Below are 135,536 nucleotides of genomic sequence, written 5' to 3'. Positions count from 1 at the left end.
GGAGTCTCACCTCAAGATGTCAGACCAGAATGTGGAGAGGCCAGGCTCATATATATATATATTCTTTGGAATGGTTAATATTGACTCTAAGGATTAATGACTTTGTTCCTCCCTTTAATGATATTGAAGTGGTTTATGTCTCCTGTATCATCCCAGACAGTTTGAACACAAACTGCGGACCAAAAGGATGGAATCCAATGTTCCCAAGGCAAGTTCACAAGAAATGTCAAGAAGAGACATGCACCTTCAAAGGGCAAGCCACAGGCAAGGGTTTGTGGGTAGGTTTCTGCTGTGTACAATGGCAGCTCTCTGTCAGGGCTTGCTGCCTCCTCCTGAGCCTCCAGTTCAAATTCACCCGAAGAAGAAAATCAGGCCATTCTGTCAATCTGACGTTTGAAACCACTGCAGCATGGCTCAAAATCCTGTCTTTGTGTTGGGAGTTATGAAATAATTACACCATTTCATCACCATGTATGGTGGTAGGACACTCAGATCAACAACTTAGAGCAATAGTTTGACATTCTGGGAAATATGCGTATTCACTTTCTTTCTGAGAGTTAGATGAGGAGATTTATACCGCACTCATATCTGTCTGGTAAATATAACGCCAATACCAGCAACTTAGCTTAGCGACAAGTATGGAAAAAGGCTATACTATATTCCTGCAGTAGAGGAAGCTGCAATGTCAGGATTGCAGTCCTAGAACGGCATTTCTAACTGGCATACTGCACAATCGTCAACGCTTAAATTAACTAATAGTTGGCTAGCTAAGAAGGGTTCATTTTAGGGTGAGGTTAACACACAAAGAACTGGTGTCCTACAAATGAGCTTCTAGGAATACAATAGCTTCCTCTATTGCAGGCACATGCTACTCCAAAAAAAAGGGAAACAGCTACAGCCATGTAACAAAATTTGCCAATAAACTTGAAATAATGCTTTAATAAGTGCTTAAGAGGAGCTCAGATGAGGTTTTTGTTACCTTCTGACAAAGCCAGGCTTATCAATAAACAGATTCTGTATAGGAATGTAGAATCTGCGGGCCACGGGACAAGATTTGAAGTCTTGAGCCGGATATCCGCCGGCCACACCTGAAAGCCCAAAATATTAGCCGTTGTCCCCAGAGGCTAAATTGTCATCAGACAGATAGCCTTTTAGCTACCATAAATATACAACAGGGGTATCCTCTCATTTAACTGAAAATTTGTGTATTTCACAAAACGTCAAACACGCTCATTAAATTATTCTCCGTATACTATATACTATAGGATACTCCTATATACTCTGTCGCATATGAATCAAACAGCATTACCTGCTCTCAAAAAGAGCCTATTTAATACAGAAAGCCACAGTATAGGTTATATCACAAATTTGGCAAAGTAAAGTATTTCATAACAGAGTTGTGCTTATTCTATTTCAAGGCACTGCTCAGTGGTTAGCGCTCAACGCTACGGAGCTGGTCACGTCCCACTTGTCAGCAGAGGAAGTCAACAGAGAGCCTTCATTGAAGCGGGCACAGCCAGTCTGATGACATGTATGAAGGTTGGGGGGTGGGGGGGAAACATGTGAACTTAGATCCTGCCATACCATCCTGGGAGTCAGCCAGTCGGTGCCCCGAGGAAGCCCCCGAGCATGAGGACTTTAAGATTCAGGAGCTTATTCAGACGCACTGCCGTGAAGGTCTGACTGCACCAAGCAGGAGCTCTGAGAAACCTGAGCCCGCGCATGAGCTGCACATGCTGATATGCACAGCAGAGAGAAGTGCACCGGCTGGGACGAAGGCAGGGCTGAGGCTGGGATTAGGCCAGATATTACTCCTTTCAAAAAACACCACAGTACGGCTGTGTTCTGCTCTGGTGGCTCCACTTAGCTGACTGACTGTAGTGTAATCAATATTTACTCATAACGGCCACACTGGGAGGTCACGACCTTTGGTGTTCGTGACTGGTTATAATCTTGAGTTAGAGCTCATATATCTATTGAAGAGGAGAAAAAAATACTCTCACTGAACAATAACACTAAGACGTTCAATGATGAAAACAAAGATCTATTGCTGATAAAATATGCTCCACTCAGTGAAAACAGAATCAGTGGAAACCTGTTTGCACATGTGTACATCTCAAAGCGTATTATTTGTTTGTTCAAACCACGGGCGTGTTCTTCTACTTGTGGCAAGGCCTTAAAGGTCACGCTGTCTTTATTACACCGCACATTTCATCTCTAAATCCATCTTCATTAAACACAGAGGAAGGACAATGGCCTTCCTTGCACTTTCAACACTTAACCTCACCAGGCACAACAATATTGTAAAAGTGCAAATGTCTCTCCAAAATGGCCCCACAGTTAATAATTAAGCCGTGACATTTGGGAGAGACACCAAAAAATCCATATGGTGAAATTTACTAACCTTTTGAAAAGCTAGCAAGAGGGGGCTGTTCATCTGCGGGTTTATTTGGGCCGTTTTAGTCCTTATAATAAAACTGTCAAAAACACACGTAAAGGCCGGGCGCTGGACAAAGGATGATTGTCTGTTGTTAACTGGAGGAGAGCACAAGGCTAATCAATGCACTCCAAATCAAAGCTCTATTAGAGGAGCTCTGTCTCTGGGGGGGTAGGACAGAAAGACACAACTGACAAATGATATTCATATGTAACATTATGGATTATAATTGTCCTGATGAACTGATAATCATGTGGGTTCTTGCTACAATAAAAAAAGGTCACACAGGTCAGAATAGCACCGACCTCTGTCTTCCGAAAGTACCGATTATCAAGTTAGAGCGGGTCATACTGGAGGTCAAACATGGCCCAGTGGTCATTAGATGATCTCTGTGCAATAGCACTCACCAGATACTGATTTACAGTACTATAAACATATTTGGGAGTCACTAAATTGGATCTTATTTATACAAACAAACAAAGGGTACATAGCAGACTTCTTTTATATCTTGCAACCTCAAGGACAGAGGTCAAGCGTTATTTTCAGAGCAAATGTATTTCTTATAAGTGGTTGATGGCCTCCAGAAAGCCTCTTATTGGAGGCATATAATAAATAGGGCATACATGACAGGAAATGTGCCAAATACAGAAATCCTAACAGTTTGGTTAAGCCTTCACTGGCTGTTGACTTTCAGATTTACTGTCCACGCTCAACTCGGAGCGTACACTGCAAGTGATTTATGAGCCTCACAGGTGAGTTCTGTCGAAACGTCCGGGGCTTAAATGTACAGCTCAGGGCTCACCTTGTCCTGCACCGGTCTGCATCCAGCATTCAGAGGTAATGTTTTTTAAACCATGTGTAAACCAGAGGAGACTGCCTCCACCCCTCTTTTCAAATTCATGCACACAGAAAAAAAGGAGTTACTGTGAATTCAAATTTTAACAAGCTTTCAGATCACAATGATAAATTGTCTCTTTTATATACAAACATGTTTTGGTGGAGAGGAGTAAAAGGGGATCTTTACTGAGACAATTAAATTGCAGTGTAACCTGAACTGCCTTGTGCACTCTCTTCCAACTCTTGTGGTTAATATGATTGCTGCTTTTATATTCCTCAATGACAGGTTTAATTCTCTGCTTTGGTTTGATGAGCATTTATGAACAAAAGCTTGCTTATTTAATACGAGAGTCGAGACGATGAATTATAAACAAGCAGGTGTCAGTTAGATGTGCATGTAATGCTGCAGAAAAAAACATATCAGTAGGCTACTAATTACCAATAACTACATGTAGACACACTGATATTAGTAGAACAGAATAATGATTCTATTACCACGCTGCACGGCCTGGAGCGGATACACTCATCAGGAAAGTTGTTTACTTGAACTTCACGCCAACTAATATCACTTTGCTATTAAAGGTTCTGATCCAAGGATGAATCCATAAACATCACCCTGACAGCTTGATTTCTTTACACTGGCTTCCCATAAAAATTTCAAATCCAGATCAAGATTCTTGGGATCATGTTTAGAGCCTTGCATTGTCAGGCGCTTCACTACTTTAAAGAGCTTCTGCAACCCTACATCAGCAGCAAATCTCTGAGGGCCTCTGATCAGGGTCCCTTGGTTGTTCTTCATTCCAGGCTCAAGACAAAAGTAGACCGTACTCATGAGGTTGTAGTTCCTAAACTTTGTAACTCTTTCCCATTGTACGTAGAATCTTTGAACCCTTTTAAAATGCAGTCCCATTATTTTAGGCATGCTTTTGTTCAAGTTTTTAGTGTATTTTATGATTTAGTTTGATGTCTGCAATTGGTGTGTGTTTTATTTGGTATTTTATCTTTTGTTGTGGAGCACTCTGTGACATCTACCCTTGAAAGGTCCTATATCAACTAATTATTATTATTACTACTATTATTATTAAGAGATGCTAGCGACATGGCTCCCGGGATGACAATGTTCGTCTGTTGGGCCACCACTTTGGTCCAGACTGAAATATCTTGAGAATTATCTTGTGGTTGTGAGTGTAATGTTTCAACAACTATTGGAGTGCTTGTCATTAAATTGTGACACTGACATTCTTGTTATGACAATTTAGGTGGTCCCTTTAATGTACACGTAGCGCAACCTCAGATCAAAATTTTACTTGCAAAAGAAGTCGCATTCCTATAAGGAATCAGCTGATGCTGGAGGTGGATGCTGTAGGTGGATGATGGTGGTGGATACTGGAGGCGGATGCTGGAGGGGAATGCTGGAGGGGGGATGCTGGAGGTAAATGATGGAGGTGGATGTTGGAGGCGGATGCTGGAGTTGGATGCTGGAGGCGGATGATGGAGGTGGATGCTGGAGGTGAATGATGGAGGTAGATGCTGGGGTTGGATGCTGGAGGCGGATGATGGAGATGGATGCTGGAGGTGAATGATGGAGGTAGATGCTGGAGTTGAAGGATGGAGTTGGATGCAGGAGGTAGAACAATTATGTTCACATATATGTGGGAGACAAAAAAATATGCGTGTAAACCGTCCTTTAACCTGAGGCCTTGATTAAAACTAGGGGTGTTCCCGACTAAAAATTTTCTCAGTCGAATCTGATTTGTCTCGTCTTACCTATAGTTGACTTATTGTCAAATCCTTTTTTTTTTTGACGTATGAAAAACTCTCTGATGGGTGGCTAGCCATGGACATAGTACGACGGGTGCACATGAGTACTAAATTAAAAAAATTAGTATTTTTCATTGACAATAGCTGACGGTAGAACTGTAGTTTCACTTTCAATGCACTGTGTCAGACTTGATTAAACGTCTATAATGAACATCAAATGGGCTAATATTCAAATTAAATAATGCTGATGATTAAAGAGTAGCAGACTGTTGTATTTCTGGCGTCCTGATAGATTTAAAGCCCAGTAGCCAAACTAACTGTTAACAAATAGTAAATGCACTTGAAATGTCAAAAGTTACTTAAATGTATTGAAGAACATTCTGCTACATCATGTTGTTTGATATAACAGGAATATTACTAATGTTTAAATTGCATTTAAGTTAAATAGAAAAATGTCAACCACATTAACTGACTCAGATAAGCATAAATATAAATATACTGAATAATTACAGCTTAAGTTTTACAAACTGCAAATAATAGGCTAGACTTAAAAAAATACAACACATTTCTTCTGCATGTAGCCTGTCTCAATTTATACATTATGTAACAATATAAACCCAAAAGAATAAAACTGACATTCAATTTAATGTTGATGAATGAGCAAAGTAATTAAGACGGCAGAGCAGCATTTAGCCCACTAGCTGTAAGTGAAATACAAAAGAGATAATGTTTGATCGATTGACATTTTTACAGCCAAACTAGCCAAAATGCGTTGTGCTAAAAGTTAGCAGGCTAGCAAAATAATGTTATCACACTGACAGCTGCAGACCTGAGTATGGTGCAGATGATACAGCAGCAGAAAATATGCTTGTCCATTTTTTCCGCTCCTCCCTTGTGTTCCTTCTCCATTTTTGCACACTGATTGATTGATTGAAAGCTAAAGAGGGAGGAGGGGAACGAAACCTTCGGCCTTCGGCTGTGATTGGCCGAATGCCCCAAGGCCGAGGTGAAAGAGGTGTGACACACCCATATAGGTCTATGGTGATTAGCCAGACACTAGAGAAACTGTTAACATTGGTTATCATATTAAAGGCCAGCCCAGCTGCTCTGAAAGTCTTCTCTTTCTACCCACCGGCCCACCAGGAAAACTCCCGGTACTCTCGTTGGCCAATCCGCCCCTGGTCAACATCCATGCATGTCCACGAAGGTCTGCACGGATTTGCATGCAACACAAAATTTGTGACTGAACGGACTGTACGCATAGTTCCATCTCTTGTCCCACACTCCAGTCCAGTTGATGGTGTGTGCACCTCTACTTGGTTTCCCAAGAAGAAGAACAGAGCAAAATGGTTGCTCATGGATGCATGAAACTTTATATTGCATTACCGCCACCACCTGGAAATGACTATGGATCTGGAAATATGCATGTATGGAACGCCAGACTGATGTGGAGCCCTAAGTTTGGAACCATGTAGGCCTACACATGCATCTTTGGGTGACAGGTACGAGTTTGCAGCTGTCCATGGATGAGGATGCGAAAATGCTAATTAGCAAATGTTAGCATGCTATTAAACTTAACTGAGATGATCAACATGGAGAACATCACACCTGCTAAACATCAGCATTCTAACATTCCCATAGTGTGCATGCTAGCATAGTGATGTTAGCATTTAAGTCAAAGCACTGCTGTGCTGAAGTACAGCCTCAAGGAGCTGCAAGCATCTCTTATTCATTTTATTGCTCTTTATGTCACATATAAGTGGCAGCAGATAGAGTTGAGAAAACATATCAAACTAGAAACTCAAACATAGTTTAAGTAGCGTTTCTCTCTCTCTCTCTCCTGGAAAGCTAGTGAAAGACCACAAATAGTACATGTGGTATTTTCATCACTGATTTGATTACAAGACTAGAAATATTTCCAGAAAATCTCACGACTGTGACATTATACAATTGCCGAGTGCAAAGTCCACGGTGTTTTAGATAGAAGAAAGGCAGAGAGGTCCTAAGCAGGATTTAGATTCCAACATCAAGGGAGAGGCTCCTGGAGGTTAGGAGTGCTGGCTTGTGTTAGACCTTAAGGTCATCATTCCTTCAGTTAATGCCCCTGGCATCACCTTCTTCCTTGACTTCAAACACCCTGGCTACATTCCTAGACCATGTACCAATAAGCACTAATAATGCAAAAAAATGAAAACCAAAACAGATGGGCTCCAATAGTAGTGGGGATTACTGAGCCCTATCCAGGGCTCTATCTGCACCCCTGGGCGCTGAGAGGTGAATCCCACACCATCTTTTTCTCAGCACAGGAACAGAGGTAGGAGGTGAAAAAAACAGTTGCAGCAATATGTTTACATGTTCCAGAAATGTCTACGCAGAGGTTGAAATGGTCATTGGCTCCTAGACATGAGGAATGGGTGTAATAGATTGCACCTGAACCTTCCTTTGAGCAATGCTCTCTCCTCTATGAACTGTGTCCAAAGGTCCGGATCACCTGCAGTATTTCAGTAAACTAGTACTTTGGTACTACGACTACATTACTGCCTACTTTGGGATCACTAAAGCAACAGTAAACCTCTGTTACTACATCTATGTTGGACCTGTAGCAAACAATGCCTCATTTTGTGGCAGCAGTGTTTAGTGCTGCTGACTGACACAATAAAGCGGCGTACTGCTGTGAGGACATGCTTGGATGTTGGGCTATGACCTCTCTCTATGGTCAAACCCACAGCATAGTCTGTCATTTGATTATGCACAAGCCCTCAAGGCACAAAGAATATGTGTCAGACGTTGGTTAAAAGTCTCCTTTAACAATTAACCACACGCCATGGAAAATGCCCAACGAAAACACCCAATAAGCTCCCCCCTGCTCCCACTGGGGACTCGCTGTGAACTCCTGTGAACTCTGTGAAATCTTGAGAAGAAATCTAGACTGTACTGAACCCACAAACGTCTGAGTGTCTTTGGCCTCGCAAAGCAACAATTAATTGGGCTTGGTTTGTTAAAACAAAACTGTAATATTGGTCTGTTGTAAATGTGATGTTGAGAAATGCCAATTGGGAATGCCAATTACAAGTACAGTTAATTCAAAACAATGGGCATTTCAAAATAAAATGGTTGTATGGTTTAAATGAGCCCCTCCTCCACCTCCTGATTTAGTGTGATGAAGTGATGGAGGGTTAGGGTTAGGATAGAGCCTTGTTACTTACTCTTCTGCTACTGTCTTAGGTCCTGCTGTGCTTTTATAGGGCAGCTGGTGAGAATCTTCCTTTAAATTACCCGCAATAACAAATCAGGCTCTGTATGTTTTTCATGGGCAGGGCAGGAGAAGAAAACAGTTAAGAGAAAAAATGAATCACAAACCTCCAATTGTGTCTCAGGTAGAACATTTCAGGATTTTGGTTATCTAATGAAAATATTGTCACTAGACTCATTTCCTATGCGGTGCCAGAACGGCAGAAGAGTAAATGTGTGAACAGTTTACTGAAGGCCGACTCTTAACTCTCCGTGAGTTTGTGTGTGTGTGTGTGTGTGTGTGTGTGTGTTCAGCTCAGGTTTCAGCACGACTGTTTTCATATCGAGGCCACTTTACCTCAACCTCTGTGGTCTTTGGCCGATTCACATCCAAGTGCCAGAGAACAAGCAGTGACATAGCTTGTATTCACTGATTGCAGGTAAGAAAAGGGAGCGTAAAGTGTGGATGTATAAGGTGAATGGAGTGAAAGGGACAAATTTTATTTTTGAATGAATACTGTGTATCCAGAAAGTGGAACAGAGTAGAAGTCTGGATAATTTGAAAAGAAATAAAAGAATTAAAGGAACAGTTCAAAATATTGGGAAATATGTTTATTCGCTTATTTGCTGGGAGAGAGAAGATTAATACAAAAGAAAAGTGAATAAGTGTATTACCCAAGATATCCGTGAATCATTGATGATGATATGTAATAAAAACAGACCTGTATGTTTAGTTAAGTACTTTAGTCTCATCAGATATTTTCCTAATTATGCACCAATATGTAGTTAACCTAATGATATTCCTTTTGGATTGACAGAAATACATGATTATACTCTGCAGCGCTCCTTGAAACAACAGCAAAATAGTTGTCTTTCCACCACCACACTCATGTGAGCTAGGGCTGTCTTTGAACTAGCTGGTGCTGATTTCCCTGGGCTGCCAGCCGGGAGAACAAAAGCCAATGTTCCTTTCCACTTTTGCACTGATGGCCCGGATGTATTTCTTTAAAACATGCCCATGACATGCCATTCCCATGTAGTTGCTCATTCATCCCACATACAAACATCAGTCAACGCCATCCAGCAATCCACAACGCATTTAACACTTTTGCTGTTTAGCTCGCAAAGTTAAATGGACGCCAAAAAACCTCACAACACTGGGAGCCCAATGGTCCAATACATGGTCCAATGGTCTTTCCGACGGTGTCAATCCGAAACAATTGAAAAATGACCCACTGGACCGCAAAGCCCAGCAGTCCATCAGGCCATTTTCCAGAAAGCAAGAGCTGAGACCCACTCTGAAAATACATACTGGAGCTGTTGGAGGGACTGCCAGACTCTGTTAACATATTACTGTTACACAGTTGATACTCCTAAGATCGTGTATATTTTTCTATCTAAGAAATAGTAATAATACTAAGTAATATTTGTTATTTCCGTGTGAAGAAATGTAATGTTTCCCTTAAAAACGCAGTTTGCACATTTTATATAGCTCATGATTTATTATTCCTCTTCCCAGACAGGGAGCAGGGCCCTAATTTCCTCATTTGACTAAAACTTTTGGTTATTGTCTATTTATCATTTTTCAAGGACAAATGAGCTGCAACTGCTGCACTGGTCTCCTCTCCCAGAGACTCTAGGCTCCTCCCAAGACCACAGATGCCCTCCTTGGCCCTTGGGTAAACGGTGGGCCACATTCACTTTGAAACTGGCTCCAACACAACCCCACCACAGCACGATTTTAGACCGGAAGTTTCAATGGAAAAGCGGCCTTGGCATGCTTAAGCTCACCTGCTTTTGGCGCAGCAGAACACACGCGTAATAACAAAAGGACTGCGCAACTTTTGTGGCAACTTTTGTGGAAATAAGACAAAAAGAGTGTAATTCTCAAAGCACCCACCGCGAGTGAAATGAACCCTTAACTGTGCTGCCAAGCAAATATCATCTTGGTTGTCAAGTGTAATTTGCACGTATAAATTAGGTAATATACGTGTATATGTATGGTGCAAAATTGGCCCCTCTATACGCAAGTGAGCATTGCTGCAAGAACAATCCAAATCACCAAAATCAGTGCTAAAATAATAGCGCCTTCAGTTGGTGTTGATCGAAGTGAGCGTACAGAACTAACACCGTCACGTTTAAATTCCTTGCCTGAAGTTTTGAGGAATGCCGCTGCACCGTGTCGGTCAGGACCTGTAGCTTACCGTCTGAAGATGTCCATTTTCTTTTTCCCTCTGCCAGCGTTCTGCCTACTGTATTCTTGGCACAGAAGCAACATTTATCGTTTGCCACAAGGATAATTGCACTCAGCTGCAAAACTTTATGAGCGTGTTTGTGCTGTAGTATCATTAGGCAGATAGTGATTGCACAATTCATCCATCTATCACTTTTAGCTGCAGCAAAACATTCTTTATGAATTTGCCCATGGGAAAGGTTTAAATTATTGGTAAAGAAATAGTTTTCAAATAGCCATAAAATAAATTGTGTTTGTTTTGTGCTTGCATGTTGTTGTTGGGTTTTTTTTTTTTATTTTATTTTTTTTTTAACTTTTCCTGACTTGATGATGTTACATCTTACCCTTTCCACCTTTCTAATGAGATCCACAGTGGCAATAAGCTTAAAGTTTCATTGTGTTTTTATCCTAGGCAATTTCAGTGACTGTCAGGACTGTGTGGCTGCATTCTTGTATTTACTCTCCCTGATTGTGCAATAAATATATTTGTCTACAACGTTAAGGTTGTGTCCGAATTCACATACTATGCACTACATGCTCAACATGTATACTATTGCTGAACATACTTTTGTGTAAATAAAAGTAGTATGTATCTATCATGTGCACTGAGCTGTATTTGCTACATCATCTCCTGAGAGCTGTAACCATGCCAACCTCAGCTATATCAGCATCAGATAATGCTCAAATTACTGGGAAGGTATTCCCTAGTCCAACAGTCTTAGGTGACACAGTCACTAATTTTCAATATGTATGAATGTAACTGAAGCGTTATTGAAATTACCGCGCTGCTGTAGACTGTAATTTGTTTGTTTATGAATATTGTTGTTATTACCACATTGCATTGTGGGATATCTTTCTCTCTCCTTTTCTTCCTCCCCAACCGGTGCAGACAGATGTCCGTCCTCCACAGAGCTGGGTCTGTTTGACGTTCCTGCCTGTTATAGGGAAGGTTTTCGTTGCCACTGTACTCTATGGGGGAATTGTTGGGTCTATGTAAATCATAAATAAGTCATAGAGTGTGGTCTATACCTAGTTTGTAAAGTGTCCTGAGATAACTTTTGTTATGATTTGGCTCTATAAATAAATTTGAATTGAATTGAATTGAATTAGTGTCCAGTGTTGCATTCTGTAATATTTAACTGGAAATACCATGCAATTCACATGCTCATACTAAGGTTTTGTAGATACTAAAAAGTCTCACATACTCTGTTAGCATACTAAACAGCAATTTAGTTTGGAAATTGGGCTGCAACCTAACAGTTACAGTAATGTAGTTTTGAACAGAAATCACTACAAAGATATCTAACAACAATATGTAGGAGAATCTGTGGTTTTTGAGGGTTTACTCTCACATTTCCACTAAAATGTTAGCGTCAGGAGCTTCTCTCTTCGTCTACACCTAAACACCTCTATGTAAGCTCACCTGGCCTGCCCTATAAAGGGAGAGGTTCAAACAATTGTACTGTCTATTCCGTGTAAACACAATGTGTGCGTAGCAGCCTCATCCATGTTTACTGTAAATGGGAGCCTTTGTCGTGTCTGTTTACTCATTCTTTTCACACATATAGAAACCTGATGCAAACCTGTTCATTGTCCTCCCAAGTCTTGGTTATAGTTACACACATATGCACGCACACATCACTAGAACCAAAGCGTTTCCTGTTCCATTTGGCATCATTTTCTTACATCTCATACAAAGCAACATCATGTAATTAAGACAAGAAACCAAAAAATAACAAACTCCTTTGGGTTGGATCCATTTGTCAATCATTGGCACATTAAAACAAAGCTCATCCAATCAGGTTCCAGACTAAGATGATGTCACTGCATGGTGCTTCTGGGGATACTCACCAACAGGTGTGACAAGTGAAGATAAATGGCGGTGTAACCTTGCCAACAAGTCCAACACCTGGCTGTCAGATTGAAGGCTTGATAGTAGAGATGTATATATATCACACTGCACTCACAGATTTGACAATTTCATGTTCTGCTCAGGCAGCCATGATTATTAAACCCTGCCATGCCGAGTATGACCTTAAAAAAATATATTGAGTCATAGTAACACGGAACTTCTTTTTCTTTATCTTGGTGATCACATGACTACACAGACAGTGGGTGGAAGCTTGCCTGGCCACATTGACAGGCTGTCAGAGAGATGAAGGAGCACCCAGATGGTACTTCCAAGAAGCCGCCCGACAAGCCCTGAGGTTATAGGTGGGGTTGGCTCTCTAGTCGTGCAGCTGTATTGGTATGTCACCTTCTATCCAACCTCACCCTCACTACATGTACATGTTTCTGCTTCGGTGTACTCATGCTCTAACAGACAAGTCATACATTGGAATGGTTACAAACTTCAGTTGACTATTAGGTCAAGAGTTAAGTCAGATAAAAAAATGTGCTCACGCTAATACCTCTGGGAGGCTGTACTTTTGCACGGCACAGCTAAATGCTTACAACAACAATGCCAATCTCCACCCTTCACCTTAAGCCCTCACAGACTTAATTCCTGTCACCTGGTAAGTGGTTGATGCAGCAAGGGATCAAAATGTTATAATGGGACAGCCTTTTGTAGCGACGTCATGTTACCTTGATAGAGAGTGGACAAGAAGCAATTTTCAAATAATTTACTATTTTTTGTCAAACAGCATGATTAAGCAAAATGAAAATAAATGGTTGATGAATAAATGAGGTGGTTAATACACCCGAGATCAAAATTAGAGTACAAATTATCAATACTTGATTCATTCTGAAATATATATATTTTTTAATTTGTTAGAATATCATCTGTGGTTATACCACTGCTGTAGTAGCAAGTTTTTTTTTTAAATAACCAAGGCACTTCAACAAAAACCTTTATTTTGTGAAAAAAAACAGTGAGCAAAACAGTAACCATTGTGTCAGAAGATAAGATTTAAACAATGTTTTCTTAGGGCTATAGGATCGAAAAATTCATAGGAAGTGTAGAGGTCCTTGCTTTGAATTCACCACGTCTGCGCCCAGAGGACGTCACTAGTTTCTCACACTGCTTGGGCTTTTAGTCCAAATTGTCTTTCGCGGTGAGACACTGTGCCGAGACAGATCCTTGTCCTGTTCAGCACTGAACTGCCGAGAAAAACGAGATGCAGTGTTGAACCGATTCTTTGCATAATCCTGTCCTCTTGTGTACTTGTTTTACCTGGACGACCAGCTTTTTGAGGGACCTAAATGAATCTGTGTGGAACGCCCAATCTCTCTCTGATGGCTGAGAGGGTCATCCCTTTGGCCTTCATCTAACCTGCTGCCACAGGGTTTCAGTCACCTCAGAGCGGCTTGGCATCTTGCAAAGTAACCAGGAGAGCTGCCAGATAAATAGGGTGTGTCCAACAATTAGTAAGTTAAGTAAATTGTCACCAGGTGCCAGATCAACCCCAATAACTGGGAGGTAGTATCTGAAAGTGCTCTCTAAATCTGCTCAATGGTTTCTTCTTTGGCAAAATAAAAGTTTTTGTTGAGGTGCCTTGGTTATTTAAAAAAACATAATAGGACAGCAATGGTATAGCCACATTTCAGAATAAATAAAGTATTAATAACTTATTCTCTAATTTTGGTCTCTAGTATACACCTCATGCTTGCATTCCTCTGACTTCTTCTGTTTTTTATGTACCATCTCAAACCCTTGTTTATGTAGTGTTGCTGTGTTTGATATTCACCCATGTACTAGTCCTCCTTGTTTAACGTTGAACGCTTCAGGGCTTTCCCTGGTAACCCCATGTTTTAAGTTCATGCTTTGAATTGTGGGTAATTCCCTCAGGCGAAGTCTGCAGAAATGCAGACTTTCGGAGAGTGTGCATGTAGGGCACAAGACAGCCTTCATGCACTTGATGAGTTGACAGTGAGACAGCCTTAAGCCATCACAGACTTACCAGGAACTTGTCTCAAAGTCTGTGAGTGTGGAGGCATAATTGGGCCTATGCATATTTACCATGTTCTCCGTCTTAGGTTAACTTGTTAGCATGCTTACTTTGCTAATTACAGTAGCACCTCACACTTGGTAAAGCTCATGGGGATATCTTTAAAAGTATGGGTGCAAGAGGAAAAGTCAGGGGATCACCAAACCTCATTAGGATATATCGTCTGTGAGTAATAGACTTAAATGTATATTTGGTAAACATAAATGTCTACCAAATATAGTGGCAATCCATCCAATCGTCATAGCGTGCCGACTGACCAATAGGCCGACATTGTTGTCCCTCCAGGTTGGCTAACAAATCCTGATGTAATAAGTTGCACTCGTAAAATGCTGTTCACTGAAGCATGTGATACATTCAGGACCTTTGAAATGTCACCACGGGAATGATCACATCTATTTCATTTTATCAGGAGAAAGACATTGTTTATTCATCAAACCAGTCAACTTTGGTCAATTAGCAACTTTAACATTTTGAGAATGCACATATGACAATGATAACAAAGGGCTTATGGTCTGTACGAAATAAATAGCAACATTGCTCATTTACAGCTTGGCTGAAGAAAAAACAAAACAAAAGGGTTAATCTTCATATTAAAAAGGCATACAGATGAGTCGTGACACTCATGAACTCACTAATTGCTCAACGAAAAAATGCTCTCCTTTTTAAATAAAGCTTTTTCAGTTTTAATATGCACCTTCAAGAGCCTGTTATAGTTAAATAAATAGAATGCTTTCCATTTTGTAACATGCACATCCAATTTGCCTGGGGAAAGTATTTACACTTCACTGATCCTACTTGTCCAACAAATTCTCCGCCTTTTTTTCTCCTCGAAACAATTCTTTCTCACCACAAACTTTCATACATACACAAATGTACAGTCACTCTTGCAGACATGCTGCACCTATTTACTATTAACACAATATCTAAACCTATTGAAAGTGATCAAAATGCTAACGGTGAACATGGAAATCCATGTAGTGTAAAGAAGAAACAGTCCAAACACCACATCTTCACCAGGGGTGGGGGTTGTTGGGGTCGGGGGGAGTGGGAGGGGGGGCTTACAAAAAAGTTTTAGTTTACAATTGATCATGCACTGTATAAATTCAATGTGTTATTTGGTTTGAGAGTGTGTAATCAGTGGCTTCAATATCTACTTGTAAAGAGCAATATCTCTTAGATAAACAATCCTACCGAATAATCTCTAATATTTAAGTCTTTTCCCCCGGGAAACTTTACTGTCCTACAATAAGTGGTTTTACTATCTTTGAGTAAGCTTCAGCACATAACCAGGAACTTTCGGCGAGGTTTCTTCTGTCGTGTCCGTGTTGGTGTAGAAACTCCTGGCCATCGCGCTTAAGGATGAGGTGGGCAGTTTATGATGTGCTGATGTTTTTTTCCCACTCCTCTCTTTCATGACGCAAAGTAAGAGTTCTGCATGGAGTAGAGGCGGTCGATGGGGTTCCCCACACGGGCCTGCATGGAGTTGACGTCCGACGACGCCATGAAGCAGTCACTGAGGCTGGTTAAAGACGTGTCACTGTCTATGTCATGGAATGCAGAATCATTACCTGCGGAGAGAATGATAACGAAGATAGCCGTCAGGATTTGGTGGCAGAGGCGTCACTCAAAATAAAAAACAACAACAACCCGCTCTTACTGTGAAATCAATGCAATCTTGTATTTGAGATTTATAGCAGCGTTGGGAAATCATAATTACTAATAGTCACTTTGAGAAATGGCTGCTGTGTGTCATCACAATTTGGGAGAGGTGTTTTGTTGGATATCAAAGCTCACTTTTTGCTGCCCTCGCTGGGACAATTGTGGTCTGTGAGGGAGCATGTAAACAAGGGGCATCCTCCTAAAAGATCTGGTTAATAGCAACTGCTTCCGCCTTTCATAAAACCTCAACATGTTATTTCTCTGGAGGGAATAGTTAACTTTATTACACTCTGGGTCTTAATGATAGTGTTGCACAAAATGGGGACAGTGTTTCGAGACATATCTTTTAATGCCTTGCCAATATTGTTCTTTTCCCCAAACCAAAGGAGTGATGAGACTGGGGATTTGGGTTCTTACTACTGAGATGAACTAAATGGAGGCAAATTATAAGGAAGTTATGAACTTCACAAAATAGTCCCTCTGGGGCTTATTGAGGACATCACTCCGAATTGTGTTATTTCAGCTACATCCTGTGAACTAACACTTGATTGACTGATTTACCCCCTCTCTCCCCCCTCTTTGCATTTTAATCCTTCCCTGTATCACACAGAAATCAGAGACTTGTTGTTTTCCCATTCTGATTCATTAGTGCACACAAACCCTCAATCATTGTGTGGATCGTAATTTATCTCGAACTGTCCGCACAGACCACATGTTTTTTTTTTTTTTACCACCGTCGGAAAACATCATCAGTAACGGGGCATGTCTCAGGAGTGGAGGCGGAGAGTTAAAACCATATTAAACATATTTGAAAATGAACTTCAAAACCCAATAGCTTATGAGCATGCTTGTGTTATCTCATGTGGGAGGAGAAGCTGCTCGTACGTCTGTGAGCAGCTTAAATCAGGGGAGCTGCGGCCCGAACACATGTCCCACACCGGGGAGCTATGAGGTTGATCAAGGGACATGCATGTGTGTGTGTGTTTTTTTTAGATCAGGAGTGGGTGTGCGGGGGGGTGAGAGTTGGTAGATGCTCACCATATGGGTTCATGTGGTCCCCGGGCATCTGTGGGGGGGTGAGCCCCTGTTGGAACGGGTCTGTGCTGTAACCATTCTGATCCATGGCGACCAGCTGCTGCTGTGGCGGAGCCAGCGGTGTGAAGGAGTTCATCATCCCCTCCATCCGATTGGACATTACCTCTGCAAGGCAAAGAGAGCAGATGGGAAAAACCATTACGGGAAATGTAAAAAAAACAAACAACTTGAGATGAGTCTGCAGAATGTGAGTGTGAGTGACACAATGGGCAGATAGAGGGGGCTGAACCAGGGAAAACTATGATGATGAGAGCATTAACAGTAAGGACATGTTTCTTGTTTCCTGGTGGATTCCCATTCATACCTGGTAATTTGAGACTTTTCTGCCAGAACAAAAAACGTGATACAACCAAAGTGAGTCTAGCGCTTGTGAAATATTTACAATAACCTCCAAATACCTGAACTGCTTGCCTGCATCTGTTTGTATTTCCATGGAAACTTACAGTAGTCTTTCCTGTGGCTTCTCCCACAATTCCCTTCACAAGCACTGCTTTTGGCCAACCGACTTGTGAGAGGGACACAAAAGTCCTGTGGCTTCAACACTGGAGGCCCACCCCCACCCCCCGCCTTGCATTTTCCTATGCAGTGGCTTCCCAAAACGATGCCTGCAATTCATTTCATTTGGCTCCCAGGCAGAAAATGTTCTTGTTTACACGGCGGCATATTTGTAATCTGTTATGATGTGCAATTATTGAATTTGTGTACTCTTTTCTCGCAACACAGTTGACTATACTGCAATGGAACAGTTATTTTCCCATCCAGTGTTCTCCATGTTACTGCTGTTTAGCAGTCAACAAAAAGAAGCAATCAGGTACAGCTTCTAACTAGCTTAATGTCAACATTTAAAACCAAAAAGAATGAAAGACCCCCCTCCAAACATGTTTTAAAACATGTACAAATCATCTGTTTTCAATGATAATCTGTTTGATACGATTTTTCTACAAACAAGTTAAATTACCTTGATGAAAATGATCTTAATCTATGAATACTGTATGTTTCCACATCACACTTGTCAGACAATTCTCACCAGAAAGACATGTTTAGGTCGACTGTGCAAGAAGCTTATTACGACCCATATTTATGTTTATTGTGGAGACAGCCTTTAGTGATTTAGTAATTATGGCGGGAGCAAAGTAGGAAGTAGGGGGACAAATAAAGTGCGACACAGTCAGCATACAGAGGATGTCCGGGTTGTAGATGGGTCAAACAAACACAGGACATTTACTCAGGGGACTGGTGTTTGTGTCCCATGTGAAATCAAAATTCACCAGTCTAACTCTATTGGTGCGTAACCACGTCACATATGTAACTACATCACATGCATCACTATCTCACAGGCTAAACCCCGTAAAAAAAACCTACTCGTTTTAACCAAAACTTGTTGTCTGACCTTATAAAATATGTCCGATTCTCAACATTAAGCACACCAGCTTTGATAGGAGTGCAAATTACTCTGTCTGTGGTTCAGATATGAGGACGTGTTGCGCTTGTATAAGGTGAATACTGCACCATTATTGGCTTCCAGTTGTGATGTCACAAAAGTTTGCTCATACGCATTGAGCTCAGATTTACGTAGAGCACAGAGAATCTTTTTGTCCTCTAGTATCAAGCTCTGCACAGTGAAGCTCATACAACCATGTGACGTAACAATTAGCAAACAGAGTGAGTTAAGGGGAGCTTTAACAATGTCCAAAATGTGAAAGAGAAAAATTTCCCAGAGAAAGATGTCTGAGGCAATGAGCTTCCACTGTGTGTGTGCGGGGTGAGTGCAGTATCGTACCTTGGCCAAGTCTTTGAGAATTCTGTTGTTCTTGTTGTTGCTGCTGTCTTCTTGCCAACTTCTTCATCTGAAACGGAGGAGTCAGAGTTGTGAGGAACCCCCAAAACTAACATGCGCTCTTTAATTTGAAAAGGATGCTCCTCGCTGTTCACCCTCGAATGAACTGCACAGAATCTGTATCTGAGTGCACTTCGTTGTGGAGTATCAAAGGTTTTTCACAAGATAATAATCAGAAAAGAGGAGGGCGTAGACATTTAATGCAAGAGTGAGCGAGATTTGCAACTCCTTTTTTTTTTAGGCATTTGGTAAAAGGAATGCAGTGATAAGTTTAACACACATAGTTGTGGTAATTTATTAGCTGGACTTTAAGATGGAACAAGGCTGTTGTACGTCGATGCTAAATCTAATTCATCCCCCTGTGTTCGCGGCTCTCACCTTGGCTCTCTGGTTCTGAAACCACACCTGCACCACGCGAACACTGAGTCCTGTCTCTGCGGCCAGCGTCTCCCTCACCTGAAACAAGCAAGACAAAAGATTTCCAGCAACCAACGAGAAAACAGCACACTTCACCAACACACTGAATGACTTCGCCTCCTTAACATATCATCCACATTTTCCGATAGGCACACTGCCTTTTTGATTTGCTTTGATTTCAGGGAATGTTGAATGAATGCAGTGGTCGTTTTAGACCTCTTTTGTTATTGCCTCTTCAAAGCCTTGGACCGGGTGCAGCGCCTGTTTAAGGGCCCGAGCTGTGGAGGCAGTTCTCCTATCTCAGTATGACATTTGGTGCAGGCGGTCTGCGTTACACCAGCCTGCCTCAGTTAACACAGAACAGAGTGCTGCATGCCACTTCAAAGCACAGCTCTGAGGTGGGGGAGATTTTTTTAATTTGAGAATTTTATTTGTGAAACTACTGTAGGGCTCGTGGTCGGCATCTAAACCTCCATTACTCCAAATGCAGACCAGGGAATATATTAAAAAAAAAAAGATTATTTAAACTTTGTCTTACCTTTCTGCAGGGTTTTGAGGACACCTCAAAGGAGGCCTTGAAGGCCCGTCTCTGTTGAGTGGTCAGGATGGTTCGGGGTCTTTTGGGCCTCCTGGGATCCTTCCCATCGTCCCCCTTTCCTTGGCCTCCTATGCCTTTCTCCGGCTTGATGTCCAACTCCTCATCGTCACTTTTCTCTGCAGAAGGAGTCATTTTTCTTTATCATCATCCAGCACAAGCTTGAACTGACTACACCCTCTAAGTCAGTGACAGTCTGCTGATAAATATATCTTTGCTCTTCTCTATTCTCTATAAGTGCATAATCAAAGGAGACACATGTGTTTTTGATACTTTGTTATCAATTTATTACAAAAGGAAAAGGCCACATGTACGATTAGACTTACGGATGTCTACGGCTCTTGCTCTCAGAGAGCACAGTGAAATATGCACATTTGTCATTGAACTGGACGCCACGTCACATGTAAGTTATTGTGCTCAGCTTTGTCTGATTTACACTAAATCAATCTCTGATAAGAATACTACATCAAGTGCAACATGAAAAAGGCAACACAAGAACATGTGGGAAATGCATCTTCTGTGACACAGCAAGAAGGTCCTAATTTCATAAGGATTGCTAAATTTTTACAGTCAGCAGCAGGGTATTACAGTTCTGGGTTGTAAAACCGGTGTCGTTTTTATGCTTCTATCCTACAACAGACCATTAAAATGTAATAATAACTTGGTGTTATTAGATTTCTGTTATTCAGAAAATGCTTATTTTCTCAGTCAGCTTGTTGTTTGCAGCTATTACATACAATAACATACACGTCCAGAGCAATTATTTACTTTACGGTTAAATCTAAAATTGAATGCAATGATTATAAAGTTATTTGCACTGAAAAGAACATGAAAACAATATGAAACACACTGTATCATTAACTCTGAAAGGTCCCATATTATACTCATTTTCAGGTTCATTCTTGTATTTTGAGTTTCTACTAGAACATGTTTACATGCTTTCACATTCTCTGTCTGAGAATACCTGTATTCACTCTCTGTCTGATAAGCGTCTCTTTAAGCTCCCCTCCTGAAAAAACAGTCTGCTCTGATTGGTCAGTATTTCCAGGTCTTTCGCATCTGCGCTCTCTGCATCTCTGCATCTTTGCATCATTGCAGACGCGGAACGACTGTAACAGCACTGTTGCGACTCTTTCTACCTTTATAAAGCATAGTTGTGACATCACAACCATACAGAAGTGCCGACGGCTTGTTTAAAGACTGTGTGCATTTCTCTGTGGATTGAAAGTTTTGATACTTTCACAGTATTTATATGGCACATCAATTTGCTTTACAATAAAAACAGACATGGAGATCTCACTTTTTACAATATGGGAGCTTTAAGAGTAAATTAAATAATCCATATTTGCCTCTAATTATGAAATGTTTAAGCTGTTATGTGGGCTGGAATAGAGTGGCATGACATATAGTATGAAATATGTTACTTTTCCTTAGTTTGACATGCCACAAAGGCCACAAAGTTATACAAACAAAACGTGAAAAATAAATGAATGAATACCCTTCTATGTGGGGTTGAAAACAAGTGTTTCCAGATCTAAAGCAGCCGTGCTGTTAATGAATGCCAATGATTTTTGGGTCTCGAGGCTGTAAGGAGAGGCACACATGATGGCTCAGTGTCTCCTGTTATCTGGTTCGGATAAGTATCTACATTTCTCCTCAGAAAACCTATCGTCTGCCACATGTTGAGGTTAACCTCTGCTCATGTCAACATTTTCTCCGTCTTCAAATCTGGAGACGTGCACAAAAGACATGCCTGCGCGATACACTGGGCCACAACCGAAACGAGGAAGACGCAGAGCAAATATTCCCACAAGTTGACAAAAGTTGACACAGGCACAGATGTATTTGACAAATTCCCCGCTTTTGTGCATGTTTAAATGTGAGCCAGATGGTAGTGAACAGTGAGGCCTGGCGAGATGCCTTATTGTGTGTGGAGGCTATGGACGAGGAACACTAGAGCTGATAAGAGCCGAGGCGCAGGCTTTCTGCAGAAAGGCCCCAAATCCCTCTGTCACTCACCATGATACAGTGACTTAATTCTTTCCAGCACCAGATCCTGCCCACGCATGGAGAGCCATTAATACAGGGTAGCTTGGCTTCGTCCTGTTTTCACTTCCTACTGTATCATAAACCTACGCTCCGCGCTTGAATCAGAATGCAAAATAACAGTTATTGAAAAGTTGCAGTTGGAGCAATGTTTTAAAAGTTTTTACTGCCTACGCTGCATGTGAGATCTCTAAATAATCTCAGATGTTCAGCAAATGATCTGACAACTAGTTGAAGGACAGAATAATATTTCTTTCTTTCTTTCTTTTAACATTACTAACTAAAACCAGTTAGATTGAGTTTGGATCCATTCTGGTGGATGTCTAGGTTGGCTACCACTGTGATGGAACAGAGCATACAGAATACAACACCATGGTGTCATATGATTATAGCACCACGGTGTCGTTCTCACTCTGGTGTGAGAGGGTGCAGAGGGCTCACCTGAGTCTGAGTCATCCGGGCTAACTGAGCTGAGTAAGTCCTTCTCCCTCTCGTAGTCGATCTTGCACAGCAGCTGGCCCTCCTTCAGGACAAACTCGTCGCCCTTCCTCAGCTGCCGGTCACACACGCAGCAGCAGAAGCAGTTCAGGTGGTAGACGCACTCCAGGGCGCGCATCACAAACTCTGTGGGGGCGATTTTCTCCATGCAGCCGCTGCACTTGGTCGCAAACAACCTATAGAACAGAGAGAGAGAGAGAGAGATAACTGTAGGTGTGCTGATGACAGATCGTCAACAATACGTTACTTCTGACAGAAGAAACAGAGCATTCATTCTTTTGTATATGAAAAGTTAAATTCATAAGAAATTAAATGCACACATGCTCAGTTCAGTACACTCTAACTATGTATAGTATAGTTGTGACATGACAAACGTACAGAAGTCCTGACGGCTCGTTTAAAGACACATTTTCTGAATACGGTCTGTGTGCATTTCTCTGTGGAGTGAGCACTTTGACCTACTTTATAATTAAAAAATACATTGAATACATATTTCACAACCTTTAAAGCGAGACTATGTAGCTGTATAGAAGAGAAACATCACATTATTTGTCAAATGAAAAGTAGAAAGCTATATGGTAATTCATTCATGTGGCTTTATTTTGTACCGTAGCCTTTCTTGAGTTGCCCATCAGGGTTCTTTTTGACTAAGAGTCAAGTTGGCTTGCTGATCCTGTGGGCAGCCAAGGAGGTGACTCCTTTTGGCAGCAGCTCATCTGTTAAAATTTCTAGGGTGGGCCCGGCCCCGCGTCATTCCAAGGGAGCTCAGTCATGGGCACCCAAATCCACTCACAAATCTAAAAAAGAGGCTGGATCATGTTCTAGTGCAGTGATCAACAAAACCTGATGATCCCAGTCGAGCCGCTGCTGACAATTTACACGTTTCTTTCATATCCACGACACTCTACTGTATATGCATCAGATAGCATATCAGAGGCCATGATTCATTGCTGACTACTGGGCTGCCCTCTGGTCTGACTCTGTTCATATTTCATCTTACTGTCTAATACCATGCCTCTATGGTGCAACGCCGTCTCTATCACCATTTCCTAGATAACACCTCCATCTTCTTTTCTATCCTTTCAGGAAGATGTTTGCATTGTTTTATTGGTGACTGAGAGGCATTTAATTTGTTCTCTGTTGTTCAGAAGAAGCCACATTAAATGGAGCAAGAAGGCAGGGAGTGTGGTTGATCTTGTCCAGCCGTAAAGCTGGATTTATTAGCGGCCTCTTTGTTTGCCCTGGTCTGGAAGACAGCTGGCAACCGCCTATCTATTTGTGGTGAACATCTATTTCATTGTGCAAAGCAGGGAGGCAGCCAGAGGAGGAATTGACATCATCTGCTGGTTCGGGACAGGGATGAGCGGTAGTGATGAATATAATGTGTAAATATGAGCGGAGGGAAACCAAAGGATGGTTTTGTTATGGTAATGCTGTTATAGGTGCTGATTGAGTAGTGATACGCTGTGCAATGTATGAGCAGCTGTATGCACGCCGGAAACAAGATGTGGGTTTTGCTCTTGTCTGTGCAGCTTTTAAAAATAATTGCTTCACTTGTGCTCATCAGATCAGCCCCTGATTTTATATGATTTTAATTACATCACATCAATTGATATAATTGTACTATTTCCATCCGTTATGATCACCTGTATCCGGCACAGAAAAACAGCAGGTAAAGCATGGGATTTGCTTTTTAACCATCATGCAGCAGCAAAACAACAGAGATATCAGAAGCTGGCGCTCACAGGGTTCATGAAATCCTTTAATCTTTCATTTATTACAATAAGTTAAGGAGATTATTATTCAACTATGGAAAAACCTCAAGGATAATCCCCTGAAAAAGAACTTTTGGCATGTTTCTCAAACAAGCAGGGTTCTAGTTTAAGTGACCTACCAACCTGGATCTGTCTTCTAAACAAACAAAAAAAGTTTGGACGCTGAAAAAATAAAATGCAAGAACAACACTACTGATAACAAAAAGAAAAAAAATCTGATTAAAAAAAGAGGAAATCTTACACGGATACACTCTTATAAAGATAAAACTGGATATTCAGGGACATGTTTCTAGTTTTTAGAGGGATTAGTGTGTTACATGCTGGGATCAGGAAAAAGAGGTGATGAATCTGTCAAGACGAGTTCCCAGCTCTAACTCTTATGTTTAGCTAATGATTGCCGGCTTAGGGCTAAGAAAGAGAGCAAAAAAGTGGAGGAAATGACTTGTTAGCGGTGGTTTTGATACGTCCAGGGCTCCGCATTCACCTACGACCGCTCTCTCAAATCTTCTCATCTAGATGAAAACATTCTCATTCAGCCCTCTTTCCTTTCTTCTTTCTCCTCGCCGCGTCTAATCTTGTAAGCCATTATTTTTCTATTTCCCCTCTCTGTCACTTTGCATTATTTTTGCTGCTGTAATTCCTATTCGTCCCTTCTGGAATCTTCCTGTCCTGCTTTGTCCTCTGGTCTAATCCGGACTTTCTGCCTGTTTTCAGTCCCCGGTCCCCATTCTCAGCGGGGTTCAGATGGAATAGCCATGCATGACGCCCCTTCTATGGCAACCACACCTCCACAGGAAGGCAACGGCGACTTTTCGGATGGGCAGAGAAGGCCTTTGAGAAGCTGGCAGCAGAAGTAAATCCTTCTCTAAGGAACAAGGAGAATTAGCAGGGAGCAGTGGACTAGGGATTTAACCCTACCCCTCTCCTTTGAAAGGCACAGTCAGTCCCACTCCTGCGGCTAGCCACAATCAAACAGAGGAGGAGTGGGGAGGTGGCAGTGGGGAGAGGAGAACACAAACTCCCTGAATGACACAAGCAGTGGATTGTGGAGGAGCCTAATCCCACTTTAATACCTTTCCAAGTTCAGCTGCTAAAGAATGCTCTTTAAAACAACACCACTGTGTGAGCAGTGAAGGCTGACCGGGGGGAGGCACGCCATTCAACCTCCCCGACATTACCTGATTAGTGGTTTGAGGACCAGACCAGTGGGCCAACAGGAGACGGAGGAGAAGATGTTAATGATGATTTTTTTATATAGAAAAACATAGTGGAGAAGGAGACTTCACAGCTCTGTGAAGCTCTACTGGGATATTAAAGATATTAAAGTGCTGTAGGTGTGAGTGGAATCAGACTTAAAGTGATTTGGGTGATCATTTACCACATTCTGCCTCTACTTGATCCCAGTGACCCATCACACTAAGTCCTGTATTCATGTAAAATCCACTTTCTGGACGTTCAGCTGTTTGGGTAACATGACTCCTGGTGTCTCAGAGGCAGGCTGCTCAGCTCCTTTAAGCTAGTCTCTGTATAAAAGACACCACAAATAAGACCACCAGCATGACAACCCACATCCCCCAGCTCTCGCTTTTCCTCCTCCCACACCTGAGCGCACAGATCAAGTGATGAGACGGTGTGGATCAATGGCCGCATCCCAAGCAGAGAGAAGTGTCAATATTTACCCAAGGCCTCCTCAGAACTGGACTCATAAATGAAAAGAAAGAGCCCAACTCAGCACATACTTCTCTCCCAGAGGAATCATTACGTCCCTCTTTTTAATCCTGTTTCCACATACCTGTAATCCCTTGTCTATGCTTCTCTCTTCCTCTCCCTTACAGATTATCACACTGTTGAGGCTTGTAACGCAACAAGCTGTGTTTTTAGCAAATACAAAAAAACACAGACGAGAACAAAAAAAAAGAGCGTTGTGAAGATGACAAAAGCCAATGGGGACCAACAGTTATTTTGTCTGATGAACACTTCAGCCAAGCCAAGTGCAGCTGAGAGACTTTGGCCTCTCTGCTGCTCTTCTTCTTCTCCCCTTTTTCCAGGCACTTTGGAGAACTATGCACTCTCCCTTTGAACAGATTATAGGCAACTTAAAGTGTGACAACATCTTAAGCTCTCACCACATGTTGCCAATGATTTCCCTTCTGCAGACATTACATTTAATGCTTCTGCCGCAGTGATAAGCATCGGGAGGACTGGGCGGGATAAAAGAAATCCAGAAGAATAAGAGAGGGGAGAGGGGGGAGGGTCGGGGGTATGGAGCTGCTTATGGCGCTTGATAATCATGCTACATTTAGCAACACGTGCAACAGTCTCACCTACTCCCCTTTTGCTATTGAACAACACCTTAACAATTTGGGGAAGAATAGCCCGGGCTATTATGTCACCGCATCCCTTCAAAGACGGAGGGGATGAGGATTATCCAGGCAGCAGCTGTAAGCTATTACTTTGAAGATGGACTCTCGTGTTTGAGCAGGAAACCTGCGGCCATGCCAATCACGGCTGAGGTGAGAGATGAGGCCTGGGAGGCAGGTCAGATAGGGGCCTCTGGGCAAGACGAAGGGCATCGGTCAACCATGCACGCTTGATACTTCCTGATTTTGTGGCGACATCTCAAATCAGTCTTTTCTCGGCAGCTAAACTGATTTTTAAGGTTTCTTTATTTTCAAAGAAAATGTGAGTCTTAACAGAGTAGTAATACACACATTCACATTCTTGCCAGGAATTAGATAGATAGATAGATAGATAGATAGATAAATAGATAGATAGATAGAAGATTGATACCACTGTCATATCTGTTGGCTAAATATAGTGCTACAGCCAGTTAGCTTAGTTTTGCATACAGACTGAAGACATGGAGAAGCAGGTATGTAAAAGTTAGATTACAATATGTTACCGCTCTCATATCTGTTCATCAGCCAGTTAGCTCAGCATTAAGACTGGAAACATGGAAACAGCTGGCTTTTTTCCAAAGGTAACAAAATCCACCTACCAGCACCTCTGAAAACTAACTAATTAACCAGAAATAGCTTGCACATAACTACAACTTGTGGTTTTTCACAATTTTTGTTGTACAAACAAGATACAACATGTTCATTAGTGAGGTTTAGAGGTGATGGTAGGAGGATTTTGTTACCTTTGGACAGAGCCATGCTGGCTGTGTCCCCCCGTTTCCAGTCTTTATGCTAAGCTAAGCTAATTGGCTGCTGGCTGTAGCCTTATATTTAGCAAACAGAAATAAAGCCAGACTGGACAAAAAAATCCACCGACACCCAGTAACATCTGGTTTTTGTCTTTAGTTGGAAAGGTTACAATCAACATTCATTCCTGGGACAAATGACTCTGCAGTAGGGCTGTCAACAAATATTCTAAATTCAAATGTAGATTTGAACTTTAATATATATATATACATACCGTATGTTTGAATATATAAATCAATATTCGATTGTGATCTGTGAGGTATATAGATCCTTTTAAATCCATATTTTTGTTGCAATAAATATGCCTACTGCCTGGTTTGCCTTCTTATGGACATAATGTGCAAAAAACAAACAAACAAAAAAAACAACCAACAACATATATTTAAATATATTCAAACTGTGTATTTACAGAGCAAATATATAAATATATAACTACATTTTAAGAGTGGTATTGATCTTCTCATCTAACTCACAGACACAAAGCATATTTCTTAAAGTAAAGTACCTCAAAGAAAATTTAAACCACAATTGAATCCAAATCGAACAAATAGCTAATTTGTTGTTCCAAATTCTCAGGTGGGGTCTTGTTGTCTGGAAAGACAACAAACATATCTGTCTCAAAGAGGCAGAAAACTGTTCAAAATGTTGAACAGCCACTTCTCAGCTACTCATGAGACACGCCTTGGCACGTGAAAATTTGTTCTTAGCAACAGTATCAAGAGCTTCAGCTTTAGAAGAAAACATTTGATGCCCAGATGTTGAAGGAAAACCTTTTCAACTTTGTCTCAACATGATGAAAATTACTTTGTTATGTATGGTCCTGTTGTCCTCTAGAAGCAGCAGACACTAGACGCTAACCACATTGCTCTAAAAATAGCAACCTGAACTTAACTAATACAAGTGTTTGATTGCTTGCAGAGGGAAAAAAGTCGACTCCAAAAGTTTCACTGTAACACGATCGGTGTGCATGTGTAAATAAAAGCAGCTAAAGCATATCCTGATTCATTCCTTCGCCGTGAGGTTAAAACTAACTTTCAGCCTGTGTGAGTAGACCGGTACAAAAAAGTGGGGCAGATAATGCTGTCTCCATAAATGATCTCAATAGCTGACCTTGTTTCTTTGGATCAGCATTTCTCTTTGGAGCATAGATTCATGGAGAGTAATGAAGCCAAATAAAAAGTGCCATCCTTCTGCTCCCAAGGGCCAGCTCCAGTCAGCTCTAAAAGCTGCTTAATCACCATCCCGTGCTTACTACATTAGCATAATAATGGCCTTTAAATTGAGGCTCTTTGTTTTTTAATTAAACTCCCAGCAGGTAAAAGTAAAACACATTAACGGGAGATGTGTACACCACTAATGGCCCAAAGGTGCCTTCTTCATCACACAGCTCTGGCCACAGGGTTCTGCTTGTTCCCCGCACTGAAGCGAAGCAACCCGGCTGCCTGCGAGCTCACAGGGGAGGAATGAGACGAGCTGATTGCACTTGGCATAGCAAAGATAATCGCAGAGACGTGTTTGATGTGTTAGTGTACGCATACACACCTGCCCTAAATCTCAAAGGGAACGCACTTAGTAATAGCTGCTGAGCAGAACTATAGAGAATCTGTAAAAAGACACTGGTTACAGTTGGTCTAGGACTAGGTGTTTCCAGGATCGTCTATCCCACACATCCGCTATTGTGAAATAAATATGGCCACTTTATGTCTATGGCAGCAGAGCTCCCATGTGCTGGAATGTGACGAGTCCCCGGCCAGACAGACGTCCCGGGCATATCTGTACATAACGCTATACTGCACAGCTGCACAAAGAAATCCTAACCCTTAAGTCGTTATTCAAATGATCTCATTGCAGGAGGCTGTGTTTCCCAGATTACTCAACAATTGAAATACAATTTGGAGAAGATAAGGTGCTTGTGTGCATTCTAACTGACAGCAGGAGCCTGAAACGTATGCAAATAGTGTACATAAATCTTTCATCTTTTCTGACTTAAACAAATGTGGGATGGGTTGTAACACGTGCTGCTGTGAAACTATATGAAATAGATACGATAAAACTACACATAGAGTCAATGCAGCGAGTTCATACAAAGCTCCAAGAGCAACAGCGGTATGCCGAGAATCGTCTTGCAGCATCAAGCGACCCCTTTCCTTCACATGTGTCTGCTAATGAGTCACTAGGAAAACAGTGTGGAAATAATCCTCCCCAGCCACACAGGTAGAACAAAGCTCATGGAGTGAAAAGGACAGTGTATTGGGCAGCAGAGGAGGCTAAGTACACATCTAAATACAAGAGTAAGCAGGCACGCACACATGATGCTGTTTGGACAGCTGCTGTTCCTGAGTATGTAAAATGAGTGCAACATCGCATTTAGGCTCAGTTTTAAGAGCTAACAACAAGTACTGAGCAACAGCATCAGTTGGGAAATCATGACTGTAAAGATGTCATGTATGTATTTTTTGCATTCTGTTTTTTTTTCCCGCTGCTTATTTTTAACCTGTTCTCAAAGTGGAGTTGATCCGTAAGCAAATAAATGAAAAGACTGTGAATTACAAGGCTATTATAAAGTGCTCAGCTCTGCCTTTTGTCACTGCAGTGAGTGAAGCAGTTTGTAAGGGCCATCACTGCTGGATATGTGACATGTTTACAACGCGGTGCCTCCAGAAGCAAGATGCTGAGAACCCAAAAAAAAAAATCCCCTTTAAGGCTCCCTGTTAAAAGCACCTGTAAAATCATCTGCACCCATTTTAGATTTCTATACCATATCGCCGGGTGTCTGTCTGTCCGCCCCTTCCCAACTAATCTGCGTGAGGCGTCGCAGAGCCCACCATTAAGGGCTCGGCCCGCTCCACGAGCGATCGCTGCTTCTGAAAGAGCTGGAAGAGCAGAGAGAGTGATGGCTACAATAAGTGTAATGGCTATCACATGCTATAGAGGTGGCTGACTGTAACTGCCCACAGACCCACAAGGTTCAAGTATCTATAATTTGTATTGTTTCTAATGAGACTCAGGAGCTGAGGATGCTTTTTGAGAAATAAAAACAGTTACGATCTCATGTCCACATAACAATAACTTCTCAAAGACGAGATTAAATCATGAAGTGGAAAAGTAAGTAACTTCACTTTCTTTATTGTAAGAAAATAAATGGACCCATCTTACTAGATTCAGAGCTGGAATGGTTAAAAAACAACATTTGGATTGGAGGGCTTTATAATTACTATTGACCCAGAGGTTCTGGGTCTAAGAAATAAAACAAACAGTAATATGAGGTGTTCTAAAGCACAAGTCTGCAAATATGCAAAGACAGGGTCTGGTGGAGAGCATCACGCTCTGGCTTCTTTTCTCCGCTCCTAATCTGTGGGCCTACACAATATTAAGACGGCTTTGGAGCCACTTGTGACCCAGCTGTGCACTAATGAAAAATTCCACAGCTCTGTGCAGAGGCCAATGGAGCTTGACCCCTTTCCTCCCTGAACCAAGCAATGTCCATCTTGAGGAGTTTACCAGGGCTGAAAGATACTGGATTAATAGGTAGCAAAGGAGAAAAAGAGACAATCTGGGAAAGACTGAAAAAAAAAGCCCTTGTGTGTTTCCCTTTTTTCTCTTCCTCCAATCTGTAGTATATTGGTGTGAAGTAAAGTGTTTGCCCAGGTTTTAATGGCCAGAGATGATCTGGAGATCATTGTGATGGAAGCTGGTTGGATGAGGGGGCTCTGTTTACTTAACAGAGATTCAGATAAAGCCCAAAATTAGTTTTTTTTGGGGGGGGGACTAGGAATTAGACGTCGTTCACAAGATCCGGATTCACCCGACTATGATCCTGCTGCTCTTGATTCTCTGTCGCTGCGTCTGAACCGAGACAAAAGAAAGAAGAGCAGGCACGGTAGAGGCTGCTGACTGGATGAGGACATACAGTAAGCAATTATAGAGTAATGCACACCATGTTAACCACTCAGATAAGTCAATAAGCAGTAGTAGTTTTTAGAAGGATGTATATGTTTTGGTCTGCTCTGTCTTTTAATTATCTCCTCCTTTTTTTTTCTTCTTCTTCTTCTTCTTGGCATTTATTTATCCGCACTAAAACATCATTTAAAGAACACCCAGATCAGCTGCCCACTCATCTCCTTTAACATGCCGCCCCACATATACATAGTCATGCAGATACCATCTAAGTAGATAGTAAAGAAATTGAGAAAAAAAAACATAATGCAAATGATGCAAAAAAATATAGAGAATATAAATATTGCCGTTTCCATGACGGATGGACACGACATGCTTAAGAGACAGAGTGAGCTAAAGTTTGAAAATTAGACACGGCTGACACTAGATCTTAAAAACGAGACGGTGGCGGCGTCTGAAAGACTGCGGTAGGTACATAAATTAAACAGGATCAATACCAAACATTTCACCCAGGGCAACCTTCCCCGCCACCTTAAATTCTCATCAAAATGAACGATAATAATCCACGTCTATAGGACTGCCACATACTTTAAAAGATGAGTCCACCTTCAGTATCCTTGAGGGAATAGAGCTAAACAACGGGTGGGAGGGCGGGGATGAGAGAAAATGAAAAAGGGAAAGCAAATGAAAAATAAACATTGTTATTGAAAGACAGGATGCTTTAAGACCCGGGGGCCAGGGATTAACATTCAGATTAGCATTCAAATAATATATTTGAATTTCTGATCAGCAATCCTCTTCAAAGAGCTAAATCCTAAGATTAGCAGGTGTTATGCTAAAAAGCTGTGTTTTTTTGTCAGGAACGTAGCTACACTAGCCAAACAAATATGTCTTTGAGTGCGAGGGGCTGGCACGGCTGTATGGCTGTAGCCATGGCGACTGACTGGTAGTTAGGAGCCTTGGTGAGGGGTGCAGTGTTGGAATGTGTCAAACAGACAGAGGGGCGCACACACACCGCAGAGCAAACCGAAAACCTGCTGTTTCACTAAAGACTATCAGCTACATTATTGAGACCACCTACAAATTCCAGAGCTCTTTGGGTCGGCAGGAAAAGAAAGGTCATTTTGCATCATCATCTTTTTTTTTTTTTTTTTAATACATTCTTTCACAATTGGTTTGATTTAAGAGTGCCCGGCTGAGGGGAGTCAAACATTAAAGTGATGAATTTATATTAGAATGAAAAAGAAGTGATGAAGCTCTGCTAAAGAGTTACATTGTGTTCAACAAAATGCCAAGTGCTCCCCACTTTATCTACCATGGATCACTCAGTTACTTCTGACATGATGAAATTAAAACAGAGAGGTTTTAATATGCGTCAAGCAACGTTCGGATCTGCCAGCACATGTACCATAAACTTGTTGTCAAAGGTAATCCAATAAAATTTACCCTAATTTATCTGATATTCTCTTTTATGTATCACATGTCAAAGGAGTTATTAAGAGTTAATCTGCTGTTATATTTATTTATGATACAAATTAGACATGCTTTTTGGAGTTCATACTTTTACACAGATACAGTGTCATGGTGGTATAATTTCTATGTTCACACCATAGACTGTGTAAAAAAAGGTTCACACATACCAATATATATGAAATCTATATGACGTATAACGTTGTGTTGTGTTACCCTTAGTGGTAGCTCCATTGGTGGAGCATAACTAAATACATTTACAATTACTACGCTTAAGCAGAAATGTGAGGCACTTGTACCAGTTATAATTACAGATTAAGATTTTCAATACGAAGTCACAGGATGACCTCAAAGAATATGCTGCATTGTCTAAACAGTAAAATTAGCTCCGTCTTGACCAAGCACAGTAAAATGCTACTAACAATCCAATATTCCAATTCATTCATAATGGTAGCTGTAACATCCATAGGGGCTTTTGTTTTTAATTTACCAGTACTTTTACATTTTTTTAAACTTATACTCAAGAGGCAATTTTTAATGTAGAGTCTTTCCTGGAAATGGAGTATTTTTACATTGCCACTTGCTATTTTTACTCAAGTAAAGGATCGGAATATTTCAATAACATGTATATTTCTGTTGCTAAATGTTATTGATTTCCTGTGGTTTTTATCTGTATGGTTACACGTACTCACAGATTCAAGGGCTACGTCATCTTGAAGAAAAACACCTGCAGCACATAACATTTCTGTTGACGCTTTCATCATTATATATGATACGCATTCCCCACGGGGAACAAACAACCCGAAAAGAACAATAAATTCATTGTGTGGACTTGCTGCAGCCTGCATTGTGTACGTGCATGTTTGTGTGTTTAATCTTGAAAGGGAAAATTTCTCTTCATCGTAGCAGCTAATGTTACTGTGAAACTATTTTGTTCAAGTCCTAAAGTATTCAAGCATGCATTTTGCCCCAGGAGGTCTGGCAGAGGAGTTGTCTTATGCCCTTTCTGCTCTTTCTCTCGACTTTCTTCTGTCTTTCCCACACGCCCACGCACACAACGAGCATTTCTCCGTCATGTGGTTGGCGGAGTGTAAAATCTCATCTCTCCAGCTGGAAGAGAACAGGTTCGGCAAAATTCCCTTTTCCCCACGTGGAGCCTTAAAGGCACAGAAGGCAACAGCGAAGCATGGCACGGCATGTCTGGTGTCTCCACAAGCCCGACTGACGGTGTATATGCATGGTCCTGCGGTGCTTACCTCCAGTCAACTCAGTGGTCTTTAGTGACTGCATTATGACCCCTAACAGAGCACTGACAGGGTTTGTTTTCCCTTCGCTTTAGCACAGGACTCAATAAATTGACATTAAATTGTTGTGGCTGCCACAGAGATACAGGTGCCTCGACTTGCATGATTCATACATGCAAGGCCTGGTTAAATGGCCTGATATGAATCCTCAAGAGAGGGTGATGCGGCAGCAGCTGTAGTTATGCATATTTAGCTTTGAACAACACCAATCACACTGGTGCCCCTGCCACTCATTGTATGCCATGATCGAGCCGATATGGATGCTTATTTGTCTTCAGACGCGATGACAATGTCTCCCGTCGCAGTGACACCCGTGGTCAGCCCTCTCAGCGAGGAAAAAGGTTTGCATTCACCCTCCAATTTTACACTCTCTTTAGGTCCAGGAGTGTCTTTGTTTGCCGGCGAGCAGCCCCATTCTCTGTGGCTGTCTGAAAAAAGCAGCTGTTTCTATAATGCTGTGGCAGCACTTTATGTTGCAGAATGATAAATGAAGGGGAAGAGGCAGAGCTGAGGTGCAGCTGAAGTGCACACACGCAGAAACAATGACATAGGAGGGTCTTTGCACTACATGGATATGCTCTCGCTCTATGTGCCTTTCTATTTCAGCCTCTATGTTGCTTACACACCCACACACACATACATAGACACACACACACACACACATACTCAGGTTAGACTCCTGGAGCTCACACATTGCCAGAGGTTATGAGAGCGTGTTGAAGCAGGGGGGGGCTAACAGACTGACACGTCCCACCAGTCCCTGTGCAGACCCGGGGGAATGAGAGGTTGCGGTCGCTGTCCCACCGGGACCTGTCGCTCCTCTGTCCTCGGGGCAGTCATCTTCCTTTCCACCACCAACCTAATGACAGAGCCCCGAGGCCTCGTCACTCCACCCCCTCCGAGCTCCACGCTCCCCTCTCGCCTCTCCCCGTTGTCCTACCCAGGTGCCTGTCAGAAGGGTGTCTGCTCCGTGACTGGTGTAGCCGTCCACATAAAGCCCCAACCCCTCCCACGGTGCCTCCTCCCCATGGCCCCAGGCTCAGCCTTTCATTTTGAAGTGGCGCAGGCCAGCTCTGCACCAGCCTGGGCCCTCGGCCTGCAGCCTGCTCCATTGTTTGGCCTCAGAGAAAGACTATTATTTCAACTCAATTTACTGTGAGTAAACACTGAGTGATAAGGCCCCCTGTCCTATCCCTCACACACACACACACACACACACACACACACACACACACACACACACACTCACACACACACTTCTCTGATCCCTCCCTCCCTGACCGTGGGCTGTAATATACACTGCCAACAAATCACTGCTCTCAGCCCATTGCTATCACTGGCTTTAGAATGGAGCTTACTAATTCACTTTCCAACACAGATCAGAGGACAGGCCTCATGTGTTTGAGAATATGGCTCCACTACCGCACAGCTTTTAAAGGGGCTTGTGGCCCTATGGTGGACTGTTATAAATTTTAAGCAACAGCATTCTCACATCTATTACCATTCACATGCTAAACCTGCGCTAATCAGATACAAATATGCAAAGATGGAAACCGTGAAACAGTGCTGCGACAGTTTATTAAAATGCAGAATCTTAATCACTTTCGGCATCAGTAATATCAAAAGATGAATGTCTGCTCGGATAGCTTTTTTGTGTTGCCTAGACAATGGACCACGAGTGACTCTTGACTCACAGCTGCAGGAATGAGACATTGTGTAAGTGTATACGGCATTAAGCGTGGCATGCTGCCAAAGCAGAGTGAAATTCTTTACAGAGATTTTTCAGTCTGTAGCACCTCTTTTATGTTATTTTTTTATTTTTTAAAAAGGCTGTTTGTTGTGTTTGTCATTGTTTCACCGCAGAAGAGCCCACGATCCCTCTTCAGTGTGAGGACCTGTACTATGTCTTAATTATACAGAATTATCAGCCAGCTTTAAATAGCAGTCGTTTGCCCTGTCTCCGCCTTATGTGGCTAATATAATTATTCAGAGCCTACTTTATCTTAGGCAGAAAGAGGCTGACACAGTAGCACAAACTAATGTGATAAAAGCTTAGCATATCGCGGCTTGATTCGAGGATTTTAAAGGTAAGTGTTTATGACAAGGTAATAATGCCTCATGCAAAAGGCTGGCCTGTAAATTGGTTAGTTAAGGCATGATGGATGAGGGGGAGCCTAACCTTATTTCCAATAGAGCCTCTTGATTTCTAGAGCTGTGGATAATGAATTTGATTTAATTAGACCATCCCTCATCTAATTAAGAGTGGGATAAATCTGACCCTGTGTGTAGTCTTAAAACAGGCAGTACTTTGAACCATATGGACATATCGGAACAACTGCAAATTCAGCATTTCAAAAGAAAGAAAGGCTTTGCTAAGGAGTCGTCACGTTAGCCACAAATGCTATTTATCTAACCCATCCTTCATGGAATAAGTAACGAAAACTTAATCAATTAAAAATATGATCATTTCGGAAATAAAAACAAACTACCAGCCAATTAAGAATAGAGTTGAGAAGATGGTACTAGGGATTAGGCAACAGCTATAAAGGTCCAATTAAAGTAGTGATTCATCATCAGATTATTAATGAAGCTTGTGAGGGTCCTCTGCAGTATTGGTAATAGGCTGCTTGGCCTATCTCCCCCTAAACCCTCTGGGTAGACCTGCTCCTTACACTGCCAAGGTAATCTCTTTAAAGGCCAAGGAGATCCAGCCCACCAGGCCCCCAAAGGCACCCTTGAGTTGCTCCCACCGCCTGCTATTCTCTGCGCTTCACCTCACAGGCTTGACAACTCTCATTATGGCTCCAACTTTTCTCGGCTTCACCTTGGAGAAAAAAACTCTCTCAACTTGATCATTCTGACAGCCCCGGGTGTTGTATTTGTCATCCTCCGACTAACTGGACGTGCTCGCGAGAGCTGGGGATCTGAGGAAAAATGATGTAAAAGTCTGCCTTGTCCAGAGCCAGATATCCGACGCCCGTTCTGATTTGCTTCCGGCTGTGATGATTGGTGTGGGAGGATATATCTCTCAAAAATGTCCTTAATCAGCCATTATTACTCGAAGCCTTACAATACCTATCATTGACAGTCCATCTCCTAGTGCCCTTTGTAAGGTGTAGAACCGGCTCACAAGCCACAACCCCATAGATGCTTAGGTAGCCACCAGCACTGCAGATCCAATTACCTGTAATACACACTTCAGTTTATCTCACTCCCAGTCATTATCTAAATTGGCGACATATTATTAGGGTACCTGTTTGAGAAGTGTGTGTGTGTTTCTCTTTGTCTCCTAATAGGGCCCAAAGGGAGTGTTGTTTTGAATGTAACCCTCAGCAGGCTGTAAAGAAATAGGCTTTATAACCGTTTTTACAAAACAAAGGCATCCGGGAAGCACAGAACACTTCACCATTATGCACCAAACACAAACGTATCTGTCATGACATGGTGAGTGGTGGAATCAGGAGATTAATTATGTGATTGTAAAGAAAGGAGCCTGGCCCTCAGTCGGAGTGGTCCCTCATTACATTAACTCCGGCCTCCAGAGGAACCCAATTGACTTCGGAGGCACAGTGCTCCTCCATGGAAGGTTTACACTGATTGAGAACTGGGACTATAATGGCTGACTTTGCATTGCCTCAGTAGTAGTAGTAGTAGTAGTAGTAGTAATGTAATTCCAGTAGGTGAAAAGCAAAGCACTGAGGTTAAAAGCTCCTTTTTGCAGCACTTTGGTCAGTTTCACACTCTGCACAGGTTGAAATAATTTGGATTTAATTCAGACTTGTATCCTAAATTCTCCCCATTCTAACCACTCAGCATTTAAAGGTCCCATACTGTGAGATTATTGATGAGAAAAGTGAGATTTTCATGTGTTTTAAATTATAAAGCAGGTCAAGGTGCTATATAAATACTGTGAAAGCATCAGAATGCTCAATCCACAGAGAAATACACACTGCCCATATTCAGAAACTGTATATTTAAACGAGCCGTTAGGACTTCTGTACAGCTGTGATGTCCCAACTATACTATATATAGGTAGAAAGTGCTGCTACAGTGCCGTTACAGTCATTCAAAGGTCTTCAGCATCTGCAATCTTGGTGTCTTTGTATCACCATTCCAGGTGATACAAAGACACCAAGATTGCAGATGCTGAAGACTCGGAAACACTGCTAAAATGAGAAAAATGATGAGACGAAATTGTGTTTTTTGAACAATAAAGCATGTAAAAAATGTTGTTGTTCATACCCAAAATACAAGTATGCACCTGAAAATGAGCATGATATGGGGCATTCAATGTTCTCTTTCTTCATTCAGAGATTTAGTTTTGCAGTGAAATTCAGGGTCTAAGTGAGCTGAGAAAAAAAAAGAATCCCTGAAAAACCATGGATAATCCTGGTGCATTTTATTTAAAATGAAATTGCTTTTAAAAGCAGCAAAGTGCCTTACTTTCGACTGCCAACATTCTTGCTTAAGAGCATCGATATTAGGAGAAAAAATAAACCTTAAAGAGAGAATCTCAAATTGCAATCATATGAGCATATTGGACTGTTTAGCCATTGCGTCTACAGTTTGTGGAGGGACTCTCCTTCTATCTTCGCTTAACATGCTGTGCTTTGTTTGATGTTGGCACTTTTTTAATGAGCAGGCCAGCACATAGACTGTCACAAAGGGAGAGCTGAAGGCCAATCGCACCTTGCATCATTCAAATCATGTCCATGCAAGTGAGATGTACTCTTGACACTGGACGCTCCTCGGAGGGCTATATATGCAATTGCCGCGGCAAGAAAATGTCTCTTCCATAGGGACACTCACAAGCAATAACACACCATATGAGAGACAGACAGCTAGATTGAATAGAGAGACAGCTAGACAGGCAGAGATCAAGTCCAATCCCGCTCCCGTCATCTGGCTGTACATTCACAGGTCAGGCTTAGATAATCTAATTCCTGGGCTTTCCCACAAAAAGCCAAGTGCCACTCATGAGAAGTGGCAAGGAGAGAGAGAGAGGGGTTTGGGAAGTGGATGTGGAGAGGGTGGTGGTGATGTTGGGCTTGAATAATTATGAATCAGGGAGCTTAACCTTCTGGGGAGTTAATTTGAAGAGCACTGGGGATAGGGGAGTGGGACTCTTTATTTCCCTGGGGTGCCCCTAATGCCATTGTGAGGGAATGGAGAGATCAGGACACGGAGCAATATCGTGTCTGTTATCCACCATATGACGAGCTGACCCCAGAGCCGCGCTTCACAATCACACCTGCCGTCATCAGGGCTAATTTGTTAAACATATCAATAGCGCACTGCTGGCCTTTTCTCTTTCACACCGGACCATTGATTCAGCCGCCGCGCTGAGTGACAAGACCCGATCCCCCTCGACTTCACCCTCTCATCCTCTCTCCACCAACAGACACATCAAATCACTAGCGATCTATGGCCTGAGCATTTCTTCTTTCTTTTTTTTTTGCAAGAGAAAAGAAGTGAGATAGTAATCAAAGCACAAATAAATCAATTTAATATCTGTTGGCACGCTTGCAACACATTTCATGCCACTCTGCCCATATATTAGACCTCCTAAAAGCATATTTACATCCACAGCCTTCTCTTTTTTTGGACAGCCCACATGCACAGTAAGCAGTACAAGACACACACTAAAAGACGAGGGGAAGACAAAGAGGGGATAGAGACACAGACCGAAGGGTTAGATAAATCACAGCATGCAAAGAAATGATACTTTGCAATCCTTGGCTCTGCGAGGGCTGCAAGCTGGAATTCTTTTATTTGGAGCGGGGGCCTCTGTCCCAGGCTCTCACCGGGAGAGTCTCCTGTCATGTTTGCAAGCATGGAGGTTGAGAGATTGGTTGGCTAGCTGCTGGCTGGCTGAGTGGCTGGCTGACTGGCAGAAAGAGTCTGTTGTGTGGCTGTGGCAGCAGCAGCAGCCTATGGCAGCACAGACCTCGACATCTGGATCCAGTTTGCTGGGAGCACACTCAGACAGGCCTGACTCTGCCAAGGGGAATCTCAACCCTTTGATTCCTACTCCCATGGCCCGCTCTAATTGTCATCCCTCATTATTTAGTCAAAGGTGGAGGGATGAATCATAAACTATTACAGAGAAATGACATTTCCTGCTCCGAGAGAGATCCTCCTCAGCCTCGCTCCCCCTCTTATCACAGCTGATAAGGACAATGAATTTCATACACGGCTGGAGTGCAAACATTTCTCATCTCTGCTCATATCACTGAGATTTGGCCGAGAGGGTGTGTGTTCTTCTGAAACCACAAGTGATGCAAGAGGGGGGAGGGTAAGGACAGTCCTCAATTAGAGAGAGGATCTTTGCTGTCAGGAAAAAAAAGGATCTTTACAAAATAAAAGCTCGAGTTTAAACTGGGCCTTAACAGTAGCAATTGCAGAGATTACTGCAAATAAAAGCAATGTGTTTTCTGTTGTAGAGCACAGATGGTAACACTGCAGAGAGCTTCATAAAGATCTTTCCTGAGTGAATCATCAGATTGATTGTCTGATTCATTATTATAGTCTGCATTAGGAGGCTCATAATTTATAGCTAGTAGAGACAGAATTACAGGAGAGTTAATGTACAAAGCATCTTCAGATGGTTTTTTTAATCTTTCACACTGTCTGTACATCAATTCTCTCAATGGTCCCATATTGAAGTGAAATTTCCATGTTTTTTTATTATATGTCAGCCCGAGTTGCTATATACATATTGTGAAAGTATCAGAACGCTCAATCCACAGAGAAATGCCAACTGTATTCAGAAACTGTGCCTTTAAATGAGCCGTCTGGACTTCTGTATGGTTGTGATGTCACAACTATACTAAATACAGTATAGGTAGAAAGTACCACTACAGTACATTCCCTGGTTACAATGTGGGCGCAGAGACACTTAAAGCGCAGATGCAGAAGACCTAGAGACATTGATCAATCAAAGCGGACTGGGCAATTTTAGGAGGGAGGCACTGAATCTGAGTGTTTCAGAGAAAGACTGAGTACAGGTAAAATCAAACAGACAGTATATCTTTTTTTTTTAAAGCATATAAACATGTTCTAGTAGACAAACAAAATACAAGTATGAAAATTAGCACGTCTTCTTTAATTTATAGAAATCATGTTAAATTTAACCAACACTGCAATTTTCAAATATCAGCTTAATTTTTTTTTCTTCACATCTACATCAACCAATAATTTATTATGTTTGTCATCATGTTAATTCTAATAAAGTGTTTATACATTATTTGGGGAAGAACCACAAAGTTATTAGTTGGCTGACTTAGCAATAATAAAAAAAGAGGCATATTACATACATACTTAGATAAAAAACACACATTTTAAATTAATGAATATGACACACAAACACACACATTTGGTTGCTGACAGCAAAAGACGAGTCAAGCTGATAATCTGGCTAGTAATGACAGGTATGTGTCTGAGCACAGCGCTGAGCCGAATGAGAACAGGCTCTGTAGAGCTATGGTGCAGCACCCTAGCCTTTGATATTTTCTCTGTTTGTTTTGGAAACACAGTGATGCGCGAATATGTCTCGTGCTTGCGGGTGTTTGAGTGTGTTACGTGCCCTATTCTTTACCCCTGAAGTGGAATGTGTTGTCGGCTCTCTATGACACATGACAGCATCTGTCTGTCATTCGATCACTCAACAGCAGCAGGAGGATTGTAGTGAAGACAGATCATTCAATCCTTTAAAGATAATTTCTTTTAATCTGAAACAGAGAGTAAGTTGTGGGATCAAGTTCTTAAAATAAAGCTCTCCTCTAGCAATACTTTCTCAACCAAGACCAAGTTTCGGCGTCATGTACAACGTACTGTACATTTTCTGGAATGAGAGAGATGTGTATCAGTGCCTATTCTCCCTCACACTGCTTTGACTCTTCTTTTTCTATAGTGGCCATCATTCACTCACCAGCGGCTTGATGAGCCATTTTTCCGACTGAATGTTAAGCCTACCATCAGATTAAGCAGTCTCTGATTTCAGTACTAATTGTGCACGTCCACTTAAGAAGCTGACAGCTTGGCGAATGAGGAGGCTTGCAGGCCTCTGCGGCACGACACTCATCCATCACAGCCTAACCGATTGCATCCCTCTGAAGGCTCAACACGCTAACACCATTAGCTCTACTGCTGGGCATCTAACTAGCACATCACTCACAAGGCTACATGCTAACAGCATTACGGCTAATGCTGCCCCTCTAACTAACACATCCGTCATAGGGCTAGAAATCCTACGGCTCTACAGAAACACGTGGAGCCACACTGTCTCTCTGCGAGACAATCGACCGCATTATTTTGCCCCTGTTACTTTTGTAGCTCTGTTGCTAATATGCTCATTTGTCTCTGAAGATGCTGAATGCCATTGGAAGAAAAGTTGTTTTGATGCAGGTTTCATCCTGCCCACAACCAATCTGGGCGTATGGTTGAATACGCATGTCTCTGTGAAGGGAGCCATTCAAATCAGATTAGGATTTCATATTTCACAAAGACAGTACACCACTAGGATGATTTTTAATTAGAACCAGAATCAGTAAAAAGAATGGGGCATGGAGACAATAAAATGAGGAATGCATTCATCCATGCAATGATTCTCTGGCTTTATTTAAGATCTGTGCCAATGTGCTAACAGCATTAATGAAGTTATAAAGAATTATGAGGGGAAATCAAATTTGCCTCGCCACTTGAGCGCCACTAAAATGCCAAACAATAAACTACCAGATTGCAAATTAGATCAGTAAAAATATCAAACACATTGCGGTGCAGGAAAATCCATAATTGCATTTAGTGCCTGGCCTCTCCTGAGGGAAGAGACACTAAAGATCATCAGCAGGCTACACGGGAGCCGCTATTGACAGAGCGGTAAAAATCGACAGGCTAACTAAATAAACACTCCAGGCTCCATTAAATATTCAACGGCTGAGATTTGACAGTCTAGCGTGCCTGCCTCTCCCCATCGCCTCCATTGGCTTCTCTCTGCAGCACATCTTCTCCCTGTCTCCCCTCCCTTCTCTTCCCCCCTCCTCTCCCCTGTGACTCCTGACAGCAATAAATGATGCGGTGCCTGAGGGCGCTGCTCCAGTGGGAGACCTGGAAGGATAGAGCAGGAGAGCAAAAGAAATAAAGGGGAGACAGCCTATGACCAATGGCCATTAACCAAGGACTGAGACAGGGCCCTATGACATCCGCTGACACCCCACCCCCTCAACACACTCTCATTCTCTCAGGCAGACTCGCACGTGCACATACACAGTTACAAACCTGATACACCACAGCCTCCTCTCTCCGCTTGGTTGTTTATGTTCTAATACCACAAAGGCAGCTGAGCCAGAAAAGCTCTGTGTATATACAACAGTAGAAAGGTGGTTTCCTCTTTTATTCCGCCAACTTAATCACAATCAAACAGTTTATCCCGCATGTTTGAGACAAAACTGGCACCTAGAAGGAGGTGAAAATCCCCTCCACACACATGCCATCTAACGTCTTGCAGCTGACACAATCATATGCATTCATCTGCTGTGGCGAGCGGCGAGGTTATGCAAATGAGAGATGACAGTGTTATTGTGTGAGGAATATCAATGGAGTAATTACTGTTCCATGTCGGGCTATTGGCCCTCCACTGCCGAGCCCAGCCAGCTCGCTTCATTTCTCAGCCGCCCTCTCAGGGGAGAGATGAGCGGCGTGCTCTGGAGAGCAGAGCTAATAATGGCAGCACGGATACAGGCAGGGCTTAGACGAGCCCCGGGGTCCTGAGTCGCAGACTGCTAAACGTTGCAGGGGTCTCAGGAGAGCCCCCCAGCAAAGATGAAATGATTAAAAAACCACCCAACCTGACTGACAAGCTGACCGTCCACCTATAACTCTTTGTGCGGCGGGTCAAACCACCAGTGCTCGCTTCAATCATAACAGCGGGTGACCTTTTTGGACATTAGCTGGCTGCCTGGCAATGATTCTTAGTAGAGTTTTAAAGGAGAAGAAGAAAAAGCAATATTGGCAGATGAGAGGAAATGTTCCAGGTAGCTAACCAGGAAAAAAGTACTGCGCACACTGACAAACAACAAGTTTTTGAAATGAATCAAAAGGATTGAAGGGACGTATAAATCAAAAAAAGTCATAGAGATAGGTAAATACAAAATGATCCAGAGTACTTAGCTTCACTGACATTCTGTGTAAGATCATCATGATTTGGTCTGGCTTCTTTTTAGTGTCTTGGCAGCCATCCAATGAACAAACTCCTCTGGCATGTAAGTGTCATCAAACGTAAAGCTCAAATTTGTTGGGGTGTTAAACAAAGCGCTCCCCTCAACGTGCGAAAGTGCTGCCTGTAACATGTCAACTTTATCATCTTTTACATGTGAGGGATTGTCTAATAAATAAAAATGCTGAGAGGCCACAAGTTCACCTGATGGGGAGAAGGCAACGCAGAGAGAAACTTCAAAGAATGACGGCTGGTACAGGCCCCGGAGCTGTGAATTAACATACCAAGCAAGAGGAATGTTTCTCCCACACACCTTCGTGAAGCAGCAACCTAATCACTTTTCCTTTTCTGAAAAAAAAAGAAAATCTCCAATTCCTTAATTGTGTATCCGTTCATAAGCACTTGAATAAAATAAAGGGTTTTTTTGGACACGAGCGCTGAATTCTATTAGCATTCAGTGCAGCTGAAGATACTAAATGATAAAAGATTTTATAAAGTAAACTAATATAGCGTTTAGGGACTGTACGAGAATTATAAGGCGGGGGAGGGTTATGTATTTCTTTCTTTTTGCTGAAGGGAATCTCAGTCTTTTTGGGAGACTAGAATCTTATTAATCTTTCAAGATTAATAGTTTGCTATTATTTTACATTAACATAGAGTTTAATGTTGAAGATATGGCATTCCATCTTAAATTATTTATGCTTTGCCTTTAGTTGTTATCAAGTCTTACCAATACTTTTAGAATATTTTGCAACATCACAGGGACAGTATTACATTTTCTTTCAATGGGAGGGTCCAAATAAAATATTACTAAATCCTACTTATTTAAAGGGTGAAACATCAGGTTCAACCTCCCTACCCACACCAATAATTTTCATACAGCCCCTATAGCTTTAGTGCTAATACACAAAGTACTAATCTTTTAACACAAATCTTATAATCCCACCGAAATACAACTGTCTGCACCATCTAATATCTGTGTCATGATCTGAGGCGTTGCACTGACAAGACAGGGGCTGAATGAAAAAGGAGGTTCATGCGTTGCACTTGTACCTTCACACCATTCATTTCCAGGTCAGGTGCACCATTCACAGTGTCCAGGCACCTCATACATCTTCGCAGGCAGGCAAGGACAGACTTATCTCCATACTTATCTCCATACTTATCTCTCAAGTAATAATTCCCACTTAAAGCTGTAGCCTCAAGCAAATGACTGGACAGGACGGGCCCGGGTGGTACACCACTCCCACTCCTGCAGGACTCCTACAGGCTACACTGAAAAAAACAAAACATGTCCAATCACTTTGGCAAATACTCATAAAGCGGCCAAACTCCTGAAACCTGAAAATAAAACAAAAACTGACTTCGCTGGGGTTTAAAAGGTGAAATGCTTTTATTAACTTTTCTCCCTCACTGTAATCTAGCACTTTAGTGAGGTTTGGGAGGGGGAGGGGGGATCCAGGGGACATTTGTGAATGTAAAAAAATAAAGCAGTCAACTCAATCAGGCATTCTCGGTCGACAAGCACCAGAGAAAGGCCGACCTGAGCCGTACACAAGGCTTTTGTCTAACGCTAAAAAAAATACTTTTCCTCGTAAGACAGACCGGGGGCTTCTGAGCGTTTCCCCCACAAAGCCAGAAATTCACTGAGAATGAAAAAGTTAAACGCGATTTTCATCCAATCGACAAGAAAAAAAACCACAAGAGCAATATAAAGTGCCCAAATAACATTGACTGTATATTTGTGGTGTGAAATCTCAAGTGCTTCCCTACCTTTCTCGCTGCTATTGTTCCTTTTATTCAACTGGTCTGTTTTTTTGAGGACACTTGGAGGTTGTTTTTCACATCAATAAAGGACCGCCCGACAGAAACCTGCCTCTCCCTGACATGGTTTCTACATGTCATAAATCTGATTGTACAAAGTATGACTAACTGGCCCTTTTGTTTATTATTCCTGTTTCTTTGCTTAATGTCCTTTCAACAGAGCTTTGATCCTGCTAACCTTATGGATCCTCACCATAAACACTTACCTTCTGAAGACGTTTTTATCACCCCGAGGCTCAATGCCAGGCATCTGCGCGGAAGTCCAGCAACAGATAAACTTGCTAGTTACCAGCAAGGGCAAAGAGGACAACAGACTCTCCGAGTGAAACATTTTAAAAGTCCTCTATCATGCTCTGGTTATGATTTTGGACTTTTGTGGGCTGTAGATTTGGCATGAAGAGATATCATGCACAACTTTTTATCTATTCTGCTATTTAAACATGTGACTAACTCACCATAGTCAATAAAATCCCCACAAACCCTCCTGTTTTGGATTGCAAATTACAACTCTGATGTCATCCTAGACCACCAGAACATCACATTATCCCATTTCAATCTCGTACAAATGTAACTGGTGTCCATTTCCAACCAGATAAATACAAATCCATGCTATTTTTGGTAAGATACTGATTATTTAGATCAAATTAAAGCAGACACTCAAACCCTGCATGTCTGAGCATACATACAAACAGACAAACCACCCGTGAACACTCAATCGTTGCCAGTGATGTTTCTTTGAGCAGGAGACCACAGGAATTGTTTATCACTGCGGATCAGAGTGACTAATCAGAAGCAGGCTGCTTCTTCTTGAACCTGTGCGAGGTCGAGATGTTTCTTCATCCCACACTGAGAGACGTACGTGCCACGGCATGACCTACCCCTCTTCTCCTCCTCCTCCTCCTGAGTACTTCGCCAATCCCACTCCCATCTCCACATCCAAAGGGACACTGTGATGCGGAGACTACAAAGATCCATGCTATGGGGTAGCAGGGAACCGTGCCTTACTCGAGACAAATGTTCCCTTTCGTTCTGGTTTATTTATCCACCCTTAATCTTAATAATTAACAGATAATGCATATTCTTTCCACTCTAAGTATATCAAGGGCACAAACGAATAATTATGTTAAATAAAAAAATAAAAAACAGGGAGAAGGGAACGTAATGTGATTGCTAGGCAAAGTAAGATTTTCCATTAACATTTGCCAAAGTACCATTAAATGTTATGGGCACATCAAGACCCACAGAGCATGTTGGTCAGCACAGTGGGAGTATGACATCTTACAATGTGCAGAGACTCCTTCTGGACCATGCAGACAGCTTCAAAAGAACTTAACCATCAGGAAAAACAGTCTGTAGGCCTTAACCACAAGGCAAAAGCGCCACTCACGACGAGATAGATGTTGAACTGACTTACCCTTGAGGGGGAATGTGACGCTTGATGTATTATAGTTAGTTATGCAACATTTTTTTGAAATAAACAACAGCAAGCTGGTCATAATAGCCAGGCGAGGCCAAATGCTGTTAAAAGAGAGAAACAGGCTGACTTCTACAGAAATAATGATGCAGAGCTGAGGCACTGTGATAGAAGTGATGGACCTCTGTTGCCCATGAGGGATGTTTCAAAGCCACTCGAAGGCTTGTCAGTGCAGTTTATTACTTCCTTGAAATATCTGTAAAAGAGGAACCATGGAGAAAAAGAAAACTGTTTAAGAGCTCGGGGTGTAAATCTCTTTTAATGCTGCTGATCCCTGTGTTAGTGCCGCTTCCAGAAACCGCTTGCTGTTTCTCCTTCCCTACGGTTCCCTCATTACGCATCGTCTAGGAGAAATGGCTACCTTTTCACTTCGCCTTCTCAAATATTGCAAAGTATAAGCGGTTTTCAAAGTTATAACTGCAGGGACTGCGTCTGCCAAGAGTCTGTCGGTTATACTTAGCCCCCCTCCTCTTTTACTTCTGTGGCTGTTGGTTGGGAGAAGTCATGTCACAGAGCCAAAGTTGTGACATACAGAGGCATGCTGTTGTAGTATAAACTTGATATGGATATTTGTGGTACCGCAAAAACATCATGAAGTGGATTGTGATGGCTACTGGATGACTGACATACCTAGTCAACATTGTTCAAGGAATACTCATTTTTGTTGAAGAAACAGTGTTTTTTTTGTGTATTTTCTTCCAGTACGGATAGATTTTGACAAGGATCCTGAAGCCCTCCATTTCTACCCCAGGTTAGGTTAGTTCCCGGTGGGATGTTTTTGTGCGAAGAGGCCACTTCTCTTTCTTATCTTCCTGTCATCTCTGTGGGACGGCAGGGCACGACTCCTTCTCTGGCTCCAGAACCACAGGCTTCCCCTGGACACCAAACCGCTGCTCCACACTAGATGTACTCTTTGAGAGGGTGGTTGTTTAGGGTGTGTCAGAGCTTATTAGCGCCAGAATGTGTGAAAAAACCAGAGCTGGGCGAAACATTATTTGCAAAATACGTTTTTATGGGTTGTTTCGCTCGTCTTAAGTGCCAGCAGCGCAGGGTTTACCACATTAGGCAGAGCATGCAGACAGAACATTTGGACAATCCAGGGAAGTATGTTAAGGTATTTTTGTGATCGACAGCTTACCTAACACCATCTGAATTTTTCTGATTTGGTAAACCACATCCCGCTGCTATCTGGAGATGAATACGATAAATGACACTAAACAAAATTCATACAACCATTATCCTTGGAGGGAGGTTGTGTGCATAACATATTTCTACTCCCTAAAACAGTGGTTCCCAAACTCACAGAGCCCCGTCGTATGAACTCATGTATCCTCAAGTAACATCAGTCATCGTGCTCTAAATGTGTTCATTTGAGTTCATTTTATGTTCATTAATGTTAATTTATGATATTATTCAACTATTAATGATATAAAAGTGGATGTAATAGTGACTGTTACAATATTTTAATACATAGAGTCATACATACAGTCAATGATTAGGTTGGTTTGGTTTACTTTGCATTACACTACCACTTGGAGTAGCAGAAACTGGACATTTCAATCATTTATCCATTACTTTTAGCTAACTATTTCAACAGTTTATACATTTCTTTTACCTATCTGTTTCAACTCTATATCCATTACTTTTAGCTCACTATTTCAATTGTTTATCCATAGCATTTATCTCACAATTTCACCTTCTCCGTAACTAGTTCATAACTAGAATTCTCATACTCAAAATGTGGCGTTCAAGTCTTGTAGCTGACTCAATAGAATTAGAGTAATTCGATTTTTTAAAAATCAAATTGTAGTTTTATTTTCTCAAACGAGCTACTCCACAATCTTCTTTACTACCTGTGGTCAGGAATCACGGACCGTGTCATGACCCTTAGCACTGTTAACTGCCCCTAATGATGACATTTAAGTTGCACTCCACATAATAATTACTAGAGCACATGCAAATCATATGTAGTTAACAGGGGATTACACAACATTTGAAAAGGAGAAAGAAAGAGAAAGAGTTCCTCGTTCTCGTGTACGAGCTGCGGTGAGGCTAATACCTATAATAAAATCATGAACGGCAGTATGTGTGTAGATAGTCCCTCACATAGACATACTTGTGGGCAATAAGAAAAACATACACCGCGCACCGAGGCGCTGAACCTGCATGAAGCTGGGAGAATGTTAATAAGGATTATGGTTAATGTACTTAAAATATTCGTTGCAAAGGCCAAGTGTATTTTGCCACTGTCTTTGAAGAGGCCGAGGCTTCTGCCAAGGAACACCAACTTTCATGTTTATGTTGTGAAAAAAGGTTTCTGTGTCAAATTTAACTAAAAGAAAGTGCCGCTTAAATAAATCGGAACCCTCAACAGGAACACATAGAAATTCCTTCTCTGTCAGACTGAACGAGGCTGTAAGTGCAGTAATAATTTTAAGAACATGTAAGCCATAAAGAGATGCTGATGCCGGAGAGCGTGCTGTGACCCTGCCGACCTTATGCCTGCTGCCTGGCCTCTGGTTAGTGTAAGCAGCATCCAGCTGAAAGCTACCAGAGGCCTTCATGTGTATATGTGATGTTTCCAAGGAGAGATGGACCAATTAATCTGATTATAGTCGCAAATCCTCTGACATGTGTAGGCCTGTCCGCAACCATGTGCAGTACAGATGTGTGTCCATGTGTGTGTAAGCATGTATGTACCTGTGTGTGTATCTGATAATATGATCCACAGACAGACAGAAAGTATGGCTCCATGTTAATGTACAAAATCAGAATCTTGGCAGAAAACACATCATCCGCAAGAAATCTAAGATATCTTGAGTGACATTTTATAAACATCTATCAATCTGATAAATAATAGTTGGTCTTTCCACGAAAAAATGTTTGCAAAGGATCTGTAACTGTATGCAAATACACACTGTGGGTGAGGGGTCGATGCTCGGAAGTCAGAAAGCGACAGTTAAATATACCTGAAATTAAATACTGGGTGAAATAGTAAACCATCTGTCAAAGCTTTCGCGGTCTGTTTAAAAACACAACACCCAAGCACTTAAGGGTTTTGAACAGCTCCTTTCCATTGCCACGGTTATGAATATGGCTATTCTGAGGGTGATCCTTTCATTTTCAAGCCAGAGATCTGAGTCAGTCACAGCTCACTGTATGTTTGTGCCACTGACTGCAGCCTGCGCTGAGGGGCGGGAGGAAGTGGAACGAGGAGCTGACAGATAGGGCCTGATACTGCACTTCCACCACAGGCCAATCCCCAGCTAACCCCTGTGCTGACAGCCAGGATGTAGCACTCATCCACAGGCCACAGCCCAGGCTCTGGGGCCCAGGCAAAGGAGAGCATGGAGAGCACGGAGAAGGCCGGTCTGCTGATGATAGAAAGGGGGTTGGGGGTTGGGGTGGCTGGTGGTTTGGGTGGCACGCACCGCTTTCAGCCTCCAGAGCAGCACGACCAAGAGGAGAATCCACAGACTGTGTCGCCTGCCAACAGCATGTCCAATGCTTGGCCGAGTGACAGAACCACTACACACGGGCACGCTACACACACATATGGCTGCACACATGCAAGCACATTCACACAGGAATGCAAAAAAACACGAGTAAATGCAAATTGAAGCTGGAACCTATAAGATACCATTCGATAGACATGCTGTATTGAGAAACTACAAAAACACAGACTTGAAGACACATTCACACCGCAAATGCTCAAAGTGGCATTCTTCCCTAAACCAGATTTCCTGGTTACTTTACAGATTAAAGTGTAAAAGCTAGACCATCCAACACAGACATAACACATGACATGTATTTCACTGACAGAGTGCTCTTACTGACAGTACAAGTCAAGTGAAACATTCATCTAGAAAAATGGCGCAGGCAGAACTTACATTTTGTGTAGTTTAACCTCCTGAGCTAGATGTAATTGATAACATGACCCCACCAAAACATCAGTTCTCTAATATTTGTTGCGAGACAGAGTCTTACTAGAACTGGAGACTGCGGGTCAATAAATAATGTAGTCTTAGTCGGTGCTGCGCAGAAGCACAGTGGAGTGATGAAGGTTGAGAGGCCACCAGTGACCTCGACTGCACGCTGCGAAAGGGCTCCGCTCAGAGTCAGAGCTGTCTCTCCAGCTGGGATCACAACACAATGTTGGAGCTCTGGTTTCAGTGCACAACTCCGGCCTGGGGCTGACGATCCCCTGTGAGGCTGCGCCTGCAGGGCCAACGTTAAGGCAGACAGACACCCTAGGGGTCAGTCAACCCGCCCACTCTCAGGAGGAGGCAGCGACAAGCATAGAGGCCAAAGACTGATTGAGGCTGCCTCAGACCAAAGCTTTGCTTTTTTAACTGCTGAGTTTGGGTTTGCATCAAGCCTCAGTCTACTACAGCTATTTCTGTTCAATGGGGTTTCCAGCAAACTGGCCCCTAAGGCAGATTCTGCACATAAATAATGTGCTATGAGGCCATGAGGTTGAATCAAACAATACTATCGGCTAGAGGAAAAAGAATTAGATGAATGGAGCAAACAACTCAGCCTTCACCTGCAGCAACACATTTTTCTTATCAAGGCAACCGAACAGAAATCTCCATCTTGAGAGCACTATGAAATCACATATGCACAAAAAACACTTTGAACATTTTTTATGTTTTATCCCCTTATCCATCCCTTTCATAGACACCAGATCATTTTGCAGCATTCACGAGTCGTGGAATTTCCAGGGAAGACGTATTGTAGCAGCTTTCTGGGAAACATTAATATCCACATCTTACACTGGGAGGGGGGGGGGGGTGGGGGTGTAGGGGGGGTTACAGACGATCAGTATCAGGGCATGGTACCTGATGATAAAATGCCTCTTCTATTGCAACTCTTTCCAACCCCCTTGTGCACAGTTTCCTCTTCTGTTTGCCACCGTTTGATGCCGAACATGACGTCTTTGTTATAGCTGTCCTATGGGACACTGATGGTGGGTGTCTGGATAAGAGTCCGGGATGGGCAGTCATCTTCTCTGCACACACTCCTCATGTCATCACAGCTACACTGCAGATTCTCCACATCTGCCTTGCCTTACACCGCTTACCCTGCACTTACCAAGCCCCCATCATCCCTGCCTCCCTCCCACGTCTCCTCTCCCCCATCAGGATCATCCAAATATTTCCCCTTGCTGCTTTTTGAAGCTTCCATGGGTCACGGGACCCCATGCACAAATCATGCTGTCTTGCCGCGTGCGGGGGTGGGCGGGTGGGGGGTGAGTCGGTGAGTCAAACGCATAGAAACCCAATCTGCACTGTTTTCATACGGAGTTATTTTTCTTGCCAAAGACAGCCATCGCCAATCAGCGGCTGGTTCTAAACAACGAGTTTAGGGAGCTTTCGCTGTAGATGTAGGTCCTGGCAGCTGATTTCAACCATATTCCCGAGCCACGCCAGGGGGAAGAGACAGAGAGTAAATTCAGAGAGCCTGACAGCCTGCAACGGTTTAACACAGGGGTTAGCCCCAAATACATAGCTCTGGGTTTATGTTGATGGATGGATAACCAAATCCATTTCATTGTTTGCAATAAAACATAGATGTTAGTTTTTACACAGTGACACCACACTTGCTATAGTGCTGAATTATGATCTGCTGAGAAAGAGAGCAAATTCAGTCATTCACCAGTTCTGGAACTTGGAGAAAAATAACAAACTCAAATACGCAAGGATAATGAAAGACTCAAGTCAGCTCTACAGTGTGTGGGCATGGGAGGTTCAATAACTAATGCAGAATAATCATAAACCCTCAAACCAGGCCGGTAAACAGGACAGACAGAGCGGGATGAGCCAGTGTGGACCCTCCCTCCCACCTGCAGAGCACACCAGCTCAGGGTGAGAGGAGATGCTGGGCAGGAATCTGCAAGTGCTGGTTAAAGTAATCACATTGGTTTCACTGCATCTGATCTGCAGTCTAACAGACTTCCAAACAGTTGAATGAGTAAATAAAGTGCCCCAGGGGATTCCCGCTGGAGATGGATTACCACAAGGGTGCACACACAAAAGAAGCTGAAGCCCCACAACCCGATGTGAGCCGCAGACAAAAGCCTAGCGTTGGACCTCGACCAGGGAACCGGCAAACTTTATTAATCTCATCCTAGACTGAACCTCCTGCTATTGCAATCCATGCACTCACAGACAGACGCATGCTCTGCTGTGAGCAGGTACACACTCAAAAATCACTGCGCATGTGTGTGTCCATCTGTTACTGGGTGCGTAACATATGTATTTGTACGTGGGACAGTGTATTCATGATTGTGTGCATTTGGTTGAGCAAACATATTTGCATACTGTAGATGCACAAATGTGCGCCTATGTGAGCATGAGTGTGTATGCGTCCGCTCGAGTGCATAGACCACATAGGATGAGTCTCATGCTCACTTGGCTGTGGAAGCCGGGTCTGGAGGGGACTAAGGGCCGTGGCATTCTGCAGCCCCATCCCACCGCGGCCCCATTCTTCCCTCTTTCTGGGCCTGACACAAATAAAAGGATTAGGAGCCCCCGTTTCCGTCAGACCCTCCATTGAAGACAAAGCTCCGACCAGCTTAGTGTCACACTTAATGATAAAAGTGCAAATCTCTGTCAGTCACTTTGGGCAGGAATACCGGTATTTGGGGGCTAATCTCATTTGATGAAGATTAAAAGGGTTAAAAAAAAAAAAAGACAACACAGAATTGTGTTTTGCCATTTCTGTACATAAATCTATACGGCTGAAACATGACACACAGCAACTAAGACAGGGTGCCGAAATGTACCTTTAAAATACAGAATGAATGTGAGGCAGCGGAAAGAGTTTCGATTAGAGACAAAGGCGCAGAGAGAGGAAGCAAGTGTACACACACACACACACACACGCACACCCTCATAAAAACCTGGGGTGTATGTAGACAAACACACTGCTCTACCCATTCCCAAGTAGAGCTAGAATGTGTGATGTGAGTGTGAGAGTAAGCCTTGGGCACACAACAGTCTGAATGCAGCACTTGCCACTATGATGCCAGTCCTCTCTAGTGTATCTGTGAAAAGCCTACGTGTTGGAAAAACATTCCAGAGTGGGATCACATATACACAGTTGGGGCCAGCAGCGATACTGCGAGCCAGCAGCAGAGGCCATGTCTCAATTTCTCATGCACGTTCGACCAGGCTGCTTGGAGAAACAAGTGGGGGCTATTTCTAAACTATAGGAGCAGAATGAGACAAACAGATATGAGAAACCTAAATTTAAAAAAACAGGGAAAAGTAATGCAAATGTTACACGTTTCTCCGTCAGTAATATTCAAAATGAATCGTTTCAGTGCAGCAAAAAATCCAGCCAGTAAAAAAACAAAAAAACAAAACAAAATTCATTCTTCTGATTTAAACATGTAATCTGGCAAATTGAAATTGAAAACATTTGCTGAGTGTGTGTATTTCTCGGCTGGCTACTTTAAGAAACCTATTATACTATTTCACAGATTTAGCCAAAATCTAATTTGCAAATTGCATTTAATGGTTTGTGGTTGCCTTCCCTTTTTTGTTATGAAGAGTTGTCATGCTGTGAAAATAAACCTGAAGGCCCGTGGACTTGGAGCCAGTAATGAAAATCACTACATTGCCGAGCCGAGGGCTTTCTCTCCACCGTCACTGATTAGCATTCCCGATTGACTGACATGTACCACTGGCTGCCTAACAGCCGGCTTTAGGAGATGAGGTTAAATTGTGGCTACCAACAAATTGCATGCTTGAGTTCCTCTGCACCCCTCTGCTATCATCCAGTGTAATGTGAGCACACCAGGCAGATCCCTCTGCAGATCCTTCTCCTCCCCTGCACTACAGCTCCCCCACACAAAGCCACAGAGACCTCTTTCCACATCCCTCGCCACCATTCTGGCCTCTAAAGTGGTGATGGGCATTACCGTGGCTGAGCCTCTGTGGCTTCCCAGAGCATCCTGCAAAGTGCTTTGTGTTCCAACTGCTGCTACATACACATAGTTTACTTATATGCCGCTCTCCACAACAACCCCACACACACAGACACTGCTCCCAGTCATTTCCACTAAAACACGCTTTATAATATAAAACCTTCATGAAATCACCTGATTTCAAAACATAATACTTAAGATTTACCGACGTCACAAAAAAAAACCATCAAGTGAAGATAAACATGTGACTATTGAGTTTGTAAAGATGTAGCTGGTTCAAAATGTATAACAGCATTACAGCACTTCATATATACAAGGGTTTGTGTAAAGCAGTAAGTTTAAATCAAATATTTATCACTCAAAGGGCTGTTTGTGGGAACCGGAAAGGGCAAAAAATCCAAGACGTAGCTAATGATGCAAATAAATACCACTCCAACAGGTCCTTTAATGGGTCTACATATGCTGGGGAGGGGGGGACAGTAAACCATGAGATGACAGATGATGCATCCTAGGATGCTGGACAGGCCGAGCCATGTTGACATAAAACCCAATACTTCCTTACAGAGGAACAGGGCCAGCTTCAGCTAGCTCTTTGCCGAGCACTAAAAAGCCCAGCAAGCTGAAGCAATATTATCTAGCTTAGTGTTTCTAACATTAGATTCGTCTCTCTGTAGAGGTCCACTTTTATTTACCCAAGAGCAGTGGCTAAAGACACATTTTCATCCATTTTAAGGAGAATAAAAAAAATGAAAGCATGCAAGTCAGAAGGCCTTGCACAAAAGAACGTACACTCACAGATCAGAGCTGCTTCTGAAATACTTACAGTATACTGAGGATTGTCTTTAATTAACTGCAAAACTGCATGGCTGTGTTGACAACATAAAGTATGTCTTAATTTTTTTATTTTTTTTTCAAGGTGTGCGTATGAGCGTTCAGAAAGTGCCAGGCCACACGGGAGTGTCCTGAGTAAAACACACACTCTGTGAGCTAACACAGAAAACCCAGCCGTCAGCATCTATCCGGCACACACTGCTGCAGAGTCCCAAGCACAGCTAATTAAAAAACAACAATTTCACAGGAGGGCACTCCAAACAGTTCTAAAAAGCACCTCTCAGCACACCGGGGGATCGTCCAGCATACACGGGAGGTGAGACAGGTTCTGGGAGCTTTGCGTTTTATGGCTTCATCACTGCTGTGTGTTTTTCTACTACTCATACTACCGTGACCTGGATTTCATTTTGCTTACAGCACCTGAATATGAAAAATTCAGGAAAATCTGCATGTTGTTGTATTTGGATAAGTCACACATGAAACGCTTTGAAATAACATTTTGCTAGACAGTAAAACTTTAAAGAGCATGGAGCAAAAAACAAAAAAGAAAATGAAAGAAAATCCACGGTGGAATGGGAAGTTTTCATGCATCAGCTGGATCCAAACATATGCAGCATAGTGTGTATAGTATAGTTTGGTTAATGTTTTGTTTTTTAGATGGAGCCCATGGCACTTTCTAACAAGGCAGTCCATTACAGGGGTGTTGTCCAACACTTCGGTCAAGTGATAGGCCTTATTACATAGCTCCTTTCAAAGCATCTGTTTGGTTAGAGGAAAGGTCTCCCTGGGGAAAAGATCTCCCTCTTCCTAATGATGTATAATTGACCTCCAAACACCAGGGCACAACAAACTCTCTCGGGGTGGTGTAATTTCACTCTACCTTTTACATACCGCCCGTCTCGTTCAAGCTTGTTCCTCCTCTACGGCTATGGCTCCCATCCAACAGCTCTGCCTGTTTGCAATTCCATCAAACTTGTTCTCAGATATTCTTCTAAAAGCCACTACTATATCTTACTGTATTTCTCCTCTTCTACAAAAAAAAATGTAATTATTTTTTTCACTTCTGGAAAACAACGCTGACATGTATATTTGAGATTTTTTTGGAAAGCCATCAAAAATATTCCTCATTCACAAATTGGATATTAAGACAGGTGAGCTGCGTGGCATAAAAAGAGGCCAATATAATCCAATCTTGTTACTATATAATTGCACTATATGGAGCGAGATGTGTTGAACTGTATTGGTGGGAGTTTTAATAACACAATACACAATTGTTTTCCCCCGTCTGCACTTAAACCTGTTCCAAAGGTGCAAAAAAAGACTGCTTGCCAATTCCTTGATTTATTATAGCTAGCGAGAGCTGATTACGGGGCATGAATCAGTTGCTGTAGGAATGTAATTAGGCACATAGACCTCTGTAAGGCTAGAAGCTCACTTCACAGCCCAAAGCAGTTTGTGGGCTGACAAATGCATCTTAAATGGGTGTCATAAAAGTCAAAAAGGTGCCAATTACATCTTTAAGTATCCCATCAATGCAAATGGAATAAACAAGAAAAAAGGATACTTGTGTCTGTGTGATGGAGGGACCCTACAGCTAGCATGGGAGGGCTAAAAAAAAAAAAAAAAAAAAAAGTGGGGGAAGGAGGGTGAAGAATTAAAAAGATGTGAGGAATAACAGTGTGTGTGAGCAGGACGTCGCCCAGCAGGCTGTTGTGTTTGGCTGGGGCGATCGGACTGCCACACAAGCTCATTCAAAGTAGCAGAGGAAAGTAGGGAAACGGTCAGTTGTATACCAAATATGGTGCTTCAAAGCATATCAGGAACTAAATGCCAGGAAAAAGTATTATCTAGAAGAAAATAGATCTGTCTCTGCATACTTACGTCTGTCTTTTTTTTCTTGACACACACCAAACAACTAAAAAAAGAAAAAAAAGAAACTACAAACGGACAGCGTCGTAACAGGCATGAGAAAGAGATCCTTCTCTCAGCTTCCAGCCACCTCTGAGCCGTGACGCCGTGACTCTGGTATCCCATAGTTACTGCTATGAATTTTCCATTGTTATCGGCCGACTATACACTCCTGCCACAAAGCTGGATGAATGAGACGCATGGCAATAGATGTAACCCTTTGTTCCTCGCAAGGCATCTAGCAGAGAGCCATAATGTGCCGGTAATCGAAGTAGAATTGTTAAAAAGGCCGGACACAAAAAGCTGAAAATTCTGTGACAAGCATGAAAAGCGCCCATGCGATGAGAAACACAGGGCACCCCTGGGTCCTCACAGGCCAAACAGCGACCCTCAGCATTGTTGTTATACTTCTGTTACTTTGCTCCAATATTTGCCTAACTGTATCTGACATCTCTGCTGCTTTTATGTGATCATTTACTAATTCAGAATGTATCCCACTCCTAATGGCTGCCATTCGACCTTATATCAGAGGCCTAATATTGAATGTACAACTTTATTGTAATTCACTATAAAACTAAAAGCACAAGGGGACAATTCCTACATTATTCTAATGTATCTATATTTTATGAAATTATTATTTTTTACTTGCTGTAATATTAATAATGCTGTTTTTTATGTAAAGTGTTCAAATCATCAAATGAATAATCTGCCTTTAGTCACTTCAGTCTGCTGTCGTAATCGCACCCCAGCATTTCAACCCAAAATAGGTTCGACATTTTCAAGATATTTTCAATTTCAAATTCAATTATTAATGCCTTTAAAATTGTTTGAGTGTGTGTGTGTGAGTGTGTGTGTGTGAGTGTGTGTGTGTGTGTGTGTGTGTGTCGCTCTCTCTCTCCGTGAGTCACGCCTGCGCAAATTCCTAAACTTCAGTTCAAAAAATAAAAAAAATAAATCCAAGTTAGCCTGTTTAGCTTGCAGGTATGTAGGCCTATAACTCATAAGGAGGGGGGAAAAGCGGAGATTGTTTTTGCATCAAAGCGTTAAATTGTTGCCATGTCCCATATGCCGCATGCAAAAACATGTCATGTCCAATCAAAATAAAAAAGCCTGATATAAAACACAAATAAAAATGGCCTTAAATAAAATTAAAAAACACCATCGAATTGTAAAGGGAAGAAAAATGAAACAAACAAATATAAAATACAATATTTAAGGCAAATGGAGGCATTAGATTTTCAAAATAAATGAACTCGGCCTGATCGGAAAATGAATGTAAAGTGCGCCGTGGGCTCATACTGTAAAGACACCAGCAGAAAATATGTTTTCCATATTTTGATTGAATGTAAAGCGGCTGATGTTGATGGGGAAAGGCCACATGATGAAGATACCTGACATAAGGGGGGAAAAAAACAACAACCCGAGACAGTACGCCTGCACATTCTCGGGCCTGAGTGGGATCACGTCTCCTGGTTAGAAATGCGCTTCTTCCACAGACACAAATGTGGAAATATCGTGGGCCACTGTGACAATAAGAAAACCAAGCTCATGACAATAATAATATATGAGCGCTAATGCGAGCCTCCTCCAGTCAGTGCGAGCACTCGGGCTGCACACATTTCCACATCTCATTATTCAAAAATGTTGGAAAGAAGTAATAAAAAAAAAAAAAAGCTCGGATTTAATTTCACTTGCTCCTGTTGATTTTTATAATTCCGCAGGATACAAGTGCAACTCCGGCAGAACAAGCAATGACAACCCGTCAATTTAATTTGGATTTATATATCCACCACCGTGATGTATTTTTTAAAATCTTGCAGGATTCAAAGACTTGCACGCCAGCTGAACCACTGTATTTTGAATGACACACACACACAAGGCCTCCAGGCCAGCCACAGCCACAGCCATCACAGTGTCTTTCTTTCTTTTCTTTTTTTTAAATCACTGCACACCAACCAAAGCGATCTGAAGAAATGCAGAGATTCTCTGTGCTTACTGTTGGTAGTCATGTTTGCAGTAAAGTTTCCTTTCTCTGAAGTAACAGCTGGTGGTGAGGGGCTGTTGACACACTGTGCACTGCAAACACTCCTCGTGCCACGAAGAATCGTTGACCCTCATCAAGAAGCGGTCGGAGATGGGACGCTGGCATCCTTCACACACCGATGGATGATGACAGTCAGCCCCTGGAAAAACGGCAGAGTTGGGGGGGGGCCGTCAGCAAAGAAAGAAGGCCTGAGTCAAGGACTGAAATGTCGGCTTAAAAACGCCAAACCCTTAAAGTAATAAAGGCATTAATTGAGGTGTATTGTGAGGCATTTAATGACGTAAAAATAGAGATTTTAATGGAGTCATTTAACATTTTCTCTCCAATAAGGCCTGCAGATCGCATCACTCATCCAGCCTGTGTGTCTGGGTCGCCTTTGATGCGTTTCCTTCATGATAACACGGGAATAAAACTACATTTTTCATTATTATCTGTAGTTCTATCCATTTGCATGCGTAAATATGAACTTTCCATGATCGTAGGTGTGTCAGGAAACCAAACAGCAGTGGGCATGCACGCATAGTAATGGCATCCAGACAGGAATAACAGTCTAGTGTTTGACCCCGTGCTCGCATATTCAGAGTGATTTGCTGAAGTTTTAAACAGTTAAAAAAAAAAAGGGAAGAATAAAGAAGAAGGAGAAGAAGACTCACCGAGCATGACTCCGAGCGTGGCTTGTCCCGATCGCAGGGGATGATCTTCAATTTTTATGCCGTCCAGCATGATGCACGTCTCGGGCTGTTCTCCCGCGGAGAGGCGCTCCAGTGACACCAGACCTGTTGCAATATCCATAAGAATACGGTCAGACTTGAGAAGAGAATCCCGGGCACACACAGAGAGCTGTCTGGAGGCAGAAGCAGGAGCGAGGGGGACGAGGCTGAAACCTGTTGAAAGCGCACGAGTTCCGTGTGACACCGCAGCCTGCAGCCCGGAGGAGGAAAACTGGAAAATGAGCGCAACTATGAAATGCACCAACAAAAAAAGAAGTCGCGCCTCAAGATGCTCGCACTGGTTCTAAGGTAAAGGCAGTGTAAGTGGTCTACACAAATCCCCGATGCGTCAGGAGAGAAGCGCGGAGAGACAGAAAGGACAGAATAAGCGTGGAGAAAGTCTCTCAACAGTCACCTGTTATGAGGAGAGGACTGAGGGAAGCTTTATCTTCTCGTCCTCAAGCCGACGGGAGAGAGCTGGGGGATCTCTTCGCGGAAATAATAGTTGTTGTTAAAGGAGAGAGAAGAGGCAGCAACAAAAAAAACGTGACAACAAATCCAAAATATGCGTGTTGGCCTGTGTGTGTGTGTGTGTGTGTAGATGTCCCGGCAGTAACTCTTTAGGAGTAACAGAGACGGTTGGTTGGTTGTGCCCCTGTCGCTGCAAAAGTCTGAGATCGAGATTGAAGCGAGCGGATCCTCCCACTCCTGCATGCATGGCTACACTTTTTTCATGCCTCCATTCACTGCCATTGGGATGCTATTGGAGAAGAGTACAGTGCGCTGCACACAGGCCAATAACAACACACACACACACATGGAGTGAACCGTAAAGAAGAGCAGAAAGAGAAAAGTGGTGTTTTACCTAGGCATGGCTTCACACTGAATAATAACAATACTACTATTAATAATATTAATAACAACAATAATATTAATAATACTGCAACTAGTGCGTGTTATGCCACACTCTATCAGATACAACATGTATTATTGTAGCTGTGAAGATAACTTAGGTTAAGTTAATTGGCCAAAAAAATAAGAATTAAAAATATTGGAGCTAGATTATAAACCCCCCTATATGCATCATGAATTAATAGTTATGTTTCCGTCGGTAGTGACACACACCGATCAACATCACATGCCTTCCTTGCTCTTTTGTGTATTGTTTCCAGTGGAAGCTGCTGTCCCCTTTCAGCTGATGCACCTGGCGATCAGGGGTGATAACAGCGGGCTGTCCAGCACCGGGGTGGCCACAACGGGCCATGGCTGTCCATCTTTGGGCTAGGGAGAAGCAGCAATAATAATAATAATAACAATAATAATAAATTAATATAATAATAAAATGTAATACAAATATTATTAATAATAGTATCAACAATAATAATAGCAATACTTATTATTATTATTACAGGTCTTTGCTATATTTTTGCAGGAACACAGCAGCAATAGATATGTAAGGAAGCATTTAGGCTATATATAATAAGGCTATAGGTTAAATACATATATATATTTCTATTGTAATAGATATATATATTATATAATAGATATAATCTACAGTGTATGTATTTGAATAGTTCTATACTACTTTAATCTGCAATCAAGATGATCAAGACGTTTGCAAAGGTGCGGGGGACTGTTGCACTGAGGCCTGTCTGAAATTACAGGGCTGCTAATGGGATTGTGCGCTGCTTCGCTGCATGAGAGGCGCATTGTTATCAGGCTCTTTAAAACAGCTATAGCTTCAGAGCCCGGCTGGAACCCATGAGAGGACTGGACACATGGGACACACGTCTGAGGGAAACGCGTTGCAAAGCAGTGTCGCTATATGATCAGATCAGCTCACGTCAGCCTCTATTTTAATTAAAAAATAAAAATAAAATACCTGCTGCTCAATTAAAGACAGTGGATAGGAGTGAGAGGAGAGCAGCGGGGGCAGTCATTACAATACATACAAGTGTGTTATAATGGCAATACATTGTTGGAATTTATATGGAGGAAATGAACAATAACTAATATTTCACATTGCTTTTTGTAAGAGTGTCTATTAAAAGGAAAAGACATCCACATGTTCCCGCAGAATTATCTAACGTGCCTCTGCGTTTACCTTCAGTCCAGCGGCCCTGCTGTTGTTTCTGATGTCGTTTGCTTTGTGGAGCATCGAGGCGATGACCTGTAGCCCCGTTTGGAAAACAGAGAGCAAACTGTTGCGTTGCCCTCTGCCGTTCACTCAGAGAACAGCTGCATGGATGTAGAAGATACAGAGGAGGCAGATGCACAGAGGAAATGCACTATTTTTCACCTACAGTCACATTTTTAGAGTCATGCATCTGTCACAGAAACATTTAAAGCACATATAAAGATAATAGGAATACTGATTTTAGATACTTTCCATTGCATTATACAGATATACACATACACTGTTAAAATCAGTCCATACCAGTCATGAAGTCATCCACCCCAGGCTTAGCTGGGTTTTTTTTTCTCCACCTTCTATTTCCAGCACTTCTGTCAGCATGGGGTCAATTACGCTTCCTCCGCCTCTCACTATATTGGATTATCTTACCACTAAGAAGCATTATGAGCTGAGCACTATCAATACAATATAATCAATACGTTTAAAAAAAAAAGAAAAGACAACCAAAACATATAATAAAGCACATGTTACCCCCCCCTCCCTCACCCTCCCCTCCTGCTCATTCAGCAGCTATCGGCCAGGTCACTTGTGAGAATGAGGACATCAAACATGCATTCAATAAATCAATCCGCCAACTTTTAGCCGGCGGTGTTTTAATGAGCCTCTACATGACAGGCCCTCCCTCGTCTGCTGCTATAAGGCAGGAAGAGAAGAAAAAAAACAAAAAACGTTGCAGCAGGTGTGCAGTACAGAAAGCAACGGTCTCCTAAAGTTGAGCAATTGACTTTAAAGTAAGCAGAACTGTTGCATCCATCGGAAAAGGTAAGAGGCCATTATAGTGCGACATTAGAGCGATGCGCATTCCTGCAGGCTGCTGGGATTTCGATCACAGCGGCCGGAATGACTCTGAATATTAAAACAGAAATGATGAGGGTTTTTTTTTTTAAATGCAGAAGAACAAATGATTTGGGAAAAAAGGCAAAAATATGATCCTGCGCTTAAATGTTTGAGCGCGCAAAAAAAAAAATGCGCACAGTTTTAACTGCGACTTTCTCGGGTTTGACATTATAGAAGAGACACGAAGGTTGATTAAAAGTGTATTGAGAAAACGAAGAAATCTATACAACATGCAATTTCCAGAGCTAACCATGTAATTACGCCTATTTAAATGAATGTGTTATTATAAAGACACGCAGGCCTGTTCTGAGAAGATGAAGAAGGACTCAACTAAACTGACACTAAATACATTAATACAAGATATGCATGACTTTATTTCATGACTTCGTTTTACTTAAATTCCACACTAACAAAGGCATCAATCAAATTCAAACCTATGTGCAAACATATACACCATTTTCCTGCTTTAATTACATTCACATCACGCTGTTTATAAGCCACGCAGGATCCATTAGTTTTCCAACCCAGAAAATAACTCACACAACTCTCTCTGTGTTAGGCCTCAAGCCCGGAGGCTGTAATCAATGTATTACAAAATCACATATATTAATAAAAATCATCCTCAATGGAAAGCCATAATATAGTCAATCAAATATGCGCACTGTAATAAACGCTCTCTGTCATTATATGTGTTTGTGCGCGTTTTCAGAGCGCAAAGATGAGCCTTTAGAAAATAAAGCACCTTAGTGAAAATGGGAAGAAGTGTTCACATCCTCAAAGGGGAAACTCGGCAAACCGAAGACATAATGGCTCCCTAAATTGCATGGCTAGAGGACTTTGATAGTTAACTCACTTTGATCTTTTAATGAGTGTTCCTAAGCTCTCCGTGATGCTTGTTTTTTTTTGTTTTTTTTAAACTCGATTGAAAAAAACAAACAAAAAAAAACAGGCTTCTTTAAACTGTTTGCTGCCGAGTTGCAGTCGAGGATGTTGAAAACAGACAGGCAGCAGCAACAGCAGCAGTAGCACAGTTTTCGGGCTAAATACATTTAACGAATTGAGTGATATTGTTCTTTCGGCCCGCGCATGTGGACCTTTGTCTGCGGCTGCAGAGAGAAAAGCGCTCCAAAGGGCACGGCGCTGGGACGAGTAACGTCGAGTCAACGGAGCCGCTGACCGGTCGTGGATCAGCTCTGACGCTTATGGAAGGTTTGCACGAAATCAACTTTGATTTCATCTGTGTGTGTGTGTGTGTGTGTGTGTGTGTTTTCCCGAGTCTTAATGTTTGTCTGCAGCTTTTTTCCCGGTGCTTAAAACAGAATATTAGATAAGAGCAGAGTTTTATTTCACACAGGAAGCAAACGGGCGCTGTAATAACAAACATGGGGTGAGACGCGGGCCCCGCAGGCCTGAGGGCCCCTGCATACTAAAGTAGGCTGATTTTTTTTATTTCAGTCACCCTTGACTCCATCTGATTTTGTACAATTTGTATTTTTGTGTGCTATTCCATTGCTTAAATTCACGCAAAGTGCACATAAGATAAACATTGATAAATAAAATTGATACAATTTCTAAAGTCCGTCTCCTTCCCACCCACTCACTCCCTCATAATCCATATTTCTGTTTTTATTCGCCTGAACCACAGGGCCCATTTTACCGAGGCAGCCAAAAAAATGATTCTGCAGGATAATCCCAACTCCCCCAGGATTAAGCCAAAGTATAATACAGCACTGTCAACCCATGGCTAGATTTGTTTATGTTATGATTTATTGGATTCAGCCCTTTTTTTTTTTTTTTTCTCCACTGACAAATTTATCGAGTTCTTGACAGATGGCCTGACAGGAGCGTGTGTGACAGGGAGCTGACACACACAAGTCTGAAATGTGACTCCGAGAACTGTTTACCTGCATTTGTGTCATTTGTTAAGACCCAAAACCACACTGAGCTGTGATATAATTAACATCATATCTAATAATATAGTCCTGTTCCCAACCAGTAATAGTACTATTAAAAATAATATAATATAATCATATAATCACTAAATAAGTCATTTTAAGAAGGATAAAACAATAAATTAAAGTGGAAAACTATAATGCATGCATGTTTACACTGAATAAAAACAGAGTCCTACTGTATTTATTTTTGAGTTATTATGAACCATATATAATAACAGTGAAATACCTCAATAATATGCAAGTATCACATATGTAAATGTCTGATTAAGTCCCTCCAGCTCCTATTTGTTGATTGTATCCTACATTTATTTCAAGGTAATGTTTATAACTGTCAAAAAATATCAAAATATCAAAAGTAATATGCCACTTTTATGATTTAAAAACAGAGACTGGAATAATACACATAACCATTTAATGAAATGTGGTGAAAAGTAAACTGAGTATAAGGCATTTGTTGTATTGAATTCTTTTATTTAGATTATTTTTGCATCACCATTGTGAGCTACAGACCACACAGAAACACTGCGGTGTCATCTGATGACAGTGATCCAGGATGCATCAGATTTATGCACCTGGTCCCCTGACTCACTCTAAATACATATTACTTCACAGTTGTACGCTGATATTACTTAAAGCCCTGAAAGCCACTATCTGAATTACAACATCGCCCCCTGCTGGACAACACGAAGCAGTACAACGCACACTGTAACCTCCTATTTACTAAAAAAAATGCCATAACTAAAGTCATTACAGGTAGAGAAAGGACAACTACATGTTGTAAATATTAATTTAAATATAAGTTGAAAATAAGCATCACTATACTCTTCCAAGTCCTATAAATACCATGTTATTATTGTTTGTTAAACGTTCAGTGGAGAACTGGATTTGATTCATGTTAGTGTAAAGGTGTCTTTCAAAAGTCTTCATATTAAGCTTGATTATGTTTGAATCCTTATTCATAATTATGGAAATTATTCATGATATTGTTTTTTATATCTGAAATGCTCACAAGCATAGTTTTAGATCATTTGCATCTCGTTATTATTAAGCTGTTTAATTCCTTTAACACTCTTTTTTTGGTGAAAAAAAAAAAAAAAACACCATATCTTATATTTCTACATAATAATAATAATAATAACTATAATAATAATAAAGCCATCCACCGCTGTCTTATTTAAAAAATCTGAAATCAATCTTTAACATTTCTTAAATCATTAAGAATGCAAACTATTCTTTTCTCAAACCCATTAATTCTAATTTTCTCACAATGAAATGCAGAAAAAGCTGCTTCACCACAAAGCGTAGTATAAAGTGTATTACATGAATATGTGCAGTATTTATGCTCTTCATTGTAGTGTTTGTATTTAGTCAGTTTCGTTCCTCTCTCTTCTAAAAACTCTTAATGTGATTTAGTGTTAGTGTTTATTTGACAGCCGTTCTGTCCGGCTATTATTCTTGTGTTGCCCTGCACTTTTTTGTTCTGTGATAAAAACACATTATAGTGTTAAAATGACAAACATATTATAAAATATACATGTTTTTTCTTTGGAAGGGAATATGTTTTTTATGAATATTCTGTATAATTTCCCTGCAACAACTTACGATTACTTTTCACTGTTCAGTGTTTTGCATCTGTACGGACATCCATCTTTGGCTAATAATGTACTCAAAGTTATATTAAAACAAATTCTTATTGGGAAAATTAATTTAATTAATTAAAAAAAAATCAGTTAATAATAAAACATGCTACATCACAAATTCAGTTTCAAAATATCATAATTTCATATTGTAAACTGTGTCTATTTCCATTTTAATCGATAAAAAATGTCCAAAATAACCTTTTTCTTCTTATCATAATTAATTTGCAATGATTTGCAGTGTTTTAAATTAGTTTTCCACCACACACGTTTTAGTGGCAACGTCATAAAACTCAAACGTAAATTGAATGAGGTCTTTTCTAAATGGTATTGCAATAATAATAATAAAAAAACAAAAAAAAACAATATCAAATGTTTTATTTTAAAGCCCAATAAATACTTTTCTTTTCCAAAGGATTATCTTCAAAACATTTGAAAAAGTTGCTCAAAGTTAGCTCTCAGATGGCAACAGATGATACATCGTGAAACCCAACAATAACAAAATCAGTTTATGCTGTGATGTGGGGATCTCCCCGTCCCCTCTGTTTCCCTTCACACACAGGCCTTGGCCAAACAAGTGTGCATGAGAGCCTAAGCTGTTCAGACACATGAGGAACAACTTACTGCATGGGAATTCTCAACGAAATTAAACCGTGGTCTCCGAATGTCTCCATGAGACTGTGACTTGTGACTTTCTCTAACTCTTGATGAGCGCCTGAAGAATATTAAATCTTTCCCAACAAGGACCGTTCAATATCCTTCACAGAGGTGCTGAGTGGAGGAGCGACACAGAAACAAAACAATGGTTTGCCCTTTGAGAAAAAGGCTTTCAAAAAGTTGGAAACTTGGCCGTGGTGCATTTAAGCAACTGATACAATACCGTCATGTCGTGTCGCAGCAAGATACATGGCATTTGTTGTTACATGACTGTTTCCATCATTAGCAAAAGGGCCTCAGCTCAGGAAAGATTTGCAGCGCCTTTCATCAGATGATCATGGTTATTCAGTGGATTTGTCTCTGCAAAAATAATGTTTCCTCTGACGCAAAAAAAAAAATAGAAAAATTGGAGGCTGCAGGAGAGCGGGAGCGTGATTTTAGGATGTGTGCCATTAACAACAAGCGTAGGCCTTTTCGCTACCCGCTCCTCATGTGGGATGCATAAATTCTGTGCCTGCTGGATAAATTGCATGTGGACTTTGCGGCTGAAGCAGTGAAAGATATTCTAAATACATCTACCCATATACTGGCTGTGAAGGAGAGCTGGAATTGAATGACTCTGTTTTCATGGCAAACAAATATGTGGAGAATCAACATAACCTGGTACCAGCATCAAGCCACGTGTTATACATGTGCTGCATGTCAACAAACAGAACAACAAAGAAGAAATGTAAATAAAAATATTCAGCAATAAAGAAAAAATCCTGATAATCCAACATCTGTACGTATGTGATGTATTTTTCTCAATCAAACACGCCGGATGTGTTTTGTGTGCACTGAATGTGAGCGTACGCGCACACGTATGATGGTGGGTGTGTCATTAATAGGCTGCACTTCAGAGAAAAAGGTAGAAATCCAGCCAGATGTTTTGCAGCTGGGTGGATCTGGTAGTGAAGATCCAGACAGCATCTGTCACAGGCGAACATTTCTAATCTGTCCTGAACATTAGGCAGAGAGCACTAAAAACACATCACTGCATGTGCCGCTCAGCTCTCAATGTGCTATCCACCGATTCTGCAGTTTGGCCCCGAGGAAGTTCAAAATGAAACCAGAAAAAAAAGTCAAACTTATCAAGAAACAATTTGAACTATTCTTCTATATTTCTTCATACATCTTCCCCATCAAGCAGAGTGTGACTGCTAAAGTTTTAGAAAGCAAAACAAAGGCTAACGGGCTAACTGAAGTTATTAGGGCAGAGCGCCTGAGGCTAAAGAGCAGCGCTTTGAACTAGAGGTCCAGCAAAGCTTAGCGAGGTCAAGATCTGTCGCACAGCAAGCAGAACTAACGTCACAATGTTCATTTTCTTCAAAGAACTTCGGTTGTGCATTAAGAAGACATAAACAGCTATGAATTGAAGCTGTGGTACGCACTCCCATTTATATTTTAGCTTCATGTAATTAAAATAAACATTGTAAAAGTGTAAAGAATCAGGTTCAGAAGAGTTTTTCTGAGAAAACAAAAATCACTTTCTATTTTGTTATAGTCGTTGGTGCATCCACAAGGCACTGACAGGAAATTTAGACAGTTACATTCCTGAAATGGCTATACAAGCTCATTAGAATGTGTTTAGCTAACACACTCAGTTTGGGAACTGTGGGAATAGCTCCGAGTTGACCTTGATGGTCTCGAGATATTTTCTTTCCTGGGTTCATGTGCCTAGTTACCAGTTGGTCACCCTCGTGCCCTGTGAACTGACCCTGTCCTCCCTCCGAGGTTTGAAAGGAAAAGAAAGCCAATCCTCTGGGGAGTGCTCCAACTAACAAGAAAACTGCTGGCCCGAATCTCTCAGAAGTGCTGTGTTTTCCCACTGGACCACTTTCAGCTTAATAAACATCTTAACTAGCCAGAGGTCCCACGGGAGCTGCTGGGAAATCCTCTGGGCAGCCAGAGCTCAGGAGCTGGCCCTTTATTGCATCCAGGTGGCTGTTAAAAAATCCTGGCCGGTCCTAAATGTCCAATAAAATGCAAGTGGCACCTTCAAGGGTGGACAGGGTCAGTGCACCTGTCTGTGGAGGAAAGCTCTCCTCTCTCCCCCTTGTCCAATCAGTTTGATGTCACAGTCCTGTGGTGTGCCACAACCGTGCCTGTGGAGGCATTAGTGAACGGGCCTAACGGGCACAGGCCCAGGGGCCCAAGGGGTCAGGGGATGAGTGGGTCAGAGCCGAAAAGAGCAGGGATGCAAATCGACTACAAAGAGATGCAAATAACCAAAAAGATATAAAACAACCGAAAAAAGATGCAAAACAACCAAAAAGAGATGCAAAAATAATACAGTGAGATGGAAAATGGCCTCAAAGTCAGACAAAACAACTTGAAAGGGACAAAAAAAAGACCACAAAGATACACAAAAGCCCACAAGGACACACAATGACACAAATAAGGACCACAAAGACTGAAAAAAGACCACAAAGAGACAGACGACAAGAGAAAGAGGACCTCAAAATGACTGAAAAACAGACCACAAAGAGAAACAAAATGACTGCTAAGAGACACCCAGGACCACAAAGACAAAGGAGACCAAGGAAACACAAAACAACTGCAAGGAAACAAAACAGACCACAACGACACAAAAAAGACAACAAAGAGACAAAACGACTGCAAAGAGACAAAACAGACCACAACGACACAAAAAAGACAACAAAGAGACAAAACGACTGCAAAGAGACAAAAAAACAGCAGAGACACACAACAAGAGTCAAGAAAGGCCTCAAAATGACTGCAAAAAATACCACAAAGAGACAAAAAAGACCACAACGACACAAAAAAGACCACAAAGAGACAAAACTACTGCAAAGAGACATAAAAACAGCAGAGACACACAACAAGAGTCAAGAAAGGCCTCAAAACGACTGCAAAAAATACCACAAAGAGACAAAAAAGACCACAAAGAGACAAAAAACGACTAGAGACAAAAAAATTGAATTGAAGCATCAGCTTTTCTTGTAGTTCTTATGTGTCTCTTTCAGTAGAGGCAGCCTGGGGGCCATTATGTCTGTTCCCAGGGGCCCACTTGTCTCATAATCAGTCCATGGTTGTGCCAACCACACGGCAGCTTATAGCACACAAATACAGAAGTCAAAGTCCACCTTCCTTCTGTCACGCTGTCCCGGCAGATGACTTCAAACCTATCATCCTGTTGTATTTATGCATAGCTAAATGGTAAATTAGGGGGATGCTAGTTGAAATTATGTCCAATTACTTCCCGTTTGTTTACGACTGCTTCACACGTATGTGAACAGTGGCAGCAGCTTCCCTTCATCTGCCCAGCCTGGTCGCTGTCCAAGGGGGAGTTAATTGTCCCACAGGTTGTGGCGAGACCTGGACGGTGAATTGTGCCTTTGATCTGACTTGAAAGGAGTTAATTGATTTCTGTGTTACAGGCAGTGTTCGAGGGAAGAAAAAAAAGAGATTCTTGCTGGTCATTTCAAAACATGTGAAGAAATATCTGAGAGAGAGAAAGAGAGAGAGGGGGGGAGGGAGGTAGGGGATGAAGAGAGAGATCACCTCACACCTGACTCCATCCTTGCTCAATTACAATAATTTGACTCACATGGGCTGGCTGCCGTGGCAGAGAGAGAGAGAGAGAGAGGGGAGGAGAGCCGCTGTGTGGGGGAGGAGAGGGGATTCCTGCTCTGGGAGATCACTCATCTTACCTCGAGCTGAGGTACAGAAAGACAGATTTGATGTGAGGCTCCCCTCGGAGTGCAGCCTGGGGGCTTGTTAAGGTGGCGGGTACAGAGGAGACCACACGTCCAACCTCCCGCACTAAATCTCAATGGGGCATTCCAACATTTGCTGACGTCAGCATGGAACGAAGAGACAAGAGTAACTTTTGGAGGCAACAGGTAAATGGTTGAGTATGTGTCCCACTTTTTACAGTCTGTGTGTTTCTGTTTATCAGAATATTGCTTATTCATACATTTTTCTTTCAAAGCTTTTCCGGTTTAAGGTCATGGAGGGTTTAACTGTTCCCAGAATGCACTAGGCCCAAGAAATCACATTAGGAAGCACAGTTCCTATAAAATAGGAATAATGTGAACATTAGGCTTTACATCTTCTGTCAGTGTGATTTGCTGCATCACCTGCCTGTGAGTCTGTTCACCATGGGTCCAGGTCTGGTCTGGACCTGCTTTGACAGGTTTCCTGCCTTCACTCCTTCACCTCTCTCTGTCTCTGGTCACCCCTGCTCAAGGGGAAACAGGGCTGTCAGAGGGAGAGTGGCAGGGTAAGCCTGTCTTAACACAGCACCTCAAACCACCTCATAAATACAGGCTTCCTTTTCCAATTTCCAAGCGGCCCATCCACCTCTGTCTACATGCTTACACACTGCTCCATGTCATGTGCTGGGGTGTGAGTTTAAAAATGACCACGGGACATCTGGCCGACTCACAGAGGGTGGGGCTTTGATGTGTTGCTCTGCAGTTCAGCTCAACTTCAGATGAGCCAACTCTTCTGAGCAACGCAGCAGCGGTCACCGAGGAGCCTAAAGTGGGCCTGGTAGGTTAGAGATAGCAAGGGAGTTTAAAAGATGCCTGGAAACAGTTTTGCCATATGTGAAATTCTTAGAGACACACAACAGCCCTTAACTTCTCCTCTAGACTTTAAACTGCTGCATAGATTACAGAGAAAAAAAAAAACTGTTTTAATTTTAAAATGTGGTCTCTGAAATTCATTATTGTTTTCTATATCATAAAGTGGATTGAAAGGAAAAGTGAAACCATGTGAGGCGGCTTTTTGATGGGCGATGCTGGGCAGGGCTCATGAGCGAGTTGTGGTTCTGAAAGCTCTGTGCCCATCTGGAGAGTTTGGCAACAGTGCTTCTCCTCCCATGAACACAAAATCGGTGATTAGCTTCATCTAAACGCTCACATCTGACCTGCGGAGCTAACGACAGACCATGTTGACCATAGACCATGTACCTGCCGCTAACATCAACACCTTGAATGCTGCTCACATTGAGCCCAACACAGAGAGATTAGTGTAGGCTCTGCAGAAAGAAAGGATCACATTTTTAAAGGATAAGGCTGGGAAAATTCTATATTTTTGCACTTGTCAACAGCTCTCAGTAAAAGAGCAAAACCAACAATGCGGTAGTCCGTATCATAATACTTTTCAACCCCAGCATGTCAGTAACACTCAGGCCTACTTCCTTTTGAAGACATAAATCTTTAAAAATAGACCAAGAATGTATACTTTCATTTTTAAAAAAGGCTAAATATTTTCTAACCTTCTAAACTGGGAGTTGTAGATTTTAGCAAACGTTACTCAAACAGGAATAAATAGTAGAATTGTTTGAAACTATTTAAAGGTTTTTGGTGCACTAATGAGTATTTACAGCAGCAGGGAAGTTTGTGTCTAACTACAGTGTAACAGTGTGGCTCTTTTATGCGATTTCAATGTGTTTGGACAATAATGGCACTCTATGGTAAAGAGAAATAAGCTTCTGTATCACACTTTGACTACACAGACAATACTTGTTAGGAAGATCCCTCCATTGTTGGGTTTGGTCTGTTCGTGGGATATTTTAATAAGAAAAAACAGACTGAATGTTTTGTCCTATAAGATGCAGCTGTGCACCTGTGCTAAATATTGTTTTAATTCAACACATCACATGTAAACTTTCTGCTATGAATTAAATCCAGTCTATGTGAAAATAAAATCTCAAAAGACTCAATTGGATTAAGTGGTTAGTATAAGAGTGATACATTTACAGATACCGTAATGGTGTAAAATGAAGTTTGTACAGCCTGTGCTTGAATCTGGATACATATGGCACACTGTATATATGAACTTTATGCACAGCAGGGAGGAGGGCTGTCGGAGCCTGTCACTGTGCTCTAGGGCATCACTGACATGAGTGTCACCTTCATGAAGGAGCGTGAAAGCTGTTCCCTCTGCAGAGGATTCTTCAGGCCGTCGCTCTGATTTCAGCGGCAGAACAGAGGAGTTAACGCGAACACTCGTGGAGGGTTGTCATCTGCTGTACGCTTCATTAAACACCTGTGAATACCAACAGCCATGAGGAATTTTGGTCAGGAAAAAAAAAAAAAGACCTGCATTGTTAGCATATTCCACAAGTTCACAAACTTAGCAGGAGAGTCAAATTAACAACGGGGACATTAATCCATTAATGAGTTTATAATCCTAATTACACCTGCAAAAAATGTGCAAACAGATTCTGACAGTTTAATTAGCTGCAAATGACACATGTGAGCAGGAGTGAGAAGATAGTGATGGTTCGGTATCCAAGTGTAAATTCTGCCTGTGAATGTGGCAACAGGGTGTTAAAAAAAAATTTCACTTATGTTTTGGATATTCAGAGAATTAGAGTTTGCGAATATTAAACTACTGTAAAAAAATAAAACATAACAAAAGAAGAAACAAACTTCAGGAAATGGTCATTTTTTTCTGCTGTTCATTCTCCATACAGCTGTAGATAGAAAATAACCCTTTTACTAATCAATACAAACATATTCACAGAGCTGAAACTTAATGTTCTGTTCTATTCTTAAAGATCTGACTCAGGAGAGGAGTCACTGCTGACGTGGGCGGGCGTCTGGGGGGTACAAGGCTCCTGTGTCTCACAGCTCTGCTCGCTGTTGCCGCACACTGCTCATGATGAACTCCGTGATGGAGAGATGCTTCTGCTGGAAAATGAACATCAGAGGAGGCCTGTTTGCATTTGATGAGGCTGCGTCTCTGCTCCCTTTTGTCCTCCCTGACTGCTACTCACTGTCACCATGGCCCTGTTACTCTAATGAGCAAAATGTGAGTCATAGATAACAAACTTTTATGAATTAATATTTTCAGGGATATTAATTAACACTGCTTATTTTGCGCATGACTCTCAAGACAAAACACAAATTTAAAAAAGTCACCTTTAAGATGAGTAGGTTGAAAATCTTCTAAAATTTAATTTACATGATCAAAAACACGTCGAGTGTTGAATCATTTAAAATACAATCATTTCAGGCAAAAATTATTTTCCTCTCATAAATTACATAATATACAGTTGCGGTGTATTCCCACACTTTTTCTTGATTTCATCAGTGCATTATTTTACAATCAATCCCTTTGGTCCGTCTGTTTTGTTTCAGTCCTCGTGTCTGTCTGCCAGGGTGGAAACGCTGGGTGGAAAGTTACACAGCAATGCTTCGCTCTGCGCTGAAGTTGTAGTAAAACTGCAGGATAAGAAAGAGAAAAAAGTACACACTGTTGAATACATATAGATTTTCAAAACAGGGGAACAAAAGAGCTCCATAGAATTACCAAAGTGATAAAATATAAACAAATATATAATGCTGCAATGAAATACAACCTACTACAAAGTAAGTACCACCACAATAAATGAGCATCTCTCTGAATGTTGACAATAAATTCAACTACAGATTTAAAATGTACTGATTCAATGTTATTAACTCATGCTGAAACTACAGGTCTAAAATCACCCTGTTCGTCCAGAATGAAGATAAAAAAATACAAACAAACACTGCCACCTTCTGGCATGGCACTGACATAACTCATGCACAACGTCCTTGGCTTTATGGGCAGGAAAGTGTGTCATTTTTGTTAAATTTCACTGATTCTCTACTACATAAATGTCTTTTTCACCCAATGTAAGAAATGGAGGTAATACAATTGAATGCATAGTTGTCACAATGAGGCTTTCACTCCACGATTAGCATGGCCAAAATAACTCCTAATAATGATATTATTGCGATATATATATATATATATATATATATATATATATATATATATATATATCGCAATAATATCATATGTTGTATATATATATATTCAATGTAGGGGGTCTGTAACCATAACTGTACAAAAACATAAAAAAAAGAACATTTACGCAGTATGATAATGTGTGTATTATTAACATGATATTACTATTTCAGTTTTTAAATGTCACAGTTATCACCAATGCCGGTATATCGTGACACCACTAAGTGAAGGTCAAAGGTAATACCAGAACGCTTTTTGCCCCTGACACAGAACTAAAGGCCATAATGTGACAGATCCAGAATGTTTTATTTATTTGTTAATGTTTTAAAATTCAGTGCTTCCACTATCAGCAGACATTTTTTTGGTACACAGCGATCTATGGCTTCTATAGTTACCTCACATAAAAATGATTCCTGAGTTTTACACAATGAGGCATACAAATGTTACATTCTGGAAGAAGAGAGCTTTAGTATCAGATTGGTTTTGGGTGTCAGCAGAGTTGAGGTGTTAGAATCAGTATCAAATGGAAAAAGCTGGATCACTGCATCCCCGAAACCAATAGCACTTCCCCGTATTAGTAGTAGTAGTATTCAGACATACAGTATTACTTGATATAATTGAATTTCCAAAATCTATTCTAATACTCCAAATTTTTAAGAAGTGACTGAAAGAAAACTGACATTCCTAAGAAAAGTGACTTAAATGACATAATCTACATAACAAAGAGTATAATGTTGGATTAGTTGGTCAAACTGTAACAAAATATTAACACATAACGCTTTTGTTCTGTGTGTAGTTCCATCAATCCGTAAAGTTTTGGGAAACAAAGTGGTGCTCACTTCACCAGGTCAGACAGTTGTACTACTCCAACACGGCACTAGGTGATGCTGCATGATCACCGAAATAAGTTTCCAAATTTCCAACAGAAGCCACGGAGCCACAATGGCTCAAACCGGGTTCTTTCGATCAAAATACCACCTGCCCTGATTTTCATCGACTTGAGGGGAAGCTGCAAGTTACCCACAACCTGTCACATATCACAAGCCTGCTAGTTGTGAAGAAATTCACCCCCCACCACAAAAAAATTCAGTCTCAACATCTGGCACAGTAAATAAATAATTCTGCGTGCACGTGTGTATATATATGTGTGTGTGTGTGTGTGTGTGTGTGTGTGTGTGTGTGTGTGTGTGTGTGTGTGGGGATGATGGATGGGGGAATGGGGTGTTATCAGGGAGAGCATGTATCAATGTCTGCCAGTTTTATACACAGGCTGACAGGACAGTGACACACTAGAACATGGGCGGCAGTCACCCAGACGAGCCGAGCTTCATTTCCTGTCCCTGCTCCACTGCCAAAAATATGTGACATGTTGTCTTCATTAATTCCACCTCTATTTGGAGCTCTCCCTCTCACACCTCTCACATACCCCTGTACACCACTGTCCCTCCATACATTCACGAGGAAACACACACAAGCGTACACAGGCACAGAAACACACACACACACACACATACACAGATAACTCCCTACAAGCACTGAAAGCCCATCATACATAGGTGCTAATGAAAATCTTGTCATGTGTGCATACACACTTCTCTCCACCAGCATACTCCCTCTGAAAATCATTAGCCAGACGCCAACAACATTTTTCAGCAGAGCAAACTACATAAAGATGTCACTTTAAATTGCGTACTAATTAACACTTAAAAAGACACAAATTAGATATGCGTGGCTAAAAGCAATTATAATATCCGCAAGTTTTGTGAGTCATTTGGGAAATGAAAAGAATGCCTAATTGCTGGAACCAACATCATCCGAGACATGGCTTAAGTGATGCCTGTTAGGAAATGGTCTTATCTACAACTGTGGCTGTGATTACAACAGTTTTCCTCAATTACATGTGCATATGTAGAATTCTTGAAAGTACATCTCTTTCATGAATCTATATTTTTTAATGGGTTTAGAAAGAGGCAATTAGGTTTGGTACTGAAAGTGCCTCCAGTTTCTAAAGAGGGAGGAAAAAAAAGCTCCATGCTAAAGGCATAGACAGTGACCTCTTCTGGACATGTGCAGAAAGAAAATGCTCAACCATATTTAGACAACTGGGATACAGTTTTATACTAAAAAACAGCCTTTTCTAAGATTCAATACTGTGATTTTTACGAGTTGTATGCCCAAAATTAGCTGCTACTTATGCAAAAGACTTGAGTACAGGTATTTACACGTATAGTGTAGCATTGCAAAGAAAAACAAGCAAAACTAGACAATGAAAAGTACAATCCTTCCGACATGCATCACTTTCTAAAAGGAACACCTCAACTGTCCAACATGTTTGCGAGAATATCACTGACTATTTACCCCCTTGCTCTGCAGATATCAGTGTGGGATAATAATAAGAGGAGAGAAGTAAAAATAACACAATGGTGAGGGATGTTTCCACTTGGAAACTAATTATCAAGCTAAGCTGTGACTTCATCCTCATCAGCCTGGCCCCACCATTAATCTTGTGCTGTCGTCCACTTCACTAAATCCTGTGTGTTACACTATCTCACATTTACTTCATCAGCTCCAGCGCGGCTGTAATTAATGATTTCTCATGCCCCTTCCCTTCCTCAGCTCAGCTCACCATGTGTCCTCCTGCTAATCACACTCTCTGAGAAGGAAGGAAGGAGGAGAGGAGAGGAAGAAGGAAAAAAAAAGACAAGAGCATATAGGATGAGCAGCCAGCCTGTCTCCACCCTGGAAAACACACACATACACGTACAAGCCATTAATACCTTCGCTGACAATGAGCTTCATTCAGATGACCACATGACAAGATGGTGACTCTGTGTGATTTGGATAGTATGTGACAGAAGACAGAGGCAGAGTGCAGAACAGACACCCGGTTTGATGAGGGAGTGTTTGCTCTGTAACACATCTCAAACCCAACAGCACCTGTTCTTTTACAGTGGTCTGTCACTTCCTGGCAGTTCTGATACCAAGATACCGTGCTAATGAGAGAGAAGGGGGGTTGTCACTCTCTTTAAAGCGCACGCACACACACACACACACACACACACACACACACACACACACACACGCACACACACACGCACGCACACACACACACACACACACACACACACACACACACACACACACACACACACACACACACACACACACACACACACACACACACACACACACACACACACACACACACACACACACACACACACACACACACACACACACACACACACACACACACACACGTACCTACTCACACACGGGCTGCACACAGATGATTTTCTTCCTACGAATGCCTGCAGGCTACAGTGTTTCATCAGAAATGGGGAGCTGTTATTTGCTCTGCATGATCTCTAACTTTTTCACTACTGAAGATGAAGCTGATTGAAAACTTGAAAAGTTCAAACATGCAGAATGTGACCAGGAAAGAGCTACAGCGCAGTGCGAGGTGCTAGATTGAGCTGTTTGAGAGAAGAATCGGGGAATAAAAGTCAAGTGTTTTGGAACAGGAGACGACGCTTTTAAGAGAGAATGGCTGCCTAGCTTGGCTATGCTTTTATTCTATTGGGGCTTAGTGGAGCCAACAGGGCCTTGCTGTCTCAGACACTTAATTACAACCCCAAGACCGTTTGCTTTGCATTCTGGGCCAGCGGCGTTAGCGTCAGCCGAGCGTTGCAGCCTCTACTCACTTCCTCCTCGATCTCTGCCAGGGATTTGATCGTAATGCCCATTAAATTGACTTGCTGCATCTGAAATCAAAGCAGGGAAAGGAGAAGGGAGAGGAAGAAGAAGAAGAAGAAGGAGAAAAAAAAAAAACACACAAGAAACATGGCGGTTAGGCTCATGGCTAAGCAAGCATGCTTAAAATCTTTAATCCTCTCCCTCTCGGTGTCAATACAAACGGGGCTATAGTGACAACCGCCGCCAGCCAGCCAAATGGACTGCATTGAGCTAGCTTTGCCTGACTGTACACATTCATCACTCAGTCTGGAGCAAAGAAAGGAAGAGTTGAAGAGGAGAGGAGAGGACAGGAGAGAACAGGAGAGGAGAGTAGAGGACAGGAGAGGAGAGGAGAGGAGAGGAGAGGAGAGGAGAGGAGAGGAGAGGAGAGGAGATGAGAGGAGAGGAGAGGAGAGGAGAGGAGAGGAGAGGAGAGGAGAGGAGAGGAAGGACTAATGGCTACATACTGTGAAAAAGGAACAAATATCCTGACCATAATGGTGCCCATACTCCAAAACAGGTTGCAGGACAAGTAGCTGTACAGTAATAATCATTTCCCATTTTGTAACTAGTTTCTTACATTGTTTCATTTTTTTTTTACCTCATTGGGGTTTTCACGAAACTTCTCAGAGATCATAAAGGGCACATCGTCCAGAGCTGCAAAAAAAAGTAGGAAAAAACAAAGTTTAAGGATGACAATTATATATTACTCCCTATTCTTGATCCTGAGTATTTCCACAAGACTAAGCGTGGGTTTATAAAACAGCAAAGCTATGAACATCCCCAGCCACCCTGACACCTCCCCTCCTCCTTCCCTCTATGGGGAGAAGATGAAAGGCTTTTTATTTTCCGCTGTATTTGAGCACCTCCACTCTCTCCTCCAACCCAGCCCTCTCCCAACCCTCTTCCAGTTTAATTACTCTTGATTATTCCAGATTCCGTCTTGTCTGAGAGATGTTCACCTCTGAAACAAAGACACGCTCACACAAGGCACAGAAAAGCGGAAAGAAGAGAGACAAAACATTCACCAGATATCAAATTTGCATGAAAATAAGCCACACTGTTCAGTCGGCAAAAAGTGGATTGAAATGAGGACTTGCCAAGAGCGTGGTGGTATAATTAGCATTTGACCAAACAAACGAGCTTCAACAGAGCTATAATTAAGCAGGGCTGTAATTAAGTGTATGCCCTTTATCATAATGATCGTGGTTAAAATGGTGTGATGGCTGCCAGTTGATTATTAATGGTGTAACCCCGTACTGCATGCATCCTGCACTGGAATCAAGGTGTCACGACTGTCAGGCTAGAGAGCAGCCCTTTGTTTATAAAATACATTAGGGCCCAAATTAACACAGGGTGACAGGGGACACAAAGGCTCCCGTTTCCAGACTGAAGGGAAAACTGCAGCTGCTTGGCTTCATTATAAAACTCCCAAATCTGGAGGCACAAAACTTGCTGCCGTTGGCTTCGACAGGAGCCCCAAATATCAAGAGGCCCAAACTTCCAACTGGTGTTCTTTTACCCACAGTCCATCAGGCCGCTGGCAAAGGAAGAGGAACTCATAAATGTAAGCCGAAGCTGTTCATGAGTCATCGTTTTGGAGCTGACAGTCCTTTTGGCCTTTCCGGTTCACTGCAATATTCTAAAGTATGAAATTCTAAAATATCCCTCACTTTGACACTTATGTGACTTGCTCTCCTTACTTGGTTATTACACAGATCCACAGTTTGGCACTTTCCACACAAGTGTAGTACAATGTGATCTTTGTAATCAAAGCATGACCCGCAAGCTCATGACCACAGGAAAGCTTATTTAGTTTTTTGGCTCCCGATCATCTCACACAGTAAAAATATAGTCGGAACATGAGTCTACAGCCATGCTACTGTAGCAGCTCTGTGAGGCTCTGCTTCGGTATAGTGGTGCTTTGAGTAAAATGCTAACAGGCTGATGCTGAGCAGGTTACCTGGTTCACCATGTTACTTTAGCGTGTTGGTTAAGCTTTGATTATCTTCGGTCAAACAAAATAGTTCCTCAGACCTACTTTGTGTAAGGTCTACACGTAGGCCAGCTACGTTGTATCATGTACATTTATCTGAATGTCATTTCCATTCATGCAACCGGTGAAATAAGAGTTTGTTGACAGCCGCTTTGGACTGAATGTCGATGTTTATATTATATATTGTTAGAGTTCACTCCAATTTTGAGCTGCGGAGTGCAGGACTGGATGGTTCACGCTACCGCAGTCATATGGGCACACCTGGACGTTTGCACTGAAGGATCCTGGCTTCTTTCTTTCCCTTTGTCCTCTTCTGACGACCATACATTATTGAACTGAAGTGGTTTTTGTGCAAATAAGTTCACCTTTGCAGTGAAAAATTTGTTAACTTTGATTTAAAACAAGAAATAAATTAATACCTTTTTGAAATGTAATTGATTTGTGCTCCCCTGACACATGTACTGTTATTGTTTTGTTTGTATTGTTTTATGTCTAAGTCTTGTGTTATGCTATGTTATGTTAAACCATAAAATGTAAATAATAAAAAATAAATAAAATTTGTTAACATCTAAATAGATTGACAATGACCCTAAATGTAATAGAACAGTCGATGATAGGTCCTAGTTATATTGTATTGTATATCAGCACTCGTGAAATACTTCTTATCCAATTAAATTACTTGGACGGAACTAACTGTTGCATAACGTTTGATAATTAGCACAAAACCTTACAACTGAGGGGGATGAGAATATCATTAGCTGTGCAGTTATTTAGTCATAAACCAAAGTACTGAGCAAATGGAGCTGATTATTGTGCTAGATGAAAAATAAAGGGATCTCTTCAATCAGTTATTGCACTTCAATCTGCTTATTTTTGCAATACTGTTATTCTCATATCAATATCATCAGAATGTTTACAGCTTACCCTTGCATTTGTTTTATGTATTTTCAAGGTTTTTTCTTATATTTTCATTACTTGTTTCTGCAAATTGCACCCCGGGGACAAATAAAGCGTTTTGAACTCAATGCCGCATCAGGGCACTGTCTGTACTTAATTCAATGGGAATCCAACCAGTAGCTGCTGAGATATTTCCCTCAACCTGATAGTGGCACTTGATGAAAAGTCAGGGGATCACCGAAATCATTAGCATTCATCATTTGGAAGCACTGATGTCTGTGCAAAATGTTATGGCAATCCATAAAAATGCTGCTGTGATATTTCAGTTTGGGTCACAGTGGTGGACACACCGACGGGCCGAAGGACTGACATTGCCATCCCTAAAGCTTTGCTGCAAGCATGGCTAAAAAAAAAAAATGATAGGAGTAAAAGCTGTAGCCTCATTTTCCACTAACCCAAGGGCTGTTAAATGCCCACCTCCCTGTGGTGCCTTTGGATTTGTGGCTATTTGAAACAGCAAGCATACTAAGGCAATTGGGTAGGTCCAATGACTTGTTTAAGCTCATAAAAACAAGTGAACAAACATGCACTACTGTGTCGCTGGGAGCACCAACACCAGGCAGGGGCAGGCAGGCAGGGAGAATACATTTGAATCAATAGCCAGCAATGGGAAGCTGAGATTGTAGCTGCTGATGGATCTGGGTGGCGCGGACAGATGAATGCGGAGCTGAAGGCCACAGAGTTTCTTTATTGCTCAAGGATTACATTTAAAACCAGATCTCACTTTGTATTCCTCCACCATCTATACTAGAGAGGCTATCTTACATCCAGATAAATGGAGAGGCACGGGAGATGACTTGGTGGTAAGAAATGGATACCATGGAGAAATCCGAAGGTGCAAAGGGCAAAAATAATGTAAATCCAATCTTCTGACCAGGAATCCCACTATGAAGCATGTTCTAGCTGCTCAAATGGCCAGGCTACAGTCCATTAACTTATGACTGTATTGCAGTGTAGGGAATTGGGTAGTTATTTGGCATTGGGAGTATGTGAGTGCAGTCAATGTGAAAACATCTGGCATGAATTTTGGTACAATGACTATGATGATGATGATGATGATTGTGGCGGCGGTGAGCGCAGAGGTGGCGTTAAGTAAGGAGGACCCTGTGGCTTGAGTGATTGTAGTGTAAAGAACGGAGTCAGCACAGGCCCCGTGTGGATCATTGCCTTATTAATGGCTCCGTCAGGTGCGATGAGCAATGGCTGCATTGTCATCTCCAGCCCCTGGGCACAGATGAATGGCTGTTTCAGGGCGGGAAGGGCTCCCTCGTACGCTGGGCTGAGCACTAATCCCTCACTCTTCCATTGTTGGATGCACTGTCACCCAGGACTTCTGCAGCGCTATACATTGCATTTCCAGGGTTCCAACAGACATGGCCATGCACACATGTACACACACACACACACACACACACACACACACACACACACACACACACACACACACACACACGCACACGCACACGCACACACGCACACACGCACACACACACTCACACACACCCCGAGTTGCGCTCCGACACTGACTGATGGAAAAATATGCGTGGGTGATCGAGCATACCCCATATTACCTGAACCACAACTCAAGAGTAACACTTTAAGAATGTTGATGAACTTTTATTTTACACTCCACTAATTCAGCAGAATTGAATTGATCTCTGTCTAGTATGATTACTTGAGAGAATCTGACTCGCACCTGAATTAAGTGAGAAAGTCACAGTGAGGGCAATAATCAGCAAGCGCGAATGAGCATCTATTACAAGTTTTTACTCATGGTTGAGCTGCTTTCTATTGTTTGGTCCCATAAAATAATAAGAAATAATAAGCTGCTCAAAAACAGGTTAGAGCTTTATCTGGAACCCACTGTATTTCATATTCCAAACAATTGGATGTTGCCTTTTCTCCTTGTGTAGCCAGGCTAGACATTGCGATACCTTTCCTGTCGGTGTGACTCTCAATTTGAGGTGGATTCTTTATGCAGACCATGGAAATGCTATTCCAGACCCCACTCTCTGTCACCTCTGCAGATAATGGTGAGTAGATGATCAGAGAGCTGGAGGAGGACCCCCTATGCCCACTCACAGCCCTTAGCCCCTCTCTGACATGAGAAATAGTGCCCTGGCCTGACAGCATCTCGGAGACATATTGTAGTTTATTTTGTCGCCCGGGCATGCCATCTGTGCCATTCCAATAGAGGGTGTGTGTTCAGGCTGCTGCAAGAGAGAGGGCGCAAGGCTCCGGGTCCCTCAGTAGCTCTGCAGCCACGGCAGGTCATTAGTCAAATTGCCTAATGAGAGAGAATACAAATGGCCCCCTACCCTGACAGGAGGAATTTTGGAGGTGTCAGAGCTCCTGACCCGTGCTATGAGAACAGATGATAGCGAGTTGCTATTTTCAGATTCTTTTAATGACTATGGCTCTAAGAAACCCATTCTTTTTCTTTTATCTTTCTCCCACTTTTTCAAGCCCTCTAGACAGACGGGTGAAAAAAATAACTTTTCAATGTATTAAAAATCTCGCTTGCAGAAGTGTAAGTGTAACTTTTGAATTATTTAAATGTTTACTGGGGAGCCGATTTACATTCTAAATAGCGTATAACGTTGATACTAAAATAGATGACACGCCAATGATGTTGAGGGTTTCTGATAATCTATTTTTATTTGTTGCTGCCAGCTGTGTGCAGCTTGTTTCCCCCGTCTGTTCTGTGGGGTGTGCAAGCTTCTGTTGCAACTCTCCTGACAGCAAGTCAGTACGTTTCTAGTAAAATATTAATTTCATCTCATCCAAATGTAAACAAATCTAAATGTTTCTAAAGCTAAGACTAGTATGCAAGACATCCAGTAGATGAATGTGCTTATAGTTACACACCACAGGCTGGGGCTGCTACACACTCAGGTTTATGGAGAGAAACTGAGAAGGGAGAACAGCAGAGAAGCACCAAGGGAGTGGAAAGCAGTTGAATCATATTGCACAAGCTTGCCGTTTGTATTTTTCAAGAAAAAAGAGTTGTGTAAAATCTTACAATATATTAAGTCATTTTGAAAGATTTGTGAAATGTAATGAATGCTCCATCAAACCTATAGTTAAAAACAATAACTATATAACTATATAAAATGCCCTTTATAATTTTCATTTAGCTAGTTTTAAACCATTTTGTTTAATATGACAAAAATAGACGATGGACACAGATGCCATCTACAGTAAAAATTATCCATATTAAAATAAAAATATAAAAATGTAGCTTTTTTTTTTTTTTTTTTACCAGAAGGATGCAAAATGGCAAGCTTATGTAGAATGACCCACTTACTTTTCCATCTGTGACAAGCAGTCCTTGAAATCTGGTTGTGGGTAAGGAGCCAGGAGGCAGGCCCAGCCGGGCGCTGGTCCATCAGTCTTCCAGAAAGTGGGCAGAGCCAGCAACACCTACAGTGAGTTGGCCACAAACACCACTGCATAACACCAAATGCTCTAAAGGAGGTGTGTGCATGTGTGATAACTTCTCCAAATACAGCCCCTGTATATGTCATGCATATGCGAGTTATTTAATGTACAAAGTACAAAAACTGCTCTGGAATTAATTAAAAAACCTAAATTTTTTTAAAAAGCAGTCAGTGCTGGAGAAGCACTGGGAGAGCCCCACTCACTGGCCAGCTATTGAGAGCTCTTATGAAATTAAATGGACAATCAGACTTTAATCAGCATCACAGTGTCTTTTAAGACATTGCCATGGCACTGGCATTGATCCCCAGCTGTGGCTGCTGGTAAATGTGCAGCAGAATGTGTGTATAAATGGGGTACGCCTCTCTGGACAAGTGTAAAAGCTGGCAGAGGGCTGACAGTAAATTGCATGTGCCGGATGGGACACAGCAGAAGGCACAATTACACAAATCCCCTCTTAATTAGCGGTTCTGTGGGCAAACTAACCCGTAATGATGCGAGGGATGTGGCGAGCCCCAGAAATCCTAACAAGAAACACTCACCAGCACTAGAGACTGGGTCATATGGCCCCGGTTCCCCTCAAGTAGCAACTGACTCGTGATCTGTTTTGATCAGTCCAGCTGCAGGAGATGATTCCCGCGTCGGCCTGCTCCCCACAACCCCTAGCCCTTGCTGAGCTACTTGCCCTCTGGACTGTGGGTAAAGCAGCAGGTCCTGTGTGGTTGTGGTGGCATTATTAAGTTCTCCATGCTCACAGTACCAGGCAATGTAAAGTGGCATCTCACACGGTGAGTAATGAACTGTGCCAGAGTGGAAGCAGGAGGGATGACAGCCAAAGAGGCCTCCTTGGCAGCCACTAACCTGGGCATCCACCAATTTATCATCCCCTAGAACCAATCCACCAATGCTGCACTGCCATTTGTCATTAATTATGCTAATAAGGACACCATTACTCTCCTGATGAAACAGACGACTGTTATTAGTATAATGCATTTACAGTTTGATACATATGCATTTGCTTATGAGTTTTACTCTATGTGGATTAGTGAACTTTGAAGAGAGATATTTCCCATTACTTAAATAACAGTATCCACTTTAAAGAAATGCAAGTGCCACTACAGAGGACTTTTCTGTACACACTAATTGACTATTATAAAATGGCCAAGGAACTGTTTCATAATCATGCACTATTCCTTGCACCCTAACATAAAAATGGCCCCATCTATGTGAAGACGATGATGTGTGTGAACTTTTTCACAGCAGACTTCGTGGCTCTAAGCAAACCAGTCAGAGCAGAACTATTTAATATAGCTTATGGGAGCCCCAGATGCCCTTTTCCAAAACGACTTCATTCCCAGAATCTCATTGTGCTTTCTAAATCACACCACAGTATGTATTAGAAGATCATTAATTACAAACTTAACAAGTCAGCAGAGCCATTAAAAGATCTTTAAGGCATATTTGACCATAAATCTCCTTAAACTATATTTAATGACTGGATTTTTGTGAAATATTTTTTATCAAGTTCTAATTAGATGTGTGATAACAAACCCTGCTGTACATGGGGCAAATGAGGAAGCCGTGACAGGCCCATCTATTGAGCCTGTCCACGTCTGGACACTGAAACTAATGGAGCACTGCGTCTATCTCAGGGATGGATAGAAAGCAATGAGGGATGAGACTCCAGAGTCCAGTCTGGCCTGCAAATGCACAGCCATTTAGAGTCTCTTATTTGACTGCAATAAAGGTCCAAAAATGCCTGAGGGCTTCAAGACTCCAGTCAAAAATTCCATTACGACTCATTCAGGATTGATCCCCAAATACTTCATGGCACCACGACACTGGGATCGATCATGTTTCCAAAATATCCTGGATAGTTCAAATGGATTTTTGACATGTCGGTAGGGCAAATGCCAACAGAATTTTTCTCCAAAGCTGTTAAAATCCAAAAGTGCTTTTTTGACTGAGGTGGTCTGGACAAAATGAAAAGCTTTGATTTTTATATTTTGTTTGGCTTTGGTCACAGTTTGACGGGACTTTGGTCACAAATTAAACCAGAGTGTTTCAGATGTTTTTCTACTGTCGATATGAGACCTCAGGGGTTAAAACTTTTTTCCTTTCATTTTGTTTTCTGAAACACACACAATACAGAATCACAAAAAACTGTATGAATGAATGTGTCCAGCTGCACTTACTCCATGATTTTCTCCACAAGGAGACAAGCTTGTGTTGAGATTTAAAAAAAAAACAATCATCAGTCTTATTTGTTTTGTTGTTACAGAGTATGACATACATACTGTACATCCGCAATTCGCTATCAGCGATCCCTGACTGAATGTCACTGTTAATGACAATAACTCTCCGGACACCTCTCTTACCCTCTTGTTTTTGTCTTCTTAGTGTAATTTATTTTTTTGTTCTAGCACTCTGGTGTGATTTTAAGCCAATTGTTTAATTCACTTCTGCAGTATACACCCCAAAGCCTTGAAACTATGCTGCTTTTTAAAAATGGAAAATACATGAACAGCTTAAACGTAACCCTTGATTAAGGCAACTTTAAACACCACGTAATTTACAAGCCATCAAATTATTAAGAAGAAATTCAGCACTCCTTCATATGATTAGCTGCTGGGAGTAGTAAACAGTTTGAGTGTGTGTGTGTGTGTGTGTGTGTGTGTGTGTGTGTGTGTGTGTGTGTGTGTGTGTGTGTGTGTGTGTGTGTGTGTCTGTGTGAGAGCATACATTAGGTGTAAATACTATTCTCCTGCTGAACCCCCCTCTCCCCTATTTTTCCTTTTGCTGACCAGGGGAATTAAGAAGCAAAACGTGGGTTTTAAGAGCGCTCCTTTCATGTCTTGATGTAAGCTTTGGCATTACTTCAGACATCAAGATCGGTTTCATAGAAATCCCATTCCATCTAAAGTAAAAGCTCGGCAGTAAATCTGCCGATACTCCCCCATAACACTTCCATAAATGATTCATTCAGCTCGGTTTAGCTGATGCAAAACAGAATGTTAGTGAGTTGTGGACGGAGCCTGAGCTGCAAGTGGAGGACCAACCCGCTGCTTAGAAATTTCATCAATCTCTGGGAGAGAAAGAGAGCAGAAAAGAGAAAGAAGAGAACGGCGTACACTAATAATAACTTTTGTGTCACTATCCAGAGGTCGTGTTTTTTAATCCCTCAGCCTAAAGAATTGTGTTATTCTAAAATATAACCCCAGCGGTGCAGAAGCAGTTGAGATCCATCACGGTTTGAGATAAGAGTCGGCTGATCGCCTCCCTCTGCACAGCCCTGCTCAGAACTACACAGGGAGATAAGATGGAACTTTTGTTTGAAACCTGATGAGAACCCTCTTAATGAAAGTGCGGCGCCAAAAATAATCTTTTTTCTCCATGTTAGTCAATCAAGACATGGTGTAGTTGGGGGAAAAAGAGGAGAAAGAAAGTAATTTTGCATAATCAGTGAGCACCATCTGGAACAATTAACCAAATTCCACAGAACTCAGAGGATCAGTCATATTGGCTTATTAAAGATCCAGAATTATACAAGTAATAAATCCTTGGAAAAACGAAGCGTACCCCTGCCTGTCACGACTATTTTAACTTCAAATACAGTGGAATACTTGATAAGGCTCAAAAGAGGAGATTAATATATGCAAATTATGTCGAGCATTTAAAAGCCCCCCAACAACCGTCCCGGGTTTTTTTTCCTGTCTCTTATTACAGGGCTTTATGTTTTATTCATACACCAACTCACCTGTCATTTCATAAGCTATAATATTATGAGGGTATTATTAAACAGCATAAAGTGGAGCTTTAATTGGAAAGCTCCATTGCATTTTCCAATTATTTGCAGCAAATTAAAAGCAGATGCATATAGTTTAATAAGAATTCTAATATTGTTTCCTGAAAATCAAAAATCACTGTCATCCTGCCAAGATATTTTGCAAACCCAAGTTAATTTTGAGCCTCCTATTTTTTTCCCTCCTCCTCCTCCTCTGAAGGATGAACTGTCTCGTGTCTGTTAATTGAAGTTCCTCTAATGGATAGGGAAATAATTGCTCTCCATATTACGTTAGATCAGGGCCAATGTCAGGATTTATTTTTGATTAATGCAATAGATATGTAAATGTATTGCTTTTTATTACATTTACCTTCTTATCAGGTGGATGTCTGCTGAATGCTATATGTTGTTCTGTAGGTAATGATGACAGACTGCAGTGCAACACGTCACATAGGTTTATTTTATAGTTTCAGACTTTTTTTCCAACACCATCGCGTTTATTTTTTATCAAACGTATGCTTTTTAGACACATTTCATGAATGCACGTTTAATTACCTTCATACGATCCTGCTTTTCTGTCAATGTATGAATAACAGACCTAATTGGCAAAGGGACTTGGCATGGATCAAAGAAACGTGGTGGAGAAAAGCAAAAAGGTTGGAGCTGCTATGATAACTTTTCAAATGAGCTTGAACTGTCAAGTGAAAGTGGGCTGCAAAATAAATATGAATTAGTTTTTAATATTCTGGTAATAAATGTCAAAGCGCCTGCACATCACATCTGTACATGATGTGACTGCGGATGACAGATTTCCCAGACATGTTACCTCTCCTCCCCTCAACTTGTGCCTTTTTTTTCTGTTGGGGTTTTTGTTTTGTTGGGAAGTGACGGAGGGTTTAATCAAGAAAGCAGGCAATTCATCAATCCTAAAGAAGGCGCCTGTACAACCCTGACAGAGCGCACATGGTTTTAGACCAACTCGAACCTGGCCAGCTGTCAGCCCGCACACACATGTGCACATGCAGGCACCCACGCACCCACACACACATACTGAAGCTACCACCGCTAACAATTAACACAAATAGGCTGTCGGCTACGACCTCACACTTGGTCCGCAGGCTATCACATTGTTAATGAAGGGGAGTTGCGTTCCCTCACATTCACAGTGTGATGCTGTAAGGCTGACGTGTACGCAGTTTCAAGAAATAAAGCCAAGAACCGTCTCAGTCTAACTCCTTTATCCCCTGTTCTTTAAAATCATGAAGGGACGCATGAAGGTAGAAGAAAGAGTGAGCGTGCACAGCTGCAAAGGACAGTATTCTGGAGATAAATGATGACTGCTGGCAACGTACTGTACAGTATGTGCATGTTCTTCCCTGTCACTCAAACCCTGTCCCAGTGGAGGGATCACACACCCAGTGCCACAAAGCACTCAGCTGTGTGTTAATGTCTGCTCCTTCAGGGCCACACTTTGCACACTTGTCTTGACTAACTTATAATATGAATGTCATAGCAACAAAATGATGAATTAATCTTTTTTTTTTTTTTTTTTGCAATGACACATTTCTGTTTTGGGATGGCGGTATACAAAAAAAAGAAAAGAAAAACGGATTAAAATTTAGAGCACATTTAAAATCTTTTATTTTTTTTTTATTTCCTTGTGTAGCTCCTTTAAGCACACTTCAGCAATTGTTTAATACGTAGACTTGTATTACAAAGGCAGGGTGTAACATGGCCATAGCCTGGGTGTGCCTCAGCTTGAGCAGCAGGAGGAATCCTCACCACATGGTGTCTCTCTCCAGCTGGATAAAAACCTGCCTGCCTCATTCACCTCGTGTAGGCTAACACGCTCTCTAAGGCTAGAGCGTCTCAGCCAGCTCTGACTCTGTGGCTCTGAGGCTGTCACAGCTAAGCTCTGCTTCCTAACGAATTAGCCTCTGTTCTGTTTTAGTCCTGGAGCATTGTAGTTGAGTTTCTCCTTGACAAAAGAGAAGGGAATTCGTCCAGTTCAATACATGGTACAAATGTAAGTATGGCATGTGATGGATCATCTTTGACAGCTGTTAAATGTTCTCTTGAGTGTAATGCCGAGCTCCTCTGGGAAGTCACGTTCTCTCAGATAAGCAAAGCTCTGTTCAGTATCCATCACTGCGGAGATCTAGACATAGAGCGTTTGTAGATCAAGTACCGTTGGAGCCGCCTTTATGTAAACGTGGAGGCGACATTCAGTACAAGTATTGAAACTTTCCTCCAAAAACACTTTCTTCTTACAGTAAGATGACTAAAAGTAAGCAGTTTACCAACCTCGTACATCTTGGGCAAACTAAATTCCTCTAATGGTGAACATCATAAATGACTTGCATACATTTATAGTCACTATTTACCTGTCATGGTGTAGTTCCCGCTGTTCTGGTGCTCATAGTCTGGCCGGCTCGTGGTCCTCAGCCTAGCAGAAAGAAAGCAACAATGTTCTGTCAATTGATCAACACTATTACACTGACCATCATGGTAAAAACAAACAGAGATACTGTAAACTTTGTATTTGACAAAGACAATTATGCTCCAAGACACATTGCTCAGACTTCCACTTTAATGCGAGTATGTATTTAGCATAGAAGCATGGAAACTCCTTACACTCATGCTTTTTTTCTTTCTTTCTTTGAATCTAAAAGCAAAACAGAGCGCTGAAATAACAGGATGAATCTAAAGAGGAGAAATATGGTAAAAGTTAAAGTATGCCTCAGCTGCCCAGGGGCTTGAATAGACCTTTAACTGGGGGATTGGAGCAGGATCTTGTAAATTCTGGAGGAACTGAGAGATTCCATTATTCAAGGGAAGTCTTGTTTTTTTTACCGTTTCATGGCCTTGTATTACAGAAAACAGCATAGAATGCACTTTGTGGGCAGTTGAAGTTAACAAACCATACAAGATTGAAATCCTCATCAATCAAGCTATCATGAATTACACCCTGTGACTCACCCCTACGGATCGATAAATCCACAGCAAGCAGGAAAAAAAAAAATTATTCACAGCTTCGAGAGAGCTGCATAACGTGACATGCTCTGAGGGTAAAATGAGCTCCGGGATGGCATTATAAAACAAATGATTTTCTAATGATAATGCAAAGTAGTTGGCACTATCATTAAAATGGGCATTCGAGTTTGTTGTTAAATACAAAGAACAAGAAGAAGAAGAAGACAGTGCTGAATTATGAAAAGGCGCGACAGATTTGGGGGCGAGCAGGTGTGAAGTTGCAAATAATGAAGTGTGTTTTGTGTATCATGTTCTGTTTATGGAAAACATAATAATTCTTACATGGAGGCGTAAAAATCAAAATTCTTTAAATTTAAGACTTGAGGCAGATCTGAATATTCTACGAGTGCTGTGCATGAATTGTGTCTTCCGAAGCCTTATCTCTTCGGATGAGATAAATAAATGCAATCATTTCCATCAAAAGCAATAAAACAAGACTTCTGACAGGCTGTGGTATTTATGAGCTGAAGCCTGCAACTCAGATTTATTTGCAATGAAAGGGTCGACTTTTCTCCTCCTCATTTACATCAGCATTTGGCCATGTTAAATCCAGGCCAATGGTGAATTTTTAAAAGGTTGGCATCAATCTTGTGCGAACGTTTGCCATATTCAACGCAGAGACTTCTTTTACCTTTCAAAGGTTGATTCCACTGCCAAGGAAGAAAGGTACACATCTTTCAAAGCACAGAGACATCCCGTGCACTGATAGAGTAGAGGGGATGGTTTCAATGTCCTCTTCGGGTGTCTCTGTTTGTGTTGTTCAATTAGTTCCCAGAATATACAAAGAGAACAAAGAAAGTAGTACGTTTATTTATCTGTGTATCTGAAAAAGTGAATGTGGTGCTCAAAACCCTGAGGACTCGGCGTGAAACCGGGAAAAATGTGCTCATGAAATGCTTTTCTACAGGCAACCTCCAGGGTTGCTTTCCCCATCTGTTTGAAACACAAAACTGTCTCAATCTAAATTGGTGATTTCTAAATACAATTTTAGGTGCATTGGAGAGGGTAACATATGGCAAATCAATTAGACAACTAATTCTTAAAACAAAAACATGGCAAGTGCATTTGCTAATCAACAGCAGTGTTGGGGCTCGTATTATATCGGCCACTGGAGTTTTGACAACAATTAATCCTCATTTCAGGCAAGGAGAGCCATATTGACACATATTCCTAATTTGTATATTCAATTATAGTGTAGTTCCTCATCAAATTATAGCAAAACTGGGAACACGGCCTGAAAAATTTACGCAATTACAACACAGATCAAGAGTCTTATGTTCCAATGAAATCTGCCGGAGTTAAAATCATATTAGTGCGGCAACGCAAACCATGACACTAAGGTTTACTTGAGAACATGAATTACAGTTCAACAGATTTTTTTTTGTACGGTGTCCTTTAAGTTGTTCCACGCAGAATAAGGAAAAGAGTTGTCTGAGTTAGGAATAAAAAGGAGAAGAGAAAGTGGGAGAGACAATGGGGACAGACGAGCGGTAGTCAGTGGAGAAGTAAGATGAGGATGAGAGTAATATCACTGAAGAGCCAGAGCTGCGATACAGAGCTGGAAGCTCTTGTTTTGACACACATCCAGCCTTTCCCGTGACAACATCTCCACACCTTCCTCTATGTGCCGACAGTGCTGCTTTGTGGGAGCTGCTTTCTCACCCATCATTATCCTCCTTTAAGCTTGGTGTCAGGTGTTGAAAAGAGGATCTCTCTGAATTTGGTGGCAAATACTGAACAGTCAGGGCCCATCAGATCTCAGCTGATCATTCGATCATTCCTGGCATCCATGTGCTTGATCACCGCTACTTTTTTGCAACTTTTCCGAATCCAAGAAAGTAATGGGTAAGACTGAGCTGGGAATGGGTTGTTCTTCAACACTTCAGATAGGAGATCTGTCAGGCAACACACTGACAGTCGCGGTGTGTCTTTCTCCTCAAGAGTTGTGTGCAGTGGGGAGTCTTGGTTAACCAGTGAGCAATGAAAGCTGATACAATACTCCTGCAGAGCTTCAGCAATGTGTGGAGTGTCACAGGTAGAAGACAGTGCTGTCCCAAACGTATTGATATGCATGCCAATTCTGACACTGATGACTCTCTAGGCTTCACGCGTTGAGAAAGCCAACTACAGTATGCAATGAAAAAAAAAAAGAAAAGATACTCCGCCTTGACATTTTTATCGTTGTACAGTTTGATTTAAAAAGTGTCCATGTGTACAATAGCCTATTATTCTAAGAGAAATGTCAAAAACCTTGATTCTGAGTGAAGCAAAAGAAATTGCAATATTAGGACGAGGCTAATTTATGCTAGCAGTCAGTGTAGAGGTCAGATATCAGCCTCAGCAATGACAGTTTTATCAGGAGAACAAATGGCAGCGTTGGCCAGGAGAAGGAAGGAGGGGGATACTTTACTGGACACATTAAAAGGCTGACCGGATGGCGCAGGTTTTTCACATTATATAGTCAGGGAGCGGCTGATACGGTCGGTCTTGACAGAGAACAAGCCAAAGTGGTTGACATCAAGCTGCAGCTATGAATCAAAACAGAACACGGCCGCTGGTTGAGACGCTTTAGACAAACTTGATAAAGAGACGTTAAACACACAAGGTTCAAACGCATTTGCAACTTAACAGCCCTGTACCTCACAGCATTAGTGGCTCGATATGCCAGAGCCAATAAGCAATAAGTATTTTAGGTTTAGTGTTTGTCCTTGATCCTACCAGATCTGATAAAACTAGCTTCAACTGAGAAAATAATCATTTCTTTATTGATTCCTCTGACTCCTTTTTGTGGGGTTTCTGCATTAAGTCAAATTTAAGACTTCCTGAGACTTTTTTAATACCATACACGATGCCGTTTCACTCCTGCTTCACAGTGATACTGGCCAAAACATAAACCTATGATGGAGAACCATTAGGGATGAAACGGTCTAAAATTCTTTATTATAATATCATATTTATTTTTAGTACCCACCAGCAGTATAAAACTATAAGGATATAATTCATTCAATCAATGCAACCTGGAAAAACTGCAGAAATGGATTAATGGAAGTAGCTAATTAAAAATGGTTTATTCTACTCAAACATCTTCTAGTTTTAGCCTCTTGAATGTAAAGATCAGCTGCCTGTCTTTGCCATATATGATAGTAAATGAAACACGTTTTGAGGTTTGAACTGTTGGATGTAAAAAAACAAGCAAGATTCAACCTTGAACTGTTGGAAGTTAAGGGCTTTTTAACATAATCATTAGATGCAGTCATAATTCTTTGGAGTTCATTTAAGTTTTTGCTTTAATCAACATTTGCCCACTACGAGACAACGACCACCCCAGCTACTGGAGCTACAGCAGCAGTAGTGAAAGTGCTTGCTCTAGGTCTAATGGTGCCAACTGAAACTCAGATGCGAGAAAACAATTTTTTTCTTCAAGAATTCAAGGTTGCACTGGTGGAATAATTGATGTACAAATTATCTTTTTGAGGCTGAAGAATTCCTTTAAGGCCATAGGAAAATAATTCAAAGTTTTGGAAAACTTTTCAAGAGCTGCAAATTCCCTGTTTACAGCTGACAAAACAATACAAAACAATTCAAATACAACACCTTAGCCTTAATGCAATAACTCTGTGCATCCCATAATGATGCAACACCCTGCAGTTACTGCTCTGCGCTGCTGAAAAAACCTGATTTGCGGTGAACGTTTGTACACAACCCTAACAAGCTCTCTCTGCCTGAGGCGACTCAACATTTGAGAGGGATCAGTGTAGCTTTCAAAATTATAAGGGTCATTAAAAATTTACACATTATTGACTGTATTTAAAACATCTTTTCCACTGACTGTAAAGAGCACTTAAATTTAAGAGGTGCTATTCTCCAAAGGCCATAAAGTTGTTATAGATAGCCTGAAGGAGGCATGGAGGAGAGAATTTTCTCCTGCTGAATATGAATAAAGTATAGTGGGGGGTGATACTGCACAGCTATGCTCTAGTACTGTACTTACTTAAGCAATCGGTGAGTGTTGAAGAGCTGTTTATAAATCAATGTGTCAAACTTTCTAATCTCTGACTTTAAAGAAACTACAGACATATTTATAGCTGTATGTATGGTTGTCTAAAGTGCATGTAACTACACAGAGGATGCCAGATAAATAGTCAAAGAACTGCCGCTGTCTAAATTGCCCACAGTCCCATCCTTATGTGTCAGTCCATTATGGATAGAAATATTCTCAAAAGAAGACTCTGACTGTGGAATGAATTTTAATGTTAATACAAAAACAGCAGCCTGTGATCTCAGCAGGCATCAGGAGGGGGTGTGAGTCGCTTCGAGGTGCAATTTATTCAACCTCTGAGCCTCACAAACTTGAAAGTGGGCTTCAAAAGAACGGAGGATTACCGGTAAGAGATGCTTAGGCGTACACATGGGCCCGAGCGCTCACCATCGCTTCAACACATCAAAGATTATTGAACATCGATTTCCAAAATATGGACAATTCACCAAATTCTACCCAGTTTGAACTTGGGTTTGGATTCACAGCTGTGTTCTCATCCCACTGATTGGCCATGTGAACAGAAGCTCTGTTATAAATACGCCTGCTGGCATCCACCGCTCTGGCCTGTTGCGGCTTTTAAGTGGCTTTTACTCAGCCCAGCACAGGATGGCAGAGCATCGCACTTCAAGCTGGCAAACCCAACCATGCCTCGTGCCAAGCCTCCCTCTCCACAGCGCTGCCACACCGAAGGAGTCTCAGTTGTTTATTTACAATTTGCTATGGAAATCCCCAGTTCTTCATTGCGATAAATAATTGAGCTGTTTGATCTGGACACAGTACAAAGGGTTGCTCCATTCACTCTGAGGGCCTGAGGCGGAGGAAGCCTGAGCTCCATGAACAGAGGAGGGGACACACACATGCTTCAGCATGGCAGAGATCTTGGAGCTCTCCTCCCTTCCTCTGCAGCTGTCGCTCGCTCTCCGGGCTAAATCTCTTCCTCTTTGTCTGCATAGTACAACACTCCTGTCACGGCAGTCAGAGGAGCGACCTGCCTCTGCCTCCCGGGACAGCACACAAATAGCAGGAGTTTAGCCCTCATTGAACTCATGTTCTTGTTCAGGGGATCCTGTCTAGTTAGCCTGTCTCTTAGGTTCACCCTCGCTACCTCATTGTCCAGGCCAGCCTTTACGGCAGATTGCCCGGGAGTGATCAATTGCTTGTGTCTTCATTGCAGTACATGTGGTACAGAAGTGTAACAACAGCTCAAGAGCACACTGGGCAGGAAATAAAAAAGAGAGCAAGGATGTGAGTTAAACTTCAAGAGACACTGCTAGACACTAGTACCATGGTGTTACCTTGCTGTGCTGGGTGGAGCGTCAGCTGTACTGGACGTTTCCTGGGACGTCTGATGCTGACAAACATCTCCCATTCTGTACCAGATCCCCATACTGTTTATCTCACTGTGTAAATACAACAGAAGAGACAAACGATAAGTTTTAAACATGCAACACCAAATATGGTGATTGATGGAAGATACAAGACACCATGAATTCATTTATTTCCAGTAGAGCCCGACCGATTTATAGGATCACAGACAAATCAGTATCAGCGTATATGTTTTACGATATGAGCCGATATAGAAGCCTTTTTTTATAGATCATATAATGCAGGACATGTTGTTTGGGGTGATTTCAAATTAGTGTTATAAAGCTTTTTGTTTTATTTTTACTTATTCTTTATTTAAATGGTAAGCAAGTTACTGAACATGGTATATTTATTCATTTTTTTCAGTGTTCATTGGTTGACACTATAATACATTGTATGTTTAAAAAAGCAGTCCTTGCAGAGTCATATCGGTGCAGTATCCAGATAGAATAGATCAATTTTAATTCCAGCTCAAAAATTCACTATATCAGGGATTTTTTTTTTCTACCAAAATCAGTAATGTCTCAAAAATTCCGGTCAGGCTCTATTCAAGTGCCAAAGAGCTCACCCTATACAGGTGTAGTTAACAAGATGGTACTTGGATTTGGCAGTGATCTGGATGTCATGCACTGCCGTCATGGCAGCATCACGAGAGCTGGTTTTCACGCAGAGCCTCCTCTTCCTCATGGCAGTTTCCTCTGGTGAGTCAGGTACACATGAGGGTGTCATACAGGAATTTGGAATTGCATATCCATTTCTGTCTACTGAGTTTCAAGCTAAAATCTAAATCATCAAAATTAGAGAACCACTAATTACAAATTCTAAATAAATACTTGATTTATTCTGAAAGACTGTTGTTTTTTATTGTTCAGAATTTGATAGAATATCCGCTGTGGCTATACCACTGCTGTACTAGCATGTTTTAAAAAAATAAATAAAAAAATAAAAAAATAACTAAGGCACACAACAGTGAGCATCAGTACGCATTGTGTCACAAGATTTAAACAATGTTTTCTTTGGGCTATAGGATTAAAAAATGAACAGGAAGTGTAGAGGTCGAATGACTTCAGCACATCTGCGCCGACAGGACAGCACCAGTTACTCACACTGCTCTGGTTTGATCTCTGTCCATTCTTCTTGCAGTCTCTCTTTCACAGTTTGGTAACTGTATTGGGTTTCTTAGACATTACTTTGTTGCCAAAGATTTTCCAGAGATTCTCTATGGGGGTGTAGATCTGGACTCTGGGCTGGCCATTTCATTGTTTCAATATTCTTAGCTTCAAGAAACTGCTTAACCTGTCTTGCAGTGTGACAGGGGGATTGTCTTGCAACAAATTTGCGGGCTGATTGGGAGACAATTGCAGTGCAGGTATTGCATGTTGCTGAAGGAGGTTCACATAAACATTTGCATTCACCCTGCCATTTAGCTGTACAAGAGGCCCAACTCCTGCTGCAGAAAACATCCCTCAAACCAAAACATGATATTTCTGTGGTTCAATTTTTTGTCTGATGGGAAACATTATGTTCGGAGTCGGACTGGGAAAGACTGAACCAAAAGTGTCTAAATTAGTCAGTTAATCTCAGAGGAGAAAGTGTCAGAGTCCAGATCTAAACCTTGTAGAGACTCTGTGGAAAATCCTTGGCAACAAAGTAACGGCTAAGAAACCCACTACAGTAACCGAATTGTGGAAGAGACTGCAAGAAGAATGGACCAAGATCAAACCAGAGCAGTGTGAGAAACTAGTGATGTCCTGTGGGTGCAGATGTGCTGAAGTCATTCAAAGCAAGAGCCTCTACACTTTCTATTCATTTTTCGATTTATTCAATATGGTTTTTTTTCACAAAATAAAGGTTATTGATGAAGTGACTCGGTTATTTAAAAAAACATGCTTGTACAGCAATGGTATGGCCACATCGGGTTTTCTATCAAATTCTGAACAGCATTTCAGAATAAATCAAGTATGCATAATTTGTTCTCTAATTCTGAAATCCAGTGTGTATATACAGTATATATCTTATTCTGAGACTGATAATGACTAAATAGCAAAGCATAAGTGTATATATATGCTATTTATTCATTATCGGTCTCAGAATAAGAGATGAGCTAATATCAGCCTCTGGGTGACTTGCTGTGCTCAAAAGGGAAATAACTGGACAGCGGAAAGCCACAATATCCACACGTTATTATAATTTGTATCATTTTAGTACAGAAGCAAGTGAATCCTCCATCACCTTTAGTGCACAACAGGGATTTAAACTGGATATTCTAGATAGAACCTCATACATAATGTCACATGTATACATTAAACATGGATTCTCATAAAGTAATAAAACATTAAATTACACCCTAGCCAAACAAAACATAATCTCTTTTCTTCATTCTGGCAAAGAAAACACCAAAAAACATGGCCATGCTTTCTTATATTGCATCTGTGCCTCGCTCATTTATTTCCCCTGCAACACTAGAAAGTGCAGTGTAAATGCAATGATAATAAAAATAATAAACAAGCTGTCCTCACTCCTCACACCAAAATATTATTACATTTCCAAGGCATGGATAGTGAGGGGGAAATACATAGCACTCAAAAAGCACTAAAGCATTGGGGAATGCATTTCATTAATATTAGATAACCCCCATCCACTCGTCCTCTCCCCAAATAAATACATAAATAAATAAGCCCCTCATAAAGAAAAGCACAGCTCCAGCTGAGATAAACAATGACTCATGATTCTCTTCTCTTGTACCTCCAGGGCAAAATGTTTATTTTATTCCCACAGTCTGCCATAAATTAAGATAACCTGCACCCATAAAACATTCACTATCTCAAGCAAAGCTGCCCCCGAGGACCTCCGCATAAGCTGGTCTGAGAGTATAAAAAACAACAAAAGGAGGGGAGCGAGCCTGTGGTCGGTATTGACTGTTTACTTACTTGTGTCTAATGTTTCTTCCACAGGTGTGAAGCCCTCTGGCAACACGTCCTTGATGTCAATCAGCTTCATGTCCACAACAATGTCAGCCCCCTGAAAGATGTAGCGCAGGCAGGAAATTTAAAGTCATGTATGCAAATTCAACTTTTAAAAGGACAGAGAGCAGGAAAAAGAAAAGGTTAGGCTTCTTTTTTTGGAGGGCTCAGGAAAGAAAATATAGAGATAATAGAGTCAATGATTTACTAAAAGCTTGGGAAGTCTCTAAAGAGAAGGGTTGACAAAATAGCTGAAGTAATTACTCTCTAATAGCTTTTTTTTTACAATGACAGAATGCATCTGTGAACTTGTAATCATTCTCAACCTTTTGGCAAGAAGCTGCGGGATGATGGGAGACAGAGCAGGCAGTCTAATCAACAGAATGGGACTGGTTAAAAACAATCAGGGACTGTGTAGTTGACATTTTCAAGCATGACTCTTCCTTGCCTCCCATTACATTTTCATTTTTTGCCATAATAAATTGCAATAATACACAGCGGCAGTAGAGAGTGGGGCTAGTCAGGCGTGACTTGATGCGTCCGAAAAGGCTGGATTTCACTGCTACTGTTGCTCGACAGTCATTACCATTAGAGACATTTTTTATTCATAGTTTTTATACCGACTTAAGGAGGAATATGGATGAATGTCATTACTATGCATGGAACCTATTTTTAGTGTTTTCCCCTTTTTTGCTGGAGAGATTTCTTCCATCAGGGCCTGACAAAAGGGGCTTTCTCCCTCTAACCTAGAGTATGATAAATCACAAACTATTTACCCCCCCCCACAAACACACACACACACACACACATACAAACCCACACACACACACTAACACACACACACACAAACATACACACAGACACACACATAATTCAGGGTGTAATTTTACAGAATCTGTTTTTGTCATAGACAATTACAGTGGGAGCTCCATTGAGTGGCAGACAAAATACCCTTTGTTGATGGCTCTGTCATGTTTCATTTATGTCAAAGTTTTTAAAACAATGTGGACACACATTTTAAGATAATATACAGGAACTAGGGGAAGGCTATTTGTATGCCATATAGTAAACTGAGGAACAGATTGAGCAGATTGGAACGAGGCAGCCGCTGCAAAGTTGCCTGGCTTTTAGAGGACATACTGCAAAGAAACAAAGAGAGTTGATTAAGTCCTAAAATTGGACCAATGCAAAATGATGACAAAAATGCAGGTTTTATTTATACTTGTATGCATTATCTACCTGCAACCCATGGAAACAAATGAATAAACAGCCAACAGTAAGCTGTATGAGCTGAGGTTAGACAGGTAGGTGTATTTATGGCCACGGAGCAGCTGACAGCCATGCAACAACATATCAGCTGCAGCATTAAGAGAAAATAATTTCAGCCTCAGAAGACTCCATCAGGGAGCTCTGTACATAGCACAACCATACTGAAAGTGATGTTTGTGGAGTCATTTCTTACATAAAAAGGAGTATTTTTATATACACAATTGTATGTGCATCAGCTTTCGACAATCACAGGATGGTAACCATTTTCTCTACAGGGACACTGTTGATTGAATCATTTGGAATTGTTAAAACACAGTTCTTTGTAATTCCATGAATAAACATAAATTATATCCTCAGGAGGACGTACAACATGAAAAATATCTCACCGAGGTATTATTCATTTGGAATATGCATACAAATCCATAATATGTAAAAGTTCAAAACTGCACTGCCAACGCTGGCATTTTTAAATGGGACTTTCACTGATCAAAGTGCAAAGTGCATTAAGATGCTCTGGAGCTAATAACTGCTGGCAAACAAAAAAATGTGCTGCAGACGAGGTGTTGTGTGCAGAATGCATAGGGAAAAGGAGAAGTTTACATTCACACTTACAGCTTTTCTGGTGAAACAGAGGTAGCGAGTGACCTTGGATTTGAATAAGCCGTCCTTCCACAGGTCGGCGTCAGAGCCATCTGTTGTTTGTGCAACCTACGTGAAAAAAGAGAGAGGAAAAAAACAAGGAGTGAAAAAAAACATGCGGGAGGTGGGATAAAGTTAATGTATGTATGCCATGAGCGTGTTGCTTTTGCCTCTTCCCTTGCATACTAGCCTTAATTAACGCTTGCCTACACTAGCGCTCCATCTCATTAGTGCTCTGCGTGGGTAAAGGAGTCTTAGCCTCCAAAAAGGTGGCTAAAAATATCATCCCTCGGGAACAAGCTGATTAAAGATGCCCTGACAAGGATCTGCTCTAATAAGGAAACCAAACTTCAATGTGCTTCTGTGGGAAAGCATGCATTATATTTGGAATAAATGTGGAATGTATCTTTTTCTTTAAACCTGTAACATAGTAGCCCTTGAGCAACACAGGTAAATGGAGAACACTGCACATGCTCCTTAAATACTTTTACTGCTCCACTCCCTGTGTGGATTCTTTCTATGATTTAATGAGACTTCTAAGAATAAATTACTGAAGATTTAAAGCTATTTCATGTATGCCTAAATAAGTCAAAATCCAAAGACCTTAGCAGCTCGTCCTTGTATAACAGCCTCATTCATAGTTGTAAATGATCAGTGGAGTCAGTATAAAAAGATTGCATATTGACAGCATGTAGGTACCACAAGTCAAGCTCAAGGTCCAACACCACATTGCTATGTAAATGTAGGTATGCAGCGCAGAATGATAAAGCAAAACATAACCTGCAGGCTGCATCACAGAGACTCTTCCATCCTGCAGATATGCTCGGCTGAAGCGTCATGTTCCATTGGCTATCATGTGAGAATCACCTAAATAACTGCCAGAGTTATTTTCTAAAGGGATCCTTTACAAAGAAGAGTCAATCTAATGAGGTTCATTCAAATGAAGAAGTCATAGATCTCTGCACCCACCCACACACATTACCCCCTTGACAATAATGATGAATGACCTCGGTGACTGGGTGGGGGGAAACATGGCATGGGGAGATTCATGAAAAAACACCAGTGACTAGCTGGGATGAGAGCAGAGACTAGAGTCTGGAACAGAGATAGATAGTGGGATGAGAGAGAGAGAGAGAAAGAGCATAAGATGAGCGGAGAGAGGGATTGTGGGGCGTTTCCAACAGCAGTTCCATGAAAGGTCCCAGAAGGAGCCTATACATCACCAGCCTCCCTCTTCCTTACAAGACAACCCGTCTTGGCCACTTTTTCCAGGTCAGTAGCCAGCGCATCCTGTCAGCGTAAACAAAGGGCTCGCTTTGTGAAACCCAAAGTCAAGTTGAGGAGTAACGAGGGCACGGTCCTCCTAGGAGGCACCTCAGGCATCATCCTGCCACAGCCGCCGGCAGCAAGGATGAGACGCATCTTGAATGTGAAACGCCAACTGCTGAGCCACGGCAGAAAAGGCATGTGTAAAGTTGCGATGGTGCCTCTCTTATACTTTCAAGTGTGAAAGTATAAGAGAGGCACGTCTGATAAGAAACGCCATGGCTCTGATATTCAAATATGGTAACATCATTAGATTTAATATGCAATGACAGATTTAACTGCCACTTCCTAAAATCTGAAGTTAAAGGGATCTGAACGCCCACCAATGAACAAGTCTTTAGGGGGTGCTGAATACTCCTATGAAGGATCTCTGGAGACACACTCCACCAGCAAGTTGCTATGAAACACTGAGAGGCACAGCTGTGAATAAAAAGATATAAAGGTATACAATCAGAACTCTCTGGGGAGTGAAACCAGGTGGAAAAGACATAATAAAGGGTACAGGGAAACAAGCCAGTCCTTTCAAAGAACACCGGAAAAACTGAAAAGAGACAAATGTTTTGGATCCTTTCTCTCTACTGAAAATAGATTAACTGACTACTGACTATAGCAGTGGCAGTTACTGATGAAAAGCTTTCAGTAATAGTTTGACGTTTTTGGAAATGTGCTTATTGGCTTGCTTGCTGAGATTTAGATGAGAAGACTGATAAAACATTCAAGTATGTGCATTAAATATGGAGTTAACATTAAAACTGGGCGGAAATTAATTTATGTTAGCTAAAGACTGGAAGCAGGGGGAAAACAGCTAACTTGGCTCTCTCCAAAGTAAACAAAGGCTACTAGCAACTCTAAGGCTCACTTTTTAACACATTGCATCTAGTTTGTTTAATCCTTATAAAAACAAAAATGTTAATGCAACAATTAATAGTTGTAGAGCAGGGATGTCAAAGGATGGCTGTTCCAAGGCCACATAGAACAATTTTATGTGAAATGGGCTGGACCAGTACAACCATTAGGTACATTGTAATCTATAAATACCTTTCATTAGTGTAAAGAAGTGCAAGTACATTCTGAATGAATTGAATTACAATTAATGAACAATCCATTTACAGAACAGAGGATAACAGCCTGAGATGAGATAAATGCAGTTTCAACAATATGCTTTCCAACATTCAGTTTACTACTAACTACATTACATACAATTTACACATCATAGCGGATCTACAGGGGTACAAAATGTTGACAAAAATAAGTAAAGTTTTCAGCAATATGTCTGTTTTGCAACATTCAGTCAGTCTAGTGCTCACTGCCATCTGTAGCAAAGTTGACAGTCCACCCGGAACATGCCCAGTGCTCAAACGAGAGAGATGAAAATGCCATTCCCTGTTGTGGTGGCAATTCAAAAAACTCCTCAGTGACCGTAAAAGTCACACCACAAATGATTAAGGCCAGATGAGCAACATCTGTAATGTCTCTGCTTTTATCAATTGCAGCTGATAATGCAACACATGACTTATTTCTGTGCTTAATTTGGCTGACCAAAATCCCCAGCGAGATTTGAAATCCTATCTGCTACAGAGTTTCTCGTCAGGCTGATGTTGGCAAAAGCCTGTTGATTGTTGGGGCACACTATTTCCGATTTTCTTAAGCACTGAAAGGTGCAGTGAATACATCAAGCACACTGACTTCCCATTAGCATCTGTAAAGAAAAAGGAATTGCTCCACTTTTCGAGGAAAACCCAACACTATTCTCCTTTTTGTCCCTTGTTGGCAGCTTATACACCAGGAGAGTTGTCTGACATAAGTAAGTAAGTAAGTCTCTGCTGATTGTCTAGCAAAAAACGGTAGTGACCACATAAATTGTAATTTTATGTTTTTGATTGTGTAAGATTTAATCAAACAAGATACAACATGGTAGTGAGCTTTAGAGGTGCTGACAGGCAGAGCTAGGCTAACTGTTTCTTCCTGCTTCTACTCTTCATGCTAAGCCAAGCAACTTTTGGTCTAGCTCTGGACAGCGTAAAGACATGAGAGTGACATCTATCTTCCCTTCTAACTCCTGGCAAGAAAGAAAATGAGCTTAGAAATGAATTAAATATACCTTTAAAGTATAGATGCTCAGTCAATACAGACAAGCAGTTGTTGGGTCTGTAAGCCTGGGCATCCTAGCTAATCATAAGCTAATAAGAGGCTTTAAAAAAAAAAATCACATTTCAGTAATGAGTTAATGAGCGTAAAATGTCAAATGCTCAGGTGAATCTAAAATACACACATATCCCCTTTGCAACCCTTGAACAGAGGTTGAGTCTGCGTGAGTCGACTCATGTTTGATGTTGGGTGGCTGCTGGTGCTTCAGCAAAGCTCCTGATCCCAGTGGAACAGTGTTTGATCTGGGCCTGTGCTCTCTTGTGTTGGAACAACCTGCTCAAGTTCAGAGATGTGAGCACACCATATCAGAGAGCAAAAGAGTTAATCAGCCCTTTGATCTGCTGTATAAAATGTATGGTAAGTATGGTAAGCAGTCAGTATTAAGGTGGATTTCCAAAAGAAGTCTAGTATGAAAGAGGGGGGAAAAAATCAATACAGCGTGATATCCTGAGACTTCCCCTTCTTAGTGCTGCATTAGCACACTGATTCAGAGTGTTGATATTTTTTTGTTTGTACTTCAAGTCTGCAGTTGAAAGCCCCCATGGTGATGTTCAAAAGATGTTCTTGAAGATGAGACAAATACATTTGAAGAAGCGCTTCAGAGTCTTGAGGGCTTAAATTTTTATCTTGGAGAATAACTTGTAACAACTTGACTTTTTATTCACAGGTATTGTATTACCTTTTTTAATTTTTATTTTACAAAGGAAAACTATCAGAGACTGAAATCTATCACTAGATGTGATAGTATCAAAGATATTCTTCTGCAGTGTAAGCCTGTTTTGTTACACAGACAGAAGACTGGCTCAACTGATGTACAGTGCTGGGATTAAGCCTGACACGCTGATTCTCAGGCCTGCTCCTCCCCTTCTGCTATCTTCGCTATTGGGATTAGCGCCACCTAAGACCATTGTGATAAACAGACCGGAGGGTTCTTTCCCCTATCCCAAAAATGATAAGTAGTGTAGCCAGACCATACTCAGAAGAGCTGTGGAGATAGGTCTAGCTGTGCGAAACTACATTGACAGGAAGCTATGCTACATGCACATCATACAACAACCAGACTACAAGGCTACGGCCAAACTAACGGCTCTGTGGGGCTGTATTACTGAGCTAAATGCTATGCCATTTTTGGCGGAGAACATGCTCAGTATTTGCACATTAGCTGAAATGTATTGGTGCACTGGAGGCGCAGAGGAGGAAGTCTGAGGGGGATTCTCTGTGTTTGTCACTAACGTGTGGTGTGTACGCAGTTCCCCTGCCAGTGGCTCCATTCTGATGCCAACCCACCATCATCTGCCAGAGATTAAAACAAGCTGGGTGTGTAGGGTGGAGCAGGAAGAGATAACAACTGGGGGAAGAGGGAGGCTTTGGGGGTGTAGGGTGAAAGTAAGAAGAAGTTTGAATAGGAAGTGAGAGAGGAAGAAAGATCTGCCCTTGAGGTTGTTTTGTGCTTTGTTTTATTCACAAACTCTATTCTCTTTTTAACCCTCTCGAACTCTTTCACAGCCAAGCAAGGTTCAAATAAAGCAGCCGGCACTGCATCCTAACATTCCTATCATTGTTGTGGTACTTGACTATGAGGGAAACATGGGGGTAAACCTAAATGACTCTGGTGGGCATCAACCAAACATCATTAAATCCTTGCCTCTGGTGTGTCTGTAATACTGGTGGCAACCAGCAACCATGTCAGGAAGGGGATCTTCCTAATCATCAAAGTAAACTGAATGAATAAGTCATCTAAAAGCTCTAACAAAAACACTTGGGAAGGCTGCCACCATCGTGGCTGTAAGTTATACGGTACTATCAGTTATTACAGTTACATGTACAACCAACAGCAAAGAGCAAAGCAAAAAAAACTACCAAAATAAAAGGATTGTATTTCAGATTAAACTATTGATCAATACAATCGTGGCCCTATAATTACACTGGAAAAACTTTGTATAATATATATGATGAATATTTTTCCTATTTTCACTCGTGACTTTTACAGTAAAGGAGATGCAAACATCTTATCTTAAAGGAGCTCTCATCAATATACTCCAAAAGAAAATTTGAGGCTGGGATTGACTCCATACAGCTTTCCCAGACCGTTCCCTATGCGTAAAATACTGACGTTTTTTCATGGCCATATGTGGCTAGACCAGCAGAGAAACTCAAATTTCAACACAGCGGGAGACTGACTTCGATTGCGGCTCCGGAAGCCATTACTGCTCTAAATCTTTACATAACAAATTTGTTTGGTGCTATATTAATGCCGAGTACTGTTCCTTTAATCAAAGCATATTCAATCAAACTATGACCTTGTTTACACTTGGTTTGATAATGTTCCAAACCAAGTGTAAACAGGTATACAACACAGTTCAACATGTATACTCACAACATAGTAGCCATCAGGGGCCTTGCTGAGTGAAGTGATTACTCCAACTGAGGAGATGGGGTCTGTGGGCAGCTGGTTGCTAACTTCAGACATGTCAAAGCTGCATTAAAAAAAGAAGAAGAGCCTCATCACACTTTTGGCATTTCACCAGAGGGAACATACTACAATAATAAACAGCTTTTTCCTCCAGAAAAGGAAATTTAGAGGAAATTCATGAAATTCAATGCATACAAATATTGAAAGAATGGCAGCAAAAACAAAATTGTACTTTGTGATATACTGTTCAGTAAAAAAAGGGACTGTTTTAGATTTTAAAACTTTAAATAAATATGCAAAAGTGGAATAAAATGAGGATTGCACCCTTCAGGGTCATTATATGGAGAATGGACCAGGTTTTTCTTGGCTAAAATTACCACATTATTGACTTCTTGATGAGGCTTATTAGGATCTAGAAGAAAAAGTGCCCCCCTAATTCAGGATCAAATGACAAGTGAGACCAATGGCCAAAACAGCATTTGGAGACCGCTCAATGACTTCACCAAATCACAAATTAGGGGGAGTGATCACATATTTTCAAGGAAGTCCCAATCAATTGCTATCTATTCCTGTCCAAGGGAATTTTTCTGTAATGGGTATGCAAGCCTTTTACTGGGTAAGTGGCTTGGCAATGGTTCCCTTACGCAATTTTATTAGATTAGGTTTAAAGCATTCTTGTACTAACTGACAAAGTTGCTGCATTCAATCTTGATGTTTACGAAATCTATTGCAATTAAGCTGATCAAATTAGGGGATTTGCTCCAGAAACAGCTGTCTCTTTAACAAATGTTAGATAGCTGTACTTATTCAAATGAAACAGGATAGCAAATTAGCTAATAGAATGAAGAATCTCTTTGTAACATTAATTTGTTCAAAATGAGCTTTGTTTTCCAGCACAACATCAAGGCTTAGAGACTTATCCAGGCAGACCAAAGACAATCCAAACTTATTTCAAGCTCCCAAGTAAAACTGTTTCCCCAAAGGGTATAAAAACTTGAATGGCGTGTATGTATTTATATCCCATATTGGATTTATGGTGACTAGCTTTATCCCCCAAACTATAAGGCATATCATAGCTTACAATATAGAACTGAATGTATTTTTAATTGGCATTTTCCATGATCATCATTTTGAATTGATCCAATTTCCCATTGTGAGCAGCACCCACCAGCTCAGTGTTAAAAGGTGGAATAAATGCACGATGCTGAAAGTGAGGCAGTTAACATGTCCTTGGTGAGTAGTGGACCTACACATTGTGGAAATATGTCAGTTTACTATTTACTTAGCTCACATATACTGTACAGTTGATATAGTTTGCTATCACAATGATTGACGTAAAATTAATTTTTAAATACAGTATTGTCTCATTGATAACTAACTAATGATGCAGGCTCGGTACAAATGCAATACCTATTTAATCGAATAAGTAGACACACACTTAGAGGGGCCAATAAAAACATGAATATAACTTAATACTGTGCTATTAAACAGTTCATTCAGTGCTAAACAGAAGCCACTGTGGTCTGCAGAACTGCATGAACTTACGTTACCTTACGTTACCTTTACCATGGGATCTTTACGTATTGCCACGGTGTCACCATGTTAGTTAATGTTATTTATTAATAAGCATACCTCTGTTCACTAGCTTAAAGTGTTACCGTACCTTATAAGTTAACTGCTGTATTTCAAATGTTATCTTCCATTATTCTTATTGGGCCTTAAATGATGGCAAAGCTTTGTGAAACTGAAAAAAAACCTCTTTGTTAGGCTACAAGTGAGTGACATGACATTATGACAGAGATAGCCTACATGAATCACAGAGGTCCGCATGAGGACTCACCGCGCCGGCGCACCTATAACTGTGTATTCTGCTTATAAAAATGTAGCTATGCTTCATAGAATAATAAGTCTACTGTAAGCCCACCAGAAACGGCCTAGGTCATGAGGAAGTTCAACTGAAGCCCACAATAGTTGCCGTTCAGTTTTTGTTTACCTGCTTGAAACGTCTCCCCTCCTGAGTGATGTCACCTTTTCAACTTCGGACTTCAACCCGCGCCAACCTGCCGGAAGTGATTACTTCCGGGTAACACTGATGATGAATGATTAACCAAAACCCAAGGTTCAATCTCCTTCTGTCTGATTTTTTTTTTTCTGTGTGAAATTAAAATAAAATGAACCAGAAAGTCAATAGTATGTGTTCAAAGTTGTTATAAAGAGGAGGTCTGGGTTGTGAATGGCTCAAACAAACATTCCCCCTTGAGATTTCCCTTTATTTTAAAGTGTACTATATAATTAAAATCAAGTATTATTATTGTTAGTAGTAGTAGTAGTAGTATTAAACACCGATTAAATAATATAATGTACTTACATTGAATAGCCTACGTAACATACTGAACTTATGTTCGTAACTTAAGTTGCGTTACAAATACTTCTTTTAATCTTAAATATAATATTTTCCTAAACCTAACTGAGCAGTTCTCTTCATAATGTTAACCACATGTAAAACTGCGACAATTTCACAATATGCCCCTTCCACTGGTACAAGGATATGTTAAAATCAAATGTAAGAGACATATTTTTCCCCCAAAACTGAAGAATACAGTTTAGTTGTACAGGAACATAAAAAAACATCATGTCTTAGGAGACAGAGTTGAGTGGGCACACCCCCCCGGCACAATTCCTTTCGGAAACTAACTTGAATTGCTTGCGCACTGCATTTGCTTTTTGAAAACGAATTATTATCATTTATCGCTAACACGAGTTGCTGTTAAAAATCACAACACAGGCTAATGCTCAGTCAATGAGTGCAGCACAGAAACACTGGATCCTCAGCGTTCAGTTGAACAAAGAACATCATATGAAAGCACCATCAGAAAGCTATATGAATGCTAAATGTGGTAATTTACCTGTCAGTGCGAAATGTGTATACATAGAGAATAAAGGCCCGGGCCAACAATGCCACATTGACTCTTGAGTGTATTTCTTTGCAATAACTTTTGAGATCCAATTTGGCTATGGTAACTACATTAAGGTTGTGCTTCGCTAGATGACTATCATTACGTGGATGTATCTACGCCTTCTGACGGTTGGTTGTCTCTCTAATCATCACATGTCATTACTGTAATCAGATAAAAGTAAGATAAAGAGCAATGTATTAGCTTAGCTGCAGCATTAGGATGTAAATCTCCCAGAGTACAAAACTTGAAAGCCTCTTTGTAGACTGTCCAAAACACCAAGGGGCAACAGATGCGTTCCCATCACCAAGTTTATTATTTCTACTAGCATCAAACCAATCAACTAAATTATTTCCTTGTGCAACTATTATCCTAATTTATTCAAAGCAAAGACTTGTTACTGTTTTTGTGACATGATGCCATATGCCAGTATGGTGTCTTTATTGGGGCCGCACACTGTGAAATTTATTTATGGGCTTACATGGCCGCATATAATGTAATCAGTTTTTTCTACATTTTTATAACGCTTCAGTTAATTAAAGATGAAACATTCAGAAGAACCTCATATGACCAGCAACTTTCACCACCACCTCCACACAATTGAAGAGGCAAATGTTGCCTGTGTTTGCAGACAAGTGTTAGTTTCTCATTTCTCAAATTCTCAACAGATAAACATGGCCCTGCTTGCTTTTGCATCCTTCATATCTATTTTATCTTACATTTCTTTTCTGATATTAGATGTCACACCCCTGCAGTATATTTAGATGCAATGTAAACATATCTTAAGCACATCTAGCATCCATTTTGTTTCTACATTACTACTTAAAGCACATGAACACACCGCAGTCGAACGTCCCAACTTGGATATGGGCAGTGATGGTAGTACTCAGAGTACTCAGAGCTTTTAGTCAAGTAAAAGTAATAGTAATACCACACTGTTGAAATACTCTGTTACAAGTAAAAGTCCTGCATTCAAAATGTTACTTAAGTAAAAGTAAAAAGGTATAGTACTAAAAAGGTAGTGTAAAAATTAGAAGTACTCATTATGCAGACTAATTAATCTCAAATATCACTAATGTGGCAGTGGGTAAAGGTGTGGCTGGTTTTATTCACTTTATATACTGCTGTGTAGTTTAATCTATAACAATATATGCTATTTCATTTGTTGATAATATTTTGTATTAAAAATCCTAATCTGTGAAGTAACTAAGTTACTAAATAAATATAATGGAGTAAAAAGCACAGTATTTCCTCTGAAATGTAGTGGAGTAAAAATATAAAGTAGATTAAAATGGAATTACTCGAGTAAAGTACAAGTACCTCAAAATTGTACTTAAGTACAGTACTCGAGTAAATGCACTTAGTTACTTTCCACCACTGGAAATGAGGCCATCCAAGGAGCGCATGGATGCACCATTAGGCCTATATGCTACAGGTTGGGCCTGTAGCTTCATGTTTAGTGTACAGATATAAGAAATATGAGGAATCAATCAGTTGACGGTGACGCGAGAGGCTACCACTCGCTCATTCAAAACAACAATGTCGGCTCCAAAAGAGGTTAGCTTAGATGCTGCAATAGCATCAGTTTTATCAAAATGGGAGAGTTTTTTCTTCATTGAGAGAAGAGAACGACACTGGTGCCTGTCTGCATGGAAAAGATCTTTTCTCTCTTCTCTTGATGGACTTTGTCGAGAGATTGATAGACAGATGGTTCATCCAATCATGAAAGCGCCTGCCCTTGTAATCAGCTTCTAATGACGCGTTCTAAGATGGTTCTGTCTAACAAACCACCTGACGAGTCACGTCATTAAGAAGTAGTCTTGTAATCCAAATTGTCCAAGTTTATCTTACCTACAATACTTTTCAGTATTCTCTTATTTTTGCAATAAGAGATGGCTCATTGGGTTGAGAGTTTATGCGTGTATGTCAACAAAAAAGTGAAACGGAGATTTAGAATTAACAAAACAACTGTAAATACCCCAACCTGCCTATTCTTCAGATAATACGGTATATCATATCAGCATATCAAGGTGGTTTGTAGTTTACTGCGGGTTCATATCAGTGGGAAATTATTGTAGCAGAGAAATTTACATTGTTGAAGACATTTTCACACACACACACACACACACACACACACACACACACACACACACACACACACACACACACACACACACACACACACACACACACACACACACACACACACACACACACACTTCCAGATCAAGGTGTTGACAGCTTACTGAAACAGGCATGCTCTTTTTACGTAGAATTTGAGGCAGTGCAGACGTTGATAAGATAAAATCTCAGGTGTCAGTGGAAAAAACACACGAATAGGAAGAAAGAAAAAAACACCACACATGCTCTGGCTGAGAAGCGGTACACCTGCTAAAGTAATGGTCTAATTATGGAATAGGTGATGAAACACTCATCAAGAGTCTCGAGATATCAGCAACACATGCTAACTGTGAAAGCGATCAGCTATTACAGTGTTTTAATGTGCGGCACATCGCATGCTGAGGATTGTGGGGTAAGATGAATGATGGCTGCGGCAGATTTCTGTGGGGGAGCAGCCAGTGTAGGACGCATAGCATTACAGCTGGCATTTTGAAAAGGTTCATTAAAACTATGATTTCTTTGTTCACGCTTTGTTCCAAGTATGCTTTATGGCACATTTCAGTTAAAGTCAACCCCATAAACACTGGATCATCCGGTGATGTACAAAATATCATGTTCTTTTAACAGTGTTGTAGTTGTGAGTGGTAATCAGTGGTTGACAGAAGAGCTCCTGGACCAAAATTATACCTCAGTGAATGACTTTGCACGCAAATGATAAAAAACAGCAAAGGTTTTCTTTTTGTGTGTAAAGGTCATTCACTGTGTTTTGTAATTTGCTGACACTACTCTGGGGACTGAAGATGGAGATTTCTCTGTTGCCACCCCAAGAGTAATAATATCCCTATCTCAACTTGGGAAATCTACTGCGCCCCAATGTCCCCGTCACCCGTATGAACCCATTATGGGCTGTGTAGAAAACTGCAGGTCTCATTTTATATATGACCCTCACCCCCCTTCTTCCTCCCTTTTCTGTCTACACATAAAAAATCCCTGTGTCTCCTGAATAGCTTATAATAACAAGCTTTAAGAACCCTACCCTTAGTGCCCCCATAGGATACAGTCTTGCAAGGCTCCATAATAACATGCTTTTTTCCTAATTAAAGGTCAGTTTGGTCCAGTCTCATTGTTGCCTTGGCTGAAAAATCTCCTGAAACATGATGGCTTCGCCAAATGTGATTTAATTTTCCATTTATGCCATCTGTTTTCTTGGCTTAAGCACTGCATTGAACAAGTTGAATATGTCAGATTCAGTTTGTAATTCTTCACGTTTGTAGTTAAAAAAGAAGTGATGTCTTAAAATTCCTATAGATAATATACAACCTTCCAAGACCAAACAGAGGGTCTTTATTTGACCTATATGGAGCATTTTGAGAGTGTATTTCCATGCTTTGCATCTAGAGACGGTCAGTCTCGCTGAAGTAATTTCTTTGGTAGTATTTTACATACATTCAACCCTTACGAGCATACACTTTATTGCTCAACTTATCATCGAACACACACCCATACCCTCACATGCATCTGTGCATGCACACCATACACATACGCATGCATACACGCTTATACTTTCCTCCGTCTGGTGGGGAGTCTGGACTGCTCCGACTGACTGCGCCTCACTGCCCTTGTGCAGTGGTGTGCCAGTTGTGCCTTCCCCCATCGCTGTGAATGCCACCATCTGGTGTGCCACGTGGACATCATAATCTCCCCTTAATTACATTAGCAGTGCAATCAGTTACTGCATTACAAGGCCGGGCGAAGAGCTTTTAAATCTTGGAGGAAATCATAAATAATTGCACTAAGTACCCAGTGCCAGATGTGCGTGCCAACTTGGCCGGCATGAGATAAATAGTAACCTCAACAACGGTGTTCAATATCGACTCTGCAAACATGTTTTGGGTAGTATAATCCCCTTGTCTTTTGCTCTTGTCCCCGTCCTCATCCTTTCCCTTTGGATTCTCTCACTTCGTGTGTTAAAGCACACAGAGGTTGGAATCCATTGACTGTATAGTCAGCTACCTGTTGCTGCAGTATTACCGTGCTGCAGTGTGACTGATGGCATCCAGGAAACAGTTTGTAACAAGTTGTTTCACAGCATCACCATTCAGGTCATTACTACATCCTTCAATCATTCCTCAGTTGTGTAATTAGATGTATCTCAGGTATCTTGTGCTGGGAAATTGAAATTCTTTCTGAATTCTGAGTAGTTGGGTTAGTGCTGGGTAAAAAGACATTACGCATGATAGGCCACCATCATGTCTTTCTCCTTGGAGGGGATGTTGCGTTCGGTTGCATGGTACTCTTCGCTCATCTTCCTGTCATGTTCTCGGTTCCCAGGGCAGCTCATACTGACACACATCTCACACAGTTCATTGCCAGCTTAGAGCACTACCTTTTACCCACTGGCTATAGGGCCACTATACGGTTGTTGGCCCTAAATTGTGGAATAGATCGCCACTAACAATTAGATCCTCCCCCTCCATTGATACCTTTAAAACCCGTCTAAAGACCCATCTCTTTTCCTTAGCCTCGGGGGGGCAGTAGCTTAGTCCATAGGGACTAGGCTTGGGAGCAGAGGGTCGTCGGTTTAAGTGCAGAGCGAGTACTGGTAGCTTGAGAGGGGTCAGTTCACCTCCTGGGCACTGCTGAGGTGCCCTTGGGAAAGCCACCGAGGGCACCATCCTGTAAGCCAGCTCCTCCAGGATCTGTTTTTGCATGTTTGTTTATGGCCTGTGAGTGTTTCAATTTGATTCTTAATCATCATCCTGAAGACATGCCTGACCAAACTCATTATCTGATTCTGCTGTTTATTTCAAGATAACTCTATGTTGTTATTCATGTACCACTCCTATTTATGCCCGTCCTTTTATTTTTTTAATGTGCGCTATAAATAAACATGACTTAACTTGGATCAACTACCCAGTGTCAATACATCAGTGGTCACCAAAGATTCAAACAGTAACTCCAGTTAATACATCTTGACTCATTAAAGCCTGGGAAGCACAGGTGTAACTAATAGCACTGATGAGCAAGCACAGCATGCACAATTCCACAACCCTGGAACTGGCATAACAAAATTTTATGCAGCCATTTTGAATGTAATTAAATACACCTGTGCTCTCCCTGTATAATTATATGAAAGAAAAGCAGTTAACGTTGCAGGTCAACTTTGTGTATTCACCTTAATTATCAGAATGATTTCAGCCAAAGCAATGATGTGTCTTCCATGAACACCTTCACAACAAATATGTAAACACTTTATTGCAGAGGTAAAGCCAAGTAAAGACTTTTAGCAGGGTTCTTAAAAAAACAAATGCACTGCAAATTAAAGTGAACGGATCTATGCGTCTGAGTGAATAAATAGGATTGTGCAAAGCATAATCTCAATGTATTAGTATAGTATATTAAACCTTGAGAAAAGAAAGTTTCTCACCACAATGATCCTTGGTAGATGTCTCAGATATGTTAATTCTTTGCTTGTAACCTTTGCCTTTCTTTTAAAAACCTGATGTATTTCAATGTAAGTTCTCATCATTTGTTAAAAGGATTTGACTCAAGTTGAAGTTTTATGCTCATCCAAGTCTTGGAAGTTCTCCCAGTGATACAAATGCATCTTTTAGGTCTTGACTGCTTAAAATAACTCCTCCTAAGTACTCAGTTTTAAAAACGCGGGTAAAAAAGATTTCTTAAAAATGTGTCTAACGTCATCATGTAGCACATTGCACAGAGACAGACATGATCCGTTATTAGATTATTTGATGACATCAACCCAAAGTCATAACTGAAATTTATCCTTCAGAATTTTATTTTTCATCCTTTAATATGGTGAGACTGATTCTCTATGATGAATTGTTCAATATGTGCGCAATGTAGTTTTTCTTTTAATTGAATGACATGGTAGAGATTTCCTCTGCGTTCCTGATCTGGTCAAATATTTTCAACTGAAGTTTCCCACTACACTGGTGGTCCTCATTTGCAATGTCCTGGAAAGGAAACACCGACAGTGTGTGGCATTCACTTCCCTCACCGTGTAAATAAGATATAAATTCACAAAAAGGCACTTTGACAATCTACCTCCTGGATGGAGATATTAATATTAAGATGTACAATGCCCATTTCAATTTGATCACAATCTGGCCTTCAAAGTGCTATTTAAATGAACGGGTGTCTTTTCAACTACACAATGTGAGGGGGGAAAACACAGCAGGGTGAAGAAAGAGAATTACAGATATTGACTAAATACGTCTTATCATTTATCATAATTTCTCCATCCACTTTGTCACGGCTTCAGCATTTAAGGAAGATAGATGATACAAGATGTTGTCCTCTCTTTCATACTTTCCGTGCTCTGGGAAGTGTGTCCAATATGGACTTACTTTACCTCTTTGCAATTCACTTGGCATGCGTTTGTCACTATCTCGACATACCGTGGTATATTTCTTGCATGTTTTTCTATTTGCTGTGGGACGGGACATCTGGCATTTGGACCTTTAACCTATATGATAAAGGATGCATTTCATGAGCAGCAATATATCTTACTAATAACAAATATTTAGAGGGCAACGTGTCAAATTACTACACAGGTGTTTTAGTTGACTAAGCGGCTGATCTATGTTATTCAGGGAGTTTTTGAAGCCACCGCAATGTCAGTGTAGTGTCATTAAGAAGCAAGGCTTTGAAAGGTGTGGCATTTGCTATCCTGCGTCCCGGTGGGCTTTATGCTGAGGTGGTCGGCTCGGCAAGGGCGACCATTAATATCTTCGAGGGAATATTCCCATGGTGAGGTGACTGGTTGGAGAAGGTCCTGCTCTAGAGCAGACACCTACAACATGAAAGTTCAAAAAAGTGCTGAGCGCAAGCTCGACTAGTAGCAGCCATCTGCTCCCCTGCTAACTAATGCAAAATATCCACCGTGGACAAATCTCCAGGAGGGATGTGATCTACTGTCCAATTTTTCTTCGAAGAAGAAGCTTCCACCATCTAAAATTAATCATATCACATACAGTATCAGATGTCAAAAAACAACAACACAAAGAGTTATTCGTTTAATAAGATGTAGTGATAAGCTTTAGCTATCACAACAGTTTATTTCTTGTTCTTGATGCAGTGATTTTCACATCTATTATACACACAGGACTTTGTCACTCAACTCTCTCATGTATTTGAATGTGTTGTTTGCCCTGGTGTGGTGATTTAGAGGGAACATTTTATCAGAGCTAGCCAAGAAAGCCTGGTGCACCAGGGAGCCAGGCATTTTATAAGGGTATAAATAATCAATGACACTCCATCTGTAATGGCCTGTAATGCAGTTTGTTAACTCCCCCACTTCACCCCGCCCCCCACCCAGAGTGGCGCGTTTGTTGTTCAAACAATAGGAACGGATTGCCACAGCTAATTGACAGGGCAGAGGAATCACTCTTTAGCTGTCTGTCTGTCTCCTTACTCTTACTGCCCATGACGCCTTTTATATCATTCAGCAAGGTACCATTATGTTTTGTAAAAAAGCCATGCGTTAATGCTGTATGCGCCACATGCGTGTGAACACTTAGTGGATACCATGAAAATAAAGGTAATTAAGTCCATATTAAACAATAACGTATGCATACACTACAGTTAGACGGAGTTTATTGGATTCCCTTTATGCCATTTCAGCTGTTACTTTTTATCAGCATTATTTTGGATTAACTTTTATTGATCAATTATATACACCAAACCCACAAGGGGCTTAAGACATCTGCCAAAAAGTTCAATTATGTGACCCGTAACACTATAAAAGCATACACATGTAAGCCTTCTTTAATGGCTGTGGTTAGAGAATGTTTCTAATAAGTTAAAAGAGGATCACTGCGTTATTTGCCCATGTTGATATTTGAAGACATGCACTCTGAGGCACCACCAGTGTTGCATCCATGTCTCATATTTCACATATTTCTGAAGAAGAAAAAAAAAAAAACCAAATACCAAGTACACTCCCCCTCGTACCCCCTAACGCACGATTACTCCCACAGTTGAACATGATACATATTTTGAGTTTCACCCCTCCCCCTCTCACCCATGAGCCTCTGATTTCCATTATTATTAATATCTGCCTGTTTAATTTTCAGCTCTGTCATAATGTGTCGGCCTAAACTACAAGAGACAATCCCTTATTGATTACTTTCCCAGCAGCCCCGGCGCATGCCCCAGCTGATCACGCCTCTCATGCACAGACATCTCATGCATTTCAGATAATAAGCTGCTGCTCTGGAGTTGAAACAAATTGGATGTGCAGTCAGTCACTGTCCAAGTGAATCATGTTGCAGTCTGTCAGTGGACTAGGCTTGGATTATCATTTTACCCAAGCGAGGCAAAAAAAGGGAGAAAAAAAAATGCCATGAGCACCTGCCATGATGGCAGGGTGGTATATGTGAGCATACATCGTTGCAGAGTTGTATATTGAGACTATTGATCACCCTGCATGATGTTATACATCATTTACATTCGTATTCACAAAGTTATGCACAAACATGAAAGCACATTAAAGGTGACACAGTATGCTCATTTTCAGGTTCATACTTGCATTTTGGATTTCGAGAAAATGTTTAAAAATCTTAATGTTCAAAAAACTGTCTGAATCCATCTGAAAATAGCTGCTTTCACCCTGCTCTTATATGTCAGTGTTTACAGGTCTTCTGCACCTGCGCTCTGCACCGTCATTGCAGTCGGGGAATGACTGTAGCAGCACTGTAGAGGCACTTTCTACCAATATATATTGTGTCACAACCGTATGGAAGTCGAGGTGACTTGTTTAAAGGGACTGTACTCGATATTCAGAACATTAATATAACAACAAAGAAATATCTGTTATGTAAAGATGTTGTGGAGTAATGGCGTACTGAGCAGAGAATTAAGTCACTCTCCCACTGTGTCTGTTTCTCTTTTTGTTTGTTTTGATAGCTTGTGCAGCCACACGTGCATGTTAGTAGATGTAAGTGCATGTGAGTGTCTTGTATGTTGATATTAGATGCCGAGGGCTGCAACAAAGTGTCAGTATTCGATGAATTGGGGAACAGTTATAAGAACCACGTGGAGGCAACTTTTTCTTTAGTATTTCGAGCACAGTCCCTTTAAAGGCACAGTTTGTGAATACGGGCTGTGTGTATTTCTCTGTGGATTGAGCATTTTGATACTCACAGTATTTATATAGCATCTCAACCTGCTTTATAATAAAGTCTAACTTTTTTACAAAATGGGACCTTTAACACTGTCTCTTAAAATGTTAACCAAACTATGACAATGGAAGACAAAGTACGATTCAGATAAAAGAAAGTCATATTCGACATAGTTGAAATCTATAAGTGAAGTAGTCTTGATAAAAAGAAAATTCTTCCTCATCAAATGTCACAGAAACAGACTGTCTTGTAAAAATCTATTTTTGAGGAATTAAATTCAAATAGGATTGCTCTTTTTCTTTATTTTTGACAAAGCTTGACGCGTCAAACAAACAATTTCCTTCATCTTTTGTGGTAGATATATTCTTTAGGGTATTGTGCAAGTTAAGTACTGGTTTTCAGCATTGTATGGCTGATGGCATGAGAAAAATGTGACAAGATATGAAAGAAAGAAGTCATTAGACCTCTGAATCATTGAGCGGTATAGTCCTTATTAGAAGCAAACTTTTGTTTACATGACAATTTAATACAATACCAGAAAATCTTGACACAAACAGAAGGATCAGCCATGAATTCTCTTGTTTATGCACCATATTTTCAGACCTGTCAACAGCGATCTCTGTAGCATGACAGTGCTTGTGAACTTACAATAGTAGATGCTAGAACACCATGCTCCATGCACATGTTTCATTGTACACGGACAAGGCATACACTCTGCCAGAAACTATTTCCAACAGCAAACAATGGCGCTATTGTATTTACTTGCTTATGGATTCTGTAACAGGAAGAAAATAAAGCATCCTGTCACCCTGGACCTGGCTGCGTTTCAAATTCACTGCACTTTCACGTTAAAAAATCAAAAAGGGAAGTTTTTTGGAGTTGCACGGGAAGACATGATTAATAATACATCAGGATTATAGAGCACAGACTGTGCTGCACTGACTTTAATAAGTCCATGGAGGGAAAACAAACCCAGACTATAAAAACAGCCACACTAGCTGCCGGAAAAACATCTGCATTTGAACACCAATAAATCTGCATTTCCCCCCTCAGCATTAAGTATTAGTGTCTGATGACTGAAATATACCTTTGCAAATGATAGCTTACATATATGGTTGCTTGTCTCAGATTTTTCAAAAACTTTATGGAATAATGGTTTTATTTGGGAAGTACACCTGAGCTACTGTGGTTTGCTGCAAAAACCCTGAGAAGTAGAATAATTGGCACCCCAGTGTAAGGCTCCCTCTGTTTGGTGCCAGCTGTTTAAAATATGGATGATATTGTTTTCATTGCCAGGCTTTTATTGAGTTCCACTTGGTCCGTGCAGTATAATCCTCTGACTCTGACCTTTTCTGGCATGTGGGAAAAGTAAATAAACAAGGCACTGATGTATATCCTCTGTTACCAGAGGAGCTGAGCAGCAGCTTTTCAGTTGATCATATTCAGGTGTCTGAATTCAGAAAGCTGTCTGTAGCTGGCTAAGCAAGAGTGGCGAGATGCCTGTTTTCTGTGGAACACATAGAATAATGGATGATGTGGAGGAAGAGAAGAATTTATCGACAACTGTGATCAGTGTATAGCATTTGCTCTCTCTCCGCATAATCCCCCTGCTAGCAAAACTGGAGGCTGTTGACCCTGAGATGTTTTAGTCTGAGCACTCTTTAAAAATGTAGCTCCTGATGGAGGTCACAATAAAACAAAGAAAAAACAGAGTTGAAGACAAGTTAAAGCATAATTTGACAACACATATTTGGCACACTGTAGGTCATATACATACATGTCAAATAAATGAACAAAACGAGACGTTCGCAGCAAAGAGACAAGTTCTGGCACAAGTTGTCTGAAACAGTAAATTTCCCTCCAGCCTCGGATATGACATGTTCTGCACGGTGGCTATACAGTACGTGAATATCACACTAATCCCAGTCTCATTGCATTATTCCACTCATGGCCGTCCATTGTTAACTCCTGCATAAATACATAGATAAGAAAATGATTAAATTTAAGTCAAGTCTTTCTCGTTCTACACTGTCTCCTTAAATCATGCATAAATGTGATAATTACCCACACTAGGCCACAAGGGCCCATCACTGCCACTTTAAATCCAATAAACGCCATGACCTGATCACTATAATTGACCATCTATCAGGGTCATTGAGGAGTCCAATGTTGTTAACCGCCGCTTATAATCCCTCTTGATCATTGCTAATTACAGAAAGTAGGAGAAACCAATATTCCAGATATCCAGAGAGCAGCTGCCAACCATTTTAGAGGGGTAGGAGGGGATGGTTTGATATCAGTTAGTTCGAAAAATTATATGCATTGTGTATTTAAGCTAAATAATTATAAATTTAGTTTTTTTTTTTTTTTGGGGGGGGGGGGGTTGTCAGGGTGGTAGTGTATGTGTGTATGTGTGTGTGTGGGGGGGGGGGGGGGGGGGGGTGGGCAGGACTGAGTTAGAAACTGTGATGTTAGCAATTAGCAATGATAGCAATTATGATTAAACAAGACTGTCAATCAATCATGATCATCTGTGATCATACCACACCCACAAGGAGATAAACTGGAATATTTGACTGTTGGAACATTTAATTAATAATACATAACTTGATTCTGCTAGAACATGTTCACATGCTTTAAGTTCGAAAACCCATTATTTGTCTCATACTGTCTGTCTTAACATACCTGTGTTCACTCTCTATCTGAAACACTTTCTTTAAGCCCCCCTCCTGAAAAAGCCCAGTTTGCTCTCATTGGTCAGTGTTTCTAGGTCTTCTGCATCTGTGCTCTCGTTGTCTCTGCACCGTCATTGCAGCCGGGAGATGACTGTAACAGTACTTTCTACCTTGTTGTGACTTGACAACTTTACAGTCCTGACAGCTCGTTTAAAGACACAGTTTCTGAATACATGCTGCAGGCATTTCTCTGTGGATTGAGCGTTTTGATACTTTCACAGTATTTATGTAGCACTTTATAATCAAAAAAGACATCGACATCTCACTCTTTATAAAATGGGACCTTTAAGATTTTCAATATCGTTTTCAGGGCCTTTATGGAGAATTATATTCTTAAAGCTCACCAGTCTGCTTGAAATATATTTGATTGAATTTGCTTTGGTTTAGTTTTCTGTGGTAAATGTGAGAATTTAAGCGACACCTTATTATTATATTGTATAACACAGTTAACTTGGTGTTGTACTTAAAGGCGTGTTAAATAAGAAAGGCCTTTGATTTACTGAATGACCGTCTGGTCATGAATTTCATTTAGCTCTGGAACGTTCCGTGAATATGAGACGCACTTAGCAGTCAAATTTTACACAGATGTCGTGTATGTACGACCTCTAATGACATTTTAAATAAGCCTAAATATGCACATAGTATAAAACCATATTGCTACCTTTTTAACAGTTCACATTTCAAAATTACATCGCCTCTGCCAGCATTTGCACTCCATTTCTTCCAGTCTAATATTCTGACTGTACTGCTCACCGGGGCAACAAGTCATTGAGAAAATGCACAATTTATTGAAATTTTATGGAAAGACCCTTACCCCCTTTCACCACCGCACAATTACGTAAAAGCCATCCAGCCCTTGAGTAACCCTTTTTATAGTAATTCATTTATGACTGTGGTTACAGAGGGGATGCCTCTCCTGCCACAAACACCCTAAAACATGTGTGGATGGCATGAGGATGAAATCCACAATGCACTGAAGGGCACAGCTTTCATCAAGACATTCTGTGTTTTCTTCATAAGCACATCATAAAATATTTCATTCCACTTTTACAATCGACTTGTTTCATTATGAAGTTGTGCGTTTTATTTCCACAGATAGGAATGACATGACCGAGGCTCATTTGGGTATTGCAAAATGCTTCCTCTTGATAGAAAACATGCCGTTCAGATGTCTAGTTGCAGTGAGGAAGAGCATTAGAGGGTGGACAAACTAAAAGAAGGCAGAAAACGATGCGACAGACAGAGACATACGAAGGAAAATGAGACAAAAAGATTGAGTGAGTGGTCGAGGGTCTGATATAGTCTCTCCTGAGATGAGTATGATGATTGCACCCACATTCCACCGCAAAGCTAAAACCCTTGGAGGCTTTTGGAATGTGAAAACCTACTTCTTCTCTCTTTATAGTACAACACTTAGGCAGCGTACCACTTCTTCTTTTTTTTCCCCACCCTGAACATTGCTCACATCACTGTTCCCTGAAGCTTGAAAGCACAACATTTCTCAGCCAGCAACTCCCACTGGGACTAAAGCCCAGAGATGGAAATGCAAAGGATATGTTTTATTGGACAGTTGCAGACAAATAAATCTAAATATGTATTTTGGTCATGTTTGTGTGCCGACTGCATCCTGAGGGAGTTGAAAAGATTATATGACATAAATAACAGTGCTGTAGCGTGATATTAGGTCACATGTTTACATACATGGACCTAGGGTCAGGGAAGAAAATAATTCAAATACTATTTCTCTTGTTTTGAAGTGAACATTGTTGTGGCAACAAAACATATATGGTGCTAGCAGCCACGCGGACTGTTAATGAGAGGTGGAACGATACAGTCAGGTAAAATATACATATTTAAGTGGATAAAAATCATAGCTGTGTTGAAGCCTTCCAGCGAAGCACAAATCAACTTGTCCAGCGTGTGTGTGTGTGTGTGTGTGTGTGTGTGTGTGTGTGTGTGTGGGTGTGTGGTGGTGGTGGGTCACTGAATGAAATGGTTTAGGCTCACTGATCTGCGTGAAGGAAAGTCAATGGGCGGTGTCAATGAGAGGGCAGGCGGGGACTCCTGCAATCACATGTTCTATGATTGACACGGCCTAACCTGGAGGGCTGTGTGGGATGTCAACATACTGCAGCCCCCTAATATGGCCTCAGCTGACATCGCCTCATAGGAGCACAGTGAGTTATGGGTGAGGACTGCAGGTTATGTGACCCAACCTGCATCTCTTTGATGATAGTCTGAGTTTTACAGGGCAGTCATTTTTACAGGCTTTCATTTAAATTGTGTGAAAATGTTTTACATGCATTTGATAAGTGAAATTGTAAAAGAAAAAGTGGAAGAATACATGCCGACATTTTTCTTGGCAGGCTCGCATCGATGCTTATTAGTATTGGCATATCCATTCTGATTGATGATCTACTTCCTCCCACTTTTTGGTGAAGTTGATGGGAAATGTCATCTCAATTTCCAGTACAGAGCTTCTAAGAAATGTTCAACTAAGATCTTATTTTGCAATTGAAAAATTGACATAATTAGGTTAACGTGATTATTATACTTTTAAAATGTGCTGTTGCTGATGCCATATATTATATCTCTTATAAGGAACAGATTAAGGCTATTATTATGCATATATTAAATACTGCTAGCTACCTTACAATATTGACCCAGGTTTTGATATAACTTCAGTTTTTAATGTACCTAATTTTCAATAAAATGCCAATATTTGACAAATCTTTTCCTTTTTGTGCTTCCCAAGACTCCACTACACTAACAAAGAATAAAACCCCACTCGCTCATACTTCCCTGTGTCTTTGAAGGTAGAGCAAACTTGGGGAAATAAAAGTGGCGGCCTATGGCAAACTGCACTTCAGAGAATTCAGCCCCCTTCTTCTTTCTGCCACATATGACAAGTGAGCCATGCAGCTTTGCAGAATTATATATCTGTGTGTCTAATTATTTCTTTTCAAGTCCATACAATAAAAGCCGGCATGCTTTTCTCTTGCCTGGGCTAGGACAGCAGGAGGAGTGCCCTCCAAAATATTCCCTCTCATGCCTCTGACATGCACATCTGTCTGCATGTCAGCGTAGCAACTTTCTTAGACGTCTTTGCTTTTAATGAAAGAGATCTGGGAGCTACAAATGCTATCGGTGCTGTGATGACACATTTCAGTTCCATTGTGCAAATAGAATCTCTCAGACTTTCCTTTAATCTTTATTATTCACTGCTTCATAGTTCAAACTACAGTGAGGACGTCAGACAATTGCCCTTCAAAACAAGGCATACCAAACAGACTATTGTAATAAAGATGTGTTTGATACAGTAGAAACACATGCAAAATAATGGCCATTATTGTAGCTGTAGCAATGGTGAAATAGTTTGCATTATATAAGTCCTTTTTTTGATATTTCACACGAGTTAAAATGTCGTATGTTGATTGTTTTTATGTTATTGAAGTGGACCTGTATATCTCCAGTGTTTCTTGCAAGGAAAGATGGCTGTTAGGAAATGCTTCTGCCGCAGTGCGGTCACAAGGGGGTAGCATTGACACAGTTGTTTAAGCCCTTTAGCAGGCAGCCCAGCAGCAGGACAAACTGCCTTTGATGTAATTGAGGTCTTAGACCTCTTAGAAAAGCATATATTGGTTTGTATGTGGAAATGTTCAAGGAACAATGGATTTCCATAAGTGGATGTAAAATCGTATTTGAAGCATCTCTGGCATGCTAACCACTTTCTAAACAATAAGAAAAAGGACTCCTTCAGGATGGGACGTGTAATTCCAAGGCACTTATAGGCTGGAAATGTAATGGAATGTAGCATTAGGATTAAATGTGCGACTAAGAGATACAGACTTGACTAGTTTTGGGCCCTTTCGTGGGTGATTCATTCAAATAAATTTGTAGATATTCTCAGCTCTGTACAGTAGTACTATTCATCCTAATAGAAGTCAGCAAGCAGTATAAAAGCAGATCCCTTTGTCCCTTTTTTAGTGGGAAGATTAAAAGTTGATTTTTTTGCTATTTAAAATGTATTTAAATTAATAATTAGTTATTAAAAAATATGATTATTTATTTTTTCAGCCTTGAAAAAAGTCAGAGAAAAGCTGAAGAATTATGACCTCCAACCTGTATGGATTAAGCTGTTAATTATCAATCATTCCACAGCCACACAAATATTCCCCTAACTAACATTTTTGTCTATCCATCTTATCATCCAAAGTAATACTTAAGAGTACGAGTCTGGCAGAGACTCATAAATAAAGGTTACCTATTTACATATTCAGTTTATCATGAATATTGCATACTCTGTACATAAAAATTCAAATGCAGTGTTTATGAAATATGATCATGCAGCAAATGTGAGAAGACACAGAGCACAGCCCATTCATACACAGAGGGGATTTAGAGCAGCCCTCTGTGATTAATAAAGAATGAAATAGACATTAGACCTACAGATATTAACTCCTGCTCAAATACTGTTTTTTTCCTCTCTCAGCTTATTCAAAAAATATATGAAATCTATTAATCAATTATTATTATTATTATTATTTTATTTAATATATAAAATAATTTATAAAAAGAAAGATATTTGACGATCTTTGGATCACGGCTATATGGATGAATGTCCCATTAAGTCATGACACATTCAAAACATACCTATCTGTAACTCACCCATGCAATAATTCAGTAGAAAATAATGACAGCTATAAAGCAACTATGCTTTACTGATGTATCCCTCAGTGGTCATCCCCTCTTTCACATACACTGGAATAAGTCAAACAGATGTCATGTATCCATAAAATTTCCAAGTAAACACATTTACAGTATTTTTTGTATCATAATATGACTTTCCATTCCGCAGATGTTTGGAAAAGTTAGTGCATATTTGTACCTACAGATCAGCTTTGTATATACAGATGCACCTATAATATGTGTGTATGTAAATGTGTGATAAATACTTACATTTTTAAAGGACTCCATATATGCATTCACACACACACAGATACACACTGAGTACATGTAAGAAAAGCTGTTTGGTTAGTACTCAAAATGGCTGAGGGGAATAATGGCATAAAGTAGCAAACACTGTGCAGCAAGTGTCTCATCTCCTCCCATGAACTAGTTAACCTGAAAGAATACGATCTACAAATGTGTTTCAGCAAAAGCAAATTACCTGGGTTTTGTGGAGGGGAACTAATCTCTCCAAGCATGACACTGGACAGGAAAGGCCTCTTACTGTTATTATGATGTGTCGGCTTGTGTTAGATGGAGGGCCTTGATGGCCGCATCAGGAAGGAGCATTGAAGCCCCTCTTCCATGACAGCCCTCTGATGGATGTACAGGTGGTGGAGGGGCAGGGGAAGCTGGAGGTTAGAGAGCTGAAGATGAGGAGAAGGAAGGAGTTTGATATGAGGTGCTGTGGGGGTTATATCCAATAGTAAATACCTACAAATGCAGCACATTAGCAGTAGGGGCAGAACCCAAGATAACATTAGCATGCACGATAAAGCTCTCAATTGGACAGGCCATCCCCGAAACAAAATAAAGGCCCTGTGTGGGGAATTTTCAAAGCCTATGCCTTGTGACCTGTGACGATTTGTTCTCTACATGAAACATACTGATGATTACAGCCCATCTGAACATAATTTAGAGAATTTAAATATCTGTACATCAAAGTTTATGGTTTCATACAATTATTTTTTTTCCTATAATATCAAGAATCTGTATGGCATTGCATAACGTGGACGATTGAAGTGGACTGGAAAATTATACCAATAGTGCAATGTATTCTCATCAACGGGTCGGTATGATATCTTACAAAAACATATGCACAACAATTTTTTATGATATCTTACAATACATTTTATGGTATCTAACGCTGTGGAACAGGTACATATTATATCTTACCAAATATGACGGTGGTGCAGTGGTTAGAGCAGTCGCCCCATGTAAAGAGGCTGAAGGCCCTTGAGGCAGCGGCTGCCGGTTCTACGCCGATCTGTGGTCCTTTGCTGCATGTCTCCCCCTCTCTCTCTCACCCCATTTCCTGTCTATCCTATATATCAAAGCCTTAAAAAAACGCCAAAAAAACCCTACCCTCTGCCATTCGAGGATTTTGCTGCTCTGGTACTATGTCACCTGATTTCCCTCTTTGCTTCGGATCTAATTTCTAAAGTAATAGATACGTATATTACATACAAATTACAGCGCATTACTTCTCGTAGCAGTGAATTTGGACAGCCTGAATAGTAGCACCATCTTTGTTTTCCTGTGGAAGTCATGTGTTAAATGATAGTTTGTCAAACAGCAGAATGGCAGGCGTGTTAGCTGTTAACGCTCATCACAAACAGTTAGTTGTTAGTAGGTAGTTCAACAATCACTGTCCTGTGAAAACAAGCTAAGAAAAACAACCTTATTTTCCTGCCCTGTTTCCAAAAAATGCTGTTCCCATTCTTAGAAACATAACAAATCATTTTCAGCCAATCTACTGGAGTTTAAAAGACGGAATACTTTCTTAACCCTTAAATGAACACTTAATCTTTTAGTTGTCAAATTCAATATCACTAGATTTTGAGATGTTTTTGTTTGGACAGGTTTTACAGTAGTCATGGCTTTTCATCCCACAGTGGCTTCGCAAGATGTAACCTGGTTACTAATGACTCCAGGTAGTAACCTGGACCACATAAGTACCTTTTAAAAAAATAAAAAATAAATGGACTCTCATGCCTTTATTTGAAGGTTGAAATAGCTGAAGGTTGATAGGAAATGGAGGAGAGAGCCAGCGACATACAGCAAAGGGCCGTGGGTCAGGGTCGAACCTGGGAAAATGCGGCGAGGACCGCTCTACCAGGTGAGCTACTGGGTGCCCCATTAGTGGCTTTGTTAGATTATGCTGGTGTAGTAGAAACACTGTAGATGGGCACTTGTTGGTGTATCACAATGCTTTTTTTCTTCATGTGAGAAAGGTCTAATAGCTGGTGGAGTCTTGCAGACAGTATTCACACTAAATTATTAATATCCATTTTTCTCTCCACGTCAGCAGGTTTTAATTTGATTTCTGGTTTAAGAAATGCAGTTTTGGGCGGCCGATCTCCCAGTGAACATCAGTCCCTAGGTTACTCCCTATCATGTTCCTGTGGGTGTTGGGGGTGGGGGGGTGGGGGTGTTATGCAGTGAGATGGTGCTCCTCCTTGGCCTGGTAAAGATTGGGGGTGCAGACGCACAGCGGGACAGGTGTTATGAGCTGCACACAGGGGAGTCTCACCAGGCTGCAGTGCTTGGCCTACATCCATCTCTGTACCTGGGGAGATAAATGGAAAAATGTGACCCAACCAGTCCAACATCACAGCTATGGCAGGAACGTGTTCTAACAATGGGGAGTGGGGAGGGTTCCCCATATCATTACTAAAAATGAGGCACACTATGCAATTAATTCTAACCCTAAATGAATGTCTACTGCTTGCAGCATACCTCTCTGTGGCAATAGAAATAGATTAATAGTGCAGAACAAGGAAAATAATCTTATGCGGTACCATGCCGCACTGATATAAAATGGGCTTCAATGCTTGGCTCATTTCTTGATCAACATTTTTTTGTCATCTTGCAAACCTTACTTTTTCCAGCCTTTATTGTATAAAATGGTGTGATCTTTCCACTGCCCTTTGTCTTGGAAGAAAAATTAATTCTCATTTGCATTACCACGTCTAAATGTCAGCCACCGATATTTTGTTAGACATTAGTAAAGCTGGCAGCGAGAGGCGCTGGATAATTGCACTCAGCCTAGCAGAGGGATTTACATAATTTCAGATAGCAATTAAAGAATCCTTGGGAATTTTCATCCTGGCCTCTCTCTCTAGCTCACTTCTACAGCAGTACAAAAGAAGCATTCGTTTACATTAAGCTCCATGCTCCTTGCTGTTCATTTGCATGAAATTAAAGGTTTTCATGATCTTGAACAGCGGGGTAACATTTAAAATGCTGTTTTAAAGCCCTCACCTTGGAATAATGAAACACTTCTATTTTTTTAGCAGGCAGTGGGAGTTCATTGACTGCCTGTCCTCAGCAAAACTTTTTCATTTTACATTGACTCATACAATAATTTATGATAATGCTTTCAATTAATTGAAAATACAGCTCCTTTCTAAAGTCCATTTTCTCTTTGATCTGACCATGCCTACCATCATCCAAACTTACCTCTCACCTGTCTGCAAAGTATTCTCATCATCAGTTGGTGTGATATCTCACGAAATATGATTTTCCTACACTGAAGCGGCAATTGGCGCATGACCATAACGTTGACGTGACGGTTAATTTGCACCAAATTACCATTATGTGACCAGTTCTATTCAACACTGTGAAACACGAACAGACAAGGTATGTGACAGTATAGGCATCAAAATGACTTGGTTAAGGTTATAAAAAGGTTCATGGTTTGGGTTAAAATATGTACTTTTGGGACACAAGCCCTGGTCCCCGGGTGACAAGTCCTGTGCTTTTGGACCTACAGTATACTCATTCAATTCAATGTGTATTTGGTGCTGTTACATTACATCACATAATTTCCTTCGTTGCACCTGTCATAATTACAATTATATATATAATAATAATTACAGCAAACATCAATATGGGGCTCTGTTAAAACCCTTGAATTACAGTGCATTCATTTTTGTTGTTATATGTATGAACTGTAAATGAGGACAGCCTGCCTCTGAAACAGTCCTTTAAATATGACATGATGAAAGAAGAATTGCTTTAATATCCATGAGTCAAAATATGACTGTTGAACTCATAAAATAACAACTGAAAATAAACTAAAATCTACTTTCTGCTCCATTGGCAGGATTAAATAATGTGGGGACTTTTTTCCGGAGCTGTGAAGATAAACCTCTCATGTACAGTATCTTTAATTAGGTCCCTGTGGGTCCCGGTGTTATCTGCCATGCTGATTAGAATGAACATTAACTTGCTTTAGCCCTGAATCTGATAATATGCATCGTGGTGACAAGAGTGCAAAATCCAATAGGATTGTAGACAACATATTCCACTGTTTGTGAGCATATAATATTTCTTTGAGATTTTAGAAAATATTACTTTTCATGCTTGCAGTAGGCAAAGCCACAATGCTTTAAATCCTCGATGCCTTCTTGGTGTGGCCTGGATGACACATTTGATATGGGTAGGGATCATCAGGATTAGTTAAACCCTCTCTTGGGAGGTCTGTGGCTCAGTAGTTCAATGCACATAATATTACTGTACTTAACAACATTGTGAGTTTGCCAGCTCTCACTTTTGCGTTTCAGTTCAGTTTACTTTCCAATAAAACAGAAATATAATCTAAAAAAGCTTTCGTTAAGACAATAAAGCTTTGTCACAGACCTCAGAAATAAATACAAAGCCTTATGTGAACAATACCCTTCACACTTCTTCCTTGATTCCCCTTCCATCCTTAAAGGCATCACAGAACATTTTCACACTAGTCGTCCCACCGCTGTGAAATAAATTGTGACAGTAACTCAATATGAAGTGAAATAGCTGAGAAAGCCTTGAGTTCACTTGCGCTGACAGTGCTGTTTAATTCCATCTTGTGCCAGCCTGACATTTCTGCTGCCACTAAATATTAAACATGTGTACCCGTTTCATTTGCATCTGGTAATGAGGTGGGAGACAGCGCCCAACTGGTCAAGTCTCTCTCTCGCAGTAGTGCGTCTGCATGTGCTACCTCCAACACAGTCACATGGACAAGGGTAAACCAACAGAAATATTTAGAGTGGTAGGGGGCTGAGACAGAATGGAATAGGAAAAAAAATAAAAAAGGGGGGTGGGGGGAAGTGGGAGGAGGAGAAGGGGGGAAGTGAAGGATAAAGCACCCTTGTGTGCTCTCCAGAATTCAGAAACCAGTCGGAAAATGACCCAGGCTCTCAAGCAGTGTCTGCTTTGGCTGACATTTCTCCCTGAATCTTTTAAGATGCATCCCTTGCTGCAAAATGCATTAGTGGAGAGAGGAGAAACAGAGGCAAAAGAGGAGAGGGTTAAATGTGATTGCTCTAAATGTCATCACATCTTCATAATGCAATATATATTCATGATCTGGCAGTCCAGGAGGGCAGAAATCACAGTTGTGTTCTGTAATTCAAATGTTTTATCCCAATTTTGATTCTCCATACAATTCTGGGCAGACATTTCCAACTAAGGTGTGTATTCATATTTTTTTAGGCATTATGGATGGCATGGTGGCGTCTGAGGTGAATGCTATGTGATGTGGGTATTACTGAAAAGGCCCTGGGATGCTCAAAGATTAGGCAAGCAGGGTCTACCATGAACATCTCTTGTAGCTCAGAAATTAGCAGTGGTGGAGGATGTATTCAAATCTTTACTTAAATTAATAATCTTCAAGATTTTTATTTAAATAAATGTCTGTTAAGTAACAAGGTAATACAATGGTGGCTTAGTATATGGCCCCCTGATGAAGGCCCTTGCATTTGCAGTTTTACCAACTGGGTGCCTTTGGTGACATTCCTGGGAAAAATCACAAGTGGCACAGTTAGTGAGGCATTTTCCATCACCCAGCAGTGGTTAGTCCAGCAGAGAGGATAGGTGGAGCTAATGCAACAGACTCCCTCTTTAACTAAATTGTGTGTGATAGTGCATTGTTATTTTCTGGACTCTGCCAAGGGAAGTGAAACTTGCAATCACCCCTTGTTGCCATAGGTGCCGCCAAAGAGAATTATCACCTTTGTTAGTTCTTCTTAGCTACATGGACATTGCAGAGCATATTTATCATCTTCACAGAGACATGGTTCATCTTTACGGAGACATGGCCCATCTTTAGGGAGACATGGCTAAACCAGCTCGTACCGGATGCTACCGTGGACCTGCCAGGATTCACTGCCGTGAGAGCCGATAGAGACGCAAAAGTGAGTGGAAAAAGCAAAGGTGGGGGACTCATCATGTATGTAAACAACTGCTGGTGTAACCCAGGACATATCTCCGTGAGAAAAAAGTCTCATGTTTCCGGGACCTCAAGCTGCTAGCTGTTAGCCTGCGGCCGTAGGATCTGCCGAGGGAGTTCAGTCACGTGATCACCGTCTGTGTTTACATCCCTCTGAGAGCGGACGCAGCCACTGCCTGTGACAAGATCCACTCAGTCACTGCAAGGCTACAGACACAGCACCCTGAGGCATTTATGATCATCTCTAGGGACTTTAATCATGCAGCTTTGAACTC

General features: G+C 41.1%; 2 protein-coding genes across 3 annotated transcripts; both read right to left on the bottom strand.

Moving 5' to 3' along the window:
* Positions 1–14,943: 14,943 nt before the first annotated feature.
* On the bottom strand, positions 14,944–61,764 carry lmx1bb (LIM homeobox transcription factor 1, beta b; the record flags this gene model as incomplete). Of its 2 annotated transcripts, XM_083911862.1 has the most annotated exons (9): positions 14,944–16,017; positions 17,147–17,308; positions 18,984–19,050; positions 19,419–19,496; positions 19,996–20,171; positions 22,540–22,772; positions 60,428–60,614; positions 61,129–61,251; positions 61,601–61,764. In XM_083911862.1, the coding sequence occupies 8 exons, from the start codon at positions 61,196–61,198 to the stop codon at positions 15,860–15,862; spliced, it is 1,131 nt and encodes a 376-aa protein (XP_083767988.1). In that variant the 3' UTR covers positions 14,944–15,859. The 2 variants fall into 2 exon arrangements, with proteins under 2 accessions (XP_083767988.1, XP_083767987.1); XM_083911861.1 differs by lacking the exon at positions 61,601–61,764 and having other exon boundaries at positions 61,129–61,267.
* An 18,118-nt stretch (positions 61,765–79,882) lies between these two features.
* mvb12bb (multivesicular body subunit 12Bb) lies at positions 79,883–109,418 on the bottom strand (the record flags this gene model as incomplete). The annotated part of the gene is made up of 8 exons (XM_083911983.1): positions 79,883–80,020; positions 80,593–80,648; positions 92,551–92,612; positions 98,534–98,638; positions 99,172–99,301; positions 101,534–101,624; positions 103,448–103,543; positions 109,326–109,418. 8 exons carry the CDS (start codon positions 109,416–109,418, stop codon positions 79,883–79,885), a joined length of 771 nt encoding a protein of 256 aa, XP_083768109.1.
* Positions 109,419–135,536: the final 26,118 nt, after the last annotated feature.

This window comes from Echiichthys vipera (genome assembly GCF_963691815.1).
Source record: "Echiichthys vipera genome assembly, chromosome: 4".
Taxonomy (NCBI): Eukaryota; Metazoa; Chordata; class Actinopteri; order Perciformes; family Trachinidae; genus Echiichthys; species Echiichthys vipera.
Note: the sequence above shows the minus strand (reverse complement) of the source record. Positions and strands in the feature narration are given on the sequence as shown.